The sequence below is a fragment of the Phocoena sinus genome, chromosome 2 (genome assembly GCF_008692025.1).
Source record: "Phocoena sinus isolate mPhoSin1 chromosome 2, mPhoSin1.pri, whole genome shotgun sequence".
In the NCBI taxonomy this organism is placed as follows: domain Eukaryota; kingdom Metazoa; phylum Chordata; class Mammalia; order Artiodactyla; family Phocoenidae; genus Phocoena; species Phocoena sinus.
Window position 1 is genome coordinate 75,959,536 of NC_045764.1, and position 122,503 is coordinate 76,082,038.

At 37.1% G+C, this 122,503-nt stretch overlaps 2 protein-coding genes, 1 long non-coding RNA gene and 1 other non-coding gene across 7 annotated transcripts; 3 read left to right on the plus strand and 1 right to left on the minus strand.

Annotated features, from left to right (window-relative positions):
• Positions 1-7,082: 7,082 nt before the first annotated feature.
• LOC116749560 lies at positions 7,083-37,354 on the plus strand. The gene is made up of 3 exons (XR_004348637.1): positions 7,083-7,110; positions 19,979-20,048; positions 36,958-37,354. It is a non-coding gene; the product is annotated as an uncharacterized LOC116749560 (long non-coding RNA).
• On the minus strand, positions 21,142-99,979 carry MINDY2 (MINDY lysine 48 deubiquitinase 2). Of its 4 annotated transcripts, none has more exons than XR_004348636.1 (10): positions 98,999-99,979; positions 85,627-85,684; positions 74,389-74,453; positions 65,260-65,418; positions 57,960-58,062; positions 51,724-51,866; positions 32,084-32,257; positions 29,228-29,422; positions 25,734-27,955; positions 21,142-25,295 (listed from the first exon to the last, which is right to left on the minus strand). XR_004348636.1 is itself a non-coding variant. In XM_032624029.1 (10 exons), the coding sequence occupies exons 1-9, from the start codon at positions 99,845-99,847 to the stop codon at positions 28,774-28,776; spliced, it is 1,827 nt and encodes a 608-aa protein (XP_032479920.1). In that variant the 5' UTR covers positions 99,848-99,944; the 3' UTR covers positions 27,823-27,955. The 4 variants fall into 4 exon arrangements, 3 of the variants coding, with proteins under 3 accessions (XP_032479919.1, XP_032479920.1, XP_032479918.1); XM_032624029.1 differs by lacking the exon at positions 21,142-25,295 and adding an exon at positions 28,774-28,854 and having other exon boundaries at positions 27,823-27,955; positions 98,999-99,944; XM_032624028.1 differs by having other exon boundaries at positions 21,142-27,955.
• Positions 31,597-31,703, plus strand: LOC116750301. The gene has a single exon (XR_004348997.1). It is a non-coding gene; the product is annotated as a U6 spliceosomal RNA (small nuclear RNA).
• On the plus strand, positions 37,592-39,203 carry LOC116749559 (RING finger protein 11-like). The gene is given in 2 exon segments (XM_032624030.1): positions 37,592-38,059; positions 38,061-39,203. Coding segments are annotated over 2 exon segments (549 nt in total). The 5' UTR covers positions 37,592-37,696; the 3' UTR covers positions 38,247-39,203.
• Positions 99,980-122,503: the final 22,524 nt, after the last annotated feature.

Genomic DNA, 122,503 nt, shown 5'->3' on the forward strand with positions numbered 1-122,503 from the left:
CCTTTATGGTCCCCAATTTCTTTATCCACAGATTTATGGCTTTTATGATTCCTGTCTAACTTATAATAAAAATTCAAATATAGGCAACTCTGGTCATTCTAACTAATCACAGGAGCCTAAAGGGGAAAAAAGTCTTGTCACATAATAAGGTAACTAATACTTCAAGCTTAATGTTTGTCAGGCATGGTAAATATATTATGAGCTTGACCGTCATCACAGAAGTTAGTGTTTATTGAGCACTTACCATGTGCTAGGCATTGTACTAGGTAATTTACATGCATTAACTCATTTAATTCCCACAACAGGATTATGATTTAGGTATACGTACTGCTATTATTCCCATTTTAATTTGTGGAAACGAAGGAACAATTTGCTCAAGATCATAAAGATAGCAAGTGGTGGAACCAAGGTTCAAACATAGGCATGTACTTAGAAGAAGATCACTTCAAGTCATTTCATCCAGTGTAGGGGAGGTACGACCAGTGATGTACATGTGATATATTTGATACCACAAAGCAAATAATTTCTAAACATCTCCTCCTCTATATGACAAAATTATTTTCCAAAATAAGCATTTCCTGTATTTAGTTTTAAATTAGTGATTAAAAAAGAATTTTCAGTTTAAAAGATATTACTACAGTTCAATAAAGTATTTTTTGCATTAACTAAAATTTGTACTTACGCAGAAAAAATATTACACTTTATAATTCTCACTCTATTTAACTACTTTAAAAAATTTAAACATAAAATCTCAAGGTGGGGGGCTTCCCTGGTGGCACAGTGGTTGAGAGTCCGCCTGCCGATGCAGGGGACACGGGTTCGTGCCCCGGTCCGGGAAGATCCCACGTGCCGCGGAGCGGCTGGGCCCGTGAGCCATGGCCGGTGAGCCTGCGCGTCCGGAGCCTGTGCTTCTCAACTGGAGAGGCCACAACAGTGAGAGGCCCGCGTATTGCAAAAAAAAAAAAATCTCAAGGTGGAAATGGTGAATGACAAATGAGGTAACTCGAGGTCTAGTTTTCAGTGTATAGGTCTTGCACATATTTTGATAAATTTATATTTAGTATGTTTGATGCTATTATAAATAGAATTTTAAATTTCAGTTTTCCATCATTTGTTGCTAGTATATAGAAATTGTTTTTAAATTTTTGAAGTAAAATTTACAAAAAATACTATGCATACATTTCAAGTGTACAGTTTAATGAGTTTTGACAAGTGTATACACCCAAGTAACCACTACCATGTTCAAGATGCAGAATACTTTCACCACTAAAGGTTTTCCTCGTGCCCTTTCCTGGTTATTACAACTCACATGTTCAGCCCTAGGCAACAACTTATCTGCTTTCTATCACTAGAGATTCTGTTTCCTAGAGTTTCATATAAACAATCATAAAATAATCTCTACTTTTGTATCTGGCTCCTTTTGTTCAGTGTAACATTTTTGCAATTCATCCATGTTGCTTTGTATATCAGTAGTTCCTCTTTGTTGCTGTATAGTATTGCACTGTATGGGTGTACTACAATTTTTTATGCATTCACCTATTGATTAAAATTTGAGTTGACAGTTTTTGGCTATTATGAATAAAACTGGTATGAATATTTGTGTACAATTCTGTGCACATGTTTTCATTTCTCTTGAGTAAATATGTAGGAGTGGAATTGCTGGGAATATGTGTGTCTGTATATATATATGTATATATATATAATATTTATTATGTAAGGCATACCTCATTTTATCATGCTTCACAGATACTTCTTTTTTACAAATTGAAGGTTTGTGGCAACCCTGCATTGAGCAAGGCTATTGGCACCATTTTTCCAACAATATTTGCTCACTTCATGTCTCTGTGTCACATTTTGATAATTCAATATTTCAAACATTTTCATTATTATTATATTTCTTATGGTGGTCTGTGATGAGTGATCCTTGATGTTACTACTACAACTTGCTGAAGACTTAGATGGTGGTTAGGACTTTTTAACTGTAAAATATTTTTATATTTATTTATTTTATTATTTATTTTAAAAAAGATCAATAGGGATTTAATCATTAAGGAAAAGTTGATATTTAACATGATACAAGGCTTTGAAAAATATGGACTTTGTTTTTTTAGTACATAAGAGGATAAACAAAGTAACATTTGTTTTTTTAAAATTTATCATTTTAACTTTTTATTTTATATTGCAGTATAGTTGATTAACAAAGTTATGGTAGTTTCAGGTGTATGGCGAAGTGATTCAGTTACACATATACATATATCTATTCTTTTTCAAATTCTTTTCCCATTTAGCTTGTAACATAATATTGCGCAGAGTTCCCTGTGTTACAAAGTAGGTCCTTGTTGGTTATCCATTTAAAATATAAGTGTATACATGTCAGTCCCACACTCCCTAACTGTCCCCTTCCCCCCTGGTAACCATTAGTTTGTTCTATAAGTCTGTGAGTCTGTTTCTGTTTTGTAAATAAGTTCATTTGTTTCATTTTAGATTCCATATATTCGCAGTATCGTATATTTCTCTTCCTCTGACTTAACTTCACTCAATATGACAATCTCTAGGTCCAACCATGATGCTGCAAACGGCATTAATTCATTTTTAATGGCTGAGTAATATTCCTTTGTATATAGGTACCACATCTTCTTTATCCATTCCTCTTTTCATGGACACATAGGTTGCTTCCATGTCTTGGCTACTGTAAACATTGCTGCAATGAACATCGGGGGTGGGGTGCATGTATCCTTTTGGACCATGTTTTTCTCTGGATATATGCCCAGGAGTGGAACTGCAGGATCATATGGTAGCTCTTTTTCCAGTTTTTTAAGGAACCTCCATACTCTTCTCCATCGTGGCTGTACCAATTTAAATTCCTACCAACAGTGTAGGAGAGTTCCCTTCTCTCCACATCCTCTCCAGCATTGGTTGCTTGTGGATTTTTTGATGATGGCCATTTTGACTGGTGTGAGGTGATACTTCATGATAGTTTTGATTTGCATTTCTCTAATAATTGGTGATGTTGAGCATCTTTTCATGTGTGTGTGGGCCATCTGTATTTCTTTGGAGAAATGTCTGTTTAGGCCTTCTGCCCATTTTTTGTTTGGGTTGTTTGTTTTGATGATATTAAGCCACATGAGCTGTTTGTAAATTTTGGAGACTAATCCCTTGTCGGTTACATCATTTGTAAATATTTTCTCCCATTCTGTGTGTTGTCTCTTGGTCTTGTTTATGGTTTCCTTTGCTGTGCAAAAAGCTTTTAAGTTTAATTAGGTCCCATTTGTTTATTTTTGTTTTTATTTTCATTACTCTAGGAGGTGAGTCAAAAAAGATCTTGCTGCGATGAAGAATAGTTTTTAATTTTGATGAAGTTCAACGTATCAATTTTTGTTAAAGGTTCATGCATACGTTTTGTCCTATCTTAGAAATCTTTGCCTACCCCAAGATCACATATGCCTTTCTCCTGTGTTTTTGTCCAGAACTTGTATAGTTTTAGTTTTTGATTTAGATAAAATCTATTTCAAGTTGATTTATGTATGGCATACATTAAAGGGGTGAGTATTTTTTTTTTCTGTATGGATATCTAGTTTTTCCAGTATAATTTGCTGAAAACACTATCTTTTCCCCATTTATTATCTTAGCACCCTTGTTTAAAAAAAATCAACTTACCCTATATATGTAAGTCTATTCTGCTCCATTGATCTGTATGTCTATATTTTCACTAATACCATAGTCTTTATTTCACCCCTTTGCATTTCCATGTAAGTTTTTAAATCAGCCTACCGATATCTACCAAAAAATGCTGCTGGAATTTTGAATGATTTATGTTGAATATATAGATAAATTTGGGGAGAACTGACATTAACAAACAATATCAAATCTTCCAAACTGTAATTCGAGTATCTCTTCATTTAGTAGGCCTTCTTTAAAACCTCTCAGCAATGTGTTTTAATTTTCAGTGTATAAGTCTTAAACAATTTTTGTTAAATTTATCCCTAAGTATTTAATATTTTTGATGCTATTGTAAATGGTATTTAAAATATTTAATTTTTGATTGTTCACTGCTGCTACATAGAAACATAATTGATTTTTGTATGGAGCCCTTATATCTTGTGACATCGCTAAATATACTTATTAATTCTACTAGCTTTTTTGGAGATGCCGCAAGGTTTTTGATGTACAGTATCATGTCTTCTGGAAACAAAGGCAGCATTATATCTTCCTTACCAACCTAAATGCCTCCCCTCCCCCATTGCCTTATTGCATTGGCTAGTATCTCCAACCGAATGTTGAATGGGAGTTGTGAGGGCAGACATTCTTGCATAGTACCCAATTTTAGGGGAAAAGCATTCAGTCTTTCACCATGAAGTGTGATGTCAGCTGTGAGTTTTTCATTTATACCCTTTATGAGGCTGAGGAAGTTCCCTGCTCTTCCTAATATGCTAAGAGTTTTTATTGCAAATGGGTGTTGAATTTTGTCAAATGCTTTTTCTGTATATAGATTTTCCCCTTCATTCTGCTAATATGCTGAATTACATTGACTGATATTAAAATGTTAAATCAACTTTGCATACCAGGGAAAATTCATACTTGGTTATGGAGTTTGTGTGTGTATGTGTGTGTGGCTGGATTTCATTTACTGCAGTTTTGTTAAGGATTTTTGTTTGTTTCAAAACTGCTTTGTTGAAAGATAATTCATATACCACACAGTTCACCCAGTTATTTGGTTTGGATTGACATGTACACACTACTATATTTAAAATGAATAACCAACAAGGACCTACTATTTAAAAAAAAAGGAGAGGGGACAAGAGAATGATATAGATGATATGAGATTGGCCATGTGTTGATAATTCTTGAAGCTAATTGATGGATTCATGGGGCTTTATTACACTATTTTTTCTACTTTTATGTATGTTTGGAATTTTCTATAATAAAAAAGTTTTTAAAAGTAATAAAATCTAAAAAAAAGTGTACAACTCAATGATTTTAACACATTTACAGATATGTACAGTGATCACTACAATTTTCACCTCAGAAAGAAACCCTGGGGCTTCCCTGGTGGCACAATGGTTAAGAATCCACCTGCCAATGCAGGGGACACGGGTTCGAGCCCTGGACTGAGAAGATCCCACATGCTGTGGAGCAACTAAACCCGTGTGCAACAACTACTGAGCCTGCGCTCTAGAGCCCGCAAGCCACAACTACTGAGCCCATGTGCCACAACTACTGAAGCCCGTGTGCCTAGAGCCTATGCTCTACAACAAGAGAAGCCACTGCAATGAGAAGCATGCACACCGCAACAAAGAGTAGCCCCTGCTCACCACAACCAGAGAAAGCCTGCATGCAGCAACGAAAACCCAACGCAGCCAAAAATAAATAAATAAATTTATATTTAAAAAAAAAAAGAAACTCTGTACTTTTTTTTTTTTTTTTAATTATTTTTATTTTTGGCCGTGTCAGGTCTCCATTGCTGCACACAGGATTTCTTTACTTGCGGCGAGCAGGCTTCTCATTGCAGTCATTTCTCTTGTTGCAGAGAACAAGAGAAATGGGCTCTAGGTGCGCAGACTTTAGTAGTTGTGGCATGCAGGCTCGGTAGTTGTGGCTCGCCGACTTTAGAGAGCAGGCTCAGTAGTTGTGGCCCACAGGCTTAGTTGCTCCGCAGCATGTGGGATCTTCCCGGACCAGGGCTCGAACCCGTGTCCCCTGCATTGGCAGGCAGGTTCTTAACCACTGCGCCACCAGGGAAGTCCCTGTACTCTTTTTAAATTGTCACCTCACTCACTTCCCTCCCCTGACTCTAATCCTAAGCACCCACTAATTTACCTTCTGTCTATAGTTTTGGCAATTCTGGACATTTTATGTAAATGAAATCATATATTACCTTTTGTGACTGGCTTTTTTCACTTAGCATAATGTTTTAAGGTTCATCCCTGTTGTGGCGTGTATCAATACTTCATTTTTATGCCTGAAAAATGTTACCTGTATGGTTATTTCACATTGATTCAGAGTTGGCTGATGGACATTTGTTTTCTCTCTTTTTTTTAACTTTTTATTTGGTATTGGAGTATAGTTGATTAACAATGTTGTGATAGTTTCAGGTGTACAGCAATGTGATTCACTTATACATGTATCTGATGCACATTTGGTTTGTTTTCATCTTTTAGCTATTGTGAATAATGCTATTATGAACATTCCTGAACATGTTTTATGTGGGCATATGTTTCCATTTCTCTTGGGTATACACCTAGTAGTGGAATTGCTGGGCCATATGGTAACTCTATGTTGAGGAACTGTCGTACTGTTTTCCAAATTGGCTGCACAATTTTATATTCCCATGAACAGTATATGCAAGTTCTGATTTTTCCTTTTTCTTACAATATTTACTCTCTTTTTATTCTAGCCAATCTAGTGGGTGTGAAATGGTATCTCGTTGTGGTTTTGGTTTGTATTCCTCTGACGAGTTATAAAGCCGAGCGTCTTTTCCAGTGCTTATAGGCTATTTGTATATCTTCCTTGGAGAAATGTCTCTTCAGACCTTTTGTTCATTTTTTATTGTTATTTGCCTTTTTTTAATGAGTTGTAAGAATTCTTTATATATTCTAGGTAGAAGTCCTTTATCAGATATATGATTTGTAAATATTTCCTCCCATGCTGTTGGTGGTTGTTTCAGTTTATTAGGGTATCCTTTGATAAACAAAAGTGTTAAATTTTGATGAAGTACAATCTACATTTTCTTGATGCTTGTGCTTTTGGTGTCATTTCTATGGATTCATTGCCAAACCAGAAGTCATGAAGACTTACCAGTATGTTTTCTCCTAAGAGTTTTACAGTTTTAGCTCTTACATTTAGGTGTATGATCAGTTTGGCGTTAATGTTTTTGTTTTTTTTTTTTTTTTACGGTACGCGGGCCTCTCACTGTTGTGGCCTCTCCCATTGTGAAGCACAGGCTCTGGACGCACAGGCTCAGCCGCCATGGCTCACGGGCCTAGCCGCTCTGCGGCACGTGGGATCTTCCCAGACCGGGGCACGAACCCGTGTCCCCTGCATCGGCAGGCGGACTCCCAACCACTGCGCCACCAGGGAAGCCCTGGGGTTACTTTTTTTATATGGTATGAGGTAAGGGTCAAATTTCATTTTTTTGCATGTGTATCAGTTGTTTCAGCACCATTTTTCGAAAAGATAATCCTTTCCCCGTTGAATAGTCTTGGCACCTTGTCAAATTCAGCTGACCATAGACATATGGTTCTATTTCTTTTTTTTTTTTTTTTTGCGGTACGCGGGCCTCTCACTGTTGTGGCCTCTCCCATTGCGGAGCACAGGCTCCAGACGCGCAGGCTCAGCAGCCGTGGCTCACGAGCCCAGCTGCTCCGCGGCATGTGGGATCTTCCCGGACCGGGGCACGAACCCGTGTCCCCTGCATTGGCAGGCGGACTCTCAACCACTGCGCCACCAGGGAAGCCCTGGGGTTACTTTTTTTATATGGTATGAGGTAAGGGTCAAATTTCATTTTTTTGCATGTGTATCAGTTGTTTCAGCACCATTTTTCGAAAAGATAATCCTTTCCCCGTTGAATAGTCTTGGCACCTTGTCAAATTCAGCTGACCATAGACATATGGTTCTATTTCTGAACTCTGAATTCTATTTCATTGATCAATATATCTATCCTTATGACAGTAACATATTTATTTTTGTTGCTTTGTAGCAAGGTTTGAAATCAGAAAGTTTGAGTCTTCATTCTTTGTTCATTTGTTGTTGTTATTGTTGCTGTTAAAGATTTTTGTATTGTTTCCATGAGGAATATTAGCCTGTAGTTCTCTTTTCTTATAATGCTTATGAAGGTATTACTGGCCTCATAAATGTAATAGAGAAATGTTCCCTCCTTTGCCTTTTTCTGAAGGAGTTTGTGTAAGATTGGTGTTATTTTGTTCTTAAATGTTTGATAGAATTTACCAGTGATGACATTTGGGCATGGACTTTTCTTTTGAGGAGGTATTAAACGTATAGGCTCAATTTTCTAAATAGACATAAGGCTACTAAGATTTTCTATTTCATCTTGAAACTGATTTTGGTAACTTGTGTCTTTCAAGGAATTTATCCATTTTATGTAAGTGATCACACTTATTGGCAGAAAATTATTAATACATTCCCTATTGTCCTTTTAATGGCTGTAGGATTTCTAGTGATGTCTCCTCTTTCATTCTTGGCATGTGTGTCTTTTCTCTTTTTCTCTAGGTCAGCCTGGCTAAAGTAATTTACAATTTTTTCTACCCTCAAAGAACCAGCTTTTTGTTTCATTATTTTCTTTATCATTTGTCTATTTTCTATCCGTTTTTTCCTTCTCTTATCATTCATTATTTCTGTCTGCTTACTTGGGTTCCATTTGCTCTTTCTCTCCTCTTAAGGTAGAAGCTTAGATCATTTTTTATAGCCCGTTTTCTAATTGTTTATAACATTTAAAGATTCTTTTGATGGTGGGATACAATGGTACTTGGATAGATGAAAGGCAGAACTCTGTTACTTACAGCGCTGAACAAGAAAAAGCTACCATGCAGTACCACGAGAGATTGCACCCAGGGACAGGGTAACAACAAATTAGAGCTGTAGGGGGCATCCTATATATGGTAAATGAGGTGTGGTCAGTTAGGTTTCATGACTCTTCTGTGGATTGGCTAACTTGAATGATTTAACTAGGGGCATAGGGACTGTCTTACTTGTCTGGTACCTTGTCCCACGGCAGTTAGGTTGGGTGCATAGTGGCCTGGAGTGTGAGAGCCCAGTAAGGGAAGTGGTTGGGTGTGGATTTAGCCACTCAAGAAGGGAAACTGACTTGCCACTAGCCAGGGGCTTAAAATTGATCAAGATAGTGTTTTTAACTTCTCGATATATATTTTAAAGAAATGAAGTCTGAATCTTGAGGAGATATCTGCACTCCTATGTTTATTGTAGCCTGGAAACAACCTAAATGTTCACTGATGGGTGAATGGATAAAGAAGAAGATGTGTGTGGGGCTTCCCTGGTGGCGCAGTGGTTGGGAGTCCGCCTGCCGATGCGGGGGACGTGGGTTTGCGCCCCGGTCCGGGAAGATCCCACGTGCAGTGGAGCGGCTGGGCCCGTGAGCCATGGCCGCTGGGCCTGCACGTCCGGAGCCTGTGCTCCGCGATGGGAGAGGCCACAACAGTGAGAGGCCCGCGTAACGCAAAAAAAAAAAAAAAAAGAAGGTGTGTGTGTGTGTGTGTGTGTGTTTGTATACACATATATACAATAAAATATTATTCAGCCTTATAAAAGGATATCCTGCCATTTGGTACAACATGGATGAGCCTGAAAGACATTATGCTAAGTGAAATAAGCCAGACACTTAAAGACAAATACTGCATGATCTCACTTATATATGGAACCTAAAATTGCCAGTTTCATAGAAGCAGAGAATATGATGGTTGCCAGGGACAGAAGGAAGGGGAAAATAGGGAAATGTTGGTGAAAGGGGACAAAGTTTCAGTTACACACGACGAATGAGTTCTGAAGGTCTCATGTACAGCATGGTGACTGTAGTTAACAATACTGTATTGTGTACTTGAAATTTCCTGAGAGAGATGTTAAGTGTTTTCACTACAAAGGAAGGAAAAGAAAAGAAAAATGGTAGCTATGTGAGGTGACGGATATGTTAATTAGTTGGTTGTGGTGATCATTTCACAATGTCAGAACATCAAGCTGTACACCTTAAGTATGTACAGTTCCTATCTGTCAATTATACCTCAATAAAAAATATCTTAAGATAGCATTTTAAAAAATATTACAATTGACCCCTAATGTCTTATCATCAGTTTCGAGTTCAGTTATTTGGGACATTTGAGTGGCCTGAATAGTAGAGAATTTTAGAGAGTAGAGCATAAGTTGCCCTGAATGGCATAGAAAATATTTTATTATGAGAGTGAAAAGGAAGAAAACAGAAGTACAAGGAGTCCTAATGGGCTGGCCATAACTAAGTTCCCCATTTACATGGCATTAGCCGTGAAAACATCTGAAATTTCTGAGGTCTCTAACAGTATCTTGGAGTTGTCAGGTATGTTAAAAGTCTAAGTTATATTTTTCATGACAATATCTTAGTGTATTTCTTGGGTCATGGTGGTAGGTTCTGCAGTTATATTGTTGGGAGAGAATGAACTGAGAGTTCAATAAGGTATATATAAATGTCAGTAGTATTTGTAACCAAGGGGCAAGGGTAGTGTGGTAGCCATGGTCAGACATGCAAGGTGAGAAGTGGCAAGCCAGAGGGGGGAGTAGGAGAATGCAATGGGGAGTGGGCTCATATGAGGTAGTTGCCTCCTGGGGAAGGCAATCATTATCATTAATTTTTAGAATGACACAGATCGTAGTGCTGTTTGGGAAACAGGGTTTCCCATTAGACATGGGAGTATAAAGGTATATATTTTGGCAGAGAGCAAGGAGTATACTAGGGTCATGGGCCACATAAACAGCAAGCATAATAGGACCCCTCATAGCAAAAGAGGAGAAGCAATAAGTGACCTGTGTCTAATTTGTCAGTGGCTTAGGAGAGGCCACCCATGGGCGTAGCTCGGGCAGTGGTCTCAGCGTTTGATGCGCAGATCTTGGACAGGAGAGATGGTGTCTGAGGCGATGTCATCTAGTGGTGAACTCCTGGACCACAGCAATGGCATCTGGGATGTGGGACTGGTGCGTCCTTCGTAAGTGGATACCCACTCAGATTGATAGGGCTCACGTTTTTCTGACTTTATGGTATAAGAAGAATAAGCCGCTTGTGGAATTTGAAGGCAATGTTGGGCCTGGGAGCTTTACTTGCAAGCTTAAGTCAAGAAGCTTTGTGGGTACACAGCTAGCAAAAGAGATGCTGGCATCCATGATACTGCCATAATTGGGCCAAAGTACCAGAACCCAGTTGGCACATTTAAACCCCCATATAGGGCTGGCCAAATCTAAAAACTCCCAACAGTCCAAGGTTTTCCCCAGGTGGGGGACGAAGGGAATTCTGCAACAAATAGGTTTTAAATCTTATGGCCTGATTTAGGTGCATGTTATTAACAGTCAGGTTGTTTGTTATTTAAATATCCATGGCTGAGGTAGTTAGAGATCTAGAATTAAACTGCAGGCAGGTCCTCCAACTAAGCCAATTATTATGGGCCTTTTGCTTTATTAGTTGGTTTGATTGATTGTTGGCAGGCAAGCTGGCAGGACCTTTGGGCTGCAGAGCTTGCATTAGTCACACTTGATGGTATGCAGGCCTCAACATTTGCTGTGTTTGGTTGAAACAGTGACTTACTTGGAGGGTTTGGGCCTCCAGACTGCAAACCAACAAAAGCACACAGACCAAAAGTAACAAAACAAATAGCCAATGGAATGGTGCACAGCTGCACTTGGCAGGCTTTTGTTGCCTGATACTGATTTTGATTTCATTATTATGGGATATGGTGTTGATTTTATTATTATCTCTGAATGTAATTTTCATTCACTAAGTGGGATTTTCTATTTCCCTTCTTGGTAGTCCACACTGTCTATGGAAATGACCCTGGACAACTCATTTTTATTTCCTTGAGGGGATTGGAGTGAGAGCTCAGAAGAATTACCCACCCCTTTATTATCTGGATATTGAAGAAGATTTCAGGTAGTGGAAGTTCAAGCTCAAAAGGGTTCCCTATCCGATGGGCAGGTGCCTAGCCTGACAGATAATCCACAGTTAATGGGTCCAAAAGGACTATGCATCCTTGATCTAGTTTCCTACCCTTAACGTGGTGGGGGGCAGGATTGAAAATCCATAAAGATACAGGGAGACATTATTAAAAGGGCCTCATATATAATGAGTCTTCATATACATAGAGGAAAGACATAGCCTCTAAAGATAGGAACAAGCATTGGAAAGTTGTTTTAAGTTGCTATAAGGTGTAAGTTATCCAAGGAGACTTGAGAGAGATGAAGGCCTGGGGCAAGATAGAGACCCATTTAGGCATCTATTTGCAGACTAGAGTAAAATTACGTTATTTGAAGAGACCATTATGTCTCTCATTAAACTGGCTGTCCCTCCCTTTTCCCCTCCCTTCTTCCCTCCTTCTCTCCTTTCCTTCCTTCCTTTGACACTGGATATACTGGGGGGAGGTCCTTTATTCTGCTCATATTGTTTTCCTCCAGAGAGCCTTAAATCAGTATTGTTAGGGTTAGGGACCTCTCTCGTGGCAATGGTTGTCTGGTTTAAGGACGCTTGGCTTAAGTTAGGTTTAAACTAATCCCTTTGCTGTGCTGCAGAAATACCATGGTATTTTTGAAAGATGGAAACTACTGTGCTACAGATCTGCCTTTTGCTTCATGGGGGAAGCCACAGCTTTCACTTTGTGTCTCTGCCTGATGACTCATAGTGCCAACCTTTTAGGTGGTTATGGGAAAAGGAAGGGAAGGGGCATGGTCTACTCCTAGGTGGCTGTCTTTCCAAAGGATCTGGGTTGGGACTTAGCACCAAAGAAATCTCTCTCTTTGGTACAACGCAGTGAGCCCTTTGTCCAAAGTATCAGTCCCTTGGCATGTGTTATGTGGTGACAGCTACTAAGGCGCCAGCCAATGTCTAGGGGTCTTGCATTATTGGATAACTTTAACAAGTATTCTGGGTGAGAAGGTGCAAAGATGAGATATTCCTCCCCCTCTCCTCTCCTGATTGCTTTAAGATTTTCTGTTTATCACTGGTTTTTAGCAATTTGATTATGATGTGTGTTGGTGTGTGTATTTCCTATTTGTGATTTTTGAGCTTTGTGGCTCTGTAACTTTTTTAAAAAATCAAATAAGAAAATTTTGGCCATCATTTTTGTTTTTTCTACACTCCGTACTGTTATTCTAAGACTTCATTTACATGTATTTTCTAAGATGATGTTGCTTCAAGGGTCACTGAACTTCTGTTTATTTTTTTATTCATTTAATCCTCTTGCTTTTGTTTACCAGTCTTTTCATCTGCAATGTCTAATCCACTGTTAATCTTATCCTGTGAAAATTTTATTTCACATATTTTTTTAAATCTCTAAATGCTTTATTTGGTTTTTTAAAAATATTTTTGATTTCTCTCTTCATTATCTTCATGTTTGCCTTTAAATACATAAATATACAATAGTATTTAAGGTCCTTGTCTGCTAATTTAACATCTCTTACAATCCCTTTCATTTGAGGTTTCTTCCTGGTTAGGGATCACATTTTCTTGGTTTCTGGCAAGTCTAATAATTTTTGACTGGATGCTGAATATTATGAATGCTGTATTGTTGAATATATGGATTTTGTTGTCTTCCTTCAAGGAATATAAGGCATTTAAGTTATTTGTTGATCAGTTTGATAAATATGAGCTTTGTTTTCAGGATCTGTCCATTCAAGGGGTAGTTTAATCATAATACTGTGGGGTGCTTTCTTTGTAGTCAACAATGTATGCGCTAGTTGATCACTCAGAACTCTGCTTTGGCTGGTTGAAGCTTGAACTTATTGCCCTGCGTACCTCTGGGAACTGTTCAGTTTAAAACTATCTTTTTTTTTTTTTTTTTTTTTTAACCCAACCTAATGAGTTTCAGCTTTTTACTCAGCCTAATGTCTATTTAGGTCTTCTGCCCATTTTTTGATTGGGTTGTTTGTTTTTTTGATATTGAGCTGTATGAGCTGCTTGTATATTTTGGAGATTAATCCTTTGTCAGTTGCTTCATTTGCAAGTATTTCCTCCCATTCTGAGGGTTGTCTTTTCAATCTTGTTTGTGGTTTCTTTTGCTGTGAAGAAGCGTTTAAGTTTAATTAGGGCCCAATTGTTTATTTTTGTTAATATATCATTATTAGTGTATAGAAACACAACAGATTTCTGTATATTAATCTTGTATCCTGCTACCTTGCTGAAATTATTTATTCTAATAGTTTTTGTGTGGAGACTTCAGGGTTTTCTATATAAAGTATCATGTCATCTGCAAATAGTAATGGTTTTACTTCTTTCCTTCCAATTTGGATACTTTTTATTTCTTTTTATTGTCTGATTTTTGTAGCTAGGACTTCCAATACTATGTTGAATAGAAGTGGTGACAGTGGGCATCCTTGTCTTGTTCCTGAATTTAGTAGGAAGGCTTTCAGCTTTTCACTGTTGAGTATTATGTTGGCTGTGGGTTTGTTGTAAGTGGCCTTTATTATGTTGAGATATGTTCACTCTATACACACTTCGGTGAGAGTTTTCGATCATAAATGATGTTGAATTTTGTCAAATGCTTTTTCTGCATCTATTGAGACGATCATGCAGATTTGTCTTTTTGTTAATGTGGTGTTAACGTTAATGTCAATCAACATATGTTGATTGATTTACGTATCTTGAACCATTCCTGCGACCCTGGAATGAATCCAACTTGATCATGGTGTATTATACTTTTTATGTATTGTTGGATTTGGTTTGCTAATATTTCATTGAGAATTTTTGCAACTATATTCATGGCAGATATTGGCCTGTAATTTCTTTTGTGGTGTCTTTGTCTGGTTTTGTTATCAGAGTAATGGTGGCCTTGCAGAATGAATTTGGTAGTGTTTCCTCCTCTTCAGTTTTTTGGAATTGTCTGAGAACGACAGGTGTAAGTTCTTCTTTATATATTTGGTAGAATTCCCCAGGAAAGCCATCTGGTCCTAGACTTTTGTTTGCAGGGAGTTTTCAAATTACAGATTCTTTTTTTTTTTTTAATTATTATTATTTTTTGGCTGCATGCGGGCTTTCTCTAGTTGCAGCGAGAGGGGGTTACTCTGTTGCCGTGCACAGGCTTCTCATCGTGGTGGCTTCTCTTGTTGCGGAGCACGGGCTCTAGGCATGCGGGCTTCAGTAGCTGTGGCATGCGGGCTCGGTAGTTGTGGTGCACGGGCTTAGTTGCTCTGCGGCATGTGGGATCTTCCCGGACCAGGGCTCAAACCTGTGTCCCCCTGCACTGGCAGGTCGATTCTTAACCACTGTACCACCAGGGAAGTCCTCGTTTCAGCTTTATAGACACACATAGGGTCAAACTGAAAGGATGGATGATGATATTTCAAGCAAATTGAAATGAAAAGACATGGGTTTAGTCATAGTTATATCAGACAAAAGAAGACTGCAAATCATAAAGGGTAAGAAAAGACAAAGAAAGTAATTAAATAATGATAAAGGGGTCAATACACTAAGGAGATACAACAACTGTAAATATATACACTCCCAACACCCTAGCACCGAACTATATTAAGCAATTAATAATAGATTTAAGGGAGAAATAGACAACAATACAATAATTGCTAGGGACTTCAAAACCCCACTATCAGCAAGGGATACATTTTCCAGACAGAAAACCCACAAGGAAACATTGGAATTGAACCACATGTTAGAACAAGTGAGCTTAATAGACAGAACATTACACCAAACAGGAGTAGAATACATTCTTCTCAAGTGCACATGAAACATTCTCCAGGAGAGGTCACATGATTAGCCACAAATCTTAGTAAATTTAAGGAGATTGAAATCATACCAACTATCTTCTCTGAACACAATGGTAAAAAAAAATAGAAATCAACAATAAGAGGAAAGTGAGAAGATGTACAAATATGTAGAAACTAAACAACACACTTCATTTGATCAAAGAAGAAAAAGGGAAGTTAAAATTTATCTCAAAACAAATGAAAATGAAAACACAACATATCAAATATTGTGGAATGCAGCAAAAGCAGTTCTGAGAGGAAAGTATAGCAATAAACACATTTGTTAAGAAATTAGAAAGATCTCAAATAATATAACTTTACACCTCAAGGAACTAGGAAAAGAACAAATTAAGCTCAAAGTCAGCAGAAGGAAGGAAATAGTAAGTCAGAGGAGACATAAATGAAATAGAGACCATAAAAACAACAGAAAAATCGACAAAACTAAGAGCTGGGTCTTTGAAAAGGTAAACAAGATTGATGAACATTTAGTTAGGCTAAGAAGAAAAGAGATGACTCAAATGAAATTAGAAATGAAATGGTGAGAAATTGAAAATGTTTCTCTTAAGGTCAGGAATAGGCAAGGATGCCCAGTCTCACCACACCTATTAAATATAGCTCTGGAAGTCCTAGCTAGAGCAGTTAGTCAAGATAAAGAAATAAAAGGCATCCAAATCAGAAAGAAAGAAGTGAAACTGTCATTATTTGCTGATGATATGATCCTATATATAGAAAGTCCCAAAGAATTGGTCAAAAAACTTGGAATTAGTCAACAATTTCAGTAAAGTGGCAGGATACAAAATCAACAGACAGTGTAGCGTTGGTGGTATAGTGTTGAGCATAGCTGCCTTCCAAAATCAACATACGAAATCACTGAAGTATCTGAAAAAGAAATGAAACCATCCCATTCACATAGCATCAAAAATAATAAAATACTGAGGAATAAATTTAAGTAAATGAAAGATCTGTATAATGAAAACTACAAAACTTTACTGAAAGAAATTGAAGAATACACAAACAAATGGAATGATATCCCATACTTATGGATTGGAAGAATTAATATTGTTAAAATGGACATACTACCCAAAGCCATTCAGAGATTCAGTGCATTACCCATCAATATGCTAAAGACATTCTTCACAGAAATAGACGAAACAATCCTAAATTTGTGTTGAACCATAAAAGACCCTGAATAGTCAAAGCAATCCAGAGACAAAAGAACAAAGCTGGACGTATTACACTTCCAGATTTCAAACTATACTACAAAGCCACAGTAATCAAAACAGTATGGTACTGGCACAAAAACAGACACGTCGACCAATGGAACAGAATAGAGAGTCCAGAATTAATCCCCAACATACACAATCAACTAATATTCAACAAGGGAGCCAAGAATACGCGAAGGGAAAGGACAGTCTCTTCCACAAATGGTGCTGGGAAAACTGGAAAAATGCATGCAGAAAAATGAAACTGGACCCCTATATTTCAGGCCACTCAGAAAAATTCACTCAACATGAATTTTTTTAATTTTTAAAACCTGATACCATAAAACTCCTAGAAGAAAACATGTGGAAGAATCTCATCGATATTGATCTTGGCAATAATTTTGGGGGTATGATGCCAAAGCACAAACAAAAAGAGAAAAAAAATCAACAGATGGGACTACATCAAATTCAAAAGCTTCTGCACAGCAAAAGAAACAACAAAATGAAAAGACAATGTAAAGAATGGGAGAAAATTTTTGCAAACCATGTATTGGATAAGGGGTTAATATCCAATATATACAAATAACTTGGTCACTCAGTAACAAAAAGCCCAAACAATCCAAATAAAAAATGGGCTGAACTAGACATTTATCAAAGAGGACATCAAAATGGCCAACAGACACATGAAGAGGTGTTCAACATCACTAATCAGGGAAGTGCACATCAAAACCACAATGAGATATCATCACACACCTGTTAGAATGGCTATCACCAACAAGATAAGCGACAACAGGTGCTTGTAAGGATGTGATGTAAAGGGTACCCTTATACATGGCAATGTAAACTGGTCCAACCAATATGGAAAACAATATGGAGGTTTCTAAAAAATTAAGAATAGATCTACCATAGGATCCAGCAATTCTATTTTTGGGTATATACCCCCCCAAAAATGAAAACAGGATTCAGATGAAATATATGTACTCCCATGTTTATCGTGGCTTTATTCACAATAGCCAAGATATGGAAATGGCCCAAATACCCATCAACCGATAAATGGATAAAAAAGATATGTACACATTAACAACAGAATATAACTCAGCCATGAGAAAGGAAGATATTCTCTCATTTGCAATAACATGGATGGACCTTGAGCCAATTATGCTGAGATAAGTCAGACAGAGAAAGATAAGAACTGTACAATATCACTTACATGTGGAATCTAAAAACATTGAAACTGTAAAAAACAGTAAAATGGTGGTTACTAGGGGACGGTGATGGGTGGGGAATAAGAGTGATGGTGCTTAATGGTATAGACTTGTAACAAGTAGTAAATAAGCCATAGAGATCTAATGCACAGTGTAATAAATATAGACAATATTGCACTATAATTATGTAATATAAGCATATTATGAGCAATCATATTAAATATATAAATGTATCAAAGTAACATGCTGTGTACCTTAAACTTACATAGTGTTACACATCAAATTTATTCAATTAAAAAGAAAAATTAACTTGAAATGGATCATAGACCTAACTGTAAGGACTAAAACAATGACACATCTAGAAGAGGAGCAAATCTTTAGTGATCCCAGGCTTAAAATTTTGATTGGATACCAGAAATGTAGATGAAAAATATCAGAAATATAAGAAGTGGTTTAAAAACGAAGGAGGTCATTGGAACATATTAGGTATGCAAATTTGTGAATGCTTCCATAATTGTGAAGAGAATGGACTATAGAGTATTAGACAGGTTCAGTTTTAAATTTCAAGTTGCCACTAGCACTGACTTTTTGTAAGTTGCTTAATCTTTCAAGTTTCTGTTTCCTTAACTGTGATAGTATCAATCTCTTAAAATTTTCGTGAGGATTAAGTAAGGATAAGAATATAAACAGCTCAATGTCTGATACATGATAATATTCCAATAAATAGGGAGTACTGCTGATATAATACTTATTAGTAACCAGTTAGTTCCATATTTTAGGGACTAGGACATTCAGTGGAATGCCAGGGTTCAGAGGCTACTATATTTTATTTAAAGTATCACCACTTCTTTATAGTGATTTATTTAGTAAAGTTGGCAGCCCAAAGAAAAGTCCTCAAAAGGATGAAGAATCCTTTAAATGCTATCACCTTTTGCCTGAGTTGATTGACGGGTAGCAGAATATGCCACCCCAAAATATGCCTCTTTGCAATAAGAATTATTTGGAGAAATAGCAGATACAGAAGCTCTGAAAACAAAGTTGCTTTTTTGTAATGGAAATTTATACTTATAAAGGAAATCTTCCTTTACCAGAAAGAGGAGGACTAAATCACAAGAGAATCTAATCAATGGAGAAGGCACCAATTTAAAGACTTTAATCTGCAATAACAAACCTTACTCTCCACACACTTTCTTTTGTCTTTAACTGAAATGGTATTTAAGCCAGAATTCTAAGCTACCTCTGTGAGTTACTAATTTTTCCCTATCTCCCATGTAAACATATTATAAATTTGTTTTTCTCTTATTAATCTGTCTTCTGTACAAGGCCCCAGGCAAGAACTTAGAAGGGTAGTAGAAGGAAAATCCCCTACATGACCCTGACATCGTTGAAGGTGCTGACTTCAGCCTGGCTGACTTTCTTGGTCCTATGCTCTTGACTTCTACTGCACTTAATTTTAAAATTTAATGCCATAGCTTTAAAGATAGATCATTGACTGTCCAAATATGGTCCTTCCTATTAAGTCTAACTTCCTGAATCTTCCTTGATAAATGAGTAAACTAATGAATCTCCAGGGAGAACATGTCACAATTTCCAAAGTCTTATCTGGAATTTATGATTATATTATTTTATGTATTCTGAAGTTTTGTTCGTTCCATGTTTTTCACTCTGGGCCATTCAGAGTCCAGGTTGATCTCAGTTCTTATGGTAGGATCAGCATTATAATTGGGAGCGAATCAAAAAATGTTTACTTTTATAAGGATTAAGGGGCCTTCCTAATTTAAAGAGGTGTTTTTTCACGTTTAAAGTTCTTGGCTGGTAAGAAAAAAGTTATCCCTAGTCTGTTATCCACAATCTGTTATAATTTATTGGGTGTTTATTATGTATTTGACAATTTAAGTACATTAATCTTTATAACAATTTTAAGAGAGAGAAATGATTCTGTTTTACAGTTGAGAAAAGAGGCTGTGCAGAATTAACTGGCTTTAACTAGTGAGTACAAAGGAGGCTAATAGGCCTGATTTTGAAGATTTCTGCAGGGTTTGAAACAGATGTGTCTTAAAAAGTCAAGAGTTAGAATTTGAACACAGACCTGACCTAGATTTATCTGTCCCCTTCCAGATATATTTGTGAGCACAGTCTCTGGAGTCAGATTGCTTGGCTTCAAATCTCAGCTCCAACAAATTAATAGGTATGTACTTCACAGGATAATATAAAGTGAGGAAAGAGACCCTGTAAAAAGGGTATGAGATGGGGAAAGAACAAGGCTGCTTACTTTAGTTTTGTTGAGGCTGCTGTTCCCCAAGCAGCCTAGGAGGATACAGGATGATACCCACGGAAAATCAGGGGAGTCAGGGGGTAGGGGGAAACAGATTAAGGATTTTGGTTCCTTCTACCTATATAACTTTTATGCTAAAGGGGAAAACTGATTAAATAACTCAACTTACTTATTTAAAGGACAGGCAAGCAATATAACTTACCACATAATATAGGTATTTAAAAAAATTCCTCTAAGTAGATATTAGGTTCATTTAAAGTGCCAATGATCATGTAATATTGCCAAGAAAATCAAGATGAATAAAACATGATCCCTGTTCTTAAAAGGCTCATAGTCTAGCTTAAGTGCTATAAATGAGGAGAAGTCGTCAAAACACTGTGTGGAATGATTAATTCTGCCTAGAAGGCTGGGGAGTCTAAGAAAGCTTTCACAGGGACTTCCCTGGTGGTCCAGTGGGTAGGACTCTGCACTCCCAGCGCAGGGGGTCCAGGTTCGATCCCTGGTCGTGGAACTAGATCCCACATGCATGCCGCAACTAAGAAGTCCACATGCTGCAACTAAGACCTGGTGCAGCCTAAATTAAATAAATAAATAATTTAAAAAGAAAGAAAGAAAGCTTTCACAGAGAAATGCCAGACATCGGCTGACAAAAACTTTGTTGGACAGAAAAACTGTTGGACAAAAAACTTTATATTAGGATTGGCATGGTGTAAAGAGAAAATATTCCCTCCTCAGTTCTTGCTAACTTAGTCCTCCAAGAGAATAGAAGTATCAGATATAACAAATCTACCACTGGGATCAGGTAGTTAACTATTATATAATTTAGAGTTAATTGTTTCTTTGTTCACTGTCTCTTGAGGGAAAAGCACTGTCTTTATCAAGAGTTGGTCCAAGTATGATAAGAGTTAATCCTAAGTAAATGTGAATTAATGTCAATTCCCCATTTCCCCACTCTTAACATTTGTAAGAAGTAGCTTAATGAGATTAATATATATAGCAGAAAGACTTTTTGGTCTAAATATCAAAGTTTATTGAAATAAAATATAATCTATAATAAAAAATACTAAGGGTGTTACCACTGGTTACAGATTTAAGTATATTAACAAAAATCCAACATTTTAATCCAAGAATGACGCTATCCTTGTGGTACAATAACAAACATGAAATTAAACGTTGAATAATACTGAATAATTCTTTCAGAAATATTTTATATTTTCCCATCTGTGTTCAATATGCCTTTTTTAGGAGTATCCTCCAAAAGTGAAACTTCTGAAACTTAAGACTTACTTTTTAAAATCAAATGGTTTTAGTATAATTAGCATATAAAACAATAACTTTCTTTCATAGAAATTCAGTTCAACCCTAAGCTGGGTAGATGCTTTTAAGTGTCTTTATTCAAAAAATGTATTTCAATGCTCTTTTCTATCAACCTCTAGGGTTGCTATCATTCTACAACTAGAATTAAAGCTGGTCATAAAGCAAAACAGATGAATTATTTCAGAAGTAGAAAGGGCATTAAGATAGTAAAGAAAAGGAGAAAAAAAAAAATAGGCACTCATACACAATCTATGTATTTAAACTCTTTGAGAACTCTATTTCAATTGGCCATTCTTGGCCTGGCATAGAGCTCTATTATAGCAACCTCCTGACCCAAACAGATGGGCAATAAAGTGGAAGAAGAACATTTGTTTTTTTCTTGTTGTATTTCAAGATCACTTTCTCTGCAGTCACTATACCATTTCACTTGCTACTCCTCCAAATATGTGCCACAAGCCAATTATTTTGCACAATTCAAGGAAAAAAGACTCACATGCACTAACTTTAGGAAATGACTTTCAGGGTACCTCTGAAGTTTCACAAGTGAAGATTATCCCTTTTGCTGATTGTTGGGTAGCAATCATACATCAATCTCCGATCATATTGTCCTACTTGTGATATGTGGATGTGTGAAAACAATAGTTGTTATTTTACTGAGAAGATAGCATTTTAACAAAAACTACTGAAAGCTTTTCAAATCCTCATCTTTAAAAATCTGTAAAGCTTTAGGATATCCTATAAACCCTGGAAAAAAATGGTTATTTCATACAACCACGATGTAAAAAAACAACAAAAACTGACAAAATTGAGAGACATACAGGACAAATTAAATGCCAGTCTTAGTCTTAAAACACATTTCATTAGTTAGAACTGCTCTTCAGGGTATTTCAGTTATAATGCTCATTTGGACAGGTCACTGATTTGGGAACTTAAATGGGTATTTCAGTTTACTGAATTCCTATTAAAGTTGGGACTACTAGAGCCAAATAAGCCAGGATCACCTTCAGAAGAATTTTGCTCTGTCCACCCTCTAATCTAAAAGGTACCCCTGCCTCTCAAGATAGGATATTACAGTGAGGATAGATATAAGGTTTGTAAAGTTAATGGTGACAAATTATTAAGTGATTTGAAGGAATTCTTAGAATTAATATCAGATGAAGTAGAGACATTATAGAATAATACTACAACTTTTTGTTCTTTAAATCTACTGTGGTTTAAAGCTTAGATTTTATGTTTCTGCCGTGGTATTTCAACACCTTATCTGGGATAGTACCATGCCCTAAAAAATACCTATTATAAGCAGACAAATCTAAATCTCATCCTTTCTCAGCTCAACAGGATAAAGCTAAACTTGAGGCAATATCTGAAGACTTTTATCCTGTTTTTTGAGTTGAATTTTTTTGAGATCAGAAAAGTAAAATTAGAAACTAGAATCCTTCATGTAAAAATATATATGTGTATCGCAATTTATTAAACTCTAATTACTAATGGCAGAAACAATGGGATTAAGTAAGACATGCATGAGTTAAAATTTAGACAGATCTTCAAAATCAATTAAACTTATCAGGGTCCTGCAATTTGTTCCTTAGACTGCATTATCTCTATATTGCAGTGTATTTTGTTCAAGAAGCCTTCAATTATAATTTTAGTTTTAATGTGTCACTAGAGAATAGTAACCACAATTTTTTTATGTTTTCCCAAGAGCTTTAGAAGTTTTGGACATCAGTCAAAAAGGACACTCAATTACTAGAGGACCTAAGAACTCTGGTTCTGGTTAGTTATTTTACTTTTTTTTTTTTTTTTTTTTTGCGGTACGCGGGCCTCTCACTGTTGTGGCCTCTCCCATTGTGGAGCGCAGGCTCAGCGGCCATGGCTTACGGGCCCAGCCGCTCCGTGGCATGTGGGATCTTCCCGGACCAGGGCACGAACCCGTGTCCCCTGCATCGGCAGGCAGACTCTCAACCACTGTGCCTCCAGGGAAGCCCGTTACTTTACTATTTTCAGTCACTTTCTAAAAGAAATTTAATTGTATATTACCAAATAACATTTTACACTTAAAAAACAGAAATAATTTAAATAGCCCTAAAAAGGACAGTACTTAAGAGATCTAAATGAATTCCATCCATGCAAAAATGTTTACATATATGTATTAGTAACCTGATCCCATTGTACTTTGTTCCATGAAGAGGCAAAGAGAATCTAAATATTTAGAAATATGAAAGATATCAGAAAAAATAGATTTTTAATGCTTTTATACTCCCAAAATACTCTTGGTTTTGATCCTATAGCCCACAGAACACAAAAGCAACTGTAAAATACTACATTTGGGGAAGAGGGAATTCCCTGGCAGGGGGCACGGGTTTGATCCCTGGAGAGGGAACTAAGATCCCACATGCTATGCAGCGTAGCAAAAAAAAAAAAAAAAAAAAAAAATTGGGGGAAGAGATGGTGCCATGCTCAAAGACAAGATAATTCTACAAACTTTGACAGCATTAAAAAAAACAAAAAACTGGCTTTAGAAATATTGTCATTGGGGGAAAAAATCTACACATTCAAGAACAAAAGATGTGTGTAATATTTATGATTATTTCAATAATACCCTGTGCTTATACTATGCCCTTTATTCCAAGGTGCACAGCACTAAAAATGAGCATCCTTTAGATATTTAGAGTAAATTGAGGCATGGTAAATTTGCCGAAGGCAAGATAAAAGCCAGGCTTTTAGACAAAATGATTCAGAATTTCACATTTCCCATACCTTAAAATACAAACTATATGCCATCTTTAATGCCTCCATCTTATTTTATCAAACATTAGTAAATTTATTATTATAGTTTAAGTTGTATGCCTAAATATTCTGTGATAGGTAAAAGCCATAAGCTTTCCATCATGTTTTACAATAACTCCATTGAAATAGGAAAGTTAAGTGAAACACAATCAATTTGCTTTTTGCTTTTTTTTAAAAAAAATTTAAATAAATGAGATTGTTTTAGGACAGTTCTAGAAATTCTTGCCTTGATTTTTCTTCAGCAGAATTTTACAAATATCTGCTTTATATGCCAACATTAATAATGATAGTTCTTTCCTTAAATATATACTTTACTTCTAGTCCTCTTTCCTCTCAAGATCTTCTGTCTCTTTGTGAACTGAGTTGGTGATTCATTAAAAACAAAATGTTAAGGTTTGTGAAAGTACAAAATGGTTAATGTTGGGTTCAGTCAACTAATCTCTGATAGTAACTTGCTTAATTAAGCTAAGATCAAGAAGTATGAGGAAGAATTCAAAACATAAGTAGTCAAATACTAGAAATTTTAGACAAAAAATATATACATATATTCCAAAGACTAATCTTAACCTTAAATCTATGTCTCATTCAACTACTAACTTGACATCTTGAAACATGAAATAAGTTACTTTAACTATGCACACTGAAACAGCATATTATAGGAAGCAGCCAATTCCAATTTTAGCTGCCTTAAACAGCTTGGTGATGCTGATTCTTAAATCTGAGACTCCTTTGAGAATCTATTAGAAGTCATGGATCCTTGCTTCAGAAACACACACACACACACACACACACACACACACACACACACACACACACGATGTATTTTTTAGTGTTGATAACATACTATAAATCACAGCGTTGTTGATTCAATGGGATTAACATGAAGAAAATTTTCATACTGTTAACAAAGACTGGTCACTAACCTTAAGGAAAAGTCTTTGAAGTATGAGACAGTTCAATGACCATATCCATTCATTCATCTGCTTCTTTTGCTAGCTCTGGTTGCAGAAGAGGTGATTGGTTGATGCAAATGTGTCTCTAATCTAGCCTATAAATCTTAAAAACAAAAATGTTTAAGTTCTAATTTCTACTAGCAGTGCACATGTAACAGTTTTCAAGCATTATAAAATACTGTGAAGGAAAGACTAATATACCACTATCAAATTCCAGTGTACCTAAACCAACAATGAAATGTCTAAATATGTAATTTGTTGACTTGAGCAAAATAAGACATAATAGCTCTAAATTCTTTATAACTTTCAAGGATGGGAAACCAGTATCTCTCAGAAGTTTTTTTTTTTAAATAGAATTGAACATTTAATTTTCCCCCACAGTATTCAAAGTAAACATTTTATCATTATTACTCTTGGTATATCAAACTGAATTCCAGGAATGTAAGAAAGCCTGACTGGGAAATATTACATAGAAAAAGGTTGAATTAACAAACACATTACATTTCTTAGTTATTTCTTATAAGTATACGTTGACATTTACTTATCTGATAGCAGCACTGCTGGTTTTGAGTGAATTTTTTTTTCTTCTAATGGGACTGCAGAATGGCAGTGTTATCTTTGGAACAAATTAAGACAGTAACAATTAACAGAAGAATACCTTCTACACATATATGTTGCAAGGGCAATAAATAATTAAGTATATAATTATGGAAAAATATGCCTCAAATATGTTTTTTAAAATTTCTAAGGATTTATTGTTTTGCTTCTTAATAAAATATAATGCACTGTCACTACTATCTGTTCTGGGAAAAACAAACACTGAGGTTTGAGTTTCCTCCTTTAACCAACAGAGTGATATCAAGAATAAACTTGGCCTAAAAATCAACTTGTTTGAGCCAATAGAGAATTCTGTAGTACATTTGATTACTTTAGCAATATACACATATTCTGGGTTATTATTAAGAGACTAACCAAATATTTTGTATGAAAGTTTTATACCCCAAACAGGTTCTCTGATGACTTATCATGCTAGCATATGAAATTTGAAGGAATAACAAATGGTATAACATAAACAGACATGCAATATAGAAGGATGTAAAAGATACAGCTTGACCCTGGATATTTCCCTTAGAATAATTTCTTCCATAAATAAGACTTTACTTTTTACATATAGATTTATCTTATATCTGGTCCTGGATCACGGAGAATGTTAAGGACATAGCTTAAGAAATCAAGACCACATTTTTTTGGTAGTCTTTTGTCACCCCAGACCACAAAAAGCATTCTCCAAGTGGATGCTCAGGTTAGATTAAGCTGCTCTTGAACAAATTTACTGAGGCTTAGAATGTAAATCACGTAACGACTTGCAGCAGCAACAGTCTTTTCAAAAATGACTAAAACAAACTTTTAAATATAAAGCATATAAAAAGGACTATTAAGGATAGTTTTCCAAACTATAGAAATACAGGAAAATATGTGTTGCCTCATAATAAAGTTCAATAAATATTCTTTCTGAATCCTAGAAACACTATAAGATGTTATAGGTTTATTTGGTTCTCATAAGTTAGAATAATCTGATTGCTTCTACATAAGTTCCTCCAGATTCTTATCCTCTAACAGATTTTTACTAATGTTTTTCCACTAGACTGAGAGAGTATCTAACATCCTTTCAAAAATGTGCTTTTTTGTTGGTTTTAATAAGTATACTTAATTTTCTAGAAAATAAACATTTAAAATTTAAGGTTCAAGGTAATTTTAGAAAAAGGTAGACACTGAACTATCTCCTTTTCTATTTCTACATCTCCATATTTACAAGGCCTAGCATCCACATGGTTTCCTCTTTATACTCACTTATCACACTATCAATAAATAGTAACTGTGGTCCAAGTAACCTTTATTAAAGATTTCAAAATTCCTCAAATTTTATAACACTACAAAGTTATTAAGATTTGATTTTGATGAGTATTGGTGTTATGTAATTTTTTTTTATTGGAAAAGAAATACAAATCTTTTTTTTCTATCTAAATTAAATCCAAGCTCCATTATTAGTTCTCAAGATATATCTAAAATGTACATTCCTAAAGGTAAAGCTGTTCAAGGGCTGAACTAGTCCAATATACAATTGAGGGTTATTTATTCTTGTTATTTGTGTCTTTTCTTTTCTTTTTAAATCTATATTAAACCCCTGGTTTCTCATGGATTAGATCATAATTTAACATTGTAAAAATTAATTTCAGAAATTATTGTGCTAATATTTAGATTTGAGGAAGGAAACAATGAATACTATTCATTGTTAGAATAGAAGATGAAATAGCTTACTAACTGATATGAGTTATGAATGTCACTATGACACAAATTTGCTGTGATTTGCTTATTTGGCTACAAGTGCATTATTTTTCATGAATGACAACACACAGCATTTTCAACTTGTAACATGAAACTCCAGCTCATAAAGAGTGTACTGTGTGACTTGAAAAAGTCTGATTGTAACTAAGTAACAACCTTTCCCCTGAAAAACATGAACAAAATCCATTGGGAAATCAGGCACAGACGGTATTTATCGGTTTTTCTTCCTTTCCTCCTATGGTTTTGTTTCTGAAGACATACAGATGGTTCCAACATGACCCACACTTGTTACAAAATGACACAGCTATTTTTTTCCTTTTCTTTTTCTTTATCTTTTTCTCGAGGTTCCTTCCGTTTACGTTCACTATTCCCAGATTGTCTGCCACTCGATGGAGAGGCTTGTGCTGGCTGGCTTTGCTTTAAGAAAAATAAACAGGAAAAAATTACCACAATTTTTCCAAGATGCTTAAGCATAGTTATCTAGAAAGAAAAACTACAGGAGTGAAATGAATTATTAATGGAAAAAGGCTATTGGTGTATAGACTTGTTATGTGATATGGTATCTGAATAACTGCCTCTATCATTCAGAATAGATATAATTAATGTATCCATTATTCTAAGTAAATGGAACTTCAAACAATAAATAACATATAGCATTATATTGCCTGAAGACTCAAATTCAAGATAACTTATGTTAAAGTTTAGGAAATGTTAAAGAAAGTGACACCTTTTGGCAAGCTACAACAGTTTTCCAAGATCTCATTAAATACTATAATAAACAGATTTTTAAAAGGAGGGAAACAAACCCCTGAGGACTCAGAGTGTGAAATGTGTATTCTGTGCAATGAGAGAACTTTTTTAGTGAAAAGCTAATCATAACATGGTAGGTTTTAAATTTTAAGCTTGGAGTAGTCAATATTTCTAGAAATAGAAATGTTATACCTATTTTAATAGAGACCTCTATATTTAAAGTTTCATCAGCTCTTAAAGGGCATCAAGCTTTCTTGAATACCCAAATCAAAGGAATAGTTCTAGCATGGTACAAACATAAAAGAAGGGGAATATTTTTTTCATTTAATGAAATGAGATTTAAGAAATAGAAACCCCCTTAGTTTCATTTTCAGTGCTTAAAACATTTAGCTGGGGAAAGTGGAAAGGTGCTAACCTTTGTTGAATACTTAGCACATGTCAAACATTGGATTAAATGCTAACATTATTTATTCTTAACCACAAACCTAAGGGTTAAGTATTATCTTCTTTTTTCCAGATAGGGAAAATGAAGCTAAGAGACGTAGAGGACTTTGTCCATGTTGCACCTAGTAAGGGGAGACAGAAGCAGAAAATGCAAATCCACATTTATCTGGCTCCAAAGTCTACATTCTTTCCAGCAGTACCTCATACTGCCTTCTAATTGATAGGAAAGATTTGTTCAAATTGGTTTATATTGTTTGAAGCTATTAAGAACTTAATAAATTTGGAAAATCTTCCCATCAGAACCTCAGAAAAAGTAAAATTAACTAAATTAGAAATATATTAAGATAATCACAAACTTAGGACAATGTCATAAAATTCATGGATGCTAAAAATGCTAACAGAGTCAATACCTAACTTAAAAGTTTTTATCTCAGCACAAATTTCTTTATTGCTAAAGTGATCATTATATTTAAGAATCAGAACACTAGTTTTTACCTGGGCCTGTGTAGAAGCAGAAGCAGCAGCTGCTGCTGCTTGTTCCTGTTCCTGGTAATATTGAGAAGCTCGTCTATCCTCTTCTTCTTGGAGTTTCTTTGCTAGTTCCAAATCACTGATTCCTTCAGGTATTTGTTCCCAATTGATCTCTTGGCTCTGCTGTTCTTGTTGTAGAGATAATGCCATAAGATAGTCCTAAGAAATTAAATGATAACCATTGTTAGCTATGAGATTTTATCCAAGAACTAACGTGTGTGAATATAGGGGTTATATCTACAAACCTATCAGAGTGGCTTTTAAAAAACATACCAGAGGGTAAATGTAAAAATAGAAGTTTTCTATATATTTGTTTGGGAGGTATGAAATTATTTCAGTGATGTTGCCATTGTTATAAATATTTAAAATATTCATTTGAAATTCTTTCTAGAAGCAGTATATAAGGCATTCGGAAAAGCTTAAAGAAAAAACCACATGTCTGTAGAAAACTGTTACAAAGTAAAAAGCATTCGGAAAAGCTTAAAGAAAAAACCACATGTCTGTAGAAAACTGTTACAAAGTAAAAAAGCATAAATAAGAAAGTTAAGATTACCATAATATCATTACACAGAGCCAACTACTGTTAACAATATGTAATTGTTATATATTAATCATTTTTTTCTATATTCACATACAAACACAAACACATCTCCCAACCCCTGAAACTATCATAATCTGCTTTCTTTTCCATTTAATGTTATAAAAGTCTTCTGTTTAAAAAAAGGTTGTAAGAACTTCCCAAGATTATTTATTAAATATTCTTCCAAAAGATGATTTTTAAAGCCAACATAGCTGTCCATCATACAATCATATTCAGTTACTTAACTATGCCTTTCTCCTCCCACACACACACCCAGATTATTTCCTATGAGAGAAAGTGATGCATCTTTGGTCAAAAGTTATATTATCTAACAAAACATCCACTTTTATTAAGAATTAGTGCTGAATGAAACTTGACTACTCTTGTGCACCTCCCCCAATCTACCCTCAAAATAAGAGAATTTTAAATAACCACAGAGGATATGTAAAAGGTCTTCTTGCCTGTGAAGACCTTGTACTATCTAGCATGATTATCTTACTGACATCAAGAATTTGTCCTTCAAAGTTTTCTCCTCAATTCTTCAAACTCTGCTCTTTGCTAAGTCCCTTCATTGTTACTTTTTTTTTCCATTGTTACTTTTAAAGACAATATCATACATGTATTCTCAACACCTTACAACTAGATTACTGTGGCAATCTATTGCTTTACTTCATTCCTGTGCCAATATTTTTTACACACAGTAGTTAGAAAAATCCTGTATATTTCTCTTAAGTAACACTTAAAAAACCATGCTCTTGTATATCTTCTGAAGGAAAATGAGTATGTTGATTATTATGGCTTTTGTCAAAGGAAGGCCAAGAGTCTTAGAAAGATCAGTATTTGTTTGAATCAAGTATTCTTTCGTCCATTCATAGCTTGCTATTCAAATTACCATTATAGAACTTAACATATAATATTAGTTGGTCAAATACCTGCCTCCCCAACTAGACTGCAGAATCTTTGAGTACAGGACTGAATGATTTTTCTTTGTGTCCCCAGGATGCAGTTATAGTGCTCAGTACAACTGCTCAATGAATAATGGTTAAATGAACACAGTCTCTATGCACTTAAATTGTTATCAGCGAAACATGTGCCAACTGTTTAACATAAACATATTTCTGCCTCAGTTGAGGAAAATGTCACATCACTGTTATACTTCTAGTAATAAACACACTTGTGGCTTTAAGCCTACCAACCAATAGCAGGCAAAAATCTCATCTGTCTCAGTTCCAAATAAGAATTCTGCTCAGTAGTGCAGCTCCTGCTGTAAGTGTCTGTTCCTCCTTACCTTGGACTCTAAGGCTTAGAACACCCCCCTACTCTTTATCCAGTGTATGCTATCTTCAAGATTCCCTCTTTTCTACTTTTTCTGACTAACCAAAATAGATCTCAAATATGTACTTGTGGGCTTCCCTGGTGGCGCAGTGGTTGAGAGTCCGCCTGCCACTGCAGGGAACATGGGTTCGTGCCCCGGTCCGGGAAGATCCCACATGCCACGGAGCGGCTGGGCCCGTGAGCCATGGCTGCTGAGGCTGCGTGTCCGGAGCCTGTGCTTCGCAACCGGAGAGGCCACGACAGTGAGAGGCCCGCATACCACAAAAAAATTAAAAAAAAAAAAAAAATATGTACTTGTCTCTTCATCTCTACCACCAAGGCTAAGCCATCATCACCTCTTGCTTGGACTGCTAGTCTGCTTACAACTGTGTCCTTCCTATGCATTTGCCACATAGCAGGTTTTTAAAAAGGTAAAGTAGTGCTCGCTTCAGCAGCATAAATACTAAAATTGGAACGATACAGAGAAGATTAGCATGGCTCCTGTGCAAGGATGACACTCAAATTTGTGAAGCATTCCATATTTTTTTACAGCAGTAGAAACATACTGTTATACACATGAAACATATAATGTTATAAACTAATGTTACCTCAATTTAAAAAAAAGGTAAAGTAGATCATGTCACTTCCATGTTTAATACTTCACATACCTTCCCTACTACAATTAGAATAAAATTTAAACTCTTTACCATGACCTTCACAGTTCAATATAATCTGGCCTTCTGAACCAAAGTGTACAATTAATGTACATGTAGAATAATCACTTACCTATTTAGGAAGTGTCAGGAAAATTTCACAAGTATATTAATGAACAAATCTTTAGTTCAAACATTTGGATAACTAAATTCACATTTGAAAGGAATGAGCACTTTATAAACAATATGAAGAAGATACAACAACAAATTTACCTGATCTATCTGATCTTGTTGTCCTCTGTATACAGTTTCAGGATCAGAAGGAGGCCGCAGATGAAATTCTGAGTCACAGAAATTTCCATCACCATCGACATTGTGTAGGCTTTCCCAAACAACTTTTTCTTCAGTGAGAAACCCCTGGTCTGTTACCAACAAATACAGCAGACCCTTAATAAGAAATAAGAAAAAGGACTGTTAAGTTGATCAAAGCTAGTTAATATTTAAGAGAAACTGTACAATCTTTTTAAAACATAATTATTCCTACTAGTTAGATCTGCACAACATACTAAATAGTTGACCAAGTAGATATCTTATTTGCTCACTGAATTATATCCACTTGGCTTTGAATATAGTTTATAAAAGGTACACTACAGTATGATGAGAAATAGGAGTTCTTGGCATGTTCAACTAATTCATAACTTATAAATAGCCCTTGGGGTTTTTTAATCTCATTTCACAAAATAGAAAAATACTATACAAGTTCCTAAAAAATACATCAGATAACAAATAAGATATAGTCACAATAAAATTATATATTGCCTGTTTTTTAAAAAAATTAAGCACATATGACTAATCCATTTCATACCAATTTTTCCTTCTCTGCACCATTAGCTGCTCTTAATTTATACACCAACAGTACTTTGTACTTTTTCTATAGTAGCATTAAATCACACTGTACAATGATTATGTTTTCTTCCTCGTTCCCCAGACTGTATTTTTTAATCTCTCTCTGGGCCTAGTGTAGGCTGTATCATAAAGTTGGAGCCTAATATTTATTGAATTAATCAATTAAGTCATAGTGTATTTACAGTCATTACCATAGAATTTAGCATTGATCTCTAATTGCTCATATGCATTAGTTTTAATTCCAATCATATGTAAAGTGTCCCTAGTATACCATATAACATTTGCAAGCCATTTTTATTTCAGATTTGCCAAGGACAAGACTTTCATTTACTTGTTCAGAGTTCCCACTGGTTAATATAGTGTTTATTATTGCACAAGAACCATACTTTTCAAGTTCTCACTTATACACAATCTTAATAATTAATAATAAGAAATTCCTTTAAAGAATTTGGTGGTGAGGATAGAGAATTACTGAATAAATTCTGAAGCTTTAAAAAAAACTAAGTAGTTTGAACATTTACTATGTGTCCAGCACTATGGGACACAGCTCCTCCTGAAGTACAAAGTCTTTCCTGTTGTCTAGTAGCAGTTACATTCAAGAATCAGCTGTAGGTACTGGTTAATTTACAAGGTCACTGAAATTACTATTGCAACATGAAAAGGATTCATAAAAAACACATTTTGGTATAAAGTTTAAAGACATTGTTTTAAGAAAAAATTAAGTCCAGGCTCATGTTTTGTTTTGTTTTTTAAATCAGGTTATGTTCCAATTTATCAAATATTGAATGCCTACCATATGCTTAGCACTATGCTAAGTGCTTAAGGATTCATATCATGGGTAGTAATGATCCCACCTTACTCTGGTATTAGTGCCCCTTTTATGTGACTTCATAGAATCCTGGACTTAACAGTATTATAGCACTTTATACATTGAATTGCAGTTGTCTGTTTACTTAATCATCTCTCTTAATACATTTTAAGCTCCTTGAGGACCAGAGTCATGTTTTATTCACCCATGCAGTGTCATTACCTAACTTTTTTTTTTTTTTTTTTTTTTTTTTTGCGGTACGCGGGCCTCTCACCATTGTGGCCTCTCCCGTTGTGGAGCACAGGCTCCGGACGCACAGGCTCAGCGGCCATGGCTCACGGGCCCAGCCACTGTGTGGCATGTGGGATCGTCCCGGACCGGGGCACGAACCCGTGTCCCCTGCATCGGCAGGCGGACTCTCAACCACTGCGCCACCAGGGAGGCCCCTTAACGTATTTTTAATACCCAGTTAGGGTCTACCTTGTTCTGGGATAATTTAAGAGAAAAACTAATTTTCCACTGAATAGATCTGACCCTTCTCTTTATACTTATCACAATGCATTTCAACATATTATATAAGTTTTACAGTTTATTTTGTATAGATCATAGATTGGTTGTTTGTTGGGAAGGAACTATAATCTTATATCAATAATTTTCCTCCAAATGACACTTTAGGATAGGTAAATTCTGGGAGCGTTTCTATTGAAAGCTACTATCATCCATAGCACATGAATATTTAAAAGTTTTAACTAAAAGTATCCATTTCTTGGTATAGGTGACCTGTCTTCTCATGGACCATCAGCCTCAATTTCTTCCTCTTTTAGATCTTGACATTTATCAAAAAAAGTCTGTAACTGGTCCACTGTCAACAATGCTGGTTATTACTTAAAATAACAAAGCATGTGTCAGTATAGTACTGACTACCTTAGGCCCATTTGTTCCTGAGAGTCTACAATTAAATCACCAACAAGAATATTTCTTGGGGGCTTCCCTGCTGGTGCAGTGGTTGAGAGTCCGCCTGCCGATGCAGGGGACATGGGTTCGTGCCCGAGTCCGGGAAGATCCCACATGCCACGGAGCGGCTGGGTGTGTGAGCCATGGCCGCTGAGCCTGCGCATCCGGAGCCAGTGCTCCGCAACGGGAGAGGCCACAACAGTGAGAGGCCCACGTACCGCAACAACAACAACAACAAAAAAGAATATTAGAATATTTCTTGCTTTGTATCCCAGCACTTTTGTTAATACTATCTAGCCAAAGCTTTCTTTTCTAAGCCTTAAATCTTCTGCTTAATCTGACTCACCAGTCTCTAAAATATTAATTTCACAAAAAAATACAGAATGCATATATTAAATTTTGTTTATTAATGTATAAAATGTATGTTTAATATTACATAAAAACAAATGAGATTAGATAATTTTTTAAATTTTTTTAAAAATGGGCAATTAAATCACAAAAGAAGACTGAACGAAAACCTGTTCTATCTAAAATACTCTGATAATTCTATATAGAGTATATACGTTACTTTTATTAACAATATACATAATACTATCACATTTTGTAAATTGGTAAAATAGAAGAAAACCTGATAATGTAATACAAAAATTAAGTAATTCCAGCCTTTAAAATACAGAGGAAAGCACTGCCTCAATATTTCTGGTTAACTAGCTTGGATTTGAATTATTTAAAGTCTTTGGACCTTAGTTTTCTTTTCTTATAAAGTGATATAGAATCAGTGAGATGAGAGGATTTCTAAGGAATTTTATATATTGAAAGATGAACTTTACTCCTACTTAACAAACATCAATCTCACCTACAAGTAACTTTCTTACCCACCCAGAGAGGCAGAGCTGTTGAGTGTGAAGTTAAAAGTCAGACTGGAGCTGTTTACAAGCTGTGTGGTCTTGAGCAAGTTACTCAGGGCTTTAAGCCTGTTCTCTCAGATGTAAGGTGGGAAGTTGTGAAAATTAAATGAGATAATGAACGTAAAATGCTTAGTATAATGCAGGGCACATGAACAGCCCCTAAATCTATCTGGGTTTCTTTATCTATCTCCTTTTCCTGCCTCTTATTTAAAAGGAAAAGCTGGATCTCTCTGCCTGTACTGTTGGAATCACTTTTCTGTTACCACATTTCTTTCCCCTTCCCGCCTCTAAAAATTTTTTTGAAAAGAAAGTGACAATTTGGAAATTCCCTGGTGGTCCATTGGTTAGTACTCCACGCTTCCATTGCAGGGGCCATGGGTTTGATCCCTGGTCGGGGAACTAAGATCCTACAAGGTGCGTGGCACGGCCCAAAAAAAAAAAAAAAAAAAAAGTGACAATTTCTGATGTATTAACTACCTTTTAAAAATATCTAAATTAGGTGAATTTTTACTTAAGTGTAGCCTTATGTGGAAAAAAAAATTCCCACCATAGTCTTAGTCGAAGAGAAAAGTGAATGGACAAACTTATTTTATTTCTTTAATATGGCTTTAGTACTTATCTTGAACTGTATCTCCTAAACTACTCTCACTTCTAATCCTTAAATGTAAAGTAAAAAAGCAAACTAATAAAAGCCAACCTTAAAAAACACCTTGGTTTCGAATATACTCCAGAGAGTTGTCAATAATTTAAAAACAAGTGGTAGAGGAAACAGTCAAGACATGGATATAAAAGTTGATATGGGAAAGGGATGATCAAGGGGGAGTCACGATGGGGAAAGAACTAGGCAGATGTCGTTATTTAACCAAAGATCTAGAAGCTAGGTGATCTAGACAGAGGCCAAGGAATCAGTAGTTTATTTTACTCAAGAGCAAGCAGGGGGGCTTCCCTGGTGGTGCGGTGGTTGGAAGTCTGCCTGCCAGTGCAGAGAACGCAGGTTCGATCCCTGGTCTGGGAGGATCCCACATGCTGCGAAGCGACTGGACTGGACCTGTGTGCCACAACTGCTGGGCCTGTGCTCTAGAGCCCTTAGGCCACAAATGCTGAGCCTGTGGGCCACGGCTACTGAGGCTCGCATGCCTGGAGCCTGTGCTCTGCGGTGGGAGAGGCCACCGTGGTGAGGGGCCCGCGTGCTGCGGCGAGGGCTGGCCCCCGCTTGCCGCGGCTGTAAAGTGCCTGCATGCAGCAGCGGGGACCCAACGCAGCCAAAAATAAATAAATTTTAAAATTTATTTTTTAAAAAAAGAGCAAGCAGGAAGTATTAGAGAAGCGGAGGAGGATCATTAAAATAAAAAGGAATAACTAGATCGTGGATACAGAGTTATATATATAAGAATCCCGAAGCAGAACAGACCAAAATAGGTCTGTTTCTAGGAAAGTGCGGATTTATTTACAGCCCATTTTTATACTTTCAAATTTCCTGTCTGGTTAAAAGTCATCTTACTATTTAGAACCACAAGAATGGCCCTGAAAGCATGTGCACTCTCACTAACATCTCCTCCTGCTACTTTCAGATCCTAATCTTAGTTATGCTGATGAAAAGCACAGATCTTCGTAGGATCATGTACTCAATGTGGATTTGCCAAAATGATCTGCCCAGTTTAACTGTACGAGATTAAATGGAATTACATGGAGCAAGGTAACATACGAGATAGAAATTAGGGGTATATGTATTTTTGCCAATGGACGGTGAGGGAAGAATAGTTTAATCAAGGGTTCATGGAGAGTGCTATTACAACTAATAACTAACAAGAGCTGGACTTGATTGCTTTGCTAGTAATGGAAGAGGTATTTGTCCAGAGTTTAGGAATGGTAAACGACAAAACTAGAAATAAGAGGAGTTTCCAAAAACAGGAAGTCAACTAGTATCTGCTGTCAGAGAAAATGTCATGAGAGGCTGTGCAATCAAAACCATAGATCCGGGCTTCCCTGGTGGCGCAGTGGTTGGGAGTCCGCCTGCCGATGCAGGAGACACAGGTTCGTGCCCCGGTCTGGGAGGATCCCAACGTGCCGCGGAGCGGCTGGGCCCGTGAGCCATGGCCGCTGGGCCTGCACGTCCGGAGCCTGTGCTCCGCAGCGGGAGAGGCCGCAGCAGTGAGAGGCCCGCGTACCGCAAAAAAAAACCCCACCATAGATCCATACACAGTTGAGAAGTGTGAAGTTGACTGGTAAATTATTATAAAAATCAAGAATAGGAAAAAAGTATAATAGGGAAAAAATCAATTTAATTCACACATCCTCTGTGACTCTGCGATGACAGAAGGCCTAATTAAAAAGTCTATGGAGGGGAGAAGACTGTCAAAACAGCACACAGATCACACACCCCAGCCCCGGAAGATGGGGAACTGCCTCAAGTCCCCCACTTCGGATGACATCTCCCTGCTTCACGAGTCTCAGTCCGACCGGGCTAGCTTTGGCGAGGGGACTGAGCGGGATCAGGAGCCGCCGCGGCCTTATCAGGAACAAGTTCCAGTTCCGGTCTATCATCCAACACCTAGCCAGACTCACCTAGCAACTCAGCTGACTGAAGAGGAACAAATTAGGATAGCTCAAAGAATAGGCCTTATACAGCATCTGCCTAAAGGAGTTTATGAACCTGGAAGAGATGGATCAGAAAAAAAAGATCTGGGAGTGTGTCATCTGTATGATGGACTTTGTTCATGGTGACCCAATTCGATTTCTCCCGTGCATGCATATCTATCATCTGGACTGTATGGACAACTGGTTGATGAGATCCTTCACATGCCCCTCCTGCATGAAGCCCGTTGATGCAGCACTGCTTTCGTCCTACGAGACTGATTGAGCCAGGGTCTCTCATCTGACTTCAAGTGAACCATCATTTTTGGTGGTTTTGATCTTTTGTCACTGAGCCCAAAAAGCCAGGGATTAGGGATTAAGATCACGCACAAAAGTTTCCTAAATATTCCTGAATGGCTGCAGATGTTGGGGAAAAGTATGTGATATTTTAGAAACTTAGGGGGAAAAGTAGGAAGGTATTTTTATGTAACGCCTTGACCCAGTGTTCAAAAATATAATTGTATTTAGATCTTGTTATTGCTCCAGTACATAGGAATTGTGTAAAGTGTTAAAGCAGCTGTATAAGTTTAAATTGTGTATGTCGAAGATTAGGAAAAAGATAGTGGTTGTTTTTCCTAAATGAAGTAATTTTCTTCTTCCCCCCCACCCAAATTCTTTTCTCAAGTTGCTGGCATTTGGGTCAAGGTTTTATTAAAAGCTACATTTTACAACACTGGCACAAAAAAAGTAGTTTTAAGCTTGTTTGTACAGTTCTTTTTTCCACTGGAAATGGAATTCATTGCCTTAGGTATTTTTAAATAGTGTATTATTATCGTTGGGGCTGGCTCTATGCTTGAAAACCAGTTTATTTATAACCTGTTATAAGTGCTATATCTGTTTGCAGTTAGGAAATGCAGAATTCAAAGTGATCTCCTAGTGTGTAAGCAAGCTGAGATGCACTATCCCTTTTCTATAAAAAAATGAGTTAATGTGTCAAGAAACCAACTCTAGTAAAGTGGGATTTAATATTACCCTTTCCTATGTGTTTCACCTAATTATTTTGGTTGTTAATATGGTGATAACTAAAAGTCAAGGTAAATTTCAAACATTAAGAATTCTGATTTATTGAGCTTGAATTATGCCACCATGCTTATGTAAAAATGAAAGTGGCACCATGGTTAAACTGAGAAAAGTTTCTCAGTTGTAACAATTTTGATTTATTCTTTCCTGTGACCTCCTTCCCTGTATTGTAGTGCTGAGGTTAGTGAAGTTATGTAAAACACATCTCTGTTTCTGTTTCTTGGAAGAACAGTCCTGCTAGTTGACTGACAATTCTAAGCAGGGAGAATTAAGATAAATGTGTTTCATGTTTTGCACACAAATGCAGAATTTGTATAACCACATGGCTTCATAGTTGTGATCTCAAAAAAGAAGGAATTTCTCTTTTATCTTTTTCTTGCAGTTAATATAAGAACACTGAATCTCTAAGCTTCTGAAATGTTAGAAGTAGAGATGGTCTAGTAAGGATGTAGTTGTAATGTTTTATCCATTTAGCATGTGTTTATTTTTCTTAGTGTACTCAAAGGTGACATATTTGTTCAACTCAGTGATATTACAGCTAAAAAAATCATTCATTAGCAAAAGGAGAAGCAATCTCAACCCAACAATCAAATGTTTCTTATTATTTTATATTGAGTTGAATATTTGACTTTAACACTTTTCTACATATAAAACACAAGTCTCTTGAAGGGTTCTTCATAATTGCATTATAGAAGAATTTAGTATGTCATAAGCACTTAAAGATTTAACATTCAACTGTAGCAGTATCTATGTTGGTTAATTTTCTTATAAGCCCCACGATGAGTTTGAGAAAAATGGAAAGAAATTAGATTATCAGGTTCTATTAAATTGTTACATATATCTTGCTTAAGTTTTAGTTCATTAATTTATATCCAATTACATAAAGCAAATTTGGAGGAAACACCTGAAGTTGTGCAATATTTTCAGAGATATTACTTTTTTCTATCTTTGTGTTTTCTACTTAAACATGATGTCTGTCATCAAGTATTATAGTCACTTTCTTTTTTCTAGATTGTTAAATTGATAAATGAACTTTTTTAAAAAAATTATCTTCTATGTTGCTGTTAGTCTTTATTACAAGGCTTCTTTCACAGAAGTTTGGCAGTAATATTGAAGGAACCAGGATTGAGCTGAATGCTTTTTTTTTTCTGTGTGCGGGCCTCTCACTGCTGTGGTCTCTCCCGTTGCGGAGCACAGGCTCCAGACGTGCAGGCTCAGCGGCCATGGCTCACGGGACCAGCCGCTCAGCGGCATGTGGGATCTTCCTGGACCAGGGCACGAACCTGTGTCCCCTGCATCGGCAGGCGGACTCTCAACCACTGCGCCACCAGGGAAGCCCCTGAATGCTTTTTTTTTAAGGTACTTTGTATTCTTTAATTTTGACCTCCACATACCATGTTAAGAACTATCAATTTTGGCTTTTACCAAGTTAAATAAAGTTATATTACAGTTGCAAAAAAAAAAAAAAGTCTATGGAGGGCTTCCCTGGTGGCACAGTGGTTAAGAATCTGCCTGCCAATGCAGGGGACACAGGTTCAAGGCCTTGTCCGGGAAGATCCCACAGGCTGCGAAGCAACTAAGCCCGTGCTCCACAACTACTGAGCCTGCGCTCTAGAGCCCATGAGCCACAATTACTGAGCCCGCGTGCCACAACTACTGAAGCCCATGCGCCTAGAGCCCATGCTGCACAACAAGAGAAGCCACCACAATGAGAAGCCCTCACACAGCAAGGAAGAGTAGCTCCTGCTCGCCACAACTAGAGAAAGCCTGTGCACAGCAATGATGACTCAACACAAGCAAAAATAAATAAAAATAAAATTAATTTTTTAAAAAAGCCTATGGAAATGGAATCATAAAGCTAGTAAACAGAGAATACTTTGTCCAGTTTTAGAAATATGGTTTGAGAGAGTCATCAAAAAGTTTAACTGAACAAGAGAATTTGCCCCTGCCTCTACCCAAAGTCTGGAGACAGGAGTTAGAACAGAGATAAAGTACTAGAGAATATTAAGGGAGACACATACCTTGCCTTTGGTCAAACAAAAGTCCATGGCTCATACATCTCTAGAGTTCCAAAAGACTTTAGATGACAAAAATATTTTACACACAAGGTAGAATTTAGTAAATTGCTAAGGAAATTGGTACAACCTGTAAAGAAACTAGAGCTTCCCTTTCCTAGGTAATCCTTTTTGTCCCAACACAGACTTCTTCCTTGTTGGTCTTGGTCCTGAGATAATAATGGCATATGATATGATGTGGGTACCAAAAAGTATAAAAACCCTTTCTACAAATCACAGTAAAAATAAGCCCCACTAATAGAATAATACACTTATAGATACTTTTGACTGATTGCCAACTTATTATAGACTGGCAGTTTATTATTATAGGTCCCTAGTTATACACACCATTTATCTGTAGTAGAAAATATTCTATCCAGATATTAAATTTATTTTTTGTTGAAAGTATATCTAGAGGGACTTCCCTGGTAATCCAGTCATAAAGAATCCGCCTTCCAATGCAGGGGACGCGGGTTCAATCCCTGGTCAGGGAACTAAGATCTCACGTGCCACGGGGCAACTAAAGCCCATGTGCCTCAACTAGACAGCCCATGTACTGAAACTACAGAGCCCATGTGCTCTGGAGCCCGTGCACCACAACAAAGAGCCCATGTGCTCTCGAGCCTGCACGCCACTAGAGAAGAAAAAACATACATGCTACAACTAGAGATAGAGAGAAGCCCATGTGCCGCAATGAACAGCCCACACGCCACAACTAAAGATCCCGCGGGACTTCGCTGGTGGCGCAGTGGTTAAGAATCCGCCTGCCAATGCAAGCCACGTGGGTTCAGTCCCTGGTCCAGGAAGATCCCACATGCCTCAGAGCAACTAAGCCTGTGTGCCACAACTACTGAGCCTGCGCTCTAGAGCCCGCAAGACACAACTACTGAGCTCGCATGCCACGCTGAAGCCTGTGCACCTAGAGTCCATGCTCTGCAACTAGAGGAGCCACCACAATGAGGAGTCCACACACCACAATGAAGAGTAGCCCCCACTCGCCACAGCTAGAGAAAAACCGAGCACAGCAATAAACACCCAACACAGCCAAAAATAAATAAACAAATTTATTTAAAAAAAAAAAAGATCCTGCATGTCTCATCAAAGATTCCACGTGCCACAAGACCTGACACAGCCATAAAAATAAATAAATAAATAAATAAAATATATTTTTTTTAAAAAAGAAAGTATATCTAGAATTCCATGGAATGAACTGTGTTTATACTCTAGTTGTTCCAAAGAGTTCACAGGGGCAGGAAGCTGCAAAATAAAGTGATCATTAAATATGAATGCATAAAATGGCCCTAAAAATCTCAGGGTCCTTCAAAAGTGAAATGTTAGAAGTCCTTTTGAAGACCTAATGCAGCAGTAAAAGTAGGCATATCTTATTGGAAAAAGCAGCTTTCTAGTTTTTCCTTACTTGTATCCTTATAGATTCCTTAGGGCTCAAGTTTATAAAGAACTATAGAAACTCTAACAACCCAGCAATTAGTGGTACAGAATAATAGTTTTAATGCTGAACAGGTTTAATAGAACAAGGGCACAATCTTCCATCTTATTTCCTTATCAAGCAAATGCAGGAACCCCTTCCTTAAATTTTAGTAAGTATTCCTTTAGGGCTTCTAGTTTTACACCAACAACTGAAGAAGTGCTATAGATTTTATGGTAAGTCAGTTATCAGTCACTGGGTCAATTAGGAGGGAAAGTGTCTCTGACTCTCATAAAGAATGTACTCATTGGGTACTTTGCCAGAGTAAAGCAGCGTCTAATTTAAAGACCCGCAGAAAAAAAAAAAAAAAAAAAAAAAGACCCGCAGAACTGGAAAGAAAGTTCAACAGGAATATAGGAAATAGAACTGAGAGGATTATAATGCGGTAGATACAAATAGCCCAAAGACCCAAAAGATTCCTGGAAAACACAGGATTTATGTCTAAAAAGGACTTACTTCACCAAATGTAACACAAGGTCCTTGATTAGATCCTGGTTTGAACAAACCATCCATAAAACCATTTGGGTGACAAATGGGAAATCTGAATATGGACTGGGTATGAGATGATATTAAAAATTATAGATAATTTTGTTAGATGCAATAATGGTACTGTGATTTGAAAGGGAAATGTTCTTGTTTAGAGATACATATTTAAGTATAAACAAAAATATAAAAATAGATTAAAAATAATACGTCAAAATTGTTAAAAGTAGGTGATGAGTACAATAGGAACACATTAAATTAGTCTCATCATTTTTCTGTAAGTTTCCAATTTTTCATAATAAAAAGTATAAAACAGTGCTACTGTTTCAGTTTGGTGGTCACTATAGAAAATAATACCATTTCCCCCTAGTGACTGGCCACCAGGATAGTTGTTTCCATTTATCCCTTCTATAAAAATAGTACTACCAGGAATTCCCTGGTGGTCCAGTGGTTAGGACTCATTGATTTCACTGCCGAGGGCCCAGGTTCAATCCCTGATTGGGATACTAAGATCCTACAAGCCACGCGGCACAGACAAAAAAAAAAAAAAAAACCAAAAAAAAAAACAGGACTACCTTGTAAAGAATGGTGTTTTTTTTTTTTTCTAGGAAAATATTTATAAGTTTGGACAATATCATCATGTACATAATAACATCATGCCCCTAAATTCCTTTGCTCTTCTATTCTTTGATGCACCCACTTAACAAAGTCCCAAATCTAGGATAACTAACTACCTTCACCAGGCCTACACTCTGATGAATACTCCCACAGAAAAATGACACAAGTGGTATATTCATGTAATAATTACCATCCTTAACACTGCCTAGTGATTCTTAATTTCTCTAGTTAGTCCTTTCTCCCACATGCTGTAAAGACTACTTCAAATTTTCTTTCTTCAAATCTGGAACCAAACCTTCTTACCCCTCCTCAGTCTCAGTAAATGATCTTGCCTTCCACATTACAGAAAATAGAAACATTGAAACAATAACTTTCTCTATATCCTGCCATCAAATCTATAAACTTACCTGTAGCTCTACTCATAGTCTATTCTTTCCTTCCTTTACAATGGAGAGGTCTCTTTTTAAACCAAAGGTCAATCCCTTTTACCTGTGAAAATGTTTATTCTTTCTCACCTTCTTGGAGGCTTCTAACATTATCTCCTCTCCTGAATTTTCAACATTTCTCTCTATTGAGTCCTTCAATATTTTAACATTGTCAGGTCTCTCATATTAAACAAAAACAACCTTCCCTGGATTCCACACTCTACTATAGCTATGAGCCATTATGTCTGTGCCTCCTCACAGACAAACTGTTGTTTGTCTGTCAAAAGTTGCCTATAATCTATTTCTAGTATCTGAGACCCCAAAGATTTCCTAACCAATTCAATGAGGTTTTTTTTCTGCTTCCACCATTCTCTTAAAGATATCAATGAAATCCATATCCCTAATGAACACTTTCCCCCCAAGTGTTCTCACCTTATTCATCTTTTCTATAGCATTTAACAATTGAGATCGCCAATTCTTCTTGAAACACTCTCTCCTTGTTGGTTTACATGATACCATATTCTTTAGATTTTCCTTTTGTTCTTTTCTTTCTGTCTCCTTTGCCAGTTTATACTCCACTAGTTGATACTTAAATGTTGGCACTCCTCAAATCTCTGTCCTAGGCCTTCTCTTTTCTTCCAATTCCACATTTTTCTTGTAAATCTCATACTCTCCCTCTCCCTATTTGTACACAAAACTTATTCCAGTCCTGAACCATTTAACCAACATTTCCACTTGGAGGGATGCCTGAGAAGCAGCTCTAACAGTTCTAAAGTTCACATCTTTTTTCTGTTCCAGTGTTCTGCGTTTCGATAAAGAGCATCATCATTCATCCAGTTGTTCATGCTTAGAACCCAGAAATCATTCTTTCTTTTTTTAAATTAAAGAATAATAGATTTACAATACTGTATTATTTTCAGGTATACAGCAAAGTGACTCAGTTACACATATTTTTCAGATTATTTTCCATTATAGGCTATGATCAGATATTGAATATAGTCCCCTGCTATACAGTTAATCTTTGTTGTTTTTCTATTTTACATATAGTACTGTGTATCTGTTAATCCCATACTCCTAATTTATCCCTCCTCTCCGCTTCCCCCTTTGGTGACCATAAGTTTGTTTTCTATGTCTGTGAGGCTGTTTCTGTTCTATAAATAAACTCATTTGTGTTATTTTTTAGATTCCACATATAAGTGATATACAGTATTTGTCTTCCTCTGTCTGACTTATTTCACTCAGCATGATAATCTCTAGGTCCATCCATGTTGCTTCAAATGGCAATATTTCATTCTTTTTTATGGTTAACATTCCATTGTATATATACACCACATCTTCTTTATCCATTCATCTGTTGATGGACACTTAGGCTGCTTCCATGTCTTGGCTATTGTAAACAGTGCTGCTATGAACATAGGGGTGCATGGACCTTTTTGAATTAGAGTTTTTGTTTTTTCTGGATATATGCCCAGGAGAGGAATTGCTGGATCATATGGTAGTTCTATTTTTAGTTTTTTAAGGAACCTCCATACTGTTTTCCATAGTGGCTAAACCAATTAACATTCCCACCAACAGTGGGAATATTAATATTCCCATATATTAATATTTCTCCACACCCTCTCCAGCATTTATTATTTGTAGACGTTTTGATGATGGCCATTCTGACCAGTGTGAGGTGATATCTCATTGTGGTTTTGATTTGCATTTCTCTAATAATTAGCAGTGTTGAGCATCTTTTCATGTGCCTGTTGGCCAGCTGTATGTCTTTTTGGAGAAATGTTTATTTAGGTCTTCTGTCCATTTTTTGACTCGGTTGTTTGTTTTTTTGATATTAAGCTGTATGAGCTCTTTGTATATTTTGGAAATTAACCCTTTATTCATCACATCATTTGCAAATATTTTCTTCCATTCGTGGGTTGCCTTTTTGTTGATGATTTCCAACACTGTGCAAACGCTTTTAAATTTGTTTAGGTTCCATTCGTTTATTTTTACTTTTATTTATTTTTCCCTGGGAGACTGATCTAAGAAAATATTGCTGTGACTTACGTCAAAGACTGTTTCCCGCTTTGTTTTATTCTATGTAATGGTGGCCTCATAGAATGAATTTGGTAGTGTCCCCTCCTCTTCAATCTTCTGGAATAGTTTGAGAAGGATGAGTTCTTCTTTGTATGTTTGGTAGAATTCCCCAGTAGAGCCATCTGGTCCTGGACTTTTGTTTGCAGGGAGTTTTTTTGTTTTTTTGGGTGTTTTTTGTCTTGTTTTGTTTTTTACAGATTCTATTTCATTTCTAGTAATCAGTCTGTTCAAATTATCTGTTTCTTCTTGATTCGGTTTTGGCAAGCTGTATGTTTATAGAAACTATCCATTTTTTGTAGGTTGTCCCAATTTGTTGGCATAGGAGTTTTATGGTATTGTGTCTTATATTAAGTCTTTAAGGCATTTTGAGTTTATTTTTGTGCATGGTATGAGGGAATGTTCTCATTTCATTGACTTACATGCAGCTGTCCAGCTTTCCCAACGTCACTTGCTAAAGAGACTGTCTTTTCTCCACTGTATATTCTTGCCTCCTTTGTCAAAGAGTAATTGACCATAGGTGTGTGGGTTTACTCCAGGGTTCTTTATTCTGGTCCCTTGATCTATATGTGTTTTTGCGCCAATACCATGCTGTTTTGATAACTGTAGCTTTGCAGTATTGTTTGAAGTCTGGGAAGATTATGCCTACAGCTTTGTTCTTTTTCCTCAGAATTGCTTTGGCAATTCTGAGTCTCTTGTGGTTCCTTATAAATTTTAGGATTATTCTAATTCTGTGTAAAATGTCACAGGTAATTTGAAATGGACTGAATTAAATCTGTAGATTGCTTTGGGTAGTATGGCCATTTTAACAATATTAATTCTTCCAATCCAAGACCACAGGATATCTTTCCATTTCTTTGAATCTTCTTCAGTTTCCTTTATCAATGTTTTATAGTTCTCAGTGTATAGGTCTTTCACATTCTTGGTTAAGTTTATTTCTAGGTTGGTTTTTTTTCTTTGATGCAATTTTAAACACTTTTTCTTTTTACTTTCCTTTCCTGCTATTTGTTAGTATAAAGAAATGTAACAGATTTCTGTATACTAATCCTGCTACCTTACTGAATTCATTTATTCTAACAGTTTTTGTGCAGAGGCTTTAGGGTTTTCTGTATAGAGTCTTGCATAGAAAGACAATTTTACCTCCTCCCTTCCAATCTGGACACATTTTATTTATTTTTCTTGTCTGATTGCTGTGGCTAGAAGTTTCAATACTATGTTGAATAGAAGTGGTGAGAGTGGGCATCCTTGTCTTGTTGCTGAATTTAGCAAGAAGGCTTTCAGCTTTTCACCATTGAGTATGATATTGGCTACGGGTTTGTCATAAATGGCTTTTATTATTTTTAAAATTTATTTATTTACTTATTTGGCTGTGTTGGGTCTTGGTTGTGGCATGCAGGATCTTCGTTGCGGCATGCGGGATCTTTCGTCACAGTGCATGGGCTTCTCTCTAGTTGTGGCATGCAGGCTCTAGAGCACAGGGGCTCAGTAGTTGTGGTGCGCAGGCTTAGTTGCCCTGCAGCATGTGGGATCTTAGGTCCCCAACCAGGGATTGAACCTGCCTCCCCTGCGTTGGAAGGCAGATTCTTAACCACTGGACCACCAGGGAAGTCCCATAAATGGCTTTTATTGTTGAGATGTGTTCCCTCTGTACCCATTTTGGTGTGAGTTTTTACCATGAATCGATGTTGAATTTTATCAAATGCTTTTTCTGCATCTATTGAGAAGATCATTTGGCTTTTGTCTTTTCTTTTGTTTATTTGGTGCATCACATTAATTGATTTGCATGTGTTTGAAACATCCTTGAAACCCTGGAATGAATCCAACTTGATCATGGTGTATGATCCTTTCTATGTATTGTTGGATTCAGTTTGCTAATACTTTGTTGAGGATTTTTGCAACTATATTCATCAAAGATATTGGCCTGTAATTTCTTTTTGTGGTGTCTTTGTGTGATTTTTGGTATCAGGGTGATGGTGGCTTCATAGAATGACTTCGGTAGTGTTCCCTCCTCTTCAATCTTTTGGAATAGTTAGAGAAGAATAAGTTCTTTGTATGTTTGGTAGAATTCCCCAGTAAAGCCATCTGGTTCTGGACTTTTGTTTGCAGGGGGTTTTTTGGGTTTTTTTTTTTTTAATTTACAGATTCTGTTTCACTTCTAGCAATCAGTCTGTTCAAATTATCTTTTTTAAAAAATTAATTAATTTATTTTTGGCTGCCTTGGGTCTTCATTGCTTTATGCAGGCTTTCTTTAGTTGAATCAAGCAGGGGCTACTCTTCGTTGTGGTGCATGGGCCTCTCATCGCAGTGGCTTCTCTTGTTGTGGAGCACGGGCTCTAGGCGCACGGGCTTCAGTAGTTGTGGTACATGGGCTATAGAGTGCAGGCTCATCAGTTGTGGCACATGGGCTTAGTTGCTCTGCGGCATGTGGGATCTTCCCAGACCAGGGCTCGAACCCATGTCCCCTACATTGGCAGGCAGATTCTTAACCACTGCGCCACAAGGGAAAGCCCCAAATTATTTTGACTCAGCTTTGGCAAGCTGTATGTTTATAGAAACTTGTCCATTTTTTTCTAGGTTGTCCCAATTTGTTGGCATATAACTATTCATAGTATTTCTTATGATTTTTTTGTATTTCTGCAGTATTGGCTATTAATTCTCCTCTTTCATTTCTTATTTTGTTTACTTGGGTCTTCTCTCTTTTCTTCTTGGAGAGCCTGGCTAGAAGTTTGTCGATTTTGTTTATCCTTTCAAAAAACTGGCTCTTGGGGTTTGCCCCGAAGTCCAAAGCACCTTAATGTTATACAAGGGGCAGGGAGACACATACTAGTGATACACTGTTTAGCTACAGAATAAGGTTTACTGAGAAAAACTTAGAAGTGAGAAACAGCAGAATACACACATTCTCTCGGCTATCATTATCTCATGGAAATGCATATTCAGTCCAGAAACAGACCCAATGCAGAAAGTGCTCCAGGAGAGGCGCACCCTTCCCAACCACACAGGAAGATTGCAAATACCTAGGTGACTAGTAAATGACTTCCAGGTCAGGGATATGGCCTTCATAAAAAAAAAAAAGAGAGAACGTCTAAAGCTCAATTTTGGAAAGTTGTAAAACAACCACTCATGACAGCCAGAGACGTTGTTTTCTCAATTGAACTATCTTACCCCGTGGAGAAAAAAAAAAAAGAGAGAGAGAGAGAGAGAGAGAACAAAAAGAACGACTAGGCCATCAAGAGACCATAGTCTATTTCTCTCATTCATTCATTCATTTATTTATTTATTTTTGGCCACACAGCATGGCTTGTGGGATCTTAGTTCCCTGACCAGGGACTGAACCCGGGCCCTGGCAGTGAAAGTGCCAAGTCCTAACCACTGGACTGCCAGAGAATTCCCTATTCCTCCTTTTAACTTAGGACTCTACAAGATCTGATATCTATCTCTTGAGCCTTACACATCATGCCTCTTGAGCCTTACATCATGCCTCTTATTTTCTATGCTTCAGTCACATAGCCCTTCTTCGAATTCCTTAAAAAGTTAGGTTATTTCCCTCCTCAGGGCTTCTGCACACATGTTCCATCTGCTTAGTTAACCGCACCACCCCCTTTTTTTCCTGACATCTTCAAATAGGTTATAAGTCCTAATAAAAGTACTCACAGCATGTTGTAGGTACCCTTCACAGAGTGTATCTCAATAGAAATGATACCTACTTGTGTAATTATTTAACATCTGTCCCTTGTCAAACTAGGAGGTCCTTAAATGGCAGGAACTATAGCTGCCTTGCTCAGGCTGCAGTCCTAATACTTAGCTAAGTACCCAGTCATAATCATGCTCAATAAATATTTGTTGAATGAATGAATAAAGTGTGGACTTAAAGAGATCAGGTAAAGTGAGATGACTTAGCAGTATTTATTATGTAGCAATAATTCTGATTTTGTGGTTCTTTGGCCTTAGATGTTTGAGGAATATGGATAAATCTGGGCCCATACCTAGCACACATCTAGCTTAAATATGGGAACAATACAAACAAACCCTTGCTATAACTAACAGGGGAGCAGAAGAGCTAGGGCTATACAGTATTCTTTTTTTTTTTTGCGGTACACAGGCCTCTCACTGTTGTGGCCTCTCCCGCTTGCGGAGCACAGGCTCCGGACGCGCAGGCTCAGCGGCCATGGCTCACGGGCCCAGCCGCTCCGCGGCACGTGGGATCCTCCCAGACCGGGGCACGAACCCGAGTCCCTTGCATCGGCAGGCGGACTCTCAACCACTGCGCCACCAGGGAAGCCCCTACAGTATTCTTAAATAAGCAAACAAATCATTATTTTACACTACTTTGTGCAATTCACTGATTAAAGTGTTGAAGGAAATACAAAGTCAGATTCCTGACTTTAATAAGCTTACTTTCATTTAGAAAAATGAGACACATTTACATGGAAAGAAAATTGTTAACTAGGTACTCATGAATAAGGGCAAAGTAAGGACAATATGGCCCATAACAAGTAAAGAAGGAAGGGTAGAGTAGTGATCCAGAGCCTTAGCTGCATATTTAAATCACCTGGAAAACATTTTAAAAATACTGTTGCTCAGGTCTCACCTCTATACATTCTGACTTAATTGAGTTGGTGTTGGGCTCTGGGCATTGGTATTTTTTTAATAGCTCCGTAGGCAGCTCTAGCATACAATCTGGGTTGAGAACCACTGATTTAAGGAGAGAAGAAGTAGCTTTACTGAAGAGTTAGTATTTAAAATGTTTCTTAAAAGATAGGTGAAATCTGGATAGGCAAAAAGGAGTGAGAATGTTCACATAGGGATTAGGAGTAAGAAACAAAATGGGAAAGCATAAAGTGTGTATGGGGATGGAGGACTATTAATGAGTAGGCAGATCATTATGGCTGAAGCAAAGTGTTGACACAAGGGGATAGTAGAAAATACCTTGCATTTTTATCCTCTAGGCACTGGGTGCTACTAACATTTTTGCAATATTATTGACCTGATCAGAGGAGCATTCTGCCACAGAAGTCTAGAGATAAGTTGATAAACTCCTGTATTAGGTGGCAGCTGTAAAAATGGAAGCATTGAAGAGATAACAAGAGGGATGAATCAGTAAGATTTTTTTGGCAAAGCCATAAGTGACATGATAAAAAGAATTTAAAGTCACACTGATAACTTAATAATAGAAACACTATCATAAAGACAAATCTTGATTCTTTCTCTAAACTCCTTTAGCCCTCAAATGTAAACATCCATCATTAGCAGTCATCCTAGTTCTAACATTAGGGCTTATCTTTTTTTTTCCTTAGAAAGAAAATAATAAATACATTTTAATGCAGTAATCTGTGAAAATGGAGTTGAGACCTAAATTTTAAAAAAACTGATTTTAAGTAACAAATTGCTAATCCATTCCACTCTAAAGAATTAATTATTACCTTCATAATTTGATGGTTAAAGAATATTATGCTAAAATTTTTTATTTTGAAGCAGATCATAAGACATCTCTAAATCAAGCTCCTTTAGTTTAGAATAACAATAGCTATTTCTATATCATACCTTGTATTTGGTCATGGTGCTAAAATGATTATTCCGAAAGAACACACAAAGTTCTCCTTCCTGAACCGTTGAAGTTAGTTCACATAATCCATGGTATGTCAGTTGAGTGGCTGTGTTATTTAGAAACTGCTCAGCTACAAAGCCTAGGAACCAATGCATAATATTAGATGGAAGAATAATTTCAAAATTTTAAAGTTTTTCTATTTACATTGTGTTCCAAGCATGAAGAAAGGCCAATCAAAATAAGACTCCTCCTACTATAACATGATGGCCCTAAATTGGAGATTTTTTTTTCTAATTCTGCGATGGAAGATGTGTCTATAGACATTTCCAGGCTAAAGAAACAATTATCTGAAATTCTTTTTATCAATAAATGTATTTACTTATACCACACCTACTTCCACTAAGGATTTCATGCGCCTTGCAATAGAAGAAACACACACAATAAAACAATAAGAAGGTAAGGGTTAGCAAAAGTCAACAACTACTTCCCCAATGGATAGGTGTTTAGAAATTAAAAGTAGCCTCAAGAAATTGAGTTGCTTAAGATTTTGACAAAGATCCCAGATAATTTTCAATTCACAAACTGCTCAATTCTTTTTTTTCAATTCTTGCCTTAAAACTAAAAGTAGGCATAAGACTGAACAGAAAACAGTGGGGTAACTGATGACATTTTTATCCTAATCTCCTCCAACATATGCTACTCATTATGTAGATATATCAGGTTCAGAAATAGAAATCATCTCTTCTGTTTTCAAACATAATGAAATATAAAGAAACCTTCTGGGGTTTACTTTAAAAGCTATACATACAGTTGATCCTCATTATTCACACGGGTTCATATACGCTAATTTGCCTATTATCTAAAATTTATAACTCCAAGAATCAATACTTGTTGCACTTTCAGGGTCATTCCTGAATATGTGCAAAGCAGCAAAAAAATTGAGTCACCCAACACACACATTCCCCACTGAAGTCAAAATAGGCAACAGTGTGTCACCTTCTTGTTTCAGCTCTCATACTGTGAACAAATGTCATTTTCACATTCTATATAATGCCACATTTATCACATGTTGTGAAATTTTTGTGCTTCTTTGGAGTGATTTTTACTGTGTAAAATGGCCCCCAAGCATAATGCTGAAGCTAGTGTTCCTAAGCACACAAAGGTTGTGATGTGCCTTATAGAGACAATGCATATTTTTGCAGCTTCAGCCGGGCATGAAGCTGTTGGATATGAGTTTAATGTTACTGAATCAATAATATATATTAAACAAGGTGTCTCTAAGTGGCATGGACTTATATATACTACCAAATGTAAAACAGATAGCTAGTGGGAAGCAGCCGCATAGCACAGGGAGATCAACTCCATGCTTTGTGACCACCTAGAGGGGTGGGACAGGGAGGATAGGAGGAGATATGTGGATATATGTATATGTATAGCTGACTCACTTTGTTATAAAGCAGAAACTAACACACCATTGTAAAGCAATTATACTCCAATAAAGATGTTAAAAAAAATAAGGTGTCTCTCAACAGAAACACACGAAAAACAAGGTTATGTATTGATAAGTTGATGAAAATCTTGTGACCAGAGGCTCACAGGAACCTAATGTTGTGTTTCCCCTATGAGCAGTGGTTTGGTATTCACTAATTCAGTGTTCACAGCAACTTTATGGAACATAACTAGTAATAATGAGAATCAGTTGTATAAATATTTTAAAAGCCTATACTTTCTCTCTTTCCTTCTTCCTCTTCCTTCCTCCTTTTGCTCCCTTTCTTTAAAAAGGAAGAGAGGGGAGGAGAATGCTCTAAAAAGTTTTGTAAGTGAGCAGGGAGGTGCAGATATAGGGAGTAAAGATGAATCTGTGTTAATAAACTGATGACTCAACAAAAAATTGAAAATAAACTTGGTAGAAACTTGGTAGGGCCAGAGGCAGCTGCATGATATAGATTTATTCCACTCCCTCACTTTTAGTGTCAAGCCATAGCACTTCAAGCTGCAAAGTGGTTGTAAAAAGTTACCAATGTATCACACTGTTCCAAGGAATTGGTAATGTAGGATGGGAAGTACAAAAAGTTATACAGAAGGCCACAGCCAAAGGAAATTTATAGCTCATTTGCAACTTCCTGGCTTTATACATTTAGAAATAAGACCCCTCCTCAATTATTATCATTACTTTGCTAAATGCTAAGTTATTGAGTAGAATGTATTAGTTATATACTAAAGCATTTTCTCTTATATAGCATTTAAAAAGTAAGCATTATGCCTGTGCTGAGAAGTACCACTGCTGTCTATAATATCCATGTAACTAAACACTTCCTTCAGAAAGATGTTTCTAAATGTCCCTCCCATACCTCATTCATACAACATACTCTCTACAAAACCCTTTCAAAAAGATATAAAAATTCAGTGGAGATATAGCACAATGTTACTTTCATGTATGAAATTCAAAAATTTAGTACTAGAAAAGTCTTTCTCAGCTGCTTGTTTCTAGAGAACAGGACATGGATTCAGAGAGAATAAGTGACTTGCTCAAGGACATAAAACTAGTTATGGCAAAGTGAAGACTGGAACTTAACTGGTATTAATTTATAAAATGTAGTGCTGATTATTATAAATGCAAACTAAACTCTATTTCTCCCCAAACCATAGAGCATAGACTAATTTAGACTTAAGAGAGAAAAATGTTTCCTGATTCTTCTACCAACTTGTAAACAGTGACACCTGTGTGATTTTAGTGGCATATTCAAAAGCCTAATCTAGTTTCAACTTTTCATAACTAAACAAATTATGGAGTTTCAAAACATAATATCAGAGATTACTTATTAATTACAAATGGCAAAGGGCATCTTTCCAACAACAAGAAATCTGGTAAATATCACCTTAATCCTATTTGAACATCACCAACAATGGGATAATCAGACATCACGTGCCACCTGATTTGATGCACTAGGAAAGATACAATGTCGCCTATGTAGTATTCCCAAGGAAAATATATAACCCAAATCTACTAATGAGGAAACAATCAGATGAATCCAGATTGAGGACTATTCTATAAAACAACCAGCCTGGACTATAAAGAAAAGTAAATACCACAAAAGACCAAAAAGAAAAGAAAAGAAAAGAAAAAAGGATAGGGATCTTCTGTTCTAGATTACAGGAGACTAAATTGATATGATAATTAAATGATACTTGATTGAAACTTACACTGAAAAAACTTAAAAGCTATAAGGGGCATTACTGGGACAACTGGGGAATTCTGAATATAAACAGTATATTAGATAATAGTATTGTATCAATGTTAAATTTCCTGAGATAACTGCATTGTGATTACATAGGAAAATTCTTTGTTCTTAGGAGACAAATATTGGAGAGTTAATGGATAAAGTGCTATAATATTTGCAATTAATTGTCATGATTTAGGAAAAAAATTGTGTGTGAATACAGAAAGTAAAAATTCAATATGCTAATAATTGGTGAATTTAGATGAAACATATATATGTACAAATGTGTATATAGATACATATATTCATTGTGCTACTCCAATTTTATGGGTTTGAGTTTTTCCAAAATAAAGAGAAAAAGGAAATCAATATTATTTAATCAAAAATAATATGAACTCAAACTATAATCTTCAGCGTTTATGGCACATAATAAAAGCTCAATAAGTGAGCTCGAATAAGTGAATATGCTGGAATAATTTCCTTAAGCATATTTTTTTTTACCTAGAAACAATTGTTAAAAAAGAAATTATTCCTGAGAGATCTTCTGGAATTAAATGACCAGTTATTGTGAAGTCTGGAAACTGGTACTGTGCTATTTTTTTCCTTGTTGATTTTTGCTGCCATGCCACAACCCATCATTATAACTTGATTCAAAAAAGTATTAATATTCAAAAGAGGTAGGTAGCAAGTAATAAATATTCTATGTACATGTAAAAGTTCTGTACTTTTACTTACAAGGTATTGCCACCAGAAAAAAATAAATGTTCTCTGAAAGAAGCTGAAAGAATATCTAATTCTATTTGACTATTAACTAAATAATATTTCTTTTTCATCAAAAAAGAATGATAGTAAACATATTTCTTGTATTCTGCACCTTATGGAGATGAAATATTTGAATTTTTAAAAAATCATCTCAGACCAAAGTTTAATAATTTTTAATAAAGAAAGATTAGAAATAAACCACTTTGGGATATTTTATGATTCAGGAGGAAAGTTACAGTTGTAGGCTAAACAGAAAAAGAAAGCAGACTACTTTGGTTGAACAATATACCCAAGAAAATATGATGAAGAAAATGGAAAAAAAGCTAATTGCTATATTATATAAGAAAAAATGTCCATTGTGGCCTTTTATTTCCTTAATGATTTCATAGTGCCTTATACAAGTAGCCATTGGGATTGAATACTTATTTCAAGCAGACTACATATTTGTAATTTCTTATAAACAAAAAACGAGTTTAGCTTTTTAATTGTACTGAATTTCATATATAATTTTTCCTTGACTATGTATGGAAATATGATAAGCAGAATTTCACCATTATGAAATTTATATATCAATGAATTAATCAGCTCTGATATATATTACCTGAAAATTCTATACCACTAAAGAGGAAGATTCCTACTTGCTTTTACCAAGATATTCTTCTCAAGTTATCAATTCTATACAAATTAGCTACAGTTTTTTATTATCCCAGGGATTCAATACCAGAGAAATAATAATAATAGTTGTAAAACCACATTGAGAAAAAGGAGAAGTGATGAAGGGACTGTTTTTTGGTTGTTGTTCATTCTTGTAGTGTAATAAGTCCTACCCCTATTACATTGCAGCCTAGCTTGGTGAAAATGCTGTCAACATTAGTGTTTCCCATAGCTTCTTACCTTATAAATATATTCATCCAAATATCACTTATTGGCTATCATTCCATCTGTTAACACTTTCTGGACCCTATTCTTCTCTCAATTACTATTGAATAGCATACTGAAAGTTACTGAGAAAGTAGGAATCCACAGATGGATACTTTCTTTATAGCCTGCTTTCTAAGAATATTTACAGTAATGAGAGCTTGGATAAAGAATGGAAAGTTCTAGTGAGTGGAATTTTGTCAACTGAGGGAAAACATTTTTAGTAACAACTTTTGTTGCTCTTCTCTCCCCTAAAATTTAAACTTTGCTGCCTTAGGTTGTAGTGAAAGAGGCGTCACACAAATCAATGATCAATATTGCTGAATATCTGTGTGTTTACTGCAAGTAAAAGACTAGATGAGCCTCAACTAACACACTGTGTATTTTCCTGCTACTGGCCTCTTGCATAAACATGTTAAACTTCTGGATAATTGAGTAGTGTAATTAGTTGGGTTCTTATTAATCAATATAGTATGAGATTCACGTACACATCTTCTTTTATATGTTCTTAGGGACTCTTGTAGTCACTTGGTTTTAATCTTTTAAAATGTAGTGACGATAATAAATTTTTATTATACCTCATGAGAAAGAACTGTGTGTCTGCTTCTCACAATTTCTCTTTCTTTTGTTAACCCTTCAAACTGAGGAGAACAGCAGTCTCAGTATTTGTGTATATTTATGAAAAAGTGAAGTGGGTGATGGTGAAGTTATACCCAAATGCTATGGTTCCTGATAGCACTCTGGTTTCAAATCTGCTCTTCCCTTCACTGACTGGAACACAGCTTAAAAAACAAACAAACACACAAAAAACACTTCTATGCTGATGAATTTAGCAATTTTTAATTTTAGCTAAGGATTAGGGAAACTGATGATCAAAGGTGTACTCTGATCCAGAATAGAGCTTTAATATACTATATTGTACTGAAATATAAGGTAGAGCTTTACTAAAATGAACACTTGAGTACCATAATATACATCTCAGTCAACAGAAGTGTTCAAGATGAATTATAAAGTTCCCTCAGTACTCCCAAGTAATAACCCTTTTTTAAAAGAGTAATTGTCAGTCACCCCTGGGTAACTGATTATATCAAAGATAGCAAGTGATTCCAAAGACTTTTATTAGAATCCAGGAGTGATTTTACAAAACAAGTAAAAAGGGTTCTAGGAAAAACCTTTCACTGGTACCTTTATGAATAATTACTTCTTTTAATTCTCATAGGTAGAATCACTTTTATTTTTTAGAAGTTGTATTTAAGACATTTAAAAGACATTAAATTTTAAGACAAGTTACTTTGCCAAGAATAAGTCAGATAATAGCAACACTCACCCACCTTCACTAACCAGCTCACTGTTGTCTGACTGCTTACAAGAGATGATCTTCTCCACTAGCTGGTTGTAGCTGCAGTTACCAACAGCTTTTACAATGTCATCAATCTACAAAACAAATGACTGTCTCACTAATCATGATAAAATTAAAAACAATAACAAAGAAACCCATATAACTCTTGACGGTTTTATTCTAATATAATACTAAATATAAAAGTATTACTTATGAAAAAAGAAAATCAGCACTAAAATCAACACCCAACAGTTTCCAGTTTTGTTTATGGTTCACAATAACATATTACGAACAATATTGCTTAGCCATATTTCAATTATTCAATAACTAATAAAATGGAATTATTATATGCAACTTTATTTCTTAAGATTGTAAAGCAAGGCAGGCTTCCCTGGTGGCGCAGTGGTTAAGAATCCACCTGCCAATGCAGGGGACACGGGTTCGAGCCCTGGTCCAGGAAGATCCCACATGCGGTGGAGCAACTAAGCCCGTGCGCCACAACTACTGAGCCCGCTGGCCTAGAGCCCATGCTCTGCAACAAGGGAAGCCACTGCAATGAGAAGCCCGTGCACCGCAACAAAGAGTAGCCCCCCGCTCACCCCAACTAGAGAAAGCCCAACACAGCCAAAAATAAATAAATAAAGAAAATAAAATTTTAAAAAATTTATAAAAAAGATTGTAAAGCAAGGCAAATCTAAAAGATGTTAATTTATGGAATAAACAGGGTTTCCCATTTTATTTGTTACAGTTTCTAGCATAGTGGAGATATGAACAGACATAACTAATGTTATTTCCCTAAACAAAAGTTAATATATATTAATAAGGGAAAATATTTGCCTCATGATTCTTATTTGATCTTTGTCTGTGAAGGTACAGTAGAAAAATAAATTCAAAGTTTTAAGGTATAAGAAAATAAAATTGGGCATCTCTACTCTCCTTCCATATACTTTGCTTTTACTATTGAAGCAAAATAGATATCTGCTGTCTATACTTACTTTGATTGCCCTCCCATCCCTAAAATATATTTATTTGTAAATTATTTACATGTACTTTATTAATATATTAATTAACACAAATTGATACAATGAAATAAAAAATAAGAGAGGCCATGTTTTTTTTCCACATCCAAATGATCTTCATGAATATCTACTCTTTGAATACCACAAGAATTGACAGATCTGCACAATAGTAAGGACAGTGGTTTTCAAACTGGGAGCTTTTTAAAAAGCTAAAGGAATTCAAAACTCAAGTTGTTTCTCAAGTGCCTAAGTTTTCATTCCACTGCTGCCTAGCAAAGTTTAAGAACAACTGCTCTAGGTTATAATTTTTCGTTGTTCCTGCAAAATTCAAGGATGGTAAAAGCCTCTTAACCATCCAAGTGGGACTGACGGTTGGCTGAAGATCAGTTAATTGAATAAATTAAAGCAGGAAACTGTGGAAAATGTTACATACATATCTTAAACAGTTCATGTTAGCTTAAAACACACAAATGTATTCACTTGTCAACCTTCTGATACAGAGCCAAATAAGGCCGTTTCTTTGAAAGTGGATCTTTTGGCTATGATTCTAGGTAAATGACACAAAAGAATATGCCTTTCAGTTTTCATTTATTTAAAATGAAAACTTAGACCCTTAAGAAGCAGTTTGAGAGCACAATCCCTTTAAATTTTCCTTATTTTTTGTAACAACTTTACTGATTACAGCAATTTTCTTTAGTGACTCAACTTCATTGTCTTTCCAAAGAACTGAATTTTCAATCCTAAGGAATCCACAAAAATACACCTAGAATAATAAATACATGATCAATATATAAAAATCAGTTGTACTACTATAGACTAGCAATGAAAAATACAAAGATTTCAAATTTCATAGGCAGGATCTCTACATTAATATTTCATTCAATTAATTCATTTGGATGCCTTTTATGCACTACTATGCACCAGGTGCTGTTAGAGAAACTGAAGACTCAGCAGTGAATAAAATAGATGGTCTGTGCTTTCATAAAGTTTATATTCTAGAGAAAGAACAAACAATAAACCAAATAAGCAAAAATATAACATACTAGGTAGTTGTATGCAGTGGTATGCAGCTGTTCTTTGTTTCCATTGTACTATAGCATTCCATAGTATGAATATACTATAATACATTTATTCATTCATCTTTTGATGGCTATTCAAGTTGTTTTCAGTTTGGGGCGATGACAAATAATACTGCTATGAACATTCCTGTACATTTATCCTGTTTCACAAATCTAGTTTCGCTAGGGAATTTGCCTTATCAAATTCTTGAGTCTTATCCTCAACTTTACTAGATAACTCCAAACTGCTTTCCAAAGGAGGTGGTCAATTTACATTATCATTAGCATGGAATGAAAATTCTCTATACTGTATATCTTCTCCAATATTTAGTATTGTCAGACTTCTAAATGTCAGCCATTCTGATGGGTGTGTAGTCGTATCTCATTTAGGTTTTAATTTGCATTTCCCTGATGACTAGTTCATATGTTCACTGGTCATTTGGGTATCCATTTTTGTGAAGTGTCTCTTCAAGTCCTTTTTGAAGAATTTTAGGTTTGTTAATCTTCTTTATTATATATTTACTTTCTATTTTAATACTTTTGCTCTTAAGATAGATATAAAGCTCATTAATTTTCAGTCTCATTATTCCTTAATGTTCGATTTTAGGGCTTTAAAAACCCCTTTAAAAACTGTTTTAGCTAAAAAAAAAAACTGTTTCAGCTAAATCTCACAAGTTTTGATATTTAGTTGTTGTGTAGTTTAAAATATACTTTAAGTTTCATTATGATGTTTTGATCCAGACAGTCTCTACTGTTTTTTCTGATTTCTAGTTTAATTGCATTGTGGTCAGAGACTATTCTGTACTTCATATATTTTAAATCCTTAAAAATTTGTTGAGGGGCTTCCCTGGTGGCGCAGTGGTTGAGAATCTGCCTGCCAATGCAGGGGACACGGGTTCGAGCCCTGGTCTGGGAAGATCCCACATGCCGCGGAGCAACTGGGCCCGTGAGCCACAATTACTGAGCCTGCGCGTCTGGAGCCTGTGCTCCGCAACAAGGGAGGCCACGATAGTGAGAGGCCCGCGCACCGCGATGAAGAGTGGCCCCTGCTTGCCACAACTAGAGAAAGCCCTTGCACAGAAACGAAGACCCAACACAGCCATAAATAAATAAATTAATTAATTTTTTAAAAAATTATTAGTTTATTTATTTTAGACTGAGTTGGGTCTTTGTTGCTGCACATGGGCTTTCTCTAGTTGTGGCAAGTGGGGGCTACACTTTGTTGTGGTACCTGGGCTTCTCATTTCAGTGGCTTCTCTCGTTGCAGAGCACAGGCTCTAGGCATGCGGGCTTCAGTAGTTGTGGCTCGTGAGCTTAGCTGCTCCGCCGCATGTGGGATCTTCCTGGACCGAGGCTTGAACCCATGTCCCCTGCATTGGCAGGCGGATTCTTAACCACTGCGCCACCAGGGAAGGCCCCAATGCTGCTCTTAAAGAGTTAATTATCAATTAATAATGGAGAAACACCTTCCCGTGGCTGAACTATGGTGCCGGCCCACCATCCAGAAAATGACTGACATTTATTTGCAAGATAATTATTTGCAGTACACATAATCATAATACAAAGAACTAGCCAGTTCTAAGAGATAGTTCATAGAGACCTATAGATTTCAAGTTTTGCCTTGTTCTTTTTTCTTTCTCAGCATCAGAATCCTTCTGTCACAAAACAAGTAAGTAAAATAGATAAAAAGCACAGCTCTCAGGCCGAAGAGTTTGAAACCACTGTGTAGACCAGAAAAGTCTGATGAAAAATTTCTGTCCTATATTAGAGTACCTTTTTTTCTTTAAGCATATGAATTCAACTGTTTGCCAGGCAATATGTAGCTACACATACAGTCAGAGGGATGATCTGAGTCCAGTTTTTAAAAACTCAGGCTTGGGCTTCCCTGGTGGCGCAGTGGTTGAGAGTCCGCCTGCCGATGCAGGGGACGCGGGTTCGTGCCCTGGTCTGGGAAGATCCCACGTGCCGCGGAGCGGCTGGGCCCGTGAGCCATGGCCGCTGAGCCTGCGCATCCGGAGCCTGTGCTCCACAATGGGAGAGGCCACAACAGTAAGAGGCCCGCGTAACGCAAAAAACAAAACAAACAAAAAAAAAAAAACTCAGGCTTAAGTTCCTTAGGTCATAAGTTCATCCTCCTCAAGAATCTAGGCTACCTGGCATTGCCATCTGCCAGGATCCAACATGACGCACCTTGGAGGTTTCAGATGCTGGACATGTTTAGACTTTTCAGTGATGTTCTCAGAGACAGAGTGCCAAAATAAATACAGATGCCCTGCTTACAGTAACCCACCCTTTCACTGCCCAGAATACCAGTTACTTCTACCAAAGGACAGGGATGAAGAAACACTACCAAATCCTTGCTATTATGATCTCTCCTCCCCTATACATCATGCATGCATGTTTCATTCCATCAGTTAATATCTATTGAGAACCTACTATGTTCCAGGCACTGTTCTTAACAATGAGAAATAAGAGCCCAGCTCTTATAAAACATACACTCAGACTTCCCTGGTGGCGCAGTGGTTAAGAATCCGCCTGCCAGTGCAGGGGACACGGGTTCGATCCCTGGTCCGGGAAGATCCCACATGCTGCAGAGCAGCTAAGCCCGTGCACCACAACTACTAAGCCTGCACTCTAGAGCCCACAAGCCACAACTACTGAGCCTGCATGCCACAACTACTGAAGCCCGCCTGCCTAGAGCCCATGCTCTGCAACAAGAGAAGCCACCACAATGAGAAGTCTGCGCACTGCAACGAAGAGTAGCCCCTGCTCGCTGCAACTAGAGAAAGACCATGCACAGCAATGAAGACGCAACGCAGCCAAAATAATAATAATAATAAATGAAATAAATAATCAATTAAAAAAAGCCAAAAACATACACTCTACTGGGAGATGAGAGTCAATCAAGTAAATAAATAAATAATAATTCTAGATAATGACTGGGGGAAAAGAGGGTGACTCATTTCAACAAGCGAAGCCCTCTCTAACAAGGTGATATCTGATCTAAGACCTGAATAATGAGGAAGTAGAAATGGGGAGATCTGGGAGAACAATGTGTTAGGGTAGTAAAACAGCGCTCCACAGTGGGCAATCAGCTAGTACAAAAACCCGAGCTAGAAATGAGCTTGGTATGTCTGAAAAATAGAAAGGCAGCTGGTGTTGTTGGAGGGTAGTAAAAAGGTGGGAGAATTATATGAGGTGAAGTTTGACAGGAGGCAGAGTCTAGATCACACAGTATATCATAAAAACTCTAATAAAGGGGCTTCCCTGGTGGCGCAGTGGTTGAGAATCTGCCTGCTAATGCAGGGGACACGGGTTCGAACCCTGGTCTGGGAGGATCCCACATGCTGCAGAGCAACTAGGCCCATGAGCCACAGCTACTGAGCCTGCGCATCTGGAGCCTGTGCTCTGCAACGAGAGGCCACGATAGTGAGAGGCCCGCGCACCACGATGAAGAGTGGCCCCCACTTGCCACAACTAGAGAAAGCCCTCGCACAGAAACGAAGACCCAACACAGCAAAAATAAATTAATTAATTAATAAACTCCTACCTCCAACATCTTCTTTAAAAAAAAAAAACTCTAATAAATATTTTGTATCTTATTTTAAAGAACAAAATAATGCCATTTGCAGCAACATGGATGGACCCAGAGATTGTCATATTGACTGAAGTAAGTCAGATAAAGACATATATCATATGATGTCGCTTATATGTAGTATCTAAAAAAATGTTACAAATGCACTTATTTACAAAATAGAAATAAAGGACTTCCCTGGTAGTGCAGTGGTTAAGAATTCGCCTGCCAATGCAGGGGACACGGGTTCGAGCCCTGATCTGGGAAGACCCCACATGCCGTGGAGCAACTAAGCCCGTGTGCCACAACTACTGAGCCTGTGTTCTGGAGCCTGCAAGCCACAACTACGGAGCCCATGCACCGCAACTACTGAACCCTGCGTGCTCTAGGGCCTGCGTGCTACTGAAGCCTGCACGCCTACAGCCCGTGCTCCGCAACAAGAGAAGCCACTGCAATGAGAAGCCCGCGTGTGGGAACAGAGAGTAACCCCCACTTGCCACAACTAGAGAAAGCCCACACACAGCAATGAAGACCCAACACAGCCAAAAATAAATAAATAATGAAATTTAAAATAAACAGAAACAGAGTCACAGATGTAGAAAACAGACTTATGGTTACCAGGGGGCAAAGTGGGGGGAGGGTTAAATTGGGAGATTGGGATTGACATATACACACTACTATATATAAAATAGATAACTAATAAGAACCTACTGTATAGCACAGGGAACTCTACTCAGTACTCTCTAATGGCCTATATAGGAAAAGAATCTAAAAAGAGTGGATATATGTACATGTATAACTGATTCACTTTGCTTTACACCTGAAACCAACACAACATTGTAAATCAACTATATGCCAATAAAAAGTAAAAAAAAAAAAAAAAAAGATTTTGTATCTTATTTTAGTTACACTGGAGGCTTTTAAGGAAAAGGGTAGGGCGCAGGGATAAAGGGGAGGGTTTATTTCACAAAGATCACTCTGACTGCCAAGACAATTCACTGGGGGGAAGAATAACCTTTTCAACAAATGGGGCTGGTACAACTGAATATCCACATGCAGAAGAATAACGTTGGATCCCTTCCCCAAACTATATATACAAATCAACTCAAAATGGATCATACTCCTAAATTAAGCACTAAAACTATATACTCTATACTTACATACTTTATATATTATAAGTATACAAAGAACTCTTAGAACCCAGTAACAAAAAGACAAATAGCCCAATTAAAAATGGGCAAGAGATCTGCAGATATTTCTCTAAAGAAGATATACAAATGGCTCATAAGCACATGAAAAGATGATCAACATCATTAGTCATTAGAGAAATGCAAACAATCCACAATGAGATACAACTTTACACCTACTAGGATGGCTGTAATCAAAAAGATAGACAATAACAAGTGTTGATGAGAATGTGGACTCAGCTTTGTAGTTGGCCTCTAACTCCATGAAATGATAGTCAGAAGTCTTGGGCAGATTTAGCAGTCTGGAGGACTGTGCTCTTAACCTCACAATATGGCTAATTTCATGTAAAAGCACAAAAACATAAGTATCAGAAAATATAAATCTAGATTAATTTGCCAAATTAATAGATTTTTACTATATTTGTGTTCATATAATTTAAGGTTTTCTACTTACCTGAGGGTCCACTAGCCATCCATGGTACAAAGGAATATCAAGAAGATCAAATACTATGCATTCTGGTGTATATTCAAACACTCGAACACCAGTGAATTTTACATTTACATCCAAGCCTGTCTGTAGTTTGTGCAGTACTGCCATAGCATCACTCATATTCTGAAAATAGAAAGGGGAAGAGAAAAAAGGAAAATCAAACAACAACAAAAAAGATATTTAAATGCAGGCACATTTACTACAAATTTTCCATTTTATCCAATTTATTCATCCCTTCAATTTTTATTATTAAGTACCTACTATGTGCAAGGCACTAGTATGAGTTCTAATGATAAAATAGTGGATAAAACAAAGTTCCTAATCTCATGGAACTAACATTCTACTATGAGAGACAAATACATAAATTATAAAGTCAAGTATTAGTAAGAAAAATTGAACAGGATAAGGATGTACTGAGTGAGAGGGGTGAGGGACCTATTTTTAGACCAGGAAGTCCAAGGACAAAATTTCTAGTCAAAGAGGAAGGCCTCTTCCACTTCTAGGTATATTCCTAAAAGAACTGAAAGAATTTAAAGCATCGTCTTGAAGAGATATGTGTACACCCATATTCACTGCAGCATTATTCACAACAGCCAAGAGGTGGAAGCAGCTCAAATGTCCATTAACAGATAAATGGATAAAGGGAACATAGTGTACATATACAATGGAATATTATTCAGCCTTAAAAAAATAAAGAAGGAAATACTATTACATGCTACAACATGGATGAAACTTGAGGACATTATGCTGAGTGAAATAAGCTGCTGCAAAAGAACAAATACTGTATGACTCCACTTATGTGAGATATCTAGAGTAGTCAAAATCATGGAAATAGAAAGTAGAATGGTAGTTGTCAGGAGCTGGAGGGAGGGAGATCTGGAGAGTTGTTCAATGAGTATAGAATTTTAGTTTTACAAGATGAAAATGTCCTAGAGATGTTATGCAAGAATATAAATACAGTTAACATGACAAAACTATACACTTAAAGATGGTTAAGAGAGTAAATTTTATATGTTTTTTAACAATTTATAAAAAAGAAAGAAAAAGAAATGAGCTATCAAGCCATGAACAGACATGGAGAAAAGTTACATGTACATTACTAAGTGAAAGAAGCCAATCTGAAATATATTGTATGATTCGAAATGACACAGTGGGAAAAGGCAAAACGATGGAGACAGTAAAAAGATCAGTGGTTGCCAGGGGTCAGGAGGAGGGAGGGATGTACTGGCAGAGCACTGAGGACTTTTAAGGCAGTGAAAACTATTCTGTAGGATACTATAAAGGTGGATACATGTCATTATACATTTCTCAAAACCCAAAGAAAGTATAAGCATCAAGAGTGAACCCTAATGTAAACTATGGACTTTGGGTAATAATTATGTATCAATGTAAATGGTGGGAGATGAAGTCTGAGATAAAGGCTGGATCACAAAGACTTGTTGGTCAAATTAAAGAGTCGTTCTGTCCATAACAGTTTTCTCAATAAACACGGTCATGTAAGTGTGTAATGAAGGCTATTTTAAAACATGTTTTTCTAAACGTTTTAATATATTAAATATGGACATAATTTAGAGGGTATATTTGATGGAACAAATAAAAACCAATATATAAAATTTGATAAAATTTTATTGAATCCCTACTGTTAATCAGACACTGTGCTACACACTAAAGATATAAAACAGGAGCAGACTATAGCCTACTGGAGGGCTTATAGTAGAAAGGGTGAACATGAAATAAATCCTTTTATATTAAAATTAGGGACTCTCACTGAAATCTCAGATGGACAAATTTAGGTCATAATAACAAAGTTCTGTTTTACCAATTAACTTGTAAAATTCCATGCTAAGAGACTATACAGACTGAAAACAAATTATTCAAATGTTTTAAATTTATGAATGAAGAATTTATAACAGGATAACACTGTTATATACTCTTTGGATTTTGTCAGTTTCACCTCTAATAACTATATTCCCCCAAAACAATATATTTTCTCAGTCTTCCTAAAAGTTGAACCCTTGAAAACAATCAGCTCACATTTTTTTCCTTTCAGTGTTTTAAAACTTTTCCTAAAGCCATAACAATGATGAATGTGAGAAAATAGTAACAATAATGAGCCACTGTAGGATTATAGTTCTACCACTGATACTACTGATTTTTTTCTGCTATTTGTTAAATTCTTAGTTGCCAGTCATCCACAGTTTCCTTCAGGGGGAAGTATAATTTCTAACAGCTCCTGGACTCAAGCTTATACCTTTATGTATCTTCTACATTTTTAATAGATTATAAAATGTTAAAATAAGTTAATACAATTAATAATATCCATAAATAAAACTGATAAAAATAAACAAATTTATAAACAAAGAGTTAAAAAGAGTATTTTGCCATCTTGTTCTTGAATCCAAATGGGTGCTTACAAGAAAGGATTACTACTCCTTTAAGCCAGTAGTTCAACTGTTTCTTAGAATTTTTCTTAAAGGTACTGTTAACGTGGTGAAATTTTAAAGTTGAATATAAGATATATTTAAAAAATATATTTGCAGTCATATAAAAACCTGTCATAAACACACACACACACAGTATTTTCTTGTGTTGTCATCATTAAGCAAAACTGAAAGAAATATGCTCTTTGTTTATATTATGATTTCTGGTAAAAGGGTTTTTAATTAGGAAGACTGCAGCTCTGCATTGGTCTTTCTAAAATTTAGGCTTAAACATTTCTGCTCACACAAAACGATACAAAAAGAACGTTGTTACATCACACCTGTGTAACATTAAGCACCAGCTTAGACTCAGTCTTATCAGCTTGGTACATACTATTCTCAAAACTAATGGTAATGCAATCACAATACCTTATAAATAGTTTTAGAGCTTATTTTAAATGCAGGGTACTTTCTGTCTAACATGTTTATAAGAAATGCAAGTGGTTGTTAGTGTCTGTTTCAACTTTGAAGCAAAACTTTACTTCCAATAATTTTTCAAGAGTCTAGATCACCTTAATGGAAACATATCCTGAGACTGCAAAACAGACTTGAAACAAAGTGCTGATATCATTTGCAAATACTCATCACTCAAGATTTTCTCAAAAAACAAATACCGTATGCTAACACATATATATGGAATAAAAAAAAATGGTTTTGATGAACCTAGGGGCAGGACAGGAATAAAGAGGCAGACGTAGAGAATGCACTTGAGGACATGGGGAGGGGGAAGGGTAAGCTGGGACGAAGTAAGAGAGTGGCATGGACATATATACACTACCAAATGTAAAATAGATAGCTAGTGGGAAGCAGCTGCATAGCACAGGGAGATCAGCTTGGTGCTTTGTGACCACCTAGAACGGTGGGATAGGGATGGTGGGAGGGAGATGCAAGAGGGAGGGGATATGGGGATATATGTATACATATAGCTGATTCACTTTGTTATACAGCAGAGACTAACACAACATCGTAAAGCAATTATACTTCAAATAAAGATGTTAAAAAATGAATCAATAAATAAAAAAGATTTTCTCAAGACTGTGCAACAGAAGTAAAATGAATTTTGAGGTTAATGTGAAACTGCAACTATGATCCATAATTTCTAATTTCAAGTTTTTGTATTAATCATAATAGCCTTGCTGATTTCAATAAGAAATGATACAAATTTGATAAATGATATAAATTTAACCATAATACTTTATACTTATAAAATATTTACTGGTTTTATATATTGAAGGTTAGCCTAAGATTTCATTTGAAAAGAAGTTTCCATTGTGAGAAATGTTTAGAAATCCTTGCTTTAAGCTACAAATTCCAATAGAATTTAAATGATTTAGCATACTATTTGGCTTTAGCTATGGATTTCCTACCTTACACAGTGATGCAATGCAACATACTCACTTTTCCATTTTATTAGGACTAGATTATTTGAACATTCAAATTCAAGAAATTTTGCAATACCAAAATGAATTTTGTTTTTTTTTTGCCATTTGGATACTGGTGAAAGTATGTAGTAAGGGTTACTTTGAAAGTAAACATAAAGGTTCCAATGATATCTGTTTCTTCCCTGCCTGATACTTCTTCCACTGTAAGAACCTGATTTCTTCTTGCCTTCCATTGTCAAACAAAGGAAGAATACTGAAGAAAATGAAGCTATGCTTGCTTTCTTACAGCTCCAATAATTTTGAGCCCAGTGGTCCGCTCCTATATTACAGAAGAGTATCTCTAAAGAACGTGCCAAGCAATGTAGACACATTGAAACTACGAAACAGCAGATTTAGTCCTAACAACATACCCCAGACATCATTTGCTGAACTGTTTCCTACATACAATTTAATTGTAAAATGTACACAAATGAGGAAAGATAAATCAATAACAAATTCACTTGAAAGTCAATTTTTTCAAGGAAAATACCAAGTTATCATTCTACATAGGTATGTAGAATGATATCTATGTTTCATTCTACATTGCATATAGATTCACATAAAAGACAGATCAGCAAAGTACGGCCTGTGGGTCAAATAAGGCTGTGAGCTAATAATGTTTTTTTACATTTTTAAAAGGGTGTAAAAAGAGAAAACAAAGAATATGCCCAAAAATCCAGAGACTCCCTCTTGCGAGAGCACCGGAATCACAACCAACTGCTGAACAATCATGGACAGGAAGACACTGGAACTCACCAAAAAAGATACCCCACATCCAAAGACAAAGGAGAAGCCACAATGAGATGGTAGGAGGGGTACAATCACAATAAAATCAAATCCCATAACTGCTGGGTGGGTGACTCACAAACTGGAGAACACTTATATCACAGAAGTCCACCCACTGCAGTGAAGGTTCTGAGCCCCACGTCAGGCTTCCCAACCTGGGGGTCCAGCAACAGGAGGAGGAATTCCTAGAGAATCAGGCTTTGAAGGCTAGTGGGATTTGATTGCAGGACTTTGACAGGACAGGGGAAACAGAGACTCCACTCTTGGAGGGCACACACAAAGTAGTGCGCACATCGGGACCCAAGGGAAGGAGCAATGACCCCAGGGGAGACTGAACCAGACCTACCTGCTAGTGTTGGAGGGTCTCCTGCAGAGGCAGGGGATGGATGTCGCTTACTGTGGGGACAGGGACACTGGAAGCAGAAGTTCTGGGAAGTACTCCTTGGCGTGAGCCCTCCCAGAGTCTGCCATTAGCCCCACCAAAGAGCCGGGTAGGCTCCAGTGCTGGGTCACCTCAGGCCAAACAACCAACAGGGAGGGAACCCAACCCAACCCATCAGCAGACAAGCGGATTAAAGTTTTACTGAGCTCTGCCCACCAGAGCAACACACAGCTCTACCCACCACCAGTCCCTCCCATCAGGAAGCTTGCACAAGCCTCTTAGATAGCCTCATCCATGAGACAGCAGACAGCAGAGCAAGAAGAACTACAATTCTGCAGCCTGTGGAAGGAAAACCACATTCACAGAAAGATAGACAAAATGAAAAGACAGAGGACTTTGTACCAGATGAAGGAACAAGATAAAACCCCAGAAAAACAACTAAATGAAATGGAGAAAGGCAACCTTCCAGAAAAAGAATTCAGAATAATGATAGTGAAGATGATCCAGGACCTCGGGAAAAGAATGGAGGCAAAGATCGAGAAGATGCAAGAAATGTTTAACAAAAGCCTAGAAGAATTAAAGAACAAACAGAGATGAACAATACAATAACTGAAACAAAAAATACACTAGAAGGAATCAATAGCAGAATAACTGAGGCAGAAGAACGGATAAGTGACCTGGAAGACAGAATGGTGGAATTCACTGCCGTGGAACAGAATAAAGAAAAAAGAATGAAAAGAAATGAAGACAGCCTACGGGACCTCTGGGACAACACTGAATGCAACAACATTTGCATTATAGGGGTCCCAGAAGGAGAAGAGAGAGAGAAAGGACCCAAGAAAATATGTGAAGAGATTATAGTCAAAAACTTCCCTAACATGGGAAAGGAAATAGCCATCTAAGTACAGGAAGTGCAGACAGTCCCAAGCAGGATAAACCCAAGGAGAAACCCGCCGACACACATAGTAATCAAATTGACAAAAATTAAAGACAAAGAAAAATTATTGAAAGCAACAAGGGAAAAAGGACAAATAACATACAAGGGAACTCCCATAAGGTTAACAGCTGATTTCTCAGCAGAAACTCCACAAGCCAGAAGGGAGTGGCACAATATATTTAAAGTGATGAAAGGGAAGAACATACAACCAAGATTACTCTATTTGGCAAGGATCACATCCAGAATCAGTGGAGAAATCAAAAGCTTTACAGACAAGCAAAAGCTAGGAGAATTCAGCACCACCAAACCAGCTCTACAACAAATGCTAAAGGAACTTCTCTAAGTGGGAAACACAAGAGAAGAAAACGACCTACAAAAACAAACCCAAAACAATTAAGAAAATGGTAAAGGAGCATAGATATCGATAATTACCTTAAACATGAATAGATTAAATGCTCCAACCAAAAGACACAGGCTCACTGAATGTATACAAAAACAAGACCCATATATATGCTGTGTACAAGAGACCCACTTCAGACCTAGGGACACATACAGACTCAAAGTGAGGGGATGGAAAAAGATATTCCATGCAAATGGAAATCAAAAGAAAGCTGGAGTAGCAATACTTATATCAGATAAAATAGACTTTAAAATAAAGAATGTTACAAGAGACAAGGAAGGATACTACATAATGATCAAGGGATCAATCCGAGAAGAAGATATAACAATTGTAAATATATATGCACCCAACACAGGAGCACCTCAATACATAAGGCAACTGCTAACAGCTATAAAAGAGGAAATCGACAGTAACACAACAATAGTGGGGGACTTTGAACACCTCACTTACACCAATGGACAGATCATCCCAACAGAAAATTAATACGGAAACACAAGCTTTAAATGACACAATGGACCATATAGATTTAATTGATATTTATAGGACATTCCTTCCAAAAATAGCATACTACACTTTCTTCTCAAGTACACATGGAACATTCTTCAGGATTGATCACATTGTGGGTCACAAATCAAGCCTTGGTAAATTTAAGAAAACTGAAATCATATCAAGCATCTTTTCCGACCACAATGCTATGAGATTAGAAATCAATTACAGCAAAAGAAACCATAAAAAACATAAACACATGGAGGGTAAACAATACGTTACTAAATAACTAAGAGATCACTGAAGAAATTAAAGAGGAAATCAAAAAATATCTACAGACAAATTACAATGAAAACATGATGATCCAAAACCTATGGGATGCAGCAAAAGCAGCTGGGATTGACATATATATGCTAATATGTATAAAATGGATAACCAATAAGAACCTGATATATAAAAAAAAATTCTTTTAAAAAAGATGACACAAACAGATGGAGAGATATACCATGTTCTTGGACTGGAAGAATCAATATTGTTAAAATAACTATACTACCCAAAGCAATCTACAGATTCAATGCAATCCCTATCAAATCACCAATGGCATTTTTTACACAACTAGAACAAAAAGTATTAAAATTTGTATGGAGACACAAAAGACCCCGAATAGCCAAAGCAGTCTTGAGGGGAAAAAGTGGAGCTGGAGGAATCAGACTCCCTGAATTCAGACTCTACTACAAAGCTACAATAATCAAGACAATATGGTACTGGCACAAAAACAGAAATATAGGTCAATGGAACAGGATAGAAAGCCCAAAGATAAACCCACGTACCTATGGTCAACTAATCTATGACAAAGCAAGCCAGGATGTACAATGGAGAAAAGACAGTCTCTTCAATAAGTGGTGTTGGGAAAACTGGACAGCTACACGTAAAAGAATGAAATTAGAACACTCCCTAACACCATACACAAAAATAAACTCAAAATGGATTAAAGACCTAAATGTAAGGCCAGACACTATAAAAGTCTTAGAGGAAAACATAGGAAGAACACTCTTTGACATAAATCACAGCAAGATCTTTTTTGATCCACCTCCTAGAGTAATGGAAATAAAATAAGACCTAATAAGACTTAAGAGCTTTGTAAAGCAAAGCAAACCACAAACAAGACAAAAAGACAACCTTCAGCATGGGAGAAAATATTTGCAAACGAATCAACGGACAAAGGATTAATCTCCAAAATATATAAACAGCTCAATATTAAAAAAACAAACAACCCAATCAAAAAATGGGCAGAAGACCTAAATAGACATTTCTCCAAAGAAGACATACAGATGGCCAAGAAGCACATAAAAAGCTGCTCAACATCACTAATTATTAGAGAAATGCAAATTAAAACTACAATGAGGTATCATCTCACACCAGTCAGAATGGGCATCAACAGAAAATCTACAAACAACAAATGCTGGAGAGGGTGTGGAGAAAAGGGAACCCTCTTATACTGTTGGTGGGAATATAAATTGATACAGCCCCTTTGGAGAACAGTATGGAGGTTCCTTAAAAAGCTAAAAATAGAATTACCATATGACCCAGCAATCCCACTACTGGGCATATACCCAGAGAAAACCATAATTCAAAAGACACATGCACCCCAATGTTCACTGCAGCACTATTTACAATAGCCAGGTCATGGAAGCAACCTAAATGCCCATCGACAGACGAACGGATAAAGAAGATGTGGTATATATATATACAATGGAATATTACCCAGCCATAAAAAGGAACAAAATTGGGTCATTTGTAGAGACGTGGATGGATCTAGAGATTGTCATACAGAGTGAAGTAAGTCGGAAAGAGAAAAACAAATATCGTATATTAATGCATATATGTGGAACCTATAAAAATGGTACAGATGAACTGGTTTATAAGGCAGAAATAGAGACACAGATGTAGAGAACAAACGTATGGACACCAAGGGGGGAAAGTGGTGGGGGTGGGTTGGGGGGTGGTGGTGTGATGAATTGGGAGATTGGGATTGACATACATACACTAATATGTATAAAATAGATAACTAATAAGAACCTGCTGTATAAAAAAATAAATAAAATTCAAAAAAAAAAAAGAAAGGCCACTGATAGAGACCAATGAATATATCCGTAAGTAAAAATTAACTATCTTAATATAACAAAAATTGTATCTATTACCTGCTCATAGTTTAAACGTTGAATTTCTGAAATTTCTTTTGGCTTTGTATCAAGCATGTAATCTCCTGTAAAAAGAAATGGTAAAGTTGCCTTTTAAAAATATTACTTTTTATCTAATTATGAAGGTAATATATTTTAATTATAAATTGTAGCAATAGGTAACATAAAATATTTACCCCCCCCATTCAGAGAAAATCAATGTTAACTGTTAGCTAAGGTCTCACATATTTTTTCAGTGTACATCCTGTTTTGAACTTTCTTTTTCCTCCTCTTTATATTTAAGCATCTTTCCATGTCACTACAATAAAGCTCTAAAAGGTTTTTACCAAGTTTCACTGCTACCAGCAAGATAACTATTACCCCAATACCTTTCCAAGAATGGGTGTCATCAGTCTTCTAAATGTTTGTCATTCTTAGAAGTAAGCAAACATTTTTTTTTGCATTTAAAAAATTGGTATCTTAGTGGTTACTGGTGAGGAGAGGGGAGAGAGAGAGGCAAGAAAGGGGTATGGAATTGAGATACAAACTACTATGTATAAAATAGATAAGCAACAAGAATATATTGTATAGCACAGGGAATTATAGCCATTATCTTATAATAGCTTTTAATGGAGTATAATCTGTAAAAATACTGAATCACTATGCTGTACACCTGAAACTAATATAATATTGTAAAGCAACTATACTTCCCCCCAATTGATATATTTTTATACATGTATTTTCACTTGGTATCACCATTTTAATATATAAATGACTTTTTAAAAAATAAATTTATTTACTTATTTATTTTTGGCTGCATTGGGTCTTTGTTGCTGCACGCGGGCTTCCTCCAGTTGCACCAAGCGGGGGCTGCTCTTCGTTGTGGTGCGCGGCCTCCTTATTGTGGTGGCTTCTCGTTGCAGAGCACAGGCTCTAGGCGTGCAGACTTCATTAGTTGTGGTATACGGGCTCAGTGGTAAAACGGCCTCTAGAGTGCAGGCTCAGTAGTTGTGGCACGTGGGCTTAGTTGCTCCACGGCATGTGGGATCTTCCCAGCCCAGGGCTCGAACCCGTGTTCCCTGGAACCCGTGTCCCCTGCATTGGAAGGCGGATTCTTAACCACTGTGCTACCAGGGAAGCCCCTATAAATGACTTTTAGTATACGTGATACCTTTTAAATATATGTAGCATCATTTTAATATATGCAGTAACTTTTTATCCATGTTTTGCCTTTTTAGCTATGTATTAATTACATATACTTTTCTTTGAATTGCCTGCCTATCCAAGTATCTTTTTTTTTTTTTACTGAACCGCATAAAACCTCTTTTTCAGTTAGAGGAATTAGAACATTTCCTGTTATACATGGTAAATTTTTTTTTTCCCATAATGGCTTCTGACTTTATGGTGATGTTTTTTGCCTACTTTTCACCATACAGAAATATTTAATTTCAGTATAGTCAAATTCTTCTATTATAGCTTCTGGGTTTGATGGGTTTGATGTCATGTTAGAAAGATTTTCACCTCTTCAGAGTATACAAACATTCACATATACTTTCTTCATGTAATTTTATGTTTGTCTTTTTTTACGTTTAAATCTTTAATTTATCTGGAATTAATTTGATATAAACAGTGATACATGGAACTAACTTCTCAGCCAGCCTCCCAAATCACTAAGTTGATAAATTGTTTTATTAACTTTTATTTTCAAATTCAAAATAAACTTCTAAAGACTGCATCAAGTATTCTTTTAGGGACTTCCCTAGTGGCACAGTGGTTAAGAATCCGCCTGCCATTGCAGGGGACATGGGTTCGAGCCCTGGTCCGGGAAGATCCCACATGCCAAGGAGCAACTAAGCCCATGCGCCACAACTACTGAAGCCCATGTGCTTACAGCCTGTGCTCTGCAACAAGAGAAGCCACCGCAAATGAGAAGCCCATGCACCACAACAAAGATTAGCCCCTGCTTGCTACAACTAGCAAAAGCTGCACGCAGCAACGAAGACCCAACGCAGCCAAAGATAAATAAATAAATAAGTTTTTAAAAAAGTATTCTTTTAATCTCTCCAACTCTGATAATAAAGGAATTCCTACGAACATCAATATATTGTTATTTTTGCTTTTATTTAGAACTTTAAGATGGCAAAATCTAACTGATAACAATTTTATTCCACCATAGGCACAGGAATTCTAAATCACTAAATTAATTCATTCACAGAAATATATAAGCAAGTGTATTTAACAAATATTTTTGAATCCTTACTATACATGGCACATTGTATATTACATGTTGAGGTTTTAATATAGCATTTAACTGAAAACTACGCTTTGAGTAAATTTTATACATTATTTATTCAAATAATTGAGAATATATTTGCTATACTGGTATCCTATATCTCATTTAAGCTCTGTATTTATCCTGATAAAAGACTGTAGTGTATGCTTTCCTACAACTTTAATAGGGTCAGGATGCAGAACATTACATAATTCAATACTAAATGACCCTAGATATGCTATCATAGATTAAAGCTTAGGTGCTAAGAATAGAATAATTATTGGGAAAGACTCAAATAAGCAACTCCTCTTTTCCTGACGTCAGAAAAGATCTTCAGGGCTTCCCTGGTGGCGCAGTGGTTGAGAGTCCGCCTGCTGATGCAGGGCACACGGGTTCATGCCCCAGTCCGGGAAGATCCCACATGCCGCGGAGCGGCTGGGCCCGTGAGCCATGGCCGCTGAGCCTGCGCATCCGGAGCCTGTGCTCTGCAATGGGAGAGGCCACAGCGGTGAAAGGCCCGCGTACCGCAAAAAAAAAAAAAAAAAGAAAAAAAAAAGAAAAGATCTTCAGACAAGAGAAGAATGGCCTGACTAAGGGAGGCAGCCTCTTTGATGGACCTCAATGAGCCCTATAGCCTGGCATTCATACCTTTGTATGATCACCTTCCCTTGAGTGTGGACTGGATTCACTTCTAGTGAATCAAATACAACAGAATTAATGAAATGTCACTTACAAAATTATAAAAGAAAATATTGTGTCGTTTGTTATGGTGCTTTCTCATTTGCTCACTCTGAGGAATGCCACCTGCCATGTTCTGAGCTGCCTTTTGGAGATGCCCATGGCAAGGAATTGAAGGAAGCCTCTAGAGAGAGAGCCACAGAGAGTCACAGTCAATGAGGAACTGAGAACCTCAATCCAACAACCTGTGAGGAACTGAATCCTGCCAACAACCAAGTGAGTAAGCTTGGAAGCAGATCTTCCTCAGTTGGGCCTGGAGATAAGACTGCAGCCCCAACTGACACACTGACTGCAACCTCATGAGAGACCTTAAGCCAGAGTCACTTAGCCACACCCAGATTCCTGACCTACAGATACTGTGTGATAATAAACGTTCATTGTTCTAAGTGACTAAATTTTGGGGTGATGTGAAGCAGTAGACATCTGTATTTTTAGGAAAGTTTGTAATAGAGAATTAGATATTTTTAAAAGACTGATTTTGAGTTTTTAAGGGAGCATCTTTCAGTTTTAGATATCTAAATAAATCATCTCTTAAGAATTCTGTCTAGCTTATCTAACCTTTATAACAAAATTGGTCCCCAATACTACTTCAATCAAAAATATTTATTGAGGGACTTCCCTGGTGGTCCAGTGGTTAAGAATCTGCCTTCCAATGAAGGGGATGCAGGTTCAATCCCTGGTCGGGGAACTAAGATCCCACATGCTGTGGGGCAACTAAAACCACACGCCGTGACTACTGAGCCTGCACACTCTAGAGTCCACGCACCAAACTAGAGAGCGCTCATGCTGCAACTACTGAGCCCATGGGCTCTGGAGCCCACGTGCCACAACTAGAGAGCTCACACGCTGCCAACTACTGAGCCTGCGTGCCCTGGAGCCCGTGCGCCGCAGTGAAGAGCCCGTGCGCTGCAAAAAAAAAGATCCCACATGCCACAACGAAGATCCTGCGTGCTGCAACTAAGACCTGACGCAGCCAAATAAATAAATAAATAAAACATTTTTTAAAAAACAGTATTTATTGAAAGTCTATTCCGTGTTTAGCAACAGGTTAACGTGTTTGGAAATGAGCGTTTCGCTTAAAAAACTAATAATTTGGTTGGGCAAAGAACATACAGGAAACAGAATAAAATAACAATAAGGTATAATAGAGTGTAAAATATAATAAATGCCTTAAGTACCAAGTGATTTTGAAAAGAAATATTCATAAAGCCTGTAGCACTTAGAAATATCCTTTGTAGGGGGTAGTGTCTAAAGCAGATTCAGAAAAATCGGCAGAACCTGCCAAGGCAGTGAGGGGAAAAAGCATTCTTTGAGGGAGAAAGAATGATGGGAAAAGCAAATATAAGAAACATCTTGCTATATGGGCAGTTTATAAGGAGGTTTATACATAAGATTTATGTTGCAGAGTGGTGGGAAATATGGCTGGATGGGTAAGCTTGATCAGATTATAGAAAATCATAAATAATACATCAGTAAGTTTGGCTGCTTGTGAAAGATCATAAGGGAATCTTTCTGTTTTTAAGTAGACAAGTGAAGGATAAAACTGGTGCTTTAAGAAGATAACACTGATATGTAGGCTAATTTGGAGAGCAGAGGAAACAAAAGAGCTTGCAATAAATCACATTCCGAAGTACCAGTATACAGAGACAGGAAAGAATTTCAAAGAAAGAATCCATAACGCTTTGCTATTAATGGGATATTTCAGACAAACAGAAATTAAGAAACAAAAACCTGACAGCCACATTAGGCCAAAAAAGGAAGAGAGGGTTTGGCAGTAGGTAGTAGGTAACTTATCCCAGGTGAGCATTTGGAAAAGAGAAGACACAGTCAACTGTGGGCAAAATTAAAATGCTTCAACATTGACCTCCTTTTATAGTATTTATGTTCAAAAGATAAAATAATTACCTTTTAAAAAGTCAGACAGCACCATCATCCTAACAACCATTTTCCTTACTATAATACGATGCTAGTCTCAGCATCATACAAACTGTCTTGGATGGTTAAAATCATAGTGTGTATTCTAGTTTGTGTTGTGCTTTTTTACCTCATCTTCCTAACCATTTTCTGCCTTCCACCTACACTTCTTCCCCACTTTATTAGACCTCCTAGCACTCATTAGGAGCTTTCATGTTGCTTTCTTGAGGCCAAAGCCCTCCAACAAGCCATGTCCATGTTTGACCCTGTTCTAATACTCCAGTAACAGAAATTTCCAAATTAAAATTCCCTCCTCCTCTAACCTTTGAAAAACCTAGGAAAACCTTTAATGGTATCTTTACAATCTTTCTACTAGTGTTTGCTTATTTAATGAAAAAGTATCTCTGGTTCCCCCAGACAACTGGAGTAATCTCAAGAGAACAAAATCCAAATAGCTTAGAAAATTAAACAATTTGTTTTGGCAGGATTGGCTTTAAATAAAGTTTACTTTTGGTGAGGCAGAGTTTTCAGAATCTCTCTTCTCACATTATTCTTGCTCACTTCTCTCCCACCTCCCATTAGGATCATATTACTTTCATGCTGTCCCTGTAGATGAGTCTCCTCGCCCAGGACTTCCAAACCTCTTTAGCTAGCCTAAATCTAAATATTACTTTGTCAATTTTTCTTTTTCCCTATAATTTAAAAAATTCTCTACTCTATGTCCTACTCTCTCAGGGAGTTTTAAAATCTAACAGTTAGATAAATTTAAGATACCAAGATGCACTAATTATTTTCTTTCCAAGAAAAATACCATGTTAACATTTTCTTAGTACATTTATGCAAGCCAAACTGACTGTATTGTTGACATCTCCAAATAACTTGTCCACAGTACACAATCAGTAAATATTTGCTGGATAAGAAAAAGAAAAAAAAAAGGAAGAGACAAGTAGTAGGAATTTAAAATACTCTTATCAAAAACACTTGAGTGGTGGAAAGGGAGAAGGGATATACTTTTGAGAATACTAGCCTTTCAGCACTTTAAAAATCATATTAGAAGGTGCCTAGATGGAGAGAACACATAATTTAATCTTTCTGAGCTTTGGTTACCTCATCTGTAAAATGAAGAGATATTATAATTTATGATGCTTTTATTTCCACTCCAATCTTACCCTTTTATACTATTATTACCTCCATTCATATGCCCTCTGCCTCTGCTCATGGGTCTCTGCCATTACAAATGCATTCTTTAGCTATGGGAACTGACAGCAAAAGAGCTCATTTTGTCTCAGAAGGTAGAATAGAAAAAGGCAAGTAGAGTGATGGTAATAACTAGCAGGCAAGAGGTTAGGTAAATGGCATCGGTCTATGATAGCACAGACAGCAGAGCCAGGATGACATAAGAAGCTGTGGAGTGGCAGCACAGTTTAAGGTTAGCACTGTCCAACAGAAATATAATGCAAGCCATAAATGCAAACCCATATGTAACTTTAAATTTTTAGTAGCCACATTAAAAAAAGTAAAAAGAAGTAAAATTAATTTTAATAATATATTTTATTTAGCCCAGTATATTAAACGTCGCTCCTGCTGAAACTTCCCCCCACCCCGTGGAAAAATTGTCTTCTACAAAAGCAGTCCCTGGTGCCAAAAAGTTTGGGGACCGCTGCTCTAACCCATGCATTTCAGCAGGGGCGATGTTACCGCCAAGGGGGCAAAAACTGATTCTTGGAGGGTAGGGACAAAAGTATCTTAGATATTATAATAGTTTGTGGCCTTCAAAGGGCCACAGGACATGAAGAGACATACAGTATATCCGTGGTATTAAAATTTCCCGGAGTGAGTGATTAGGACAAAGATGTCTACAAAGGCTCCTTAGGGGGGCAATACTGAAAAAAAGGTGGAGAAACACTGCTCTATCTAATCTGTGCATGCTGGGAAACTTTAGGGGATGATCCTGGACCCACGTCTCTTCTCTCTTTATACTTTCTCTCTTAATGATCTCATCAATTTCCACAGATTTAAATACCATTTTTATACTAACGACTCCTAAATTCCTATCTTGAATTTCACTGTCCTCTGGAACTCATGGTCTCTCAAATCTTCTAAGTATTTTCTTTTCTTAATGTTTCCTTCATCTTCTGCCTAAATGAAATTTGGCTCTGCCTTGATGACACTGCAGCCCTCTCAAGTGATGTCTTTTCTCTCTCATGCTTCTTTACCGGTGAGCCTGGAGGTGGATCTACTTGCTCCTTAGGGTCATTCTTTCTCTCCCTCCTCCCTAAAACTCCTCAGTTTTAAAACTCATGCTATCATATAATACTACCCATTATCCACCCACCTGGTTATAGTTCTCTACCAACTTTCAGGTCAATCTGCCTCATTCCTAGCTCACTACCTCTCTATGACACAAATCCTGCCATAATTTTTGATAATTTCAATACTCATAGAGATGACCCATCTAATACCCTGGACTTTCTGTTCCTTGCCTCTTTTCCAACAAGAATCTTATATTCCATCTTATCTCAGAAACTCATTCCCTATGATCATATAGGTTTGTTGTCACCAGGCTCCAAAAATTCTTCAGCTGTATCAGGGCCTACAATCCACTAAATCCCATCACATTTTTCTTCAACATATTTATATCCTCATTTCCTCTTTATGCAACTTAACTATTATAGCTCATCATTATAACCACTCTCTACACATACCTCCGATTTCCTAGACTCTTTCTTCAGCATACTCACTTGGCAAAAACCCAGCTCTGGTTAAATCCTGCTCCTCCACTATTCAGGCCTATACTCATGCAGCTGAGTGTGACTGAAGAAATCATACTGCCAATGTTGGCTGGTCTCACTAACCCCAGTGGTAATGCCCAGGAATAATACTTCATCTCCCCATTCACCTCCAACTTGTCTAGGCAACTATTTTATACCTTCCTTCTCATCTTCAACAACTCCTCCTTCATCTTCACTCTCAGCTGATAACCTGGTTTCCCGTTTCACTGAGAAAATAGAAGCACTCAAAAGACCTTCTATAAGTTACCACACCCACATCTGTCCACCTACCTGCATCTATTTTTAATACATTCTATCTTCCCTCCTATTGCTAAGGATAAAGTTTCTGTACTGCCTAAGACTAATACTTCTATTTGTCTAAAATACTCTTTTCAATTCCTTTCCTTCAATTTTCTCTTTTGAAGAACAGCTTTATAGAAATGTAATTCACATACCATATAATTAACCCATTTAAAGTGTACAATTCAATGTTTTTAAAGTATATTAATAGGATTGTGAAATTATCATCATGATCTAATTTAGAACATTTTGGTCTCCCCTTAAAGAAACTCTATACCCATTAGCAGTCAATCTCTATTTCCCCCCTATATTCCCAAGTCCTAAGCAACCACTAATCTACTTTCTGTCTCTAAATTTGCCTATTCTGGACATTTGATATAAATGGAATCATATAATAAGTGGTATTTTGTGACTTGGCTTCTTTGACTTAGCATAATGTCTTTAAGGTTTATCCATATTACAGCATGTATCAATACATTCCTTTTTATGGCTGAATAATGTTTCACTATATGGATATAACACAGTTTGTTTATCCACTCATCAGTTTATGGCTATCTGGGTTGTTTCCACTTTTAGGCTATTATTATAATGCTGCTATGTACATTCCTGTACAAGTTTTTATGTGAACATGTATTTTTACTTCTCTTGGGTAAAGTTGTAGGATCATAGGTAATTCTATATTTAACTTTCTACGGAACTGACAAACTGTTTTCCACAGTAGCTTCATTATGTTACATTCCTACTGGCTATGTACAATATATAAGGGCTTCTAATTTTCCCCTGTGCCCACTCCAGTCAGGTTTTTATCCTGCGGACTCGCTGAAGTTACCAATTACCTCCTTATGGCTCAATCAATGGTCAATTTTCAGTTTTCATCCTGCGTGGCCTATTAGCAGCATTTGATTCAACTAATCTCTAACTCTTCATTGAAACTCTTCATTTAGATTCTAGGAAATTAGTCTTTGGTTTTTCTTCTATATAGTTGAGCTTCTACCCATTCTTCCTCTTCCTCAGCTTCTAATCACTGGCACATCCAAGATTCAGTCTACTGATCTCTTCCCTTCTCTATCTACTTTCATATTATTTGTGACTCAGTATAACTGTCATTTATATATGTTATCTGTTCCCAAATGTGTATTTATAGGCTAGATCTGTGCTGTCCAATACAATAACTAGTAGTGACATGTGGCTACATAAATTTAAATTTAATTAATTAATAAAAATTTAATTTAATTTAAAATTAATTTAATATTCAGTTCCTCAGTCACATCAGCTATATTTTAAGATATCAAGAGCCACATGTGCCTAGTGGCTATGAAACTAGACAGCACAGATATAGAACATTTCCATTGACACAGAAAGTTTTACTGTACAGCACTGATTGAGACCTGTCCTCTAGACTCTACATTTATGTATCCCACTGCCTCCCTGATATCTCCACTTGAATGCCAATAAACATCCCAAAACCAAAATCCTGATATTCCTCCCTAAACATGTTCCTTCCATTTTTTCCTGTTTCAGTTGATGTTAACTCTGTCCTTCCAGTTGTTCAAACCAAAAATCATGGGGTAACCCTTGACTTCACTCTCACTCCACATTCAACTGATCGGCAAATTCTGTCAGCTCTATATTCAGAATCTGACCATATTTTATAATCTCCACTTCTACTACCCTGCTTGAAGCCACCACCATCTTTTGCCAGTTTTAACAGCTTGCTAACCAATCTCCCTGCTTCTGCCTTTACACCACTAAGTTCTATTTTCAACATAACAGCCAGAGAATTCTTGTTAAACTCAAAGTCAGATCATTAGTCCTCTGTTCAAAATCCTTTAATGGCTTCCCAATCACCCACAGCAAAAGTCAAAGTTGCTATAATAGCCTAGGATACTGTATGATATGATCCCATTACCTCTAATCTCATCTCCTAATACTTCCCCTTTGCACAGTCCTTGGCAGTCATACTGGCTGTTCATCAAAAGCACTAAGCATATTTCAGCCTTTTACATGAAATATAATTTAGAAATCACAAAGTTTAAGAATCACCAAGCTAGAGTAAAAGAGGTTTAAATAGAAATTCTATTTCCAGACATCTAGATATTGAAAGTAATCTACACTTAACTATGAGGTTCCCTAGCCAGTGAGTGGGATTAAATGACATTAATTACATAAATTAAAAGGTCTTCAAGGGCTTCCCTGGTGGCGCAGTGGTTGAGAGTCCACCTGCCGAGGCAGGGGACACAGGTTCGCGCCCCGGTCCGGGAAGATCCCACATGCCTCGGAGCAGCTAGGCCCATGAGCCATGGCCACTGAGCCTGCGCATCCGGAGCCTGTGCTCCACAACGGGAGAGGCCACAACAGTGAAAGGCCCGCGTACCGCAAAAAAAAAAAAAAAAGAAAGAAAGAAAAAGGTCTTCCAAAAGCTCTAATCTCAATTACTTCACTAAACCTACACCTCACAAAAAAAAAATCAGTTAGCTAGTTGGCTGGAATGGCATAAATAAACTAATTAGCTAATAAAATTTTTTAAAATAAAAATTTAATTACTAAACAACTGTAAGAATATAGATTAAGATTTCCGATTTGGTAATAGTATAAATATATAAATTCTTATTTGCTAAATTGTAAAAGACTGCAGGGTGATATACAACAACCTGCTCTGTAAACAAGTTCTACTCAATGCAACTGGTCTGCAAACTAAACTGTGTAGTATGGTCTGTTTTGAAATAAGAATCTTGCATAAGAATGCAATTCAATACACTGCTTCCTTCATCAAGAAAAATTGGCTATCAAAAAATTTCAGATGGACTAAAATGTTTTACAGTCTAGTATAAGCCTCTATTTCACTGCAGACCGGTAACTAACATTTTATAGACTGACAGAGGTCTATGAATCATATTTTGGGTAGCACTGCTCTAAATCACCTCCTGGGTTTTAATTCAAGTCTACTCAATATTTTAAAACACTACCTACATTCAATGTTAGAGTTTTTGTGCCATTTCCCACTCTGTAGTTTATTTGAATTAATATGCACCTTGTTGTTTTCTAGATGTCACTAGTCTCTTTATTTATATTAAAGAATTTTAATGCTGGTCAGAAAGAAGGCATCCAATAACAGAAACATACTGATAAAATTTTTTAATTAAGAGATTAAAAATTATAACTTAAAAATAGCCTCAAAAAGGTGAAATTTGGTAATATATTAGCTTTGAAAACTTTGGTTTATTTTGAAAGAGATATAAAAATCATTCACTTTTCAACACTAACCTAAATATTCCATCAGCTGTTCAGCAGTTATGATTTCCATCATCGGTGGAAGTTTCACCTGAAAAACAAAGTATTTTTCTATAAAATCAAATGTTTTAGATAATTTAAAGTGTTTCTTCAGTCAGAAACACAAGTATGTATGTGTATTATATGTATCTACTATAGGTATACAACACTCACATTTAAAAATCTTTGTAACTAATCTTTAATACAACAAAGCCAATCCTATCACCATAAAATTTACAGGGTGATATAAGATCTCAGAGAGTCAATGAGAAATCTATTTTCAAAGCCAAGTGCTATGCCTTTTGTCACCCATCCTGATTGTCATTATGCACCTGCAGCAGTGTCCTGCATGATAGAAAATACAGTTTAAGGGCAGGAAGAGGCACCGAACACGTTTTGACAGGTCACCCATGCAGCAGTTTTACTGAAGACAGGCTTAACACAGGTCAATATTCCATTACTTCAGTCTACCTGGGCCATTTTTTTTTGTTGAGTAGCTAAAATGAATACAGTATAAAGGATGGTCATAAACTGAAGGATTCATATTATATGAGTCAACCTGTAAAATTTAAAAACAGGCAAAATTAAACTTTACTGTTTAGAGCTGTACATGTATAAAGAAAAGAAAATGGATACTATAAAAATTAGGACTGTGGTTAACCCTAGGGATAAGAGAAGGAGTTACAGTCGTAACAGGACATGTAAGAGGCCTCTGGGGTGCTGGCAATGCTCTATATCTTGACTTGCATGGTAGTTCCACTGTTTGCTTTATGATAACTTGTTAAACTGGACATCTCTGTTTTATGTACTCTTCTGTATGCGCTATATGTCACAATAAAAAGGTTAAAAGTAGATATATACGTTATAGTCATATTTAAGTTTCAAAAGTTATGTCAGCTGCAACACAGTCTAAATGAATTTTTCAAATTAATTATCAGATGAATTACACAGATACTACAGCCAATGATTGTAAATATTTTAGCTGACTTATTGAAAAGCATACTCCTTGGTATATTCATGGAAGAAAAATAAGTACTGTAGGATGCAAACTCGAACAAAATAATTAACATAGCAATGACAGAATAGCAGCATAATTAAAAATTCCTCAGGAATTACTATTTCAGGATCATTTAAATCAGCAATTTCTCCAACAACAACTGTTGAAGAAGGTGCTCTGGATCTTTATGTTACCGAATGTAGTAACAGTATGTCACAATTTTTCGTTTTAATCAATGAATAAAGTAAGTGCTAAAAAAGATCCCTGTAAAATAGAACAGTTTTAGACCCTCTGAAAGCATACATGACAGTTGGTACTTATGAGTTAGTCATCCAGTGGCTTTATCACTCAGTGAAAACCAAGAATTGCCATGGAGGTTTTGATCATTACTTGTTTCTAAATTATTCTTATTTTCTAGGACACTTTTTAAAATTGTAATAGACTTTTTTTTTTTTTTTGGCTGCGCCGCATGGCATGCGGGATCTCAGTTCCCCGACCAGGGATAGAATCCACGCCCCCTGCAGTGGAAGCACAGAGTCTTAACAACTGGACCACCAGGGAAGTCCCAGAAATTGTAATAGACATTTTTTTTGGAGCAGTTTTAGGTTTACAGAAAAATTCAGCAGAAAGTACAGAGAGTTCCCATAAAGAGTATATTTTTCAAATTGAAACTCATTGGCAAATTATAGTCCCCTGCTTGTTTTTCTAAATAAAGTTGTATTGGGTGTCACTCTCATTTGTTTACGTACTGTCTTTGGCTGCTTTTGCACTATAATAACAGGCTGAATCTTTGCAACAGAGACGATATGGCCCACAAAGCCTAAAATATTTACTATCTGGTCCTTTACAGGAAAAGTGTGTTGATCCCTGCTTTAGATGATTTTAACTGCTTTTAGATGATATTTTATCAAGGTGTTTCAATACCACTTTGAAGGTCTGATATTTAAACCAGTAGTTTATATACAGTGTGAATATTTACATTCTGAATAACTGTCAGACCACTCTGAAAGTCCAGTTTTCACCTAACAATGCTTCTTAAATGAGACCTATATATTCTTTTATTCCAGACAAATTCAGTACAGAAATATATTCACCAGAAAATCCCATAAACAAATAGCTTATCCTCTTTTGGTCAATGTAGTAATCCCACTATAAAATTGTCAATAAGAAACCAAGGCACTAACAAGTGTATGTATTTGGGAAATACATTCTACAATCCTAGATTTCTACAAATAGATGATTTCAGGGTTTAGTCTTGAAATTTCCAAATAATAACAACTGCCTATCATGTCTTGCTTCAAACATTTGAAATAGCAAATGACAACCTTTATAGAGATTTTAGAAGTGGGACAACAAATACGCAAATATTTTAACTATCCCCAAGCATACTGAGCAGTATATTCATTTCCCGAATCTTAGCCAACAAAATATTATGGATGTTCACTAAAGCTAGGGACAAAAGAGTATAATAGTGAAGAAATGTCTGCCTCCTTCCCACTAATACTTTGGAGCCATCAACAGATCTTAATTTTTTTTAACCACAAAATGATCTTCCTGAATGCTTGCTTCTCTTTTTGCTTCCCTCTACCACCATCACCACAAAGGCAAATGCTGAAGATTTTGTTAATGATCGTAAGACTTTCTCTCCTTTGTCTCTTTAGAGTCTATTAAAGAAAAAACAGGTTATGGGAAAGTTAGCTAAGGATACAGAATTTTAAATTGTGGCATTCTGTCTGAATCTCTAAATCTTATGATGAAAAACAGAAAAACAAATGAAGTATGACCTAGGTTCTCAGATGGTCCTCTTTTAGTAATAATCTATAACATATTGTTTACAAGTAAATTAATGTATTCAAGGACATCTGGAAGGTACTCTAAGTAGTTTAAATATTCTTCCTAAAATTTGAGCAAAACCTCTCAGTGCATATTCACACATAGTTTCAAATTAATAGAGTCCAAATAAAATGAAGCTTTTATTATCTAGGAAAATAAATTATGTCCTATCCTATAATATTTTATTATTCTAACTAGATTTCTATTAAAATTAATATTTAAATAAAATATTTAATATTAAACACTTAAATTAACAAAAGGAAATAATGCTACTACAACTCCATATATTCAACTATAGGATAAAACATCATTAATTCAGCCCAATTATTCTGTAATTCTTGGTCATTCGAAGAGTGAAGTGTACTTGAGAATAGACTCAAGAGAGACCAAAAATAAAAATAACAAAACCTGCTTAAAGTGTTAATATCCTGAACAGAAATGTAAAACATCTCAAAAGTGATATGCCAAGATTTTGATACCTATAATTTTGATATAGGGGAGAGGGGGGAAAAAATGCAGGGGACCCAGTAATAACAAAGAAATAAGGAACAGTCTATATAGCTAATGGTAAGTATGAAAATGACCAGCCAAAGAACATTGTTAAATGTTTAATTAGAATACCAATTAATAAGTACTCAAGAAATACAGTTTGGGGCTTCCCTGGTGGCGCAGTGGTTAAGAATCTGCCTGCCAATGCAGGGAACACGGGTTCAAGCCCTGGAAGATCCCACATGCTGCAGAGCAACTAAGCCCGTGTGCCACAACTACAGAGCCTGTGCTCTGGAGCCCATGTGTCACAACTACTGAAGCCAGCACACCCTAGAGCCTGTGCTCTGCAACACTCAATCAATGTGATACACAACATTAACAAACTGACAAAAAATCATATGATCATCTCAATAGATGCAAAAAAAGCTTTTGATAAAATTCAATATCGATTTATGATAAAAACTCTCAACAAAGTGGGTATAGAGGAAACACACCTCACCATAATAGAGACCATTTATGACAGGACCACAGCTAACAGATCAGGAACAAGACAAGGATGCTCAACCACTTTTTTTTTTTTTTTTTTTTGGCCATCCAGTGTGGCTTGTAGGATCTTAGTTCCCAGACCAGGGATTGAACCTGTGCCCCCTGCAGTGGAAGTGCGGATTCCTAACCCCTGGACCACCAGGAAATTCCCATTACCACTTTTAATCAACACAGTATTGGAAGTCCTAACCACAGCAACCAGACAAGAAAAAGAAATAAAAGGAATCCAAACTGGAAAAGAAGTAAAACTGTCACTGTTTGCAGATGACATGCTATACATAGAAAATCCTAAAGACACCACCAAAAAGCTACCAGAACTCATCAATGAATTTGGTAAAACTGCAAGATACAAAATTAATACACAGACTTCTAAAAACAGCAACACTTTCTTTCAATGAAATCTTATATAAAACGTTATCTGAAATATATGTATATATATGTGTGTGCGTGTTTATTTTTTTTTTGGCTGTGCCGCACAGCATGTGGGATCTTAGTTCCCCAGCCAGGGATCAAACCCGTGCCCCCTGCAGTGGAAGCACAGAGTCTTAACCACTGGACCTCCAAGGAAGTCCCGTGAAATATATTTTAAATGAAGAACTGACAGAACTTTGTGACCAGTGAAAAGTGAAGGATGATGGGAAAAGAAAAATTGAAGTTGACTCTAAGGCTCAGGGAACTCTAAAACTTATGATCCATACATTTAATAAAAATAAGACATTTGGTAAGGGAAGGTAAGTTTGTAGAAGAAAATGATGTCTGCTTCATAACTGTGAAATTTAGTTTGACATTCAAACAGAAAGTTGAGTTGGAACTCAGGAGACAAAAATTTTTTTTTTTAATATTTATTTAGTTAGTTGCACCAGGTGGGCTCCTTAGTTGCGGCTCGCAGGCTCCTTAGTTGCAGCATGCAGGCTTCTTAGTTGTGGCATGCATGTGGGATCCAGTTCCCTGACCAGAGATCGAACCTGGGCCTCCTGCATTGGGAGCATGGAGTCTTAACCACTGTGCCACGCAAGGAAGTCCCAGGAGACAAATATTTTTAATTTGTCCGTGAATTATTTGATTCCTGTGCTGTAGTCTGTTTTTGCATTACTTATGGTAAAAAGGATCACTAAATAATACAATTTCTTGGGAATTCCCTGGTGGTCCAATGGTTAGGGCTCTGCACTTCCACTGCAGGGGATGTGGGCTCAATCCCTGGTTGGGGAACTAAGATCCTGCAAGCAGCACAGCACGTCCAAAAAAAAAAAAGATTTCTTCTCAGTTCACGTCTCACTGATTTTGAATATGTGGCAAATCATATAGTATTCGTAATTTTTTTAAGTTGAAATTGTGAAGAAATTATAATATAAGTATTATTAATGGGAATCAAAGAGACGAAATGCAGCTTTTTTCAAAATAAGGGCTAAAAAACTTAAGGATCCTTTCAACATGCCTTTAATTCTGGCTCCAGCAAATAAACATGTATTATAAGCTATTATACATCATGCTTTATATTCTAATTTCTTAGCGGTAATATTCATTTATTATTAAGAATAATTACTGTACTTAAAAATACTAAAAATCTAACTGACTTTCTACATGCCATCAGTATTTCAAATCAGGAAAATTTAATAAGAGACAACTTTCAACTTCGGCCAATTTGAAACACCTTTACCCTCAATGTTTATCAGAACTTAGACCCCATTCTCAGGGTAATATCAAGGCCTATTTAAAACTATTTAAAACCATCAGAAACTGCAGATATATTCACATGTATTAGATTTTCAACAATGTCCTATTTTATATGCAATTCAAAGGTTTTAGAACAATGAAGAATGTTTTTCCAGTGAAATTTTCCCAGTAAAAGATGTATAATAAAAGAAGACATCTTGGTGCTTCCCTGGTGGTGCAGTGGTTAAGAATCCGCCTGCCAATGCAGGGGACATGGGTTCCAGCCCTGGTCTGGGAAGATCTCACATGCTGTGGAGCAACTAAACCCATGCGCCACAACTAAGCTTGCGCTCTAGAGCCAGCGAGTCACAACTACTGAAGCCAGTGTGCCTAGAGCCCATGCTCCGCAACAAGAGAAGCCACCACAATAAGAAGCCCAGGCACCACAACGAGGAGTAGCCCCCGCTCACCGCAACTAGAGAAAGCCCGGGTGCAGCAACAAAGACCCAAGGCAGCCAAAAATAAATAAATAAATAAGTTTATAAAAATAAATAAATACAACTTTTTTTAAAAAAGGCATCTTTAGTTCAAATTTCACTGGACTTATATTTAAGCAGCTCAGCAAGCTTACCATGCTGAAAATATACCTAAAGAAAAAGTGACAGTGAAACATTTATATTAATTGCTTGTAAGACAGATGAGAATAAGATAAGAGAACAGTTAAAAGTCTACTAAAGTAGTCCAGGAGAGAGATGAAAGTGGCCTGAACTAGGGTAGTGGCAGGAGAGAGAAAACTTAACTACTGAAAATATCAAAGAAAATACTTAATAAACTTTGATGGTAAAGGCAAGCTCGTTCACCACAGAACTCAAGAAAGCCTCTGAAATTGGAAGTGTCAGATAATTGAGAGGACATGGGATAAAACACAGGAGGCTAAAAAGAGAAGGAATCTGTACAAAGAACAGATCCCCAGGATTTGTTCTAAGGAATCGTGAAGTCTATTTCTGCTTCTCTGACTTTATCACTAGCTCTTCTTCCACTCTGGTTTGTCCCAGGCCTATTGTCCACCAGGCTTACTGTTACCTTGAATTTCAACTTTCCAACCAAATATCTGAAGTAAGAGCTCAGGTTCTGAAGTGGGTATAAACTTACCTTGGGTAAGTTATTTACACTTTATGCACCTCAATTTTCTATGTATGTAAAATAAGAACAATATCTACACAAGGATTTCATGATGTGGTTGAGAAAATTAAAAGAGAAACTGCATAGGGGCTTCCTTGGTGGCGCAGTGGTTGAGAGTCCGCCTGCCGATGCAGGGGACACAGGTTCGTGCCCTGGTCTGGGAGGATCCCACATGCCGCGGAGCGGCTAGGCCCGTGAGCCATGGCCGCTGAGCCTGCGAGTCCGGAGCCTGTGCTCCGCAATGGGAAAGGCCACAACGGTGAGAGGCCCGCGTACCACAAAAAAAAAAGAGAAATTGCATATAATACATGTAGAATACTTAGCATAGTATCTGGACATAAAAATAATTGAGTACTTACTGTTATTATTCAAAGCCCTAGGATTACTGATACCACCTGTGCTCAAATGTCCTTCACCTGGGACTTAACAGCGACAAGGATGGAAGGAGAATGGGAAGGTTTTCCACTGAAGGACTACTCATAGCAAAGGGAGAGGAGGAAATGAGGACATCACTAATAGGACAACCACCACAGGGAGTATTCATAATATCATCTGCCCATATCCACTTTATCTGACAAACCCAGAGATATTACACCAATCCTAATTCTTAGGAGAGACTGGAAATGAAAGCCTCGGAAGTGTTGCTTGCACCTTTTGTGTAAACAAAACTCTACCACTGTGTGTAGTTTTTAATCTCTTCTTACAGGATCTATATTAAAAAACAAACAGGGTGGGCAGAGGCTAAAATGGAATCTTCAGCTCACCATCTGTTTTTCCATTTTTATAAGTAATACACTTGGAAATCCTCAAAAGAGCTTTGTGCCTACTTTAGGAAAAGGGGAATATGAGAAAATTTGTGCAATTGCAATATTCCTATGAGTCAGGAAGTAAAAAAAGAAGGTAAAACCTAGTCAAAAGTAAGAAGAGGTATCTGTGAAAAGGTATGAGAAAAGAAAAGTCATCAAGGAGGGAGGGAGAATTAGAGCAAAAGCTTTCTGGTAAGAAGCTCACCCTCTGCAGGTGATAATGAGACAGAGGATATGTCCGCTGGAACGTCACTGAATTTTCTGCTAATGGCCTTTTGCTCATTTTGCTCTTGGGTCACTCATCTTTTTCTTTCTAATTTATAAGGGCTCTCTGTAAATTAAGAAATTAGCCTTTAGACACATACAGTAATCTAGCAGATAATTCCCTTAGTTTGTAGTGTGTGTTTTGACTTGACTTAGTTCCTGGTGAAGTTTTTTTGGGGAAGGGGTATCTTTTTGTCCTTTTTCTTTTTTTTAACCTTAAGTTTTTTGTTTTTTACTGAATCAAATGTATCAATTTTTATTTTATATTGATAGTTTCTAGGTTTAATGTCTGGAACAACAAGCCTAAGGTAAACAAACTTGCTTAAGAATCCTGCTGTTCCTCCCTCGATGTGGAGTAGGAGATCGTCTCAGCACCTGCTAAGCAAAGAAAGAAGAGGAAGAATTTCCCACCCAAAGGATTAAGGAGGAGAGGGGATGTGCTTCCAGCATCTTAAATCAGAATAGTGCATTCAGTCTTCCACTAAAATGCTACATAATAATTAGATACATAATGATTAGATATTACAATGCTATATGTCTTCTATTACAATGTACAGTATAAGTTTTATATATATGTGTATATATATATTTTTTTTTGAGTATGTGGGCCTTAGAACCTATATTCTTTCTATAAGAAAACAAAAGTGTGACAAAGCAGGGACTCCCTCTATTATTAAAGTAATACCTTCATAAACATAAAAATATTAAGGCAGAAGCTTTTAAAAATGTTTCATAATGCAAAATTTGAATCATATGGAAAAGCCAAAAAGTAACAGCATAATGAACTTCCAAGTACCCATCACTCTGCTTCAGTATTTATAACATAGGCCAATAACATCAGAAAGTAAATTTTATATTTTATATATCTTCTGACTTGATTTTTATAAACACAACTGATTAATTGGGCCACAGCCCTCAAATAAAAAATGGCATTGTTTTATGAAAGATTAAAGAAAAACTATTAAAAAAACACCAAAAAAAGTCTAAAATAAAGAAGCAAAATGAAAATGTATTCTAAGACTTCAATTTGGGTCAATTTACCTGGTGTCGGCTAAAGAGAATTAGAAATTTGAACTTGAATTAAATTTAATGAACAGATTTCCTTCTTTCTTGATTTGTTGGATTATCACGGCTCCACTATTTTACAGATGAGTGATGATCACCTACTTTCCAACACTTTTCATTAAACCAACACTTTTCATTAAAACTCCAACATTTCCAACTCAGTACTTACCATGTTTGATCATTTTAACTGTCATCTCTCACCCAGAATCATCATGGCACTTACTTCCTTTGAATCACTCAAATCTTCCTAATGTATTCAGTTTATTGATTTTTTTGTTTTTTTAGTTCCTCAACCAGGGACCAAACCCATGCCCCCTGCAGTGGAAGCGCAGAGCCTTAACCACTGGACTGCTAGGAAATTCCTTACTGATTTTTCTCATTACTTCATTCTCCCCCAAAAAAGATGATCAACTGTTTTACTTTCAATTCTTAATTCCATTGACTCTCCATGAATCAACCCTTGAAAAGCCCAATACATGATAATCCTAACCAGCCATTCTTCCTGCTCCTATTTCCAGGGATGAGAACTATTTTGGGGGGTGGGGAGCAAAATTTACATACTAGAAGTTTTAAAAGAATACCCCAATTTATCCATGGCCACTGACTACTTTCTGCTTATGCCTCAAATTCCTAGGCATAATCTTCAATGAGATGAGAACTTCTTTAAAGCACAACATAATTTTCTCACAAAATTCACCCTTCGATGCTTTACAACTTCTCTCCTTAATTACTGGCAAGTTCAATAGCTATTACTGATGAGATCATCTATTATTCTGCCAAAATGGAGAATGAGGCCTCAATTTTCATGTCTCTCTATCTTAACATGACCTTGTCTTTGTATCTTCCTTCCATTACTTCAGAAAAAAAGATTGTTGTTGTTTTCCTCTGAAGAGAATTTTACCACCTATTCTGAGGATTCCACGTTATCCTGACTTTTTAGCGACCTTGTTCTCATATCTGTCCTTTTTGGCAAAATCTTTCCTACTCCACCAGTTCCTTGATGCTGCTGCATTTGAGAATGATAACTGACCTTTTTTTTTTTTTTTAAATTAGAGTCTCTCTCCCACATTACTATCATGACTTTGTCCTATCTCTAGTTCTCATTTACATCTCAAACTGTGCCTATACTGATTTCTTTTACACTCTCTCATCTTTACTGCTTAGCATTCCCTTCTCCCCAGCAACTTTATTCCTCTGTTTTCCTCTTTATTCCTCTGTTTTCTCTATGTCTACTGGAGAACTGGATGGAAGAGGGAGCGAGAAAATAGAGGGAGGATGTTTATAATGGCCATTTGTAGTTCCTCACATATACTGGGATGACAAATAGTTGAGAACTATTCACCACTCTCTTTGGAGAATTCATGTATTCTCACTGATACCATATTTATATCTATGCAATAATTCTCCAGTTCAATTTTTCTCATAATTTTTACATCTTTCCTGAGGCCCATTCTATGTTTCTGGAGGCATAATGAACATTTATATTTTTATGTCCCACTAACAGACAATTCCAACCTGACACAGCCAAACTCTGACATCAACTTTCCCATCTAAAACACATTCTCTACCTTTTGAATGATCCAACCAATCCTTATTACCCAATTAGAAAAAGTGTCACATCCTTCATTTCCTATATCCAGATAGCAATCAATTCATCATTTAGGCTGTGACATTATCCTCATCAGAGAGAAGGGGCAGAGAATTTCCCATCCAAAAGAGCTATCCTCATCAATTCTTCCTGCTACACTCACTACAATCTCACCTCCAGTCTAATCTCAAATGAAAAGACCCCTTTCTTTATGTCATTCCTCTATCCAGTAATTTATAGTAGCTTCCTATTATCAGCTGTATATAAAGTCTAAACATGTCTAATGATGGGTCCTCTGAAATCTGACAACTACCTTCATACCCTATTTACTATTTTTCTCTACTACGGCATTTCTCAAACTTTTTGGTCTCAAGACCCTCTTCAGTCCTAAAAATTATTTAGGATCACAAAGAGCTCTTGTTTAAGTGGATTATATCTATCAAGATTTACCATACTAGAAATAAAAATTGAGAAAAATTTTAAACACAGGAATGCACGAGCACAGATTCTGTTAACTGTCAGAGCAATTATGTCATCACACATCATACAGCCTGAAAAACTCTACTGACACTGAGAGAGTGAGAGCGAAAAAGGCAAAAAACAACTGAGTACTATTATGAACAGTACTGACCTCAGAAGCCCTGGATCACTTTGAGAACACTGCTCTATCCAACCTTGCTACTCTTAATCGATCTCCCCATCAATCACTGATGATTACTGATGAGTAATTTTTGTGTGCATCAATAGCCTTGAGGCAGAAAAAAGCCTAAGAACCAAAGATTTATAAAACAATCTCGAAGTACCTTAGCATGCCTGCTCATTCAGAGTCTAACCCACCTATCAATTTTATTTCCTGCTACTGCCATTTCCTTCTCCTCCTCCACTGCACTCCAAGCAAGGTTGGAGTCTCCAAATAGAACAAACCTTTTTCTGCTTTTGCATCTTTGAACACACTATTCCCTCTGCCTCGAAGGAACTTCTCTTACTCATCCATCAGACCCAATACACAGGTTACCTCTTCTGTGAAGCTTTCCCTTGACATGTTCCATTCCCAATTACACTTTTCTCTGTAATTCCATAGCATATTTAGAACTTCTACATTGCAATGTGGTTACTGTTTATATGTCTGTCTCCCCATTACTAATGAGCTACATGAGGGCACACGTGCATCTTACTCATCTTTGTATTTCTAGTACCTCACATATAGTGGGAACGCAAATGTATGCTGTCTTTCAAAGTCCAATTCAATGCTCATCTATCCCCAAATATTTGAGACCATGGTACTTGCTCTTTCCTCTGAACTTCTGCAGTACTATGTAGAAACTAGGAAGTGAGAAAAGCCTAAAGGAAACTGTTACTCCTTCTGACAGAAAGACTGGGGACTTTGGCTCGTAGGATGAAATTTAACTCCCTAGTCTGACATTCAAGGGCTTTCATCAAGGGGCTCTTCACCTTTTCAATCTTATTTTCTATTATCCTGCAATATGAACTTACCACTCCTGTCATCCAAAACATACATACGCACACACACACACACACACACACATTATCCATTTTATTTTCATCCCTTTTATTTATACCCTTCCCTCTCCCAGGAATTCCATTTTCCTGTTATTTTAAATCCTACTTTTCCTTAAAAGCTTCCTGCAAGATCTAAAAATTCCATGAAGCTCTCTGGGACTATGCCAGACCAAAGGAAAACTTCCCCTTTTAGGATGTCTAATGCATTTCAATCTGCTTCCTATAACCTAGCATTTATAGTGTATTGTCTTGCATTGTTCTTTAGTAATTTCAAGTAAGTCGATGCTGCAACTCCAAATAGCTCAACAGCTCTTCAAGAGCAGGCAGTTTTCACTCAACACATTTGAGTGCCATTATGTACTAGATACTGGTAAGATATAATCTTATTTCTTTTGCATTAGCCCTTGCTAGAAAGGAAGATGAAGGGACTTAATAAACACTATTTCCTTTACTTGATTTTCTTCCTAACGAGTCACAATAATCCAGATTATTTTTTTCTAGGGAACATTTTATCTATAGATACAATTCTCAATTTAAAAGTAAAATATGTACTCTAAGATGCATCCTCTCAGCACTCTAAAACTGCAAGTTTAAATAAGACACTTCATTTACAGGTCCTCAATATATTGAGTCCTCAATATACTTCCTTTTGAAGGGCCCTTCCCTCTTTTGCTCCTTTAACTTGAATATATCTTTCCTTATTTTAGTTGTTAATTTTAGCTCCCTTAACACATTCTGATGTGTGGTTACTGGTAATGCCAGACTCTTTAAGTAGAGTCAAAGAAATGAGGCAAGTAAATATCATGCATAAAATAAAAACAATATCTTTGAAAACCAAGAAGTTATGGTAATTAGGTCTCAGGCCACTGCTTTTCCTTAAATGGAATTTGTCTAAGGGGCCACATCTTCCCCAGCACCATGTCCTTAAGTATCCACACCCAAATGGAGCAAGCAGGAGTTGGAAAATAGACTAAACGTAACCATCAAACTTGCTCCCTGATATCACGGATTGATGGTAACTTCTGAAGATGACCTTCCCCATTTCTTCACTCTTTTGCATATGTGATAAAGTCAGTAAGAAGGAATAACACAGAAAAATATAGGTTAAAAAAATAAATCAAAGGGTTTAGGATGCTCCTAGTCCCAGCTGTTTCCAAGTATATCAGCCATAGCTGAATGCTGAACGTTCATCACTAAACACTGCAAGAGACCTGAGGTTGCCGGCAATTCTTTCTGACATACATATGAGAACACTTTTCCAACAAGAGAGTCTCAGAACGAGTTTCATGTAAGAAGAAAAAGGGACGGATTGATGAATGAGGGAAAAAAAAGGAAGAAGCCATCAGCTGACAGGCAGCAGCTCCCTCGCCCCGTGTTCCCCCTCCCCGAAAGCTGTAGGAAATAGAAAGCTGCGGAGTGTACCTTCCAGGCCAGAAGCAAAACATTGAGGATGGCCAGTAAAGGGCAGGGGCCATTCTCATTCTGCGTGATGATGGGTGTGTTCTCTTCCTTCCACTGGATCCACTTGATATGATAAACAGATTGTCCCGGGAAGCGTTCCTTGGAGGCCGCCAGCACCTGGGCTGCCTCCCCCTCCTCCTGCTCCTCCTCTCGGCACAGAGGCACAGCCCGGGGCAACACCGCCGCTCCCTCCTCCTCCTCCTCGGGGACCCTGCTCTCAGCTCCTTCCTCACTATTGAACTCGGAGCTACTTGGGAAAGAATGCAGGTTAGAGAACGACTCCAGGGAGTCCAGGCTCGGCGATTCCCCGGGAGGGCTCGGGTCGCTGCAACTGCTGCTGAGGCCGCCGCCGCTGCTGGGCTCCTCGGAGCCCGCGGCCGCCGACTCTGCCCGGCAGGTGCCGGCGGGATCCGCGAGGGCGCCCGCCTCTCCGGCCGGAACCAACTCGTGGTCGGCTCCGGCCTCAGCTGCCTCCGGGGAGGCGGTCACCTTGTGCTGCCCTGTCAGAGGCGCCTTCTGGGCAGCAGGACTCTCCAAATCGCTCCCCTTCAAGTCCAAGTCCGGGAGGGAGCTGCAGGGTACGAGAACCCGAGGCGAGCCGGCGGGAGAAGCCGAGTCCGAGAGGCTCCTCCCGGCGGCTGCCGCCCCCTGCCCCTTCCCGCCGCTGCTCTCCGCCGCCCATACTCCAGGACCATCCCCAGCGGCGAGCCTGGTCTCCTGTCGCCCTTCCTGCGGAGAACCTGTCCCTGGCGCCGGCCCGGCGGCCACTCCGTGTTCTAGCGGCTGCAGGCTCTCAGGGCCGCTCTCCATACCCAGCCGCCCGCCCCTCGCTCTAAAGAGACCGCGGCGGGTTCTCCTCAGACAGCGCCTCAGACGCCATGACAGCGGCACTGGCAGCTACAGCGCCCTTGCGCGGCCTGGGCCCGGCACGTCACTGAGGAGGGCACCGGGAGCGCGCGCGCGCGCCGCCGCGCTGTCCGTGGGCCCGAGGCATTCCTGCGCGCCGCTGAGGGAGGGCGAAACTCACAGCGGCCGCCTACGCGGCCCCGCCCCTCCCGCGCGCCCGCGCGCTCTTGCGCGGGGCGTGGAGAGCGAGGCTAGGAGGGTGTGGCCAGGAGGAAAACATCCTCTCATTTTGTGGCCGGAAGTTGGACTTCGGAGCAGCTCGACCGTGCGCGGCTGCTTTAAAGGCCAGCTGGGAGGCGGTCAGCTAGATGTGACCGTTCAGAACTGGGTCGTGTGTGGTTCAACCTTGGACTGAGGGATGGGTAGGTGGCAATGGTTGTAGTATTTGGAAAAGAGCTCATCCCTGAAGAGCTCCGGAGATTTGTTTCCCCAGCTTGTAATATGGAAAATGGAAGGAATTTCTTACGAGATATAGATTTTAAAGACTGAGATCCACTCGAGGTGTTGGGATTACTGCACTGCACAATTTCCAGTCTCCCTCGGTTTTGGCTGAGAAACACCGTGCTCCTCACCAGCTACTGGTGAAAACGTTCGCCCTACATGAGGCATCAGTGCGGTTGTGGATATTGGCCTGCGCGGCAAAAAAAAGTGGGTAATTTGGGCCAATCATAATAAATTAGCTTGTGCTTGCATTGCCAAGTCTTTGCTGTTTTGTTGACTTGGCCTCATTTTGCATGGAGTGGGAAGTGCCTGTTCCTGAAAAAGTGACTTTTCTATTGAGAATCTACTCCTCTTAAGGCCATTCAGTTTTAAGAGAGGGCAGACAGAGTAGGCTGGAAGTTTTGTTGGTGACAAATAAAAGGGGATTTGGGTGCTAGTCTAACCCACTGCGATCTGTTCCCGACAAGGACTTTTTTTTTTTTTTTTTTTTGTCTTTCCATATTTTCTAGGTTCTGGGGATCCAAAACTTGACAAGATGGGTCTTCTTTCTTAGTCAGATATATAAATTCCTGATACCTAATAGAATGTGGTCTTTTTGTATCTCTTTTGATTAGGGAAGATAGACGAAATTAGTAAGCAGTGTTGCATTCACTCATTTAACATTTCAATACCCATTATATTGCTGGATACTATGTTTGGCACTGGGGATGCCATGGTGAATAAGAGGAAGGGCTCATATCTTCTTGCGGTTTACTGTCTAGAGGTTTTTTCTTATTGCTACATTTTAAATATTTGCTTGGGCAGTACAATTTCCTGACAATGTAGAAAAAAGGTGCAACACTGTAAAAAGGTGGAATGCTTTTCCTTCCACCTTTTTACAGTGACACAATGTTATGATATTTAGCCAACTCTTGGCAAGGAGGAAAATTAGAAGAGATAATAGAAAGCTTGTTCAAAATATTGAGTTTAGGTCTTCATGTCAATCTGTAAGCAATAAATACTATTGTTCAAATTAGAATTTTTCCCTGAAAAATAATTGCAAATGTTAACAGATTTAGATATATGTTGCTAGATTAAGCACTTTACAGTGTTTAAGATCATTAAGTACAAGTAAGAATATTACAGATTTCAGGAAATTCGGAACTTAGCAAGGTGCCTTGACTATAAAAAAGAAATTTGTAAAGGTGTATTACATGAAAAAAAATTGAATGAATGAATCGTTTATAGGCCAGAAACCATAGAAGAGCTAAAAATCATGAAACAAGCATCTCAAATAATGACCTTTCATTTTTCAAAGATGCTACTTAGATAAGCCTTCTTGCTCTGGTAGTTTTTATTAGTGTATGTTTCAAATGTTCACATGCATAATTTAATAACTTATTTATAACAAACAGAACCAGTTTTTCTTTTCATATGTTGTCAGCAATTATGTAAGTCAAGATGACCAAATATATGTATTTAAGTTTGTGAAAATGAACATAGTATTTTTCTAAGGGAGGTGGGGAGTGGCATTTAGGGACAGATGTCAGAAGATAATAAACTGGAAAATGTTTCATTCTTTTTTGTTTATTTGCATCTTTAGTTAATTGTGAGATAAAAGATACCATTTTAAAATAAGCTGGTTACTATCCAAAATTCTTAAATTATTTGTCAGAGTTACAGATGTAATAGTGTTAAAAGAGTTACAGATGTAATAGTGTTAAAATCGAATAGTTTATGTACAAACAAAGCAGTTCTCTGCTCTATGCCTCCACAATGAAGCAGTCCCATTCAACTCCTAGATATTTTTAGCTCCTTATATCCATATTTCTGAGTAACATGATTCCACTCTGATTTCTTCGTTTAAAAATTGTAGATATTGTTTATTGATTTATTCCCATGAAAGATGGGGATTTGGTTCTTTTCTCTCACACCATTCTTCCTTCTCTTGCGCCAACCTCCCAATTATTTCAAATTTTTGATCAAAGTACTCAAAATTTAAAGCACTAGAGTTATATATATGTTATTCACCACTAAATCAGGTATTTTACTGTGACTGTGATTACTTTTTTTGTTAAAGTTTTGTTTTCCCTGGAATTAACAATTGCCTCATTATTTTGTTTGTTTGCTTTACTCTTCACCTACCACTAACTCAGGCAGACTTACCAGTACGGTCAATCATATCAAGTTACTTCTCACACCCATTTTAATCTTGGGTACATCTCTCCTGGAACACTCCCCTTGCTCTGATCTGGACTTGTTTTATAGGCCTGCTGCACAGCTGTCATCCTGGGATTTCTCTTTACTGTTGTTTTAGGAATTCCTTCTTCCTCTCTTACATGTTGATTACTTTCTGTCTTTGATCTCCTGTCTCCCTGTTTCCTTGATTTGGTGGAACATATTCTCAGCTTCCTGAGAAAGAGTGCATAGGAAGCCCATTTTTGTAGGTCATGTTTGTTTGAAAATAGCTAGACCTTTATTCTACCTTTACATTTTATAGTTTGGCTGGATATACAACTCAACATTGGAGATACTTTTTCTTCATTTTAGTCATTGATCAACTGTCTTCTAGCTTGTAGGTGATTGTAGAGTAGTCTGATACTATTGGACTCTGGATCCTTTGTATATAACCTATTTCTTTGACATTTATTTGATCTTCTCTTTCTTCTTGGTGTTCTGACATTTCAGTATTTGATATACCTTTGGGTGGGTCTTGCTTTATTCATTGGGCTGGGTATTTGGTGATCACATTCAATGTAGATCATGTCCTTCGGTTCTGGGAAATCTCTTTTTTCATTTCTTTTATTAATCTTATCTTTTCTATAATTTTATTGATCTTTTCTTTCTAAGAGATTTCCTCAAATTTGTCTTTCAATTATTTTAAATGCATTGTTTATTGACACTATTGTATATTAAATTTACAAGAGTTCTTTCTAGTTCCTTTATATTGTTTGATGGCATCCTGACCTTTCATCTCAGAATATTGAACATAATTTTTTATATATCCTTTATATTTTTCAAAGAATATCTGAACCATGTGCTATAAAATAGTATTACTTAGTCAGTATGGAGTTACAGTGCCAGAGTATGAGATGTGGGGGATACAAGTGTAAAACATTGGTTTTATTCTTTGGGAGAGCAAAATCTGCTTTGGGAAGTAAGACATTCACATGAATTGGTCATTGAGAATACAAGTTAATTAATAATTAATACTAAAGGAGTAGTACAAGCAGTAACTTAAAAAGATTCAGATGAGAAAAAAATCTTTAGTGTGAGGTAATTAAAGAGGAATTAAGCTATTCTCCCCTAATTAAAATCACAGATTGATTATTACCTCAGGCTTAAGAAATCCAAAAAAAATCTCTCTCAAAATGATAATTCTTTTAAAATTCTATTTTTCATAGTTGGATCATAGCTTTTCTAGCTACCATGACAGAAAAATTGATGCTATATTTGACTTTTACCCTAATTTATTTACTATTATCTCATCTATCAAGTCTTGCTGATATTGTACACCCCTTTACTATTTCATTCACCTATAGCCACTTCATAGCTGAGTCCTTACCACCTCCCTAGTAGACTGTAACAGCATTCTAGTTATTCCCCAGCCTATGGTTTTGTGTTCCTCATTTTATCCTGCATAAACCTATTAGAACTAAGGTTCGAATATCTTGCTTTTATTTTGTTGATGGTTCTACTAAAACTGTGATGGTTCTTTATTGTTAGCTGAATCAAAATTGGCTCTGAGCAGATTATTGCACAGGTACAGGGCATATATACCTTTACTCCTCTTCTCTTAGCTTTCTACCCAAGAGAGAGTGATAAAATTCTGAGTTAAAATCAAGGGTTTCACACATGAAAGACTGCTCAACATCACTAATCATTAGAGAAATTCAGATCAAAACTACAGTGAGGTATCACTTCATACCAGTCAGAATGGCCATAATCAAAAAATCTACAAACAATAAATGCTGGAGAGGGTGTAGAGAAAAGGGAACCCTCTTGTACTGTTGGTGGGGATGTAAATTGATACAGCCACTATGGAGAACAGTATGGAGGTTCCTTAAAAACTAAAAATAGCACTACCATATGACCCAGCAATCCCACTACTGGGCATATACCCTGAGAAAACCATAATTCAAAAAGAGTCATGTACCACAGTGGTCATTGCAGCTCTATTTACAATAGCCAGGACATGGAAGCAACCTAAGTGTCCATTGACAGATGAATGGGTAAAGAAGATGTGGCATATACATACAATGGAATATTACTCAGCCATAAAACAGAAATGAAATTGAGTTATTTGTAGTGAGGTGGAAGGACCTGGAGCCTGTCATACAGAGTGAAGTAAGTCAGAAAGAGAAAAACAAATACCATATGTTAACACATATATATGGAATCTAAAAAAAAAATGGATATGAAGAACCTAGGGGCAGGACAGGAATAAAGACGCAGACGTAGAAAATGGACTTGAGGACACAGGGAGGGGGAAAGGTAAGCTGGGATGAAGTGAGAGAGTGGCATGGACATATATACACTACCAAGTGTAAAATAGATAGCTAGTGGGAAGCAGCTGCATAGCACAGAGAGATCAGCTTGGTGCTTTGTGACCGCCTAGAAGGGTGGGATAGGGAGGGTGGGAGGGAGATGCAAGAGGGAGGAGATATGGGGTATATGTATATGTATAGCTGATTCACTTTGTTATAAAGCAGAAACTAACACACAATTTTAAAGCGATTATACTCAAAGATGTTAAAAAATAAATAAGAAGATTAAAAAAAAAAATCAAGGGTTTCCATGTAACTCAAATTGCCCTGGCTCTGGCCCTCAACTGACTATGCAGAAACTCCAGCCTCCTGTAAAGTACATCCCCTATTTAATTATTTCTGAGAGCCCCCATGAGGAGTCTCACACCTGTTCAGAAACAAATTCAATCCTATGATATTCTACCAGGTGCTGCTTCTACTACATGCTGTTTCACCAGATGCTAGTCTGTTCTGGTGGTGTTAAAGATGTGTGATGGTGACTGGAGGGAAATGACCTTCTTTTCCCTTTTATTGTAGCTCTAAAATGCTACGGTATTAATAAAACAGTTTTCTCAATTTTACTTATGTAGTCTTTTTTAAAAGTAGGACCTAAATATGGGTCCAGATGGGTTTCACCAGGAATGAATTAAAGGAATATGGTCCATCACCTTCAACTCAGAATCCTTGCTCCCTTGGTATTATACCAGCTATTAAGGTTTGTTTCTGTTTTTGTTTTTTTTAATTCCCCACACTCCAGCTCTTTCTCACTGTACCATCCCAACCCAGTTCCCTTCCCTAGAGCCTCCTTGCTCCTCCATGATCAGGGCTCTTCTGCCTTGTGAGAAAGAGGCTCTGGAAGTGGCTCTGCTCATCTGGTTTAGGTTTTCTCATTGAATCAAGTACATCTCATGCCTTAGGACTTCTCTCCTCAAACAAATTTCTCCCCTGTCAACCTACCAATTTACCAGATCTCTCTCAACTCTAGTATGATTGCCTTCAAAATGTGGTTTTGGAATTAGCAGTATCAACATCACCTAGGTTCTTGTTAAAAAATGTAAATTCTCTAGTCCCACCGAGATTACAGAATCAGGAACTCTGGGTGTAAAGCCCAGCAACAAGAGGTCTGTGTTTTAACAAGACCTCTAGGTGATTCAGATACACGATAAAGTTTGAGAATTACTATTCTAGCATTAAGCGAAGCCTGTCCTCCTCATTCCTACTGCCAATAAATAAACCTTAGCAAGAGAAAAAGGTTTCTAAATTCATCTTCTATAGCCAGTGTTATTTTTCATTACTCTCCCAGAACGCCACACTGCTCCAAAGTGAGTCTTTTGGTCATTTTTCTATACACTCTCCCTTGAGATATGTATATAATCCTGATCTCAAAATGCTTTTTTGTTCTTGGCCTTCCTACATTTTTCCATATTAGTATCAGTCTCTGTCACCTAGGCTTAAAAGATTCAAGTAGTTTTGTTTTAGTTTCCTCATGGTTAACAAGTCCTATTTTTTAATATAAAATGCTTAATGTAAAGAGATAATTAATTTTGCTTTTTTAGTAGAAAACCAAAACATATTCATTTTAGAAAAATTAGAAAACAAGATAAGCAAAAAGAGGAAAATAAAAAACACCCTTCGTTGCACTATGTAGAATGAAGTATTAGAAATAACACTAGTGATACTTCATTGTATGTCTATCCTTCCCAAACTTTTCTAGGCATTTGAACACATACATATTTTTGTAAACAAGAATCAGACCATTCTAAACACATTTGTTTCAGTTATCAATATATCGTGAACATTTTTGTGCGTTAATATCCATTCATCTGCAAGATTCCTAGTGAATTAATAATATTCCACTATGTGGCTGAACCAATCCGTTTCTTAAATATTTAGATCATTTCCATTGTTTAACTATTATGAACTTCACCGCAATCAATGTCCTTGGAACTGAATCTTTTTTTTTTTTTTAATATTTATTTTTTTGGCTGTGCCAGGGCTTAGTTGCAGCACGCAGCATCTTCGTTGTGGCATGCGGGATCTTTTTTTAGTTACGACCTGCGGGATTTTTAGTTGTGACATATGCGATCTATTTCTCTGACCAGGGATTGAACCCGGGACCCCTGCATTGGGAACGTGGATTCTTAACTGCTGGACCACCAGGGAAGTCCCTGGAACTGAATCTTTATATCTGTACTTATAATTATATTCCTCAGATATATTTCCAGAAGTGCAAGTCAAGTCAGGATTTGACTTTCTTCAATGGTTTATCCAAGCCTTGCTTTCCATTCTCTCTGGTGCTGTTCTAGGTTAGTGAGCGTGTTAGTGTAAACCTGCTAACTGATTTCTCTACAATTTCTTTTCCTTTGAGTACCTTGTGGATGTTGCTAGATTAAACAGTGCTTTCTTTAGTTCCACCTACTGCTGAAAAACCTTTAAAGGCACTTCCTTAACTACTGAATATCATGAGTTGACCTGGCAGTAAAAGCTTTTCTTAATCTGTCCTTATTCTTTTTAACCACCCTTACCAGCTACTAAAATGTAATAGCAACCTTCTTTCTATAAGATTTGGTTTGTTCACTCCACTAATTATACCTATCCAAATCATTAGCTCATTTTGTTTCCCTAACTTAAAGTGTCCTCTCTCTTCTTAGCTTTCAAAGTCTACGCAGACCATGTCCAACTTCCCACCTCCAAACTCCTCTGTTTTTACTACACCATTTAAAATATAAGTACTGAATTTCCTCAGGTCTAAGTTTCACTTTCTTAATATTTAAAATCTTCTAGGTTTGGAATTAAACATTTTTTGAGGATTTAATGCTCTTTTCTTCAAAAGCTATTATTGAATCAATGGTGTATCTTACAATTGAGATTATCTTAGAATCAAGGAAATGTATCCTCTTCTTTATTGTTTTTATATGTTGAAATATATCTATTTTTATAAGTTGACATTGCCTTTCCTAGAGAACCTGGTATTTTATATTCACTCTATCCCTCATTATGTTTATTTGGAACAGTGATTGTCAAACTTCAGCATGATTAACTCTTAGGTGGGACACCTATTAATAGGCATATTTCTGGACTCCATCCCCAGGAAGTTTCATTCAACAAAACTGGAGAAAAACCCAGGAATCTGCTGTTTGGACAGGCATCCTAAGTGACTCTGATGCTGATATGCCACTAGCCATGTGTTGAGAAATACACATCTAGAACAATATCAGATAATAACCATTTGCATTATTGAGACATATAGTTGATATGTTAAGATACATATAATAAGAATTATGACTCACTGGCTTATAATTACAATAAAAAAACCTCCGTGATTATTTATTCAATATTTACAATGTGGTGTTCTGGGGCTCAGAAGAGAATATTAAGCATGGTCATGCAGAAGCAGCCTAATGTATTGGGTTGGCCAAAAAGTTCATTTGGGTTTTTCCGTAAGATGTTACAGAACTTTTTGGCCAACGAACCAATAGTAGAACGCGTGATGAACAGAGACTACAGGAACTGGGACTAGAACCTGGTCTTGCCATTGACTAATTTTATAAGCTTGGGTAGGTCAATTTACTTCTGCTAACTTCAGTTTTCACCTTTTGTAAAAGAAAAAAAAAGCAGGGGAAAAATATTAGCATGAATGATTTTGCTATGTGGTTTTGTGAATAAAATGGGAACAGATAGTAAAGCTCTTCAAATATATCATTGTTGTCACTGCCCTCAAATTGGTTACAATCCGGTTAGGAAGACAAAACATAAACATTTGCAAATGAAATAAAAATGGGAACCTGAAGCAGTGAGTAAGGGCTACTATAAGATGCTTCCCAGAAAAGTGAGAATTAAAAAACTAAATCAGTCTAAAATGAATCAGTTTAACTATTTGTCATAGTTCCCTTAGAAAACAGAATTCTTTCCAAGTCCAAAAGAAGCAAAAGTAAGGCCTGGAAATTAAGTCAAAGTCTGAATAGGCATAAGAAGTTGTGGCCTAATCAATTATATTATAACTGAAGAAAGCAAATAATAATAACAGAAAGGGAGATGTTAGTCTGTGTGGAGTCTAGAGAAGATCCCAAAACATAAGGGTTCGTCACAATATGCTTCAATCACCATCTAAGGTTGGGGGGCACCTGAACAGGTGGATGGCCTGGCACCTGTCTGGTACCTTGATAGATTCTTGTGTGGCATAGTCAGTTGGATAGTTGGATGAACTAGTCAGTAAAATCATTCAATTACTTTATTCTGCACTGATGCCTTGCTTACCTAAGCCACTTTCAGTTGTGACTTCCCTTCTGAAGCATCGAAGATTTAAAAAAAAGAATGTATTGACTTGCTACCATGAATGTCTCACTTATAAAACAATAAGGTGACATTTTGATCAAGACGTAAGTCCCTTGAGAGTTTAGTTCCTAAGAGTTAGTCTTTGTCATCTGATCATCTCAGGTTGCAGTGAGAGAAATCAAGCTTCTTGACCTTCGAAGCCAAGAAGTAGATTCTGGACCATGGCAGTGATAATAAGGATGAATTTATCCAGTAATTCAAAAGACTAGACAACAAGATTCGGAGTCAAACATACTTGGTTTAGATGTCTGGTCTGCCCCTGCTTCCTCATATGTAAAATGGGAATCTACTTCATAGCATTGTTGCGAAGAGTTAAATGGGATCATGTATGGGAATTGCTTATCTTGGTGCCTGGCACTGCATCAAGAATATTGTCTTGGTGGTCTGGAAAACCCCAAACCAGGAGCAGAACAAATATTTGTTGAATGAATAACCAATAATTATCATTGTCACCCTGTAAAGTTTTTTGAGTGCCCTCTGCTTTGCCTCAAAGCCTCTTTATCCAAGCCCTCTGTAACATCAAAATAATAATGAGAGTTTCTATAAAGTAACAAGTGATTAACTGCAGATGAAGGATATAAATAATAGGTGTTTTGGACTAAAATGTGATTGAGATTAGGGGGCCCCAGGGGTCTAGGAAAACAGGACTATTTGGAACTTGGTCTAATTCTTAAATCAAGCATCAGAAGGTCAAATATTGACAGTGGTAGTGCAGACTGGGGTGACATTAGACCAGCCCCATCCAAGGAGGGCAGCCTCTACTCAGTTTTAACCAACTTCTGTTTTGTGACAACTTAAGTCTGCTTAACCTTTCAGCTTTCACAGAAAATCTGGCATCTAGGTTTTAACATGAAAGCTCCTAACTGTTGAATAGTGACATATAATTAAGAAAAAATTTTTTAACTACAAATGAAACTGAGCTTGTCTGTGAATCTAATTTGGTTTATGAGCTACCAGGTTGTAACCAGCACTTTAAGACTATATATGAAATACATGTTAAAAGGTAAACTGAAGCATATTAAACATTTTAAGAGTTTATTTGAACAAAGCTTGATTTGAATCAGGAAGCATCCAATCTAGCAGATGGAAAGGAGCTCTGAAGAGCTCTACAAAATGAAAGGCTTTTATAGGCAGAAGAGAGTGAAAACAAGGAAGTGATACTAGGCAAAAAAAGGTGTTGGTTATTGCAAAGTTACTTTCGTTTACAGGATAGCAGGGGACTAATGGGCACATTACCTAACAAGTGCTGATCGGGTGCTTCCTGATTTACTGGTTAAAGATTCCATTTCTGGGAGAACTGAAACAATTAAGAATCTTGGTTTGTTGACATGGGGCTTAGCATAAGTGACTCCACTTTGGGTCCATTGTCTTTTTTTTTTTTTTTTAATATACTGTATGAGCAGAAAAGAAACCGAGGTGACAAAAAGCATAGAAGGGGGAAAGTTGAAGATAGTTTGGAGTTCCCAAGTGTAGTTTGATAGTGTGGAGTAGAAGTTTCATTGAAAGGAGAAGAGAGAAAAGTTTGGACAAATGAATTTTGTGGAGCATCTTGAATGTTAGAATAAGATATCAGGATTTTAGGAAGTGGGGAGGGGGTCACTCCTAGGTTTTGAATAAATTAGTAAAATGGATCCTATTCTGGCATTAAGATTCAATAAACATTTGTTGAATATATATTTGCTTAACTCTCTGAGGTTCTGTTTTCAAAACCCCTATAACATGTGATTCATTATTATCTTTAAGAATTAGGGAAGATTTAAAATAAACAAATACAATACAGTTTGACATAGCTACTTTATAAGTATGGACATGGTATATATTAATTTTGTCTAGTGGTGAAGTTAGTGAAGATTTTACAAAGGAGAAACAGCCGTATGTTTAATAATATCTATTCCTTTACATTTGAAAGGAAAGTGACATTTATTACATGCCTTCTAAATGCCTTAACTTGTAAATACCATTTTCCATTGTTCTCTTTTCCCCAAAAGTGGATTTTCTAAGTGCTTTTCCTCTCTGATTCCTCTTTTATACAGAAAGCAAAATCCTAACCAAAAAAAAGTGTCTTAAAATGAATTATTGAAATTCCACATGGAGAAAATAAAATATGTAAAGATATCGAATTTAGTGTGGCCATGTAAAGACAGGAAGGCATTGGCTAGTATAAGTTAGATATGTAACAACACCTAAAACATTACAGTGCTTGCTATATGCCTTGCAATATTCTCAGTGCCTTACCTCTATTAATTTATATAACTCTCAAACTTCTGAGGTAGGTATTACTACTCTCCCCATTGTAAACATTAGGAAACTGTGGTACAGGTGCCTTAACTTACTCAAGGTTGCACAGCTGGCACATGATGCAACTAGGATATAGGGCTGGTGCTTGGGGCACAGGTGCAGGAGAAGTGTGGACTATGTGCTAGGCAGTGGGGTAGAATTCAGAACAAGACAGACCCAGGCTTTGTTTTCATGGATTTACAGCCTAGTGAGTCATAGACATTTGGAGGTAGTAAAAAATAATCATGCAAGTGAAGAATGAGAAGATAAAGCCAAAGATGATGTCCTGAGGAACACCAATATCTAAAGGATAAAGAGAAGAAAAAGCCCCAGGGAAGAGATGCAGAAGTACAGTTAAAAGTAAGGAGGAAGAGACCTTCAAGAGGTGGAGGAGTAAGTCGTGGAGATCACCTTCCTCCCCACAAATACATCAGAACTACATCTACATGTGGAACAAAACACCTACTGAACGCTGGCAGAAGACCTCAGGCTGCCCAAAAGGCAAGAAATTCCCCACGTACCTGGATAGGGCAAAAGAAAAAAGAAAAAACAGAGACAAAAGAATAGGGACAGGACCTGCACCTCCGGGAGGGAACTGTGAAGGAGGAAATGTTTCCACACACTAGGAAGGCCCTTTGCGGGCAGAGACGGCAGGTGGCGGAGGGGGGGAAGCTTCGGAGCCATGGGGGAGAGCACAGCAACAAGGGTGTGGAGGGCAAAGCGGAGAGATTTCCTCACAGAGGATCGGTGCCGACCAGCACTCACCAGCATGAGAGGGTTGTCTGCTCACCCGCTGGGGGGAGGGGGGGGCGGGGCTGGGAGCTGAGGCTCGGTCTTCGGGTCCGAGCACAGGGAGAGGGCTGGTGGCGTGAACACAGCCTGAAGGGGCTAGTGTGCCACAGGTAGACTAGAGGGAGTACGGGAAAAAGTCTGGACCTGCCTAAGAGGCAAGAGACCGTTGCTTCAGGGTGCGTGAGGAGAGGGGATTCAGAGCACTGCCTAAACGAGCTCCAGAGACGGGTGCAAGCCACGGCTATCAGTGCAGACACCAGAGAGGGGCATGAGACACTAAGGCTGCTGCTGCAGCCACCAAGAATCCTGTGTGCAAGCACAGGTCACTCTCCACACCTCCCCTCCCGGGAGCCTGTGCAGCCTGCCACTGCCAGGGTCCCGGGATCCAGGGACAACTTCCCCGGGAGAACATATGGCACGCCTCAGACTGGTGCAACGTCATGCCGGCCTCTGCCGCCGCAGGCTCGCTGCGCATCCTGTACCCCTCCCTTCCCCGCCACGGCCTGAGTGAGCCAGAGCCCCCTAATCAGCTGCTCCTTTAACCCCGTCCTGTCTGAGCGAAGAACAGACGCTCTCAGGCGACCTACACGCAGAGGCGGGGCCAAATCCAAAGCTGAACCCTGGGAGCTGTGCGAACAAAGAAGAGAAAGGGAAATTTCTCCCAGCAACCTCAGGAGCAGTGGATTAAATCTCCACAATGAACTTGATGAACCCTGCATCTGTGGAATACCTGAAGAGACAAAGAATCATCCCAAAATTGAGGCAGTGGACTTTGGGAGAAACAGGACACTTGGGGTTTGCTTTCTAAATCATATTTGTTTCTGGTTTATGTTTATCTTAGTTTACTATTTAGAGTTTATTATCATTGGTAGATTTGTTTATTGATTTGGTTGCTCACTTTTTAAAAAATATATTTATATATATTTTTCTCTTTTTGTGAGTGTGTATGTGTATGCTTCTTTGTGTGATTTTGTCTGTATAGATTTGCTTTTACCATTTGTCCTAGGGTTCTGTTTATTTTTCTATTTTTTTTTTTTAGTATAATTTTTAGTGTTTGTTTTCATTTGGTGGATTTGTTTTTTGGTTTGGTTGCTCTCTTCTGTCTTTCTTTTTTTGTACCACTTTTCAATTTTTTTTTATTTTTAATAATTTACTTTTATTTTTTATTTTAATAACTTTCTTTTCTTTTCTTTCTTTCTTTCTTTCTTTCTCTTTCTTTCTTCCTTCCTTTCTTTCTTTTTTTCTCCCTTTTCTTCTGAGCCGTGTGGTTGACAGGGTCTTGGTGCTCCGGCTGGGTGTCAAGCCTGTGCCTCTGAGGTGGGAGAGCCGAGTTCAGGACATTGGTCCACCAGAGACCACGTAATATCCACCACTGGCTCCACATAATATCAAACGGTGAAAGCTCTCCCAGAGATCTCCATCTCAACACTAAGACCCAGCTCCACTCAACAACCAGCAAGCTACAGTGCTGGACACCCTAGAGAAACAACTAACAAGATAGGAACACAACCACACCCATTAGCAGAGAGGCTGCCTAAAATCATAATAAGGTCACAGACACCCCAAAACACACAACCGGATGCAGTCCTGCCCACCGGAAAGACAAGATCCAGCCTCATCCACCAGAACACAGGCACCAGTCCCCTCCACCAGGAAGCCTACATAACCCACTGAACCAACCATAGCCACTGGGGGCAGACACCAAAAACAACGGGAACCACGAACTTGCAGCCTGTGAAAAGGAGACCCCAAACACAGTAAGTTAAACAAAATTAAAAGACAGAGAAACACACAGCAGATGAAGGAGCAAGGCAAAAACCCACCAGACGAAACAAATGAAGAGGAAATAGGCAGTCTACCTGAAAAAGAATTCAGAGTAATGATAGTAAAGATGATCTAAAATCTTAGAAATAGAATGGAGAAAATACAAGAAACGTTTAACAAGGACATAGAAGATCTAAAGAGCAAACAAACAGTGATGAACAACACAATAAATGAAATTTAAAATTCTCTAGAAGGAATCAACAGCAGAATAACTGAGGCAGAAGAACAGATAGGTGACCTGGAAGATAAAATAGTGGAAATAACTACCACAGAGCAGAAAAAAGAATGAAAAGAATTGAGGACAGTCTCAGAGACTCCTGGGACAACATTAAACTCACCAACATTTGAATTATATGGGTCCCAAAAGAAGAAGAGTAAAAGAAAAGGATGGAAAAAATATTTGAAGAGATTATAGTTGAAAACTTCCCTAATATGGGAAAGGAAATAATCAATCAAGTCCAGGAAGCATAGAGAGTCCCATACAGGATAAATACAAGGAGAAACATGCCAAGACACATATTAATCAAACTATCAGAAATTAAATACAAAGAAAAATATTAAAAGTAGAAAGGGAAAAACAACAAATAACATACAAGGGAGTTCCCCATAAGGTTAACAGCTGATCTTTCAGCAGAAACTCTGAAAGCTAGAAGGGAGTAGCAGGACATATTTAAAGTGATGAAAGGGAAAAACCTACAATCAAGATTACTCTACCCAGCAAGGATTTCATTCAGATTCGATGGAGAAATTAAAACCTTTACAGACAAGCAAAAGCTAGGAGGATTCAGCATCACCAAACCAGCTTTACAACAAATGCTAAACGAACTTCTCTAGGTATGAAACACAAGAAAAGGAAAAGACCAACAAAAACAAAAGCAAAACAATTAAGAAAATGGTAATAAAAACATATATATTGATAACTACCATAAATATAAATGGATTAAATGCTCCAACCAAAAGACATAGACTGGCTGAATGGATACAAAAACAAGACCCATACATATGCTGCCTACAAGAGACCCACTTCAGACCTAGGGACACATACAGACTGAAAGTGAGGGAATGGAAAAAGATATTCCATGCAAATGGAAATCAAAAGAAAGCTGGAGTAGCAATTCTCATATCAGACAAAATAGACTTTAAAATAAAGACTATTACAAGAGACAAAGGAGGACACTACATAATGATCAAGGGACCAATCCAAGAAGAAGAGAGAACAATTGTAAATATGTATGCACCCAACCGAGGAGCACCTCAATACATAAGGCAAATGCTAACAACCATAAAAGGGGAAATCGACAGTAACACAGTCATAGTAGGGGACTTTAACACCCCACTTTCACCAATGGACAGATCATCCAAAATGAAAATAAATAAGGAAACACAAGCTTTAAATGATACATTAAACAAGATGGACTTAATTGAAATTTATAGGACATTCCATCCAAAAACAACAGAATACACTTTCTTCTCAAGTGCTCATGGAACATTCTCCAGGATAGATCATATCTTGAGTCACAAGTCAAGCTTTGGTAAATTTAAGAAAATTGAAATTGTATCAAGTATCTTTTCTGACCACAATGCTATGAGAGTAGATATCAATTACAGGAAAAAGTCTGTAAAAAATACGAACACATGGAGGCTAAACAATACACTACTAAATAACCAAGAGATCACTGAAGAAATCAAAGAGGAAATCAAAAAATACCTAGAAACAAATGACAATGAAAACATGATGACCCAAAACCTATGGGATTCAGCAAAAGCAGTTCTAAGAGGGAAGCTTATAGCAATACAACCCTACCTCAAGAAACAAGAAACATCTCAAATAAACAACCTAATATTACACCTAAAGGAACTAGAGAAAGAAGGACCAAAAAAACCCAAAGTTAGCAGAAGAAAAGAAATCATAAAGAACAGATCAGAAATAAATGAAAAAGAAATGAAGGAAATGATAGCAGAGATCAATAAAACTAAAATCTGGTTCTTTGAGAAGGTAAACAAAATTGATAAACCATTAGCCAGACTCATCAAGAAAAAAAGGGAGAAGACTCAAATCAATAGAATTAGAAATGCAAAAAGAGAAGTAACAACTGACACTGCAGAAATACAAAGGATCATGAGAGATTACTACAAGAAACTCTAGGCCAATAAAATGGACAACCTGGAAGAAATGGACGAATTCTTAGAAAAGCACAACCTGCCAAGACTGAACCAGGAAGAAATAGAAAATATAAACATGCCGATCACAAGCACTGTAATTGAGACTGTGATTGCACATCTTCCAACAAATAAAAGCCCAGCACCAGATGGCTTCACAGGTGAATTCTATCAGACATTTAGAGAAGAGCTAACACCTATCCTTCTCGAACTCTTCCAAAATATAGCAGAAGGAGGAACACTCCCAAACTCATTCTACAAGGCCACCATCACCCTGATACCAAAACCAGACAAAGATGTCACAAAAAAAGAAAAGTATAGGCTAATATCACTGATGAACATAGATGCAAAAATCCTCAACAGAATACTAGCAAACAGAATCCAGAAGCACATTAAAAGAATCATATACCATGATCAAGTGGGGTTTATCCCAGGAATGCAAGGATTCTTCAATATACACAAATCATTGTGATAAACCATATTAACAAATTGAAGGAGAAAAACCATATGATCATCTAAATAGATGCAGAAAAATCTTTTGACAAAATGCAACACCCATTCATGATAAAAACCCTCCAGAAAGTAGGCATAGAGGGAACTTACCTCAACATAATAAAGCCCATATATGACAAACCCACAGCCAACATTGTTCTTAATGGTGAAAAACTGAAACCATTTCCTCTAAAATCAGGAACAAGACAAAGTTGTCCACTTTCATCACTATTATTCAACATAGTTTTGGAAATTTTAGCCACAGCCATCAGAGCAGAAAAAGAAATAAAAGGAATGCAAATCAGAAAAAGGAAGTAAAGCTGTCACTGTTTGCAGATGACATGATACTATACATAGAGAATCCTGAAGATGCTACCAGAAAACTACTAGAGCTAATCAATGAATTTGGTAAAGTAGCAGGATACAAAATTAATGCACAGAAATCTCTGGTATTCCTATACACTAACGACGAAAAACCTGAAAGTGAAATTAAGGAAACACTCCCATTTACCATTCCAACAAAAAGAATAAAATATCTAGGAATAAACCTACCTAAGGAGACAAAAGACCTGTATGCAGAAAACTATAAGACACTGATGAAAGAAATTAAAGATGATACAAACAGATGGAGAGATATACCATGTTCTTGTATTGGAAGAATCAACATTGTGAAAATGACTATACTACCCAAAGCAATCTACAGATTCAATGCAATCCCTATCAAACTACCACTGGCATTTTTCACAGAGCTAGAACAAAAAGTTCACAATTTGTATGGAAACACAAAAGACCCCGAATAGCCAAAGCAATCCTAAGAACGAAAAACAGAGATGGAGGAAAGAGGCTCCTGGACTTCAGACTATACTACAAAGCTAAAGTAATCAAGACAGTATGGTACTGGCACAAAAACAGAAATATAGATCAATGGAACAGGATAGAAAGCCCAGAGATAAACCCACGCACATGTTGTCACCTTTTTCTTGATAAAGGAGGCAAGAATATACAATGGAGAAAAGACAGTCTCTTCAATAAGTGGTGCTGGGAAAACTGGACAGCTACCTGTAAAAGAATGAAATTAGCACTCCCTAACACCATACACAAAAATAAACTCAAAATGGATTAAAGACCTAATTGTCTTTAAGGTCTTTAAGGCCAGACACTACCAAACTCTTAGAGGAAAACATAGGCCGAATACTCTATGACATAAATCACAGTAAGATCCTTTTTGACCCATCTCCTAGAGAAATGAAAATAAAAACAAAAATAAGCAAATGGGATCTAATGAAACTTAAAAGCTTTTGCAAAGCAAAGGAAACCATAAACAAGACAAAAGGACAACCCTCAGAATGGGAGAAACTATTTGCAAATGAAACAACTGACAAAGGATTAAGCTCCAAAAGTTACAAGCAGCTAATGCAGCTCGATATCAAAAAAACAAACAACCCACTCCAAAAATGGGCAGAAGACCTAAATAGACATTTCTCCAAAGAAGATATACATATTGCCCACAAACATATGAAAGGATGTTCAACATCACTAATCATTAGAGAAATGCAAATCAAAACTTCAATGAGGTATCACCCCATACCAGTCAGAATGGCTGTCATGAAAAAATCTACAAACAATAAATGCTGGAGAGGGTGTGGAGAAAAGGGAACCCTCTTACAGTAACGAAGACACAATGCAGCCAAAAATTAAATCTAAAAAAAAAAAGATCTGTTAGTTATCGATGCCACTACACACTTTCACTCCTTATCTAACATGTAAGTTGATACAGCCACTATGGAGAACAGTATGGAGCTTCCTTATAAAACTAAAAGTAGAACTACAGCATGACCTAGCAATTCCACTGCTCGGCATATACCCTGAGAAAACCATAATTCAAAAAGAGTCATGTACCGCGATGTTCATTGCAGTTCTGTTTACAATAGCCAGGACATGGAAGCAACCTAAGTGTCCATCAACAGATGAATGGATAAAGAAGATGTGGCACATATATACGATGGAATATTACTCAGCTGTAAAAAGAAATGAAATTGATTTATTTGTAGTTAGGTGGATGGACCTAGAGTCTGTTATATAGAGTGAAGTAAGTCAGAAAGAGAAAAACAAATACCAAATGCTAACACATATATATGGAGTCTGGAAAAAAAAAAGGTTCTGCAGAACCTAGGGGCAGGACAGGAATAGAGACGCAGACATACAGAATGGACTTGAGGACACGGGGAGGGGGAAGGGTAAGCTGGGACGAGGTGAGAGAGTGGCATGGACATATATACACTACCAAGTGTGAAATAGATAACTAGTGGGAAGCAGCTGCATAGCAGAGGGAGATCAGCTTGGTGCTTTTTGACCTCCTAGAGGGGTGGGATAGGGAGGGTTGGAGGGAGACTCAAGAGGGAGGAGACATGGGGACATATGTATCTGTATAGCTGATTCACTTTGTTATACAGCAGAAACTAATACACCATTGTAAAGCAGTTATACTTTAATAAAGATGTTAAAAAATAAACTTAAAAAAAAAAGTAAGGTGGGGGCTTCCCTGGTGGCGCAGTGATTGAGAGTTCGCCGGGGACACGAGTTTGTGTCCCAGTCCAGGAAGATCCCACATGCTGTGGAGCGGCTGGGCCCGTGAGCCATGGCTGCTCAGCCTGCGCGTCCGGAGCTTGTGCTCCGCAATGGGAGAGGCCACAACACTGAGAGGCCCGCGTACCGCAAAAAAAAAAAGTGAGGAGGAAGATCAGGAGAGAGCACAGTCTTGGGAAACACGGGAGGAGGGAATTTTGAGGAGAGAACGTTAATTGACCAAGAGGTCTAGTTAGATAAGGAGTGAAAGTGTGTAGTGGCATCAGTAACTAACAGATCTTTTTCTTTTCTTTTTTTTTTAATTTTTGGCTGCGTTGTGTCTTCGTTACTGCATGCATGCTTTCTCTAGTTGCAGCGAGCAGGAGCTTCTCTTTGTTTCAATGCATGGGTTTCTCATTGCGGTGGCTTCTCTTGTTGCACAGCACGGGCTCTAGGCACGCGGGCTTCAGTAGTTGTGGCTCGCGAGCTCAGTTTCTGTGGCTCGTGACTGCAGAGCACAGGCTCAGTAGTTGTGGTGCGCGGGCTTAGTTGCTCCGCGGCGTGTGGGATCTTCCCGGACCAGGGCTCGAACTCGTGTCCTCTGCATTGTCAGGCCGATTCTTAACTGCTGTGCCACCAGGAAAGCCCCTAACATATCTTTGATGGCCCCAGGAAGAGTAGCTCCTTGAGAGTGATGGTGTTGGAAGAAAATTTCAGCGGACTGAGGTGAGGTTTGAAAGCAGTACCAGAAGTGAGAGAGACTGGAGTGAGATGGATTAGAAGTCCACCGAGCAAGAGAAAATAATTGTGTAAATTGGAGTGACAGTAATGGGTAGGGATGGATTAAAGGCAGAAGAAAAATATTTTTAGGGAAGAATCAATTCTTGGTGACTGTTTATGAGTAGACAAGAGAAGAAGAATATGAGATGATTCCACTCTCCATCCCAGGTTACTGAGAGGGTGGTGGTGCCATTATCAGAGATAAGTTACACATAATTGAGTTTGGCATGACAGTGAGACATGCAGCAGGCAGTTTATTAGGAGCTGGAAAATTTAAAATGTTTACCAGGGTTGGCTTTAAGTTGTGCAAGAAGCATTTTCATACAGTATTACTTGTATAATATACTGCATACGGCCATATACATCCTAGCTGAATTTCTCACTATTAAAACTTGAGGGTAACTTTCTTTTATACTGGTAGTATCAAAGCTGTGTATTGTAGCTAAGGAAATAATGCTATTAATCACTGCTTTCAAATGGACGAGTGTTCATGGAAGAACCATAATATTTATATATGTTTAATTAAACACTTATATAGCAATTATTTAAACACTTATGTAGCAACAGCCAGACACTGTTATAATAACTTTACAAATATTAAATAATTTAAATTTAATCATCAAAACAGTCTCATGAGGGACATATTTTATCATTCTCATTTAAGAAAAGAAACACTGAGGTTAGAAAGGTGAAATAACTTGGCCAAAGCCACACAGCTTATAAATGGTAAAGCTGGGAGTCCAACCCAGACTGTCTATGATGGTATAAATGCAGACCTTATATTTCCACATTTCATCAGTTTCCCATACATTTACAAAATACCAAAAATGTAGTAAGTTAAAATGTCAAAAAAAAAGTGTTTCAAACTTGTAACATTGGAATACCATTCATTATGATGCTGGTATGCAATGAATGTATGTTTTTAAATAAAAAGAGATACAATCTTAAATGTAATTTTTGGTGATCACCTTGGCAATGTAAAACACGATTTTGGTTTTTTTCCAGTTGAAATTAAAGAGAAGGTGCCATTTGCCTCCAACCACTGGAATTAACTATAAACAATACTGTGGGGCTTCCCTGGTGGCGCAGTGGTTGAGGGTCCGCCTGCCAATGCAAGGGACGCGGGTTCGTGCCCCTGTCCGGGAGGATCCCAAGTGCTGCCGCGGAGCGGCTGGGCCCATGAGCCATGGCCGCTGAGCCTGTGCGGCCATAGCCTGTGCTCCGCGGCGGGAGGGGCCACAGCAGTGAGAGGCCCGCGTACCGCAATAAATAAATAAACAAACAAATAAATAAAATTAATAAAAATTTAAAAACTATAATAATTCATTTTTCAAAATGAGAATTAAAGAAGCATATGGTGATAAACTGTAAAAAATACACAGCAAAAAGAAGTAGGAATTCCAAATTATTATTAGTATTAATACTATTAATACTTATACTTTTAATTCAGCCTCCTGAAGCAGGATGCCAGATAGATGAAGACTAATTAAATGTCATTGAAACGTTCTAATTCATGAATTACAAGTTTTTTATTTCTTATTTGTCATATGAATATGTCTTGGAAGTAGATGGTGGTAATAGTTGCACAGCACTGTGAATTTACTAAATGCCACTGAATTGTTTACTTTTATTTAGTTAGTTTTAAATATTTTCCAGCTTTATTGAAATATAACCAACATATAACATTGTGTAAGTTTAAGGTGTATACATGTTGATTTGATACACTTATATATTGCAAAATGCTTACCAGTATTATTAACTATAGTTGGCATGTTGTACATCAGATCCCCAGAACTTGTTCATCTTACAACTGGAAGTTTGTACCGTTTGACCAACATCTCCCCATTTCCCCCACTTCCCAGCCCATGGTAACCACCATTTTACTCTCTGTTTCTTTAAGTTTGGCTTTTTTAGATTCCACATATAAACGAGATCACACAGTATTTGTCTTCTCTGTTTGACTTATTTCTCTTAGCATAATGCCTTCCAGGTTCATCCCTGATGGCAAGATTTCCTTCTTTCTCACGGCTGAATAATATTCCACAGTATCTATATATGACATCTTTAGCCATTCATCCATAGAGGGACGCTTAGGTTGTTTCCATATCGTAGCTATTGTGAATAATGTTGCAATGAGTATGGGAGTACAGATTTCTCTTAAAGATCTTGATTTCACTTCCTTTGGTTTTATGCCCAGAAGTGGGGTTGCTGGATCATATTGTAGTTCTTCTTCTTCTTTTTAAAATATTTATTTATTTATTTGGCTGCGCTGGGTCTTAGTTGCGGCACACGGGATCTTCCTTGCTGCATGTGGGATCTTCACTGCAGCATGTGAGATCTTTAGTTGGCATGTGGGATCTAGTTCCCTGACCAGGGATTGAACCAGGGT

Coding starts and splice junctions, on each gene's coding strand:
- MINDY2 (XM_032624027.1), bottom strand. CDS start 99,847: ATGGAGAGCGGCCCTGAGAGCCTGCAGCCGCTAGAACACGGAGTGGCC. Junction 65,419..74,388: donor AACGTTTAAACTATGAGCAG/GTAATAGATACA, acceptor TTCTATTTTCAG/AATATGAGTGATGCTATGGC. Junction 32,258..51,723: donor GCACCATGACCAAATACAAG/GTATGATATAGA, acceptor TTTCTTATTAAG/GGTCTGCTGTATTTGTTGGT.